This window comes from Rhea pennata, chromosome 11, assembly GCF_028389875.1.
Source record: "Rhea pennata isolate bPtePen1 chromosome 11, bPtePen1.pri, whole genome shotgun sequence".
NCBI lineage: Eukaryota > Metazoa > Chordata > Aves > Rheiformes > Rheidae > Rhea > Rhea pennata.
Window position 1 is genome coordinate 23846857 of NC_084673.1, and position 101084 is coordinate 23947940.

Genomic DNA, 101084 nt, shown 5'->3' on the forward strand with positions numbered 1-101084 from the left:
CATTATCTGGGACCAGGAGCTGCATGGGGTGGGTGAAGATGTGCACTTTTGCTGGTAGCCTGTGTGTGGAATGGGTGAAGACCCACTTCCACCCGGTGGAAGGACTGAAGGACTACCTGGAAGATGGAAGACAGGAGACACCCTGGGGCATAGCACCAATGCACCAGAGGCAGGACCCTAGGGGTGGAAGCAGACACATTAATCCGGCTTCCTGCTCTGCTCGACACCATGTTGCCGAAGCTGCTTGCCCAGACCTAAGCCTCATCCCTCTACCGCCACGCGTGGCCATCCCATTCCCTCTAGGCTCTTGGGCCAGGTCTCCCGCTCCGATGCAGACTCCTATGGAGCCGCCAGGCTCCCACGGCAAGGGCAGGTCGTGTCCCTCTGACTTCCCTTCAAAAATAATGTTGCAGGGCACAGGGACGTTAACGCTTGTTTTTTTTTTAATTAAAAGATCAATCAAGATCTGCAAACAACTGCAGGAAACAGGGACGAAGGAGATGCCCAGCTGGAAGTTGCCGAGACAGCAGGAAAGGGTAGGAGAAAGGGGCGAGAAAAGCTGTGAGGCGCTGGGCTCGGCAGGCGCCTGCGGCTTGGCGCGCACGGGGCCCAGGGACATCCTTTGCTCGCAGCGCAGGAAACGGGCTGGAGAGCCCCGTGGAGTCCTCTCGCAGGCCAGATACTGCTCGGGGTCGGGTGCCTGCTCCCCACGGCGACTTTCCCGGTCTGCTCCTTGTCCTTCCTGTGGCATGCTCTAGCCCGGCTCCCCTGCCAGGGCTGGAGTGCTTGGCCTGTCAGCGGGGCTGCGGCGGAAGCCAGAGCTCGGCTTAGCGTGACTCTGAAGGTAACAGGAGCTGCTGCGATTAGAAAATACGCCCTCCTCCCCCAGGCCAGCTCCTTTCACGTTCGGTAGCCCCCGGAGAGAAGCGGCTCTATTAACGCACGCACCTTCCTCCAGACACACCAGCGCAGCGTCCCTTGAGGGAGCCGCCAGCGGCTGCAGTTTGCTCTTACTGGCCTACTTTCGGGGCTACGTCAAAGCCAGGTTTACAGAGCGGAGAGCCTCAGCAAAGGCGGCCAAGCTGCTCCCCGTGCCGGCAGGGAGCATTCGCTAATCCTGGCTGCACAGGAGCCAGGAGCCGCCAGCCCTCCGGGGGCAGCCGAGCTCCAGCGCCGGCGGAGGGCTGGCGCATTCAGCTGGCGGTGGGCGCCACGGCGTGGAGAGCCGGGAGCTGCGACGGGGCTTGGGGGGCAGAGCCCCGGGGTGGGGAGGACTCTGCAGCGGGCGCCGCTTCCTGCCAAGCGTCTCTGCTGGATGCAAAGCCCGGGGCAGCTGGGTGCGGGGTGGCTTGTGAAGGGGGAGCAGAAATGCAGCGGAGCCACAGGGAACCGGACTGGTGCCACCGAGCTCCTGCTCAGGCTCTCCCAGGAGATGTGCAGGAGCCGAATGAAATTAAAAGGCAGATTTAAAATCAACATTTTTTTTTATGTATATAAAAAAACATAGGCTATAAATAACCTGTAAAATATTTCCTCTGGGCTGTTTCCGAGGGTGAAATCTCAGCCCTAGGGGAAGGCCCTCTGGCGTCCTATGCCTTGGGAGCAAGCACATTCCCTGTGGCCCGCAGGGGCCACCACGGCATCCCGGCACCGTTGGCTCTCTGGGATTAGGGGACTTTTCCCCCCTGAATCCCTCTGCCCAACGTGGCTTGGGAAGTGGCTTTCCTCAGGACAGGCCTGACCAGCGAAGGACTGGAGGGGAGGCAGGCCGTGAGTAGCGGCTGCGGGGGGAGATTTGTTGCTTGTATTTGAAGCAGCAGAAGGGTCCTAAAAAGCACCTTCCCTGGTTTCCTTGCCTCTCCTACCCCTATGCCCTGGGGCCACCCAGCCCCACGTGTCCCTCGCCAGCGCCCAGACCGACCACGAGACCTGCGTGCGGAGCAGCCACGGGGCACGGTGAGACCGGGCAATTGCCGCTCCCCTGCTGCCACCCGGGCTCTCTTTGGCCTCAGCAGTGGGTCCCCGGAGGGCTCCTCCGTGGCCTCCCTGTGCCTATGGCACAGCACCCCCCAGCCCAGCCCTGGGCAGCAGCCGCAGTGCCCCGGCCCGGCCGGCACAGCCGCTGCAGCCGCGTTTCCGTGGAGATGGCATCTTGGAGCCCGCACAGCCCGAGCGGGAGGGTTTCCATGGAGATGCCGTATCCAGCAAGGCACAACCTGAGCGAGAGATTTCCGCGGAGATGTTGTAGCCAGGACCCTTACACCCGCAGCGGGGCCATTCCCATGGAGACAGGGAGCCAGAACCGCACAGCTCCCGCGGCGGCTTGTGGTGGCAGCAAACTGCTTCTCTTCCAAGGTCCCGAGACAGGTGATGGGAGGCAGGTCAGAGGGGAGCGGCTGCCTTTGAACAGCTGCCTGGGGAGGAACAGCCCAGGAGCAGCCTTGGGGCGGCCTGGGGGGGGCAGTCCATCTGCTCATGCTGTAACATCATGTTCTGGGGCTCCCCAGAAGTGCCAGGTGCCTCGTCTGTCCCCAGCCATCCAGGGAGGAGAGGAGCAGGTTGCCATGACCTCCCCACACCTGTTCTTCTGGCCACCACACCGTGTCACCCATCTAAGGCTCATCACCCTCAGAAATACCCTGGGGCACATCTACTTGCAAGGCCAGAGAGGAAACAGCACCACTACGAGGGCTGCATGTGTCACCGGGTCGCACTGGACACTTCACGAAACAACGGGAGGGATGAGCGGATGCCTTTCAGATGGAGTTTCTCATTGTACGTGGCTGCCGTGTGTGGAAAGCCACGGACACCGCTACAAGAGAGGCCTTCTTTTACATGTAGCTAAGGCAGAGGTCAGAGTTATTTGTTACACACTCAGAGAAACCCTAATTAAAAGGAAGCTAAAGCTGCAAAGACAAGAAGCGAGAAGCGAGGAAAAGCGGTTCGGACCCATTGACTGTGGCCTGCTTTGCTGTCTGCAAGGGGAGATGGAGGTCTGACTTCATCCTATCTCCTACCAGACCACCCCCCTATTGGTGGCAGACTTAAGCAGCTTCCCCTCTTTCACACTCTCTGCTCAAGGTGTGACCATCATTTGGCTTGTCACCTCCTATCCAAACCCAAGGATAGACCTGAGTCTCTGCGAGGGCTTGTCCGTAATGCTCATCACTGGCATGTGCAAGTGTCATGAAAACATCAACAGCGGGTCCTCACAACCTCCTGGTAAGGAGCATGGCTGTTATTGTCCTCGTGTTATGGAGAGGGTGCTCAGGTAGGGAGGGTCATATTTAAGGGTCAGCTGCTTCAGAGCTGCTCCAAGAGTCTGGGGTGCAACTTTTGTGTCCACACGTCAACATCTGTTTTGTGCTAAGAGGACATATGCCCCAGACTCCAGCGCCCAGCTCCCTAGAGGAGATGGCAGACACCCACATGCAGTCCCCAGGACCAATTTTCAGTGCTTTCAGTGTTTCCATGAGCATGTTGTCAGACACAGCATGTGCTGTGTTCAAAGAACAGCTTTCTTTTTGTCTCTAATTGCAATTAGGAGTGCTCAGCACCTCTGTAAGCCAGTCCTAGGGATCCTGGATCTGAAGCACTGAAAATAAAGGACCTGGATTGTTTGGCATGGTGACCTCAAAGAAATTCAGAAGCAGGGACAGGCCCAGCTCTGCCTTCAGTGTGCCTTGCTCTTGAGCCTCTCATCATCTCCGCCCCCCACCCCCCAGCTGCCTGAGATATTGCCCTGCCTCACAGTCTTCTGGGTGAAGAGCAGGCCTGGAGCGCAGCCTGGGATTCTCACCACCATCTCTTCTTCCAGTCTTCACCCTCCCCACAGGGTTTCTCACCTGTTCGGGGACCGCTGGTCACCCTCGTCTTTATTCACCCTGTATATCTTTCTGCCTGCCCACTACAACTTCTAGCTCCAGCTACTTTGCCCTGTCTCCTTTTGCTCAAGCTCACAGGCTTTCCTTCAGCTTCTATGGATAGTATTTCTCCTTCCCACTCAGGCACCTTATCTCAGTGATCCCAAACCCTGGTCATTCAGTGTCTTTCCAATCTAGGGTTTCTGTCAGGCCAACAGGACCCTGATGGACAGGTGAAGGAGGGCAGCAAAGGCAGCAGATCAGCTGCACATCTCAGAGACCTCCAGCTAGAGCCATAGCTTCCCTTACCTCTCCTGGTGCTCATTCACACAGCTCAGTCTCACCAAAAGTGACTCAAAGCATCAGTTCTTCACACTTCTCTAGCCTGCATGGAGGTGAGTCTCAAATTCAACCAACAAGATGGCCACTGACAAACACAGCATCTTTCTTACGTGTCTGTGTAGGGTTGTATTTCCTGATGAGAAGCACACAACAGCACTCCAGGCACTCGCTGTGTAGATGTTAGGGACGGAGCAAGCCTTTGGAGAGGCCAGAGAAGTAGCTGGAGCTACTGGAGCTGGATCTAGAGCACGTGCTAGTCATAAGGCCCTCTGGCCCATTTCCTAGCAGGTTGGTATACCACTTTTTATCCAGCTGTCCAGTTTCTTAGTATGGATCACTGGATTTGTTGAGTTTTCAGGTTGTAAGATTAAAAGCAGGTGGCAATTGTTAGAGCACAGTCCTCTGCACATAAAAGTATAGGGCTCATGGCTATGAAGTAGTATCTCAGTAGAAAAAATACTATGAGATTAATCTCCTGCCTCAAGGGAAATTCAGACACAGCCTTGGGCAGGAATCAAAGATAGCTTCTGGAGAAAAGCCTTGTAGAGTATATGGGGACGAAAAGGCCAGGCCCGACCCCAGTGTGAGCACACTGTGGTGTGTAGGTATTGCCCAGGGAAAATCCTGGTCAAAGCAACCCAAAAGCTCAGACCACGAAATTCTCTTTCCAATGCAGAGGAAACATTATTGTTTGTAGACAAGGTTTATAGGGAGAGCGAGCACCTTTTATTGGACTGCCTAAAAGCACTGGAAAAGGTAAACAAAGCTCTGGGAACACCAGCCTTCCTCAGAACATGAGGTTTCTGTTTGCATTTTTGCCTGTTAATTATCAAGGGGCTGAATCTTGTCAAAGGGATTGCCTCATCTAGGATGGCCTTTTCACAGGCCAAGATGTCTCTGCCTAGAGAGAATGGCGAAGAAGATCAGGAAGACAAAGAGATGGGCTTTCAGAGCGATGTCATGAAAGACTCATTTGCCCTACATTTTCTCCTCTTTTTCCAACTACACTAGCTGGTCAAATGAAAGGTATTAGCTCTACCCACAACCTTTGAATTCCAAGCTAAATGAACTGTCTGTTCAGCATGATTGAAGCATCACAGAGACCTCTTTCTTTGGAACTGAAGGAAAAGCCCCAAGAAACCCAGGGAGACCATCAAGCCCTACAGGAACTAACAGACTGTCTGTCCTAAGGAAAAAACCTGCCATGGCTTTGGAGGGTAGCTCGTCCATTACTGTATCTTCCCAGAGAGGCTCAAGCTCTGAAGCTAGGATGTCCAACATGGGACAAGCCCTGTGACAAGACTCAGTGTCAGTGTTAGCACTGGTTGTGTGGTGTACAGCTGGACATGGCACTGCAGCAAGTGGGCGGTACCACCATCCATCACTTCTTTCTGGTACCAGGCGGTATCAGCCATCATCACTGCCACTAGCTGCCGTCACCCTTGCAGAAGGCAAATGGAGGCTTCTGGTAAATGGTCAAAGAAACTCCAGGGTGAAACTCTTAAAAAGAGATTCAGAGCTATTGCCACAGAGCAAAGGTGGCAAGTAATTCTGTCGAGGATGAATAACACAGTGGGTTGTGTCTTGTTCAGCTCTCTTGGCCTACTAACCCAGCTGAAGAAGTGGAGAGTTATTCCAGGAAGGACAGACAGACCCAGACAGTCCTGAGTAAGGACTGAGCTAAGGGTCTGCCCAAGGAGATATGCCTGGAGGCAGATGCTCTGCCCACTCTTGGCCTGATGGCTCACTAGTGCATGTCTTCTCACAATGTGGCTCTCACTATGGCAAGGCAAGCATGCCGTACGTCAGCAGCATTGCTGTGCCCATAGGAATCAAAGACACATCAGGCATACTTTTAGCAATATCACCATGAGAAGAATGAAGATGAGATGATGCTTAGCTTGATGCATCAACAAATATATTTCTGTTCTTGGTGAGAGGGGAGATGGATGGGGCAAGACCACAGCTGAAGCTCAAGCCAGCATCTGTAATGCAGATCTTGACAAAAAAGGGAGGGAAGGTGCCAGTTAAAATAAAAAGAAACAAACAAAGTAGATGAAGCAGTAATAACAAAGTAAGAAGCAACATTAGCTCCAAACCATTTCAAAGAAGAAGATACTTTTTCTAGCCTAAGTTGTTAAGGGGGCCACAGGACACATGGCCCTTTAGGTACAGGGATCACCCAAAACACCAGGAAAGGGAAGCGCTTAGGTACAGCGAAAGCAAAAAGCCTTCAGCTGCTGCTGCTTGTAGCATGCACATAGGGTAAGGTTTTGCAAGAGGCATTGTGCTAGAGGCATTGTGCTATAGAGGGTCCTGCTAGCAAGGGGGGGCAAGAGAAGTTAGCGAGCTGTAGGTGCTGTCCAGTGTTCGAGAGAAGGGGCAGAGTGTGTCGGAAATCCCCCTACTCTGCTGAGCAGTGCAAAGGAAGTGCTAAAGCAACAGCAGCCCAGAGCTACCCGTGACTTCTTGCACCAGCTGCAGCCAGAGGTACTCCTGTGGGATGTGTGTTACCAGCACAGAGGCAAGTTTAAAGTGAACCTTCCAACGACAGCAGGTAGTCCTTTTTTTATTGTTGAGAAAACACGTTTGAATATTCCTGATCCTATTTTTATCCTTTAAATGTATATTGATGGATAATTCACATTGGCCTTTCTCCATGTTAGTCCGTGACCAATGTGAGATTAACCATACTTAACCCATTTGATACAGGATACTCCTTGTTCCCTAGAATTTCCTGTTTTTCAGGAATATTAAAATGAGAGCCACAGAATTTTTCAGCAGCACCTTTTAAAGCCCCTGGGTGCAAATTATCCCATCTCAAAGATTTTAAAACATTAGTGGAATCTAATAAAACCACGAAAGAGCAGAACATTGTCAGAAAATGTGGATGTGTGCTTCAAATGCTCTCCCAGCATGCACCATACACTCCAGAGTGCAATTTTTGCAGCAAATGGGCAAGGCAAACTTGCAGGATGGAGTTCTTCAAAATGCCTGTTCTTAATTGCACTGCGAGGCAAATAAGGTAGGACCATATGAACTCCGGGTTGTTTGTGCTTGTATTGCACCGGCAAGAAGTGCAAGCTGGACTGTCTGTCCTTTGAAACATCTCCGTCACTGTTTTCTCGGGCCATCGGATTCTAGTGCTCAACAACGTTTTTCATTCTCTAGTAGATGGCCAACAATAGGACACGGCACTGCAGGAATTGCATCTCGCTTAAAACTTGATCGCACGCGGCAGAGAAGGAGGCCCCCGCATGATGGGAGCCACTGCAACCTGTGCGGCCGCTTTGCTGAGCCTCGCGTTGGCAGAGGGTAAGAGAGCAGCCCCATACTGAAGAGATTGGTAGAAGACATTGGTGGGGAGAAAGGTGCTGCTATGATGTAGAAATTGAAATAATTCCCATCTGCAGGAAAATTTCCCTCTCTCAAGCCCTTCCTCAGCTGAACCCTCTCCTGAACACCAAAATAAATGGGCCTCATCCACCTCCTTTTCTAGCACCTGACTTGCCCAACACTGGCTTCGTCCTCAAGCCTTTGGGGTTTGCTCATTGGCTATAAGGAAACCGGTGAGCCCTTGGCATAAAAGAAAGTGCACAGAGTAAAGGGGATTTTGTACAGAAATAATCAGCTCAGAGGGCAGGGCTGGGATGGGACAGCGCTGGGCTTGAGTGTCCAGTACCACGCAACTGGGGCCAACAGGTCAGGCTGTCCAGTTTGGCGGGGGGGGGGGGGAACAGTGCTCTGCTGAATCCCAGTAAGCTCTTGCTATCCACCTTCTCCTAGTGCTGCAATCCCTGTGCATTTTATTCTGTTATAGTTCGCATCGCTGCCTGCAATTTCCAAGCTTCGCCACTACCATCCCTGAACACCCTGTGCACTCAGCACCAGTGTCTTGCCCAGACACAGGCGAACCAAGCCACACTCTCAGAGGGGCAAGTCACCGCCTTTCCGAATCCAACCTGCCATCCAGCAATCACAACCTTCCTGCCAGCCTGTAGAAAAGTAGTTTCATTTATTCATTATGTTTTCTTCTTTAGGTGAATTGTCTGCAGGGAAAAAAAAGAGAAAAAAAAAAAAAAAAAACAGGCGAGGCTCACTCAGGGAGAGGAAAGTCTTGCAGCTCGTTCTGAGCATAGGGCTCACGATGGAACGCTCCTGAGGACACCTCTGCCTGCAGCACCAGTGCAGCCATGACACGGACAGCAGTGCCAAACAGCAGCACGATCGCCTGTCCATCGAATGACAAAAATACACACGTGCAAGCCCAGATGAGCTAGCTGGGAGAATGCCATGGGCACTCTGGTCTTTTGGAGGTAAATCCATCTCTCCATCCTGTTTGATTTCCAAATCCCCTTGCTGCTACGCATATCAAAGTGAAAAAGAGAGTTTACTGTCAGCATAGGCCAAAGTGGGTCTGCCGGGGATGTGGCAGCGCAAGCAGGTATCTGAACCAGCCTGGACACGCACAGGGAGAAACAACAAGACAGGCCTTCATCAAGCAGCACGCGGTGTGGCACCCGAGGGGAAACACTGTTCAGCCAAGCGCCCCGGGAGTCACTACCCCAGCCACCTAAGGCAGCCCCGGTGTGGCCCACAGAGCAGGACGATGACAGTGAAGCGAGTGGCCAAAACATACTCCTTAGAGCAGCAGCACACCAGAGGGGCTCAAAGCGTGCATGGGCACGAGAAGAGCCTGGCTGAGGACCCTGCTGCCCTGCTTGCCCCCATGGCAGGATGGGACCCGGCCTTGGACCTTGGTGTGCCCTTGGGGCAAGCCTGCATCTACACATGCCCTCTCCTCATTCCCTTTGCTACAGGACGCAGCTGCCTCCTTGAATTTACCTTTAAAAGTAGAATTCAGCCTTTTCCCTCCTCCCCTGCGATTGCTTATTCTGTAGAGCTAACATCTGCATTTGGGGCGGGCAGCAGCACGCGACAGCACTGTCCCTCACCTTGCATAGCCCAACTCCTGGCCAGCACATGGAGCACATGAAGGCAGCTGGGTCTGCAAAGGCAGGCTTGAGGCAGCCTGCAGCACGGGACTGCATGGGGCCAGGGAAGGGTCAGCCTGGGAGGGCCAGGTGCCTCCTCATGCAGAGCCTGCAGCAGAGGAGCGGCAGGGATGTGGTCCGAGTGCCCCAAGGAGGCACCATGGGTCCAGGGTGATGGTAAGGCTGAGAGTGCCACAGGCAGGGGATCGCAGCCTGCCTGGGTGGAACAGCCAGGGCAGGCGAGGCAGGATGTGGAGCGACGCGCTGTCAGGGAGGCGGGGGCAGAGCGAAGGCAGGCAGGGAGGCCCGGAGAAGGGCCCGCTGCAGCCCCAGGCTTAGGGGTGCTCCGTAGCCCCAGCGGGCAATGCCAGCACACACACCACACCGAGCAGCTGGGCCAGGGCTGGGAGGGGACACAGCGAGCAAGGGACACGACAGCAGGGCTGCAGCACCAGGGGCAGCACTGCCAAGCTCTGAGGAGCCTGGGAAGAACCCGCGGCTGGGGCGAGGGGTACTGCCAGCGCGGTGCACGAGGGGCCACCACAGCGCAGGCTGCCCGCCTGGCGGCCCACGGGCACGCCAGCCACAGCCCCACACGACTGCGCGCCCCTAGTCCCTGCGTGCCCCTCCAGCCACCCCCGCTGGAGCCCCGCTGGCGGGGCTGGAGCCGGCCCGAGGCCTGGGCCGTACCGGGGAACCGCCCGCCCTGGATGCCGGGCCCGGCGTGGGGCTGGCTCGAGGGGCGCCGGGGGCTGCCCGCGCCCAGCAGGCCGAGCAGGGGCGCGGGCCCGCGGGCAGCCTGGCCCCAGGGGCGCGGGCCCGGCGGGCCGCCCTGAGGGCGGGGGCCGGGCTGGCGCAGCCTGGAGCCGGCGAGGCTGTCACTCGCCGCGGCGGCGGCCGGGGCCGGGGCCGGGGCCGCGGCCGGGGCCGCGGCCGGGGCGGAGCGGGGCGGGCCCGGCGCCGCGGCCGGGCGGGCGCAGGCGGGGGGCGGCGCGGCAGGGCACTGCCAGGGGCGCCCCCCGCTCGGCGCGGCCGCGCCGCGGGATGGGCCCCGCCGCGGCGGGCACGGCAAGGCGACGCGGCGCGGCGGGGCCTGTGAGCGAGGTGCCCCGGGCGGGGGCCGGCTGGCGGCCGCTGAGAAACTTCCAGCCGCCGTGCCGCGCGGTGCCCCGCATGGCGCGGGGGAGGGCGCCGCCGGGCCGCCCCCGCAGCGCTGCCCGCGCCCTGGCGCGCCCCGGCCTAGGCGGGGGCTCGGCGCGGGAGGGCACCGAGCGCCATGTCCGCCTCCCACCGCCCTCTGCCGGGGCGGGGGCCGGCGCTCGGCCCGCTCCTCCGCCGCGGGCCCACGTCGGCCCGGCGGCGTGCGGGCAGTGCGGCGGGCGGCTCAGCGCCTCCGCGCCCGCTGCGCTGCGCTGCGCCGCGCTGCGCCGCGCCGCCCGGGCGGCGCGGGGCAGGTCCCCTCTCCGCGCCCGGGCGCGGGCACCTCGAGGCGCGCCGTGCCGTCGCCTGCCGCTCCGCCGCGCTGCCCGTCCAGCGCAGCGCGCTACCGGGCGCCGAGCCCGCTGGCCGGGCGTGGAGTGCCCGCCGCCCGCCCTCCTCCCTCTGGGTGTGGAGCGCGGCTCCCCGCCCCGGTGCGGGCGCCGATGCCCTGGCTCGGGGTCGTGTGTGCGTGCGCGTGTGTTGTGTGAGTGTGTGTGTGTGTGTGTGTGTGTGTGTGCGCGTGTGTGCGCGTGAGCGCGGGGCTCCCCCCGCGCCTCGCCGCCCGCCCAGAGGTGCCGTCCGCGCCGCGCGGGGTGCGGAGCGCAGCGGCCGGGCGGCGCCTCGGGGGGCGGGGAGCGGCCTCCCCTCCCGCGCCCCCTCCCCCGGGCTGTGCCGGGTGCGGAGCCCCCTCCCTCCCGCTCGTTCCCTCTCCGGACTCGGCTGGCTCTGCACAGCCCCCCCCTCCGTGCGGGCAGGGCTGGCCGCGCGGCGCGCCGGGAGCTGTAGTCCGTAGGGCGGCGGCGCGACCGGCGGCGCGCGGTGCCCGGACTACACTTCCCGTCAGGCCCCGCGGCGGCGGCTCGCTCTCGCCCTCACACTCCGGCTGCCGCTGCCAGTGTCTCCGCCGCCGCCGAACCGCCGCTCGCAGCGCCCAGTGTCCGACCCGCCGCCTCGGGCAGGGGCCCGCCGCCGCCCGCCGCCGCCCGCCGCCCGCCCGGCTCGGGACGCAGGTGCGTGCCCTCCGCCCTGGGCCGCCGCCGCGCTCCGGACACCCGGCCCCGCTGCCCGGGCACCCCGGGCCCGTTCGCCCCGCACCCACCACCGGGGGGAGGCGGACGGAGCGGGCGGCCCGACCCTCCGCCCAGCCGGCCGGGGTCTCCATGGAAACGGGTCCCGGGACACCCCCGGGCGGGCGGCGCTGCCGGGCGGCGCGGCGCGGCGCGGCGCGGCGGGGGGGCAGCGTCCTGGAGCGGGACAGTGGCGGCGGCGGCGGCGGCGGCGGCGGGCGGGCGGGGACCGCGGGCGGTGACAGCGGCCGGGGTCGGGGGCGCCCGCGGCTTACGGGCGGTGGCGGGAGCCGCTCGCTGCCCCGCGACGGGCGTCGCGTGCCGCTGCCCTGCCTCGCGCGGCGGCGGCACCGGCGGCACCTGCCGCTCCCGGGGCGGCGCGGGGGGTCCCGGGGCGCCGTGGCGAGCCGGGGCGGGGCGCGGCGGAGCGCGGCGCACCGGTGCCGCGGCGGACGGCGGCGGGACGGCAGCGCCGGGCGCTCTCGGAGTTTAGCGGCGTGGCCCGTGCCTGCTCCGGCGCCTGCTGTGGCTGGGGGCGGCCGTGCCCAGCAGAAACTCCCCGTCCCGGCCGGCAGGGCTCCCGTCGATCGCGGAAGAGCCCTCCCCGGGGGCAGCGCCGCCGCCGCCAGCTCCATATTCGGGGCTGCCCCGGTGTGCCGGCCTGGCCCCGCGGGGCTGCGCGCGGCCCCGGCGGCCCTGCCCGCGGCGGCGGGGCGAGCGCCGGGGGCGGCGCGGCGGAGCACGGCCCGGGGCTGCCCGCGGGGCGCCCGGGCCAACTGTTGAGCGCGGGCAGTGCCCGGCGGCCGGGGCGCGCAGCGGCGGCGCCGGGGCGGCTCTGCTCGCGGCGAGGCGAGGCGAGGCCGGGCGTGCGGGGAGCCGGCGCGGGGCCGCGCCGCGGGGCCTTGTCCGCGGCAGGGCTCCGGCGCTGGCGGCGGCGAGGGCGGCGGCAGCCGCGGGGCGGGAGGCAGCCGGGCCGCGGCCGCCCGCTGGGAGCGGGGCGAGGGGGGCCGGGCGGGGAGGCCGCGGAGTCACGGCAGCCCCCGGGGAGCTTCGGCCCTGCGCCGCTGCTGCCCGCGCTCTGCTGCTGCCGCAGAGAGCCGTGGGGCAGCCCGGAGGGGCCGGGGCCAGGCCCCCTCCTGCCCCACGCCCAAGATATAACGTGGGCAGCGGCAGGACCGGTGAGGAGGTGCTTCCTGCCACCGCTGGCCTCGCCAGAGGGAGAAACCTCCGCTGTCCTTCCACTTAGCGGCTGTGCTCAGAAGGTTTATTAGTGGATCCTCCATGAGCTCTTTCAATAACTTGATTTGCTTGCGGGTGCTTTCAGAAAAGCGCCTCAAGAAGGTTTCGTAGGTTAAACTCCAGAGGAGGCAAGTTCCTCCTCTTTCCGGAGAACCTGCTCTTGAGGACCATTCGTCTTGCTGGATACCGCCAAAGTTAGCGGGGAGCTGCACGATTAAAAGGCTTACATGTCCAGCTTCCTTTGCAGCTTTGAGGTTTTTTTGCCTTGTCTGCATTAGCTTTCTCTTCTCTGCCATGCATTTTCATCACTGCCACCAACGCCTGGATCGAGCAGGTCCTGGTGCCAGTACGGGGCTAAAGGCTGCATGGTGCCTGGACAGATCTAGTGGGAACATTTGAGAAACCTGAGTCTGGTGCAGTCCGGCCCTCAGAAGGAAGCTGCAGTTGGGACCTCTGTGTTCTGGTATACTGTCTCGTCTCCTGGGGAACAGCGAGCTGCATTCCAGTTGTAGTACTTTGCAGGATGTGAGGCTTTTCAGACATGACAATTTTTAGAGATATCTGCCCTTGGTTGCATCTCTCTTCATTGCTTACAGATTTGCTCAAAGGGGCTTTCGTGAGCATAACCTTTTCTTTCTGGTTTTCCTGAGTGACTGAAGCACTAGTGAGACAAGTTGTCCAGCCGCCGAGGCTCATTATTAAAGGCCTAAACACGCAGCAAACTTTGCTGTTTTAAATGGAGATGGATTTTCTTTTTCTTTTCCTCTCTTTTCAACGCATCGTGCTGAATAGCTATAATTACTTACACTGTTACTGTGTCTTTAAATCAGCTTAAGCAAATATATGTAGGCAAAGCCTGGCTCAGCACAGCAACAGCCAGGGGTTTCAGTGCAGCAAAGTGGGAGACCCAAACTGAGATTAGGACTGTCCTACAGGTCAAAGGCCAAATCCAGCGCATCGTAACGGCTTCCGCAGAAGTGTGCAGTGGATGTGGTCTGGCTCCTCGATGGCTGAATTTTGTTCCAGTTTAATCGTTCCTTCTTGCTGCTCTAACTTCAGACCTCCACATGAGAAGTAACATGATGCAAAATAAGCCATTTTCTTTCTTCCCCCCCCCCTTACATTTTTAGATTTTTCTCTGGCTGTATTTGAGATCCAAAGTGAGTTCTGTGAGGGGATTGTCTTGATTTCTACCCCCTTCCCCAACCCGTTCACTTTAAAGTGGTTGTCAGAAACACCACTCAGGGCTGCATCCTGCTAAGACATCTCGAGAAGTTCTCCGCATTTGCACTCCAGCTGGACCTCTGCACCCCGCAGGAATGCTTGATGATCACCTAGAAAAACAAATGTAATTTCTTGCCTGTGTTACTAATGGCAACAAAGACTGCCAAACTGAACAAACTATTCTAAGTGAATGAGACTATTACTATTGAGGCAGGTTGTTTCTTTCTGGCCCTTCCAAGCACCTCCAGAAAACAGTGGGCTCATTTTCCTTCTTGTTCCGCTGCTCCCGTGGAAGTAAATGGGTTGAAGGTATTGAACTCTGAGCAGTGATTCCTGTTTGAGTTTCCAGTAACCGATATATAACCGGTTTTAAATTTTGTATTCTCGGGGAGAGGGGGGGAAATTTCATTCTAGGTTGTGTTCCTCTCTGGGAATGAATGTTACAAAGGTATCTCCTGTGGGTGTGTTTCCAGGGTCAAAGTGCATCCCTGGTTGGCCTTCCACAGTGCCCCCTGGCCAAAGGACTTGCACAGCACCTTGGAAAGAAGAGAAATCCCATCCTCCAGTGCTCTTGCTGCAGAGGGATGCACTGGACTTTTTCAGTACCCTAAGACTGGGGAGGGGGGAGGGGAGAGGAATCTCCATTTCCTTCCAGCAGGCCTGTGTGCCAGTTAGATGGCAGTTGAGAGCCCATTGCAAGAATAAAAGGAAGCAGAGCAGGCAGCATTTTTCAGGGTTCGGAAAGAGCTCAGACACCATCTGAGTGCATCTCTTTGTCCGCTGAGCCACGTGAAGTTAGCGCCACTACGATCCCACGTGGGCTCTCCACAGCTTGCCCTCGGCCTCATGAGGTTTGCTCCATGTGGTGCAGGAAGGCCAAGCTGCCGCATACGCTGGTGGAGCTTGCTGTTATTTAAAGCTGAGCTGTTGGCAGTGGTGCACATCGCCACTCGTGGGGACTATACTTGCCCACGTTGCGTGGTGCTGCCGTACCTGTGTCGTGGGATAGTTAAGCCTGCCCAGAGCCCAAGTGTACAGAAACCTTGTGCTGGTGTTGGCAGCAATGGGATTTGGGACTATCTAGTGCTTGGCCCAGGCAGGATTTAGCTGAGATGGTCGTGATCTGTTGGGATCTAGTTCGCATGAGCTGGTCAAAGCGGTACAGGAACCGGAGCTAGACAGCTTTTAGTGTAGACATGACATCTGTTAGGGTGAACACTGACCGGAACAAATGAACTCAACACATATTTTCACTAGGAAAAAAAAAAATAAAGAAAGAATCTCTTTGCTTTCGGTGGCAGCCCTGATAAGTTGGCTTACGCATTTGCTAGCCTCTTTCCTCCCGTCCTGCCACCAGTTGCATTTGCCAACACAAGTGCTGTAGAGGTTGATCAGGGAACTGATCTGGCTGAGAAAGTACTGTTATTTTGGGGCAGTCTGGTTCACTTTGAGCCCAGTTGAACGATTCTGCTGCTTTAACCCTGGGGAGAGATGCAGACATGTGAGGGGCAGTGCTACAGCTCCAGAGTCAACTGGGAAGCCTTACCTCAGCGACTCAAGTTATGATCCTCGAGAGCAGAAACTAAACTTGCGTGGAAACCGCTGTTGTTGGGATTTTAGTGTAAGGACGGTTTGTTTATAGATAATTACTAGAAAATATCTGTTACCAAATAACTTTATCTCAGGAAACTTGTTTCCATAGGCTGTACAGCGATATTCCAGGAGTGATATTCATATCTTAACTTAATCCAAGGGGACTTTCACATGTAGCCAACTAATAGCTAACCTGAGTAAAAGCAGGCTTTTATTACAACAGAGATGTTTTCTCCTTTGCTTTTTGTGAAGCCCGGAAGAAACTGGGTTGTAAGGTAGCATCCCATCGATTTGCAAAATGATGGAAAGTTTTGTCTTAATGAACAAAAAAATATATATATAGTGCTTGGAATTAATTTAAATCACTGTACTAGTTTTATGCCATTGAAAATCACTCTGCACGCTGGTTGTTGGAGGCTAACGTGTTCGACACCTTTTTAGTTGTCAGCTCTTAAGAGCATATTTGGTTTTGAATGGTGAAGGAGTTTTACTATCGCACACCAAGCTTCTCCATCAAAATGCTACGTTCTTGTTTTCTTTTAAACTAGTTTACTTTGGAGTTAATTGGAATTGGCTAGACACCTATTTAGCTAAATCGAAATAAGATCATGGTTTCACTTGTACTTCTCTTGGCAAAGGGAATGGATTAAGCAGATGCTATTGAGGCTGTGCCATCTCTCCCTCATGGTAAACCTGATCTAGGAACTAGCAAGGGTTAATAACAACCTGGATAGGAAAAGAAAAAGTTTTTAAACCCGTATCAGCTCCCTGATCTACTTCACCAGGACATCCCACAAACACTTCTAGTGGCAGAATTGAAGGGGGGAGGAGAGAGATGGGCTTCTTAAACAGTTACTTCTACTCAAAGACATGTATGTGAAACCATGCCCTAGTTGTGTTCTCCAAGGGGTTTCTACTAGTTTAATTACATCCATTTAAAGCCGTATTAAGTTGAACCAGTGTAGACAAGAGATTTGCTTGGTTTGTTTGTGTCAGCTCAATTAAAAACAGTCTTTTTTGGCCCAGGGAGCCTAGTTGCTCCTTTTGGCTTAGCATTTAGCTTTATGGGAGGTTGTTCTTCCCTGCATTTCTCAGACGTCCCAGTCCGTATTCTTAAGGATCCTGTTCTTTTGCTGTTCAGTTTGAGTTTGAGCCCATATTTGCAAGTTGTTGTTTTCCCCATGCTTTATGCCATCTCTTAGTTGAGATCTTGATTTTTCTATTCTGTTTCTTCTTCGTTCCCTATGAAATACCTTTGGCATGGGTCCCACATGGTCCTTAGAGAATAGAGGCCAAGAATGGAACAGGGTCTATTGCTGTCGCTGTGTCCTCCTGGCTCTCCTGTACTGGCTGTCCTGCCTCCTCTGTTGACCAGTTCTTACTCCAGTACTCCAAACCATGCTGGTTTTCTCAGCTCCTTGTAGAACCTTGTTATCAGTTTTTCCTTGCCAGCTCTCTTCTCAGGTTGTACCTATATGTGCTCGCTTTGAGGCTCTCTAGTTCAGTCTGTCTCCAAACTTCTGTTGCACTTAGCACAGCCAGACCCATCTCTTTTCCCCCTGTCCCACAGAAGGTCCCTTTTGGTTTCTCCTGAAACTTCGACCCTGTCACTGTGCTCAGGGGCAGAAACTTTCTCCTCCCCTTCTTTCAGTTTAGCCTAAGATGGTGAAATCCCCGCAGATTGTTTGTTCCCCTATTTCCTTTATGTTGTATTTCTCTCCAAGCATCGAAAGACTCCTCCCCTTCCTGCTCCAAGCCACCTCTCATTCTCTTTGGGTATGACCCTGCTCTCTGCTAGATTCAACCCCACTACCCTTGCCACTGCCAAGTATTTCTTCCACCTTACAGCATGTGTCTTTTAGCGGATTTTTCCCTCCTCGTCTGACTTCTGATTTCCTCAGTCTGTTTGCTCACTTTTTTGCTCACTTGCGTTTTCATTTGCAGACGTGTCTGACGCTCCGTGTTTTTTTTTTTTTTTTTTTTTTTTTTTTTTTTTTAAGCATACTCCCTTTTCCCCATTTCTCATCTGTCTCATATGTTTCTGGCCCTTCTTTGCTGTGTGGAGGATCCCCGCAGCCAGAGTTTAGCTTAAAATTATGCCTACATTTATAAGGGACAAGGTGCTCTAACAACAGCTGTATTCAGTTCTGTAGCCTGATTTCCTGAAGCTGTTCGTCTCTCCATCTGTTGGCAGCTAGTTTCAGCATAAACTGATGGTGCGAGGTGCTTCTTGTCCTACTCGGAGCTTGTGTCCCCATGAGTTTGTCATGAAAAAGACAACTGAGTAAGATTTTGAGATATGTCACTTTTAGCTGCTTCCCGCTCTCACCTGCTGCACTGAGAATGTTGCTGTGTCCACCTTTGCCTGCTTTCCCTTCACGTGTTTTGTATTTCTCTGTATCAGGGACCTCTTTCATGGTATCTCTGCATTTTGCAGCCAGTCCTGCTTGGTCTGCCCTAGTCTGCTTGATAGTGCAGTAGATCCTCTCTCCCTTGCTCTTCCCCTGATGTGACTCGAGCAGCAAAGCTGCCTTAATGCTCGGACGACCAGCGCTACAGGATTGGCTGCAACGTTCTCCCTCAAAAGCTCCACCCAACTGACAGTGTGTCTTGGATGCTCGGGAATCTCTGGATTTCCTTACGTTTTCCACCCCAACTCCTCTGAATGCTAGCACCTTCCAGCAGAGTAAGGCAATAATTGCTTGATGGCGCGTCTGATGGCACAGTGGCACAGCTTGGCAAACCTTTGCTCCCACCCAGGGTTCCCAGTTGCTTAGCTGTTTTGAGTGTTTCCCCGCTGAAGCAGGCGCAAGCTAGTTGATCAACGTAATACGAAACCTTGGGGCTGTCAGCATTTTAACAGGCAATCGTTTTGCTTAAAGCTCTGGGTTGTGCCTCTCCCTCATGCTGGAAGTCCCTCTCGAGTGAGAGGCAAAGTGGGGAGATCTTTCAAAGAATACATATCGATGTGAAGGTGCCTGCGTGAAACTCTTGGGATAGCCTGACATATTTTGGCAAAAAAGTTTTTAAATGTGAGTGGGCTGTGGATTCTGTCCCAAGGCACTGCTTATGTCTTCTATTCTTTTTCCAGACCCACTTGTAGCATCTCAGGCATTGGACTCAGCCTGCCTGATGATAAAGCTGGGGATAATTCTCTGTGCAGCACAGTTGAATGCAGGCATTCTGGAAAGTCTTACCGATTCTCTGCTTTGATTTTGCAGGCAGAGTGGCCTCTCGAGCCCCAGCAGGTCCTGGTTGGTGACAAGCAGCTGTCATGATCTCTACAGCACCTCTCTATAGCGGGGTGCACAACTGGACCAGCTCAGAGCGGATTCGCATGTGTGGCCTCAACGAGGAGAGGTGAGGTGCGTGGGCGGCTTGGTAGGGCAAGGAAGGCGCAAGTGGAGAACATGAGTTAGGGATCTGCAGAAGCTAGGAAAAGGGCTGGCTGAGGGTGAATCAGGCTGAGGTGTGACAGATCTGCAAGGGAGAAATGGATATGTGGTTAAACGGTGCCATTTGTATGATAGTGCCTGTGTCCCATGCTTCAGTGAGAAGGGCGTGCAGGCAGGCTGCACTGGAGGTCTCCGCTTTCTGCAGAGGAACCCGCAGCTGCATGTAACCACATTATATCTATGGTGTTGGTGGGTCGTGAGGCCGTTTGTGTCATTTGCACGTGCTATTGGCTTCATCAAACCTGTGCTCTTAATTGCCAGGGCAAGAACTGGGAAAAGGAAAAGGCTTGACCCACCATGAGGCAAGCTGTTAAGAAAAGTTTTCAGTGACCTAGGAGGGTTAGTATAGACCAAACAATTAGATGGGAGAGTTGTGACATGCCACCAACTAGGAGATTAAGGAAGATTAGGGGCTGGGAGGCAGAATTGATCGAGACTGGTTCCTGGTCTGTCCCATGGCATTGCAGTGCCTTTTTATTCCTGCAGCTTTGGGGTATTGTTCTCTGGACTGATTAGTTTGTGGCTTCCCTGAGGTTATCTACATCGAGAACCTTTGCCAGAGCCAAAAAGACTTTCTGGGCTCAAAGGCAGTATATGCCCGTCTTTCCTTGCTCCAGATACTAAGACTTCTGGCAGCATATCCTCTGAGAGCCAGGCAGAACAACAGTGGGACAGCGAAGAGTTCAGGCTCTCGTTTGGGGCAGAAATGGGGACGGAGATCATCTTTACTCCTCAGCAGCCGCTTGGCCCGCTGTGTGGCCCTCAGATAAGGGCTGGGGGATGGCGTTGCCCTGTGCCTCTCCTGAGCTGCCCCGAGCTGCTCCTAGTTTATAATAAACAGTGGTGCATGGGCCATCTGAGCTGAGGCAAGCCAAGGCAATGTAATAAAACACTGCACGTCCCGAATACAAGTTTTGAGCAAGAGCTGAGCGAGCCAGGCTGACTGTAACGAAAAGCTCTTCCTCAGCCTTTAGCCCTCTTTAAGGTCAGGACAGGAGGGTACAGAGAGAGAAGGGGTCGCCCGGGGATAGTCGCTCGGCTCCTTAGGGGGCTGTCGTGTGGCGTGGTGGGCAGCTCCGCGCCTTTGCCGGTGCGCCGCCGCGGGGGCTGCGCCGTGCAACCGCAGCTCCCCCTCTGCCCGGCGCTGGCGCTGGCGCGGCTCGCGGCGCGGCGCGGCACGCCCCGGCCCGGCCCGGCCCGCCTCGCTGGCCAGCTCCGCGGGGCGGCGGGCCGGCGGCTGCGCTCGCGCGCCCCCTGGCGCCCCGCCGCGGCTCTGCCCGCGGGGTGGAGCCGCCTGCGGGCCCGGCGCGGCCCGGCCCGGCCGCGGCGCGGCGCGGCGCGGGGCGGCGCTGGGGGCGGCAAGGGCGCCGCTGCCGGCCGAGGCCCTGCTGTGGGGCGGCGGGGCCGAGCGCAGCCCCTCGGCGGCCCAGCAGCGCGCCCGGGCGCCGGCGCCATGGCTCTCCAGCGCCGGGAGCCGATGTGGGGTGGCGCTCCGGGGGGGTCAGTGTCTGCCGTGTCTGGCCAGCCCTGCCCGGCATCTCTCAGCTCGCATCTGGTGTGCGCTGCCGCCTGCTGCAGCAATCTGATCCCCGCCCCCCCCCCTGCCTTATTAATAACAATCCTCTTAAGCTTTTTGCGGCCTGGCTAACTTGGGAAGCCGAGGTTCAAGAAATCTACGGCAAACTGTGTCTGTGGAGAGTAATAGCCAGGAGGCTGTGTGGTAGGGAGGGAACAGAAGGCCTTTCAAGGGATCAGGCTTTTACTGTGGTGTGAGGGGGTCAGCACTGACTGTACAGCTGAGCGGTTGTGTGAGATGGGGAACAGATGTGGCCGGAGACTGCCACAGTGTTGTAATCCCAAGGGCGTTCGGTTGGATGTAGGAGTCGCTGTGGCCTCTGGAGTGCTCCCATCCCCTGTAGGTACTGCTATCCCAGCATAGGCTGTTTGAGATGGCCAAGCGAGCAGAGTCCTGGGGCTGAGCACAGGAGATGAGAAGGGCTCACTTGGAGAGCTTGCATCTGTTGCTTGGTTTTGAGAGCATGGCAAGGAGGGAAAGGGGGACACAGAAAACCAGAAGAAAACATGGCATCAGCAGAAATTAAAACTGAGCTGTTTTCTCCCAGCACCAGCAGCTTCTTTATAACGACCCTTAAAGATTGGAGAAGTGTCATCTGGCAAATACTGCTAGGGCAGCTGTAGCTCAGGGTTAGGGCACAGAACACACGAGTGCTGTCTCTTGTCCAGTCATCTTGCAGATCATGAGTACAGTTATCTCTTCAGTATTTTCCATTTCCCTGGAGTTCACAATCCTTATTTTGAATTTATACTTTCTGCTCAGGAACTGTCTTCCAAAGAGAAGAGGTTAAATGTATAGGCTAGTAGGACACTGCATGCCAAGGGTGAGTGGCTGCTTCAGTCATGTGCTGAACACCTTGGGCCTGAACACTTTTGATACTGGAGAGAGATCTCCAACGGCAGCTGGAGAGCTGAATGTGCATAGCGCTTGTAGTGGCAGGATTCGGAGGCTACCTACACAGCCTGATGCCTGGGGAAGGGCTTCTTTGGAGGACTGTGACTGATGGTAGAGACCAGAAAGGAGGATACAAGGAGAGGAGACTCCTGTGAGGTGAAAGGCATGGAGTGGTCCTGAAGTTGAGGCTTCTACACTGGCATGTGGGAGCAATGAATCGTATGGAGTGTTGGTCATAGGGATGAATTGAACATCAGCAGCATGTCTTAATGGCTTTGGCTTACAGAATGGCATCAAGTGGAGAATGGCACCAGCTAGTTGCACTTGTGTATGGGACAAGAATCATCTCAGCAGAAACACTGCATGTATTGCAGGCTATGCGTGCCTGAGGTGGGATGTTGGGAACTTGGAGTGAAGGGGGCTGGAGGACAGAGAAACAAGAGATGAGGCTGAATCTGTGGAAGGAGAGGTGAGCAGGGTGGGGCTAGATGGAGAGAGTGGGACTGGAAACCTGCGTAGAGGCTGCATGGAAAATGGAGGGCATGGGAGCAGGTGTGTGGAGGCCGGGCAGTAATACGGGGCAGCGTGGGAGAGCTGGGCTGGACCAAACTGTTGTGGGGCTTGGGGAGTCAAAATGATCGCGAGTAAGGAAGCCACATAGTGCTGCTAAGCCGTGGAGGAAAAAGTATTGTCAGACAGCCACGACTGCGTGTGAAGGATATGTCAGGTAAGTGGGCAGAGTTGTTGGCTGGGCCAGGTACAGCTCCTGATGGGTCAGGGAGGCAAGTTGTGTTGGTGGGGTAGCTGTGCTGTGGTGTGTGGTGGGGTAGCTGCAGGCAAACTTCAGCAGACTTCGAGCTGCTCTGCTGTGCCAAATGGGGACGGGAATGGACAGGGTGCTGGGAGGATACCTCAGGACTTTATAATGCCATATCTTGTTCCTCATCTAGGAGAGCCCCACTTTCTGATGAGGAGTCTAAAACAAGCAGCACCCAGCACTTGGGATCTCAGGAGTTTTGCGTCAGCAGCCTATCCAAGGTGAGCTCCTTGTGTACATGTCTGGGCCCAGTAAGTCATTTCTGTTATGGAACAGGCCAAGCAAGAGCACCTGTCACTACCTGGGTCCTCTGGGCTCTGTCTACTCGAGGGATGTGCCTGACTGGAGTATGGGAGAAGTAACACTTCGTTTTGGCAAAAGGTGTCTGCTGCTTCCCCATACATGGCCTTCTCAACATCTTGCCAGGGGCCTGGAGGGGGGGGGGGAAGTGTTGCCTACTTCACTAGGAGCCACTTGCACAGCTCTAAGAAAAATCTTTTCCCTTCTTGTTGCAGGTGGAGCTCACAGCAGTCAGCAGTGGTGGCAGCAATGCCCAGGGGCTGGATTCAGATGGCAAGGTGGAGGAAAAGCTTGGTCCCAAATTGGAAGAGCAGTTACCTGATCCCAAGCCAAGTTCAGAGTGTGTGGGAAAGACTGTGAAAGAGGATGATGTCCTGGGCCCTCTGGCAAACCAGGAGGATGGCAGAGGGCAAGAGCCAGCAATCCCCAGAGCTGCTGAGCAGGAGAGCACTGGTGCTGATGCTGCCTGGACACCTGCAGATCCTCACAGCAACAAGCAGGCCGATGTTCCTCCAGCCTGCTCCACGGCTCCAGAGAGTGAGCCTGCTGCGAAGGAGAAAAGCACCCCAAGCTCTGGAGCACAAGGGCTGGGAGTGCTGGCAGAGGGGGCGTTATCCATGGTTGCTTCCAGCTGCAACACCTCAGCCTCCACCCCAGCTACTTTCACTTTGAATAGTGTGTGCTTTCCCACATCTCAGGCCCCTGCTATGCAAAAAATGCCCCTGTCCTTTCAGCCTGGGGCAGTGTTAAGCCCAAGCCAGCCACTAGTGTACATCCCTCCACCTAGCTGTGGGCAGCCACTCAGTGTGGCTACACTTCCAAGTACCTTGGGGGTCTCCTCCACGCTCACCCTCCCTGTCCTGCCTTCCTATTTACACGAGCGTTGCCTGCCAGGAATTCTTACTTCCCCAGAGCTGCGCTCCTATCCCTACACCTTCTCTGTGACCAGACCTTTGACTTCAGATGCCAAAGTGGTGTCTGTGGAGGTGAATCAGCTCAGCTGCTCTTCACCTTCAAGTGGAAGTGGTGCCCAAACTGCTGCCGATGGTGCTCCCCCATCCACAGCTGGCCCTTCCCTCTCATCTAGCCAGCCTCCACTGTCAGCATCATGCGGAAGCAGTGCCACTTCGTCGGGCACTGGTACACATGCCAGAGCCCTAGGTGCTCCTGAGCCACATGTGCAGGGGGCTACTACTTCACTTTCTCCTCTGAAGTCCCCTCCGCAGCTAGAGCGTGAGATGGTCTCCTCTCCGGAGTGCAGTGAGATGCCTCTTGATCTCTCCTCTAAGTCCAATCGCCAGAAACTGCCTCCACCCAGTCAACGGAAGACACCTCCGATGCCCATCCTCACACCCGTGCATACCAGTGGCAAAGCACTGCTCACCACAGTCCTGTCTAAGTCCCAGCGTGCAGCCCAGAGCACAGGTAGCAGTGTCACTTCATGCCTGGGCACCACTCCTCCTTTCGTCATCTTCCCTGAGTTCCTACGTAATGGGGAGCAGGGCTCCTGGGTGAAGAACACCACACTCATTAGCACCATTCCAGGCACCTATGTTGGGGTGGCCAACCCTGTCCCTGCTTCGCTGCTGCTCAGCAAGGACCCCAATGTGAGCTTCAGTAGGGACCCTCGCCACCTTCCCAAGCAGGAGCCTATTTCCATTGTTGATCAGGGAGAGCCTCGAAATGCTGGGATTCCCTGTGGGAAGAAAGCTAGCCAGGTCAGTGCAGAGGGACAGCAGGATCCTGCCAAGAGACTTCTTCATGGCAGAGTTGCTTCAGGAGCTCCTTTGTGTCAATCCAAGGACATCTCTACCTGGAATCCTGGCCAGGGAACTGTTTACCCCCGTTGCCCAGTGAATGGGAAACCTTCCAATCCTCAGCTTCTGCCTCTTGGCTGGTCTCCTTATCATCAGACCCCTCTGCTTTCGATTGGCATCTCCACAGTGGGGCAGCTGCCCCCAAACCAAAGCAGCACCTGCAAGCCCTCCTCAGGGGCAGGGGAGGTCCCGACATTTCCTAGCATGCAGCCTGCAGAGTCTGGCACGGCAACCCAGAGCACGCCAGAGGGACTGCCCAGGCTCCCATCTCTGGAACAGGATGCTGCCTCCAAGAGCAAGAACTGCCGGACCTTGCCCAAACTGTATGAGGAGCCTGCCAATCCAGGCCCACTGAATGTAGGTCCATCTCTTCAGGCCGGTCCGTTGGATGTGAAAGGGGGAAAGGGGAAGCCAGAAAACCCTCAGAAAAGTCAAGATTGTGATGAACCAGAGGCTGACTCCAGTAAGGAGAGCAACATACAGACTGAGGCTCCCCAGGGGAGCTGTAGCCTCAAACAGCTGGATGCAAAGCCTAAAAACCAAGTGTTAGCAGCCTATTTGTCACATGATCTGCCCACAGTAGGGCAACAGAGCATGCGAACAATTTCAGAGGTGCCCACTGCACCCACAGAGAGTCAACGCAAGGAGGAAAGCTGTAAAAGCTCCCAGGAGCAGCCGGCTGCAGAACCGCCCCAGTGCGTGCGTCAAGTGGATCTATGCAGGATCAAGAAAGAGCGAGTGGAGTGTGACATGTCATTTGCTTCTGCGGCCTGCCTGCGAGCTGGGGCTGCTGCCCAGGCCTTTACTGAGGTCAAGCTCAAGGCAGCGGGCCAAATCAAACAAGAGGGCAGCGCGCGCTGCAAGACCAAGCGGCAGCATGATGGGGATATCAAGCAGGCTCACAAGAGACTGAAATGCAAAGCCCAGGACAGTGAAGAGCCCGCAAGCAAATCAGCGAGTCAGAACATGCATGGCCAGAAGGTGGGTGGGAAGCTGCGAGGAAGGATCTCCAGTGCCAGGGAGGGGGGTAGCTGCCAAATATGGCTGTAGCTGGGACTATTGGGTTATCAAAAAGATCAACAGGTAGGATTAGGAGTGAGGGAGCTCTCGCTGGGGAGAGCAGCTCACTGCGCAGAGCTGGGGCTTATATTGGCTCTCTATCCATGCTTTGTGGCGTTACCTGACAGTGGGTTAATACCTGACATAACTGACTCTGCAGACGTTTTAGGGCAAAAGTGGGTCTGGATATCTACAAATTGCTGGGCTCTGTGGGTGTCAAAAATGCTGAAGGGCAGCAGCATTGTTGGTGTGGGACAGCATTTTGGCATCCCTTGTCCTTAGTCCTGCCAGTGCAGTTAATTGGCAGTTCAGGCTTTAACCTGTATCCTCCGTTCGCAGTGGCAAAAACACCATGATGATCTGCGTGAAATTAGCCAGCGAGAAAGCCGAGCTGGTTTGGGATCAGTGAAAGATCACAACAGCCTCAGACTGAAGCGTAAGCGCAGGAGGCCAGCGAACACAGAGTTCCCATTGCCAACACTCCGCAGGGACAGCCATGAGGAAGGTACTGATGTGAATTTAAGGTGGCAATATGTTCTTGCTCTGTCCAGCTGCAGCATTTTCTTTAGTGCTAGCGCTCTTCTGCCATGGCATCAAACTGCAGTTCTCCTGAAGCTGCATGGCTCTGGAGTTGATTGCTCCCCACAGTGGATTGGGACTCTAGATGGAGCTGAAATGTGATGCTGGACTGCCCTTTCCAGGCCAGCAGTCTTGCTTGCACAAATTTCCCTCTGACTTTTCAGTAGTATTGTTTCTCAAGGCTCTGTTATCTCCACAGGTTACCTTGAGAAGAAGCCCAAGAACAATTTCCGGGATTTCATTCCAGTGGTGCTGAGCAGCCGAACGCGTAGTCAGTCAGGTGAGTCATTGCCATGGGTCCCGGACAGAGACATCACTGCTGAGCGAGGGCAGGGTACTTTGCTGCCCTCTCAGATCAAATAAGTCCTGGGTGGAGTGGAAACATTTCTCTGTTTACATGGCCTTGTTTCTGTCTTCTGTCCTGCCTCACAGGGCTTTTTCTTGCTGGTATTTTTGGCTCTTTTTGTTGGTTAAAAATTCCACTTTCTTTCAGGAAGCGTTGCTGGCTCTTCTGCTAGCTTGACAGGGGAGTGTGATGTGACTGGTCAGGAGATTTTACCATTGGAAGAGGATCAGGAAGAAGAGGAGGAGGAAGAGGAGGAGGAAGAGGAGGAGGAAGAGGAGGAAGAGACGTCCTTGAAATGTCGCAAGCTGCGAAAATCCCACAGGACATCACGCTACCATAGTCGCAGGGCCAGGGACAGGTCTCTGTCAGAGAGGAGCGGCTGTCACTTGCGGAGGGCCCGGGAACTGCCTTGGAGAGTGGAAGCACCCAGGCAGCTGTGGGAGCCCAATGAGGAGGAGGAAGATGACAGCCACATCAAAAGGAAGAAAAGGAGACGGCAGAAAAGTCGTAAATACCAGACAGGGGAATATTTGACCGAGCGAGAGGAGGAGCAAGTGGGCTACCCCCACAGGAGGCGAAAATCCAAAGCAGGTACAGTCTGGGAAGGGGTTTCTGGTACCAGGCATCTGGGCCCAAGGCCATTTTATTTGGTGGATTTTTGTCATTACAACTAGGGCAGTGGATTTGCATGGATCGCTTCAGCTGGTCAGCTCTTTAAAGAATATTTACAGTACGTTTTAGGGTAGGGAACACCATCTTATGTGGCTAGTTAGGTACTGATTAAGTACCAAATGAGAATTGGAGGAGGTAACACAGCAGATTTTTTACGGATAAGTATGGACTCCTGGGAGGTGTTCAGTGTTCCTGGCTAAAATAGAGGTGGAGCCATTGCAGTTCAAGCTGGCCTTTTTTGTGCTTTGTTTTCCTTGATTAGGTTAACTTGCAGGCTTGCACTGCGGAGCATGATGGAGAAGATTAACAAAGTCAGCATGTTGCAAGTGGCGCTGTGGTTCAAATTTGCAGTTTTGCTAAGAGGAGAAAGCTGTGCCACCTGCCTGTGTTGTGCTTCCTGCCCTGCTTCCACTCTTTGACTTTTTTTCAATAACTGCCCTGACTATGTGATCAAAGCTAAATCTGTGATCTGTGTTTCCCTGAGGTTTAGTAGTCTCTGCACTCCCTTTTCCTGGACATTCTGAGGTATCTGTCGGCCAGCTATCTCTGTCCATTCAGGTGCATTTTGAGGTTGTTGGAAGCAAGGATGGTATTCATCCAGCAAAACATACATGTCCAAATGCACGTGTTGACATCTGGCTGGTAGTCCAGACTATGTGCAGCTTTGCCTGAGCTATCCCACAGGTAACTTCTGTCAGTGTTGCAGAAGAACATGCCTCTGCTGCAGTGCCACCGTGGCAGAAGTGCTTCTCCAAGGGCTGCCAGCTGTTCCTGTTCTTAGGCCTTTCTCTGGGAAGTGATGCAATGACTGTGGACCTGATGCCTTCTGCCACACTGCATCAGTGCTCAGACTGACAGTCCTCAGGAGAAGCTGAGATGCTACTGAGGCGCAATGTAGTAAGTAGTAAAGATGGCCTGGCAAAGGGCAGTCTTGACGAGGTTAGGTTAGAGAGCAACGGTGCTGTGCTTCTGAAGATCTCTTTCTCTGTGTGATCTGAATCAAGCAGCTGACCAGTGGTGATTTTCAATGAGTGTGCTTTCTGTAAAGGTAAAACTGTTGAACGGGATGCTTAGTTAGCACATTGCCTGCTAAGTTCTGTTGTTTCAGGTTAGTCACAGGGTTTCTTTTGTGTCCTAGCCCTCAATACTGCTAAAAACCTGCTGTAGGCTGTCCAGAGCGGGTGGAAAGCCAATTAGGTGTTTAATTCCCTTAGTCTCATCTCTATAGTCTCATATACATGTGCTTTTAAAGCACGTCCCTCCTACTGTGTGCTCTCCAAAGCTAGATGCTCTGTTATAGTTTTACCCTGCTGTAGTGTCTGACTGCCTCTGTGTGAAATCAGTAGCAAAGTTTCTGATGGGCTTATTGGCATCTTTGCATTGCTTAGACTGTCTCCCACTGAAGCCTCTTTGAAATGGAGCCTGAAAAGAAGGTGTGAGTTCAGCAACATTTGAAGAGATTTTTTTTCCAGGAGCTTTACTACACATCTTAAAGGTGTCTCTCCTCCCTTAAGAAAGGTTCAATAGCCTGCTTCCCTCAGAGACTACTTGGTCCTCAGATGTGGAAGCTTCTGTATTTTGGATTCTGAAATTCAGCTCATGGCCAGGAGGCATTCCTGGCTTTGGAGATTAGGACCCAGGCTTTACACTGGCATTGTAAGGTGCCTGGAAGGCTCAAGAGGGACATGAGGCCAGCCCATGCCTTCGGAGAAAGTAGATAGCTGCATTCAGTACTAGCTAAAGACTCTGCATCGTCTTTAGATGTGAGCTGCAGTGATCCACTGACAAATGGCTGGTTTGTTGTGGCCGGATCCCCTCTGAGGGAAGAGTGGCACCTTAAAATAAGCATACCAGTTTCAGTATTTAGTTGCTGATACCACTCATCATCCAAGTGTAGCCAGAAAATGATTAGGACTTCAAGGCACTTGGATAAAGGAAGCTCCGTCCCTTTGACGGTGAAGGTAATATTTTGATTCATTGGAAGTGTCTTCTCTCTCTGACCAATACACCCTGGATTTTGGGCAGACCACTTTGATCAGCTGGGCAGCCCGTTCATCTATGAATGCATTCTTTGTCATTTTACTGCTGATAGTGGTGATCACGTCAGCTAAAGACAAGGCACACATTTTTTGTTTTTTTCATCATCTTCTCTTCATGCACCAGCCAGAGACTTGGTTCTTCCTCATCCCATTCCCCACTATTCAGAGGCTCACTCCATTTCGTATCTGTTTCCTCCCCACAGGCAGCGGTCCAGCAATGAGAGCATGTTCTCTCACACAGACATGCTTTCTGCCAAATGTATTGAATTGTATTGTATTAAATCTTAATTATATTAAAATTTTTAATTTTAATTGTATTAAAAGTATTAAATAATGCATTGATGGACTGATTTAAAAGTCTTGGTCTAAAACAAAAAGACCTCCTGTGCATTGGCAGAAGGAATCGGATATCAAAAGGGATATCAAATCAGATATGCAAAAGGGAGGAGTATCTCAACTCGTTCTACACTTCCCTGGACTTAGTTGCTCAAGTGTCACAACTTTGTAAAAGGGTCGAGAATGGTGTTACAGACAGCCCAGCAAAAATCTCTGTCCAAGGACTTCTTCCAAAAGAGCAAGCAGGTTAGTGACTGCCATGTGCTGCTTTCTTGACAATTGACTATCATTGACTAAAACTTTTCTTAAGTACAGTCTAATACTTGTGCATAAATTTAAAAAAGAAATACTGTGTTCTATATAGTAGGAATATAGAACTACCAACCCAGGTAACATCTCACGATGAGCTCTACTTTGTTCAGAGCAAGGCAGGCCTATTCTCTTAAGGAAACTTGACCTGTTTCTTGCTTAAGTACATCCAGTATGCTGTATGGTGTCAGGCTAGGACCTGTCTACATGCTGTTTTCTCCAAGACAGTGCAAGCAGAGAGGCCATGCAGGGGAAGGACAGCCACTTCTTGGGCTCCAGCCCCCTGGTGTTCCCCAGCATCCAGAGCAGCTGCATTAGGGACCTCAAAGAAGATGTCCCTGCCCAATCCTTTTATGATTTTTTTTATGAGTTTATTGTCCATAAATTTGTCTAAACTCTTTCTGGTCCTGCTGATATCATCTGCCTCCACTGCCTCTGGTGGCAGTAAATCTCTGAAGTTCACTCCATGCTGTACAAAGTCTTTTCTTATTTCATAGAGTACTCCTATATCTTGTCTTGCAGAATTGGGTGAATAAGATTTCTGCATTCAAGTAATCTATCCCTGTGTGATTTTGTAAGCCTTGATCACATCTTCTTCAGCCTTCTCTCCAGACTGAGGAGTCCCAGCCTCTTTCAAAAGGCAGGTTCTCCACCCTCAGTCATTTTAGTTGCCTCTCTTCACCACTACTCCGTCTTTCCTGAGATGTGGAGACCCTTATAGCACACAATGCTTAATATGTGCATGCTTCAAGATTTTCTGTGTTTCTCCTTGGTGTCTCAGTCAAACCCATTTTTCTGTGAAAGATGCACAGCCCCTGGTTCCTAGCAATAACAAGCCTGGATGGAAGTTACTTGCAGTGCTTGATGTGGAGAACCTAAAATATCAGCACAGCACGTAAATTGAAGATACTGCTCCTAGATCTCTACAAAACCTGGCTGGGTACTAGAGAAAGAAGGGTCCGCCTTGCATGTGGTGTCCCTAAGGGAACCAGACGTTCTGTTCCTGGGGATTACTCTCTTGATCCCTTGAACTAACCTACTAGGACATCTCCTAGCCATTTACCTACAAATAAAGCAAAAGACTGTTCCAAATGAAGTACTCAAAGCTGTGGAGAGAGCCATCTTGAGAGACTCTGATTTCCAAAAGCTGTCTGCATGGTGTTCTTCCTTTGTAACCAGTTTTATTCCAACACTGCTGATATACAGCAAGGAGGGAGATGCAAAGGCATCAAAATGCATCACGCAAGTTTGTGCTGTTACATGTTTATGGGGCTTTACTTTCTCATTCCATACTTTGTTTTCCAGTTACTGTCATGCCCTTTCTATAATTTGTTCCTATTTAAGTGAACCAGAGTGCATGTCCTTGCATGATGTTTAGGACATAATGAGCAACCCTGCAGTTCCACGTAATGCAAGGAAGAAGAGCTTGGATTTCCCTTGAGGCATTGTGCTACTTCCTGCCTGCATGTATATTAAATAAAACTTTAATATACTACTTAAGTTAAGGGGAAGACTGAGAAGGCAAGGCAAGGTCTGATTTTGTAGGCAGCAAAATATCAACTGTTCCACAGTGTAAAGGGGATACCTTCCAAAATTTTTTTTTTCTGCAAGGGGTGTCCCATGTGAGACCTGCTTAGTTTTGCAGATATTAGGGGAATTTACCATATGGCAGCATGCAGTGACCAAACTAATGGGAAGCATGCTGACAAACTGGGCTGTTTCCTACTGGATTCCTTGCCCAGGGAGACCCTGACCCACCTGACTGTCATACCTAAAGAAAAGTCTTAATCATTGCATGCAAGTTCTAGATCTCGATAGGATTGGCCTTTTTAGGCCAGGATGACTGTCTGACATTGTGCATCTTGTGTTCGTTCTGAGCCCATCCCTGATGGGTAGAATTTGTGTCCTCACTCTGCTTGTTCTCACTGCAATGACTCTACTTCCAGCTTTGTAGCCATCAAAGATTTGCAAGGATAAGTTTGTTTTGATTGATGGGCAGAGATTGGGATTGCTGCCCTTTGGTTCTGCACCGATAGAAGCTCCTCATTCCCATTTCTCCTTTAGATTTTAGGTACCGGAAGCAGAAGGAGTCTGGGCAGGGCAAAGGCACAGAGTTACGACTGAGAAGTAGGCTTTCCCCATCTCCCCGAAAGTCTCAAGGACGCTCAGACTTCCGAAATGGCTTTTTTCTGGAGCACTCGGGCAGCTCTCCCATCCAAGAAGAGCTGGAGAAACCATCAGGAAAACGCAAATGCAAAACCAAACACCTGGCAGGGATCTGTGATGAGGGGAAGGTATGGCTTGGATTGATGAGGGGGACACTGTATGTGGGGAGAAATGAGATGGGGATTCCTGTTAGTAAGCCGTGGCTACATGTGCCCAGGAGCTGTATTCCCTTCTTTTGCAGGTGAAAGGACGCTGGAATCAGCCCAAAATACACTCTCTGAAGAAGCCTCAGGACTTGTGGCCACTTTGTAAGTCCCGTCGGGTCTCACAAAGCCCAGGGAGTTCCCCTGAGTTACCTGTGGCTCAGCACATTCCTCCTGAAGCTCGGCGGCTGATTGTGAACAAAAATGCTGGGGAGACCCTTCTGCAGCGAGCGGCCCGCCTGGGCTACAAGGTGAATTTTGGAGGATTTTGTTTCTCTGTGGCTTGTGCTGCCCCATTTTGGCTTGTGTGTAACTAGGTCTGTACTGATCTTGTTCCTGCAGGATGTAGTGCTTTATTGCCTGCAGAAAAAGAGTAGTGATGTGAACCACCGTGACAACGCTGGTTACACAGCTCTGCATGAAGCCTGTGCACGAGGCTGGATTGATATCCTGCACATTCTGCTGGAACATGGCGCCAACGTGAACTGCAGTGCACAGGATGGCACAAGGCAAGCAAGCAAGAGGGAGGACATGAGGAAAGCACTGAACGGCATGGGGCAGTGAGCAAGGGACAGTTTTCTGGGAAGAACTGCCAGCCATCACTAGATTTGTTTTAACAAGAAACAGATCATTTGCTTTGTGGACTCTTCTGATCTCCTTTTTACCTGCTAACGTTTCTGTCCTTGCAGGCCTGTCCACGATGCAGTAGCAAATGACAACCTGGAAACCATGTGGCTTCTACTCTCCTATGGTGCTGATCCCACTCTGGCCACGTACTCTGGACAGACAGCTGTGAAGCTTGCCACTAGTGAAGTGATGAAGCGCTTCCTTTGTGGTAAGAGCAAGCCTGCGGGTGGCAGTGCTTACATCTCAAATGGGGTGCCCACGAAGTTGAGAAGTGCTTGAGCAGCATTGAGCAGGTTGAATAATTTTAGCTCTATCATGTTATATATGTGCATTTTTACAATGCAACTTCTAGTTACAGAATTGTATATCATTTTTCAAATAAGATACGGGTAACTTTTCAGTCTTTATTGTACAAGGTAAGAATGCTGGCAATGTTATCATCACATAACTATAAAGACAAGGCTGTGGATGAATGAAGAAGACACTGAGTTCAACACCTGCAGTTCCTGGTTCTACAGACAGCCTAAATGAATATATTTTTGCTGCCAAGTAATGATGCCATCTACTCTAAAACTGTTCCTGCCCAAATGCTGCTTGCCTGCTGTTGTTACAAAGGACCATTTTGCATTACTGTAGCTGAGAGTGAAGCAGTGCCTACTTTCTGTGCTGTTAGTACAGAGCGTTGTGGCTCCAGTAGAACAGCAAAGAGGACAGAAACAACTAGAAATAGATTGCAGTTCCCACACAGATACAAGGGAGAAATTTTCCAGTTTTGAAAAAGTATGATTTGCCAGCTGTCTGTTTGTCTGTCTTATGCTCTGGGCTTAACAACATACATTTGTTAGAGGTTGAACTTGAGACAATTCTAAGAACCCTCCTTTCCAACCACTCAGTATTATCCGCTGTTTTCTCCTTCAGCCTCTATTTCATCTTCTCAGCCCCAGGGCCATGTTGTCCCCTCCTGAGTGAGGCACCCTTTTTGCAAGTTATAGTTCAACCTTTGCCATAACATCTAGCTGCAAAATACAGTAAAACACTTCACCTCCTTTGCTTTTCCCCAGAGCAATAAATATGCATTCCAGGATAACACTTTGACCAGTAGATATACATTTCCCCTCTTGTTTTTTTTTTTTTTTTTTTTTTCCTTCTTAGATTACCTTTTGGATCTCGAGGGCCGTACGGATGGGGATCCTCGAACAGCATGGGACTTCTACAGCAGCTCTGTACTAGGTAAGTTCAGTCCTTTCCATTTCCTTTACACCTGCAGAGCAGAAAGAGGTACGTTTGCTAAATAATGATGTGTTGCTTGCTCTATCAGCTTCTCTCTCAGCTCGTGTGGTGCAGAGAGATTCCACCATTATGTTACATGCTGGGAGTTTCCATCGCTCCTGAAAGCGAGTCTTTCTTTGGGAAATGGCACACCTGATTCCCTCTAAGTCAGGTGAAAGCTGTAAGATTAGACTCTAGGAGCTGCTGGTGATTTCTGGGAGTCTTGGGTCCCAATCCTATAGCAGGTTATTCTAGTGTAGTTCTTGTTACTGCCTTGCTAGCCAGTCATCAAGATAAAACCAAGGAAATCGAAGAAAATCATTGTTTCTTTGAGGTGTTCTCCTTAATAGCAGTTCTGAACTTCCAGTTCCCAGAGCTGCCCATCCAGTGGGACAGCTGTGCCTTGGCGTTATGGACCCCTCTCCTCTGTTTCATTTGTCTGGAGGAGTTCCTTCCCTTACAATGCCAGGCATTTTCCAGTGAAAGGATGACTTGTATCTTCTACTGCCAAAGACTTTCTGAAGAAGGTGGTTTGGGAGTTTTCTTGAAATAATGCAGAGTCCCTCCCAACCACATCTGAGACAGTAGATCATCACTATCAAGTCCTCTGTAAAGACTTGGGTTGTTTCTGCTCTTGGCAAGCTCAAAGGCTGTTGATTTTAGTTGTTTTCTACTGTCATTTTAGACCTCCTTTTAGAAATCAAAAAAAAAAAAAAAAAGTTGGATGCATTTGGAAAGCTAGTTTTTATAGAGGACATATCCTTGGAGGAAGGACCCTGATGTCTCTTTGTTTCAGAACAGATGAAATTCTGTATTTCTAAGAAAACTTTTTGTCCATAGGCCTTTGCATCTCAGGCATGCCAAGGAAGCTGTTCAAACCAGAGTCTCTTTCCTCTAGATTTCTAGCTCTTGAAGCTGTCACAATCCTTTGCGAAGAATCCTTATTACCTAGAGAAAGATAGCTTTTGTTTGACTGTAATATCTTAAAGATATTACTCCTTTTGATTTATCACTGACTCCCTCTTGAATTTCTCTGTTAAGCAAGGAAGGAAAACTGTGGGTGGTTTTGTAGGTAAGAAGGTTTGACTGGTTTTGGTTACTAGAGCAGGGCTGAGCTCTTGGTAACCTAGTGAGCTTATATATTTGAGTCTGAGTATGTGCTTAAGTCCCATTCATCAGTGCCTTTTCCTCTTCAAGATCTTGGCATGGGATTGCAGGCTGCCAGTTCTCATACCCCATAGGAGACTGCCTACCACATGCAAGTCATTCAGGAACATGCCATCTTGTTTTCTTCTTTTTGTATACCCTGAAATGAAAGAATGAATCTTGGAAGGCTAAGCAGCCTAATTGCTTTTGGTTCAAATTAGCTGCTTGCTTCAGTAGTTCTCTCTCTTTTTCTTTTTTTTTTTTCTTGCAGCTTCCTTAGATTGTCTTGAAAATCTTGTCTTTCATTGTATCTTTCCACATTTCTGTCCTCCACTCCAGTAGGCAAAAAGACAGTTTCCACTGATTTTTCAGTAGGCAAACCCTCCCCGGCTCTTGCCATTTTTGGCAGATGCAGGGCCTGAAAATGCCAACAGCGATACTAGTTCGCTGCTCACAAGGACCTTACTTAGGTGCTTGATTAATGTGAGGAAAGGGTCCATAGGAAAACATGGAAATGCTGGTGACAGCACTTAATTTTCCTCTGCTTGGACCTCAGTTATGCTCTTTGGAGGATTGTTTAAGGACGGAAAAAGACTACCTTTTCTGTTAAATTAAACATGTCTTACTTCTTCTACTGGGACTTCACACTAAATCATGGTCACTGTGAATGTACCTCTGCTGGGTCTCCATCATTTGCCTGGTGCTGTCTGTCAGGTTTTGTCTTCCTTCTGTCCTGTGCTGCCTGAAGGTGATTAAAAAGCCAGACACACCCAGCGTGAATCTGCCTGTGCACATCCTCAGGAACATCTTTTCATTTTTGCTCCAGTAGAAAGATTCTTCCAGTGTTTAGTGGGATAATGCTTGCATCTCAGGTGCCTTAGAGCTTAACAGGTAGTTCCACATTACTTGGGAGAACTCTGGTCCATTCCAGCCCCAAGGTTGATGATCCCTGGAGGAATGCCAGCTACACAAAATGTTCTGGAGCTACCTGGGTTCAGTGTAGCTTGTGGGATACTTCTATCTCTGGCTTGGGATCACTGCCATCATCTCTCTAAGCTGATCTAACTGCACATTGCTGTCAGAGCTCCTTACACCCCTTTGTGTGGAGCATTCCCAGTGTTGCTCCTGACAGCGTCATTGCGAGGCAGGGAACTAATCTAGCTGGAAAGTAATCCTTTGTCTTGCCAGGTCCATGTTCAGCAGGCACAGAAAGAGACCTTTCCTTTCATCCACATCTAGATGAGCTTACAGCAATAGTGAGGTGGCACTATTGTACCTCTGTCACCTGTGTTTTGACAGACAATACTGTAGAGCAGCATATGAACACACAAGGAAGAGCAAATGCCCAAGCTAGTGACAAGGGGCTGTTTTGTTTGTAGTGGTGTTTCTTGCGGTTTTGTTGCTTCTGTTGTTTTTGGTTTTTGAAATGGGTTCAGTTACCTTATGCAGTCACCTTTGGTCACTGAGAGCAGACTTTCCCCAGGGCAGGGAAATACCTGGTTGTGCCGCAGAGTAACTGGTCTGCTCCCAGCTGTCAAAGGCAGCAAACCAGCTCAGCAGAAATGCTTCTCTTCCTTTAATGATTCAATTCTTCAGAGTTTCCTTTTCCATCAGAGTAGCCAGCTAAAGCACAAAGCATTGCATGTCACTGTGGCTGGAAGGAGCAATCCCAGGCCCAATGCGTTTCTATTCTTTGAAGCAGGAATGTTGTCCATGGTTTTCCTTAGGTGTGTAAATCCCTGGGGGCCACAGGATAATGAGAGAAACCAGGGGGTGGGAGCTCTGAGATTTGGGTATGGTAAACTCATTAGTGTCGTGCGCTTCACACTGCCATTGCTCCAGATACAATGTCCCACTCTAAGGTTTTGTTATACACCTGGAACTAGCATTGTTGTGCCTGATGTCGCTGTGTTTCTCTGCGATGGTACAGGATGTTCCTGTTCTCATCTGAAGCCTTTAGTAAGGCTAGTAGACAGGACCAAGTGAAAGGAGTTCTCAGGACAGAACCATAAATTTTGCCATGTTAAATACATTTAGTTCTTTTTTCCTGGGTTACCCAAGAAGGATACTTCAGTCATGGCACTCTTAAGCTTTGCCTAGCAGTGGTATCAGGCCAATATTCGTATCAGTTATTTTTGTCCTATTCTACAATAAGTTTTGAAGGTTAGAAAAAAAAAAAGTTTTTCTATTTCTTAGAAACTTTTCTCTTTTGGAGGACTTAGAAATGACTTAATTGTTTCCTGAGACCCTGTTTGAGCCTATGTCTTCTATTGCCTGATGTTGTTTCTCTATTAAAATAACATTCTGACTAGGTGTTGCATTTATTCATAGAGCAGTGTGGCACTTGGATCTTGTTCATGCAGCATAAGAACACTTTCTGTGCAGCTTTTTCTTTTATGCATGGTGTTAAACTTCTGCATGATTGGTTTATTTGCTTACCAGCACACTTGCTGTGATTTCTCTCTATAGAATCTAAATGTATTTTCTGAAAGTTTTTGGAGCTGTATTATCTCAGCAGGACAAAAACACTCTGAAAACCCAAGGCTATTCATACCTCCTGATAATAAAATCCTAACAGCAAGTTATTTTTCAACAGATGCTTTCCAAACTGGTGAATAGTAAATTTAACTGTGTTCACATTGTTTCTGATCGAATGTGCTATCCTCCATCTTCTATGCAAGCAAATACTGCTAGAGCTCACATACCTCTTAGAAAGACTTACGCCAGAAATGTGTGGGTCTACTTCTCTAAAGTCATCCTTATTGTTGTTCTTTTGTATAAGCCCCCAGATCTGCTGCACAATTTGGTGGCACTATCTTGCAGTCCTTATGTACACACAGCTCCTGGCACACACCTCTACATAACCTGCTGACAGTTGTCGAGAGTGAGATCTGGGTGGAGAAGTGCTCAAAGAGCAGAGAACAGTGACCTGCTTTAGAGGAACCATGGTCCTTAAAGATGCTTTGTCTGCTAGGCTCCTATAATCCACCTCCTTCCCCTCTGGTGCATATACTTCTAGGCTGAGGATGGTTGTGCTAGCAAAGGAGCGGGAAAATGACTGATGCCGTTTTGGGAAGAACTTGGGATGTCAGTGTGCGTTTGAGCCAAGAAAACAGTCTCATCTTGCAAGCAGGTAGTACATGGCCTCACATGTGGGATCAGTGCAGACCTGAAGATTACTATACATAATTTGCTCTTTCAACCTAACAGTCAGAGTGGAGCTACCAGGCAGCATATCATGCAGAGCAGCCAGCACTCGCTCATTCTCCAAAATGAAGGGCTAGAAGGAAAGTGTGAGGAGCCCCTGTGATTTAGCTCTTGAATTTGCTGTGATGTTGTGGGCAGGTGCATATGGAAGTGTGGAAGTAACTAGTCATTTCCCCAGGGACCAGTGAGTGCTGGCTGGAGTGAAATTGTGATTAATGCCAATGTCTGTCTTGCTTATCTCAGAGGGGAAGGATGGCATTGGATGTGATCTCCTGCACAACCCTCCAGGAAGTTCAGACCAGGAGGAAGATGAGCAAGAATCAGACAACTTCATGTTTGAGTTCTCAGACAAGCCACTGCTTCCCAGCTATAACCTCCAAGTGTCAGTCTCTCGGGGGTAAGTATCATTTCCTAAAGCAGAGAGAATTTGGGGGACACTGATGCTACAGTGGAGGGGAAGCCCATGGCCTCCTGTTACAGTCAGCAAATACTGCACAGTGGGATTTAACCAAAGGCAGGAGTGAAGCTCAGGATGAGATGAACCATTGGATGTGACTGATCAGCTCTCCAGGGACTGTGGAGGGAGCTGACAGCAAGGGACTTGCTTAGATGTGTGCTCCTGCAGCGTAGATGTGCTTAGAGAAATCCCAGCGTGGGCATCATTGACTGCTGGCTAGTATAGAGCACAAAGCCAGTGAAGTCCTGCAGGTCCTGGTTTGGTCTTCTTAATTCAGCACTTAAAGGAAGTTTGGTCATGTCCGCCAGAGGAGATGGAAATGGGAGACAGACTGAGGGACTGTAGGTGAGGGATGCATATAGGTAAGGGAAACAAGCAAGGAAAGGCCCTCCTGGTTTAAGAAAGGACAGAGTTTTGTTTCAAAACAAAACCAAAAAGCAGTGCAGGTAAAGCCCAAACTCTCTGGAAGAAGTTTGTTTTTGTCAGCTGCTTGGTGCATATGCTTCTGTACTACTGGTGGTCACAGCACTGGCATGCCATTTACAGATGGCAGCATGTCAATCATCTGAGCTCCTCAAGGCTAAGAGCAGCTTATGTATCTCAGATGGTTATTTTCCTTAAAATTAGGATTAGAGATACTGAGTTACAGACAGCCCCTTGTGGAAACACTGCCAGTGTTTGGAAATGTGTGATTCTCTAGGGAACCACTAGTGACTTTCCTGGAGAGCTCTGGCTGTGGGACAGCATGGCCAACACCACTGCACAACTTGAGATAGACTTATGCGTCCTCAGGGAGCAGAGTGATTTAGTCAGAGATTTCCCCATATAATCCTACAGCCTAGCCAAACGTGTTTTGTTACTGTGTGGTATCCGTATGCCATGCCTGTCAGGAAACCTCCCCTCTCTTCTCCCTCTGCTGTTGCTCCTGGCGCTGTTTTTGTCCAGCAATGGTCAGCAACAACTTACATTGATGGGTCTGAATAGATCGTTTTCCTCCTGTGATGAGAAAGTCTAAATGAGGCCACAGCACTGGAATCGTAGCTTAGATGATAGATATTTTGCTGTGATCAGACACAGGTATGTGAACAGTCTTGCCCTCTCTACCTTCTGTGACTGCTTATTGTTGGACTGTTGCATTTGCTTAAACTGCAGGTAGGAGAAAGGTGATTTGGCAGGGGGAGCAAAGAAAAAATGCCATTTTTTCTTTCTGTTTAGCAAATTTCCCTTCTGCCAATTTCTGCCCATCTAACAGGACATACATAGTGCCCAGCAGAAATGACTGGGAGTGAAATGGAGCCCCTAGTGTGGCTTATTGCTGGCAAGGGAGGGAAGCTCTTTTAACTGCCAGGATGCTCTTTTAACATGTAACTTACACATTTATGTTCCTGTCCTGATTTGAATGTTTTAAGGAGCATTCAAAACCAGGCATGTCTAGAAGCCTAGATTCGATCTGTACACATGGTCTGTCCAGACTGCTGAGTGCAGGGTCCAAGGGATAGTGCCTGGACCTCATCTTGGTACTGTAGCAAGGGGAAGGCCAGCGTGGTCAGGTGGGAAACGTGCCCATGGACCCTTTCTCCCCTAACGCTTGACTCTCCTGCCTTCCCTGCAGGCCCTGCAACTGGTTCCTCTTCTCCGACGTTCTCAAGCGACTAAAGCTATCCTCCCGCATATTCCAGGCTCGCTTTCCGCACTTCGAAATCGCCACGCTGCCCAAGGCGGAGTTCCAGCGCCAGGTCTCCCTCAGCCAAGTGCTGGTCCAGACCGAGGTGCTGGAGAGCCCCGAGCTCACGCTGGGCGCTGCAGAGACAGTGGAGCTCGTGCACTATGAGCCTGAGCTGCTGCAGCTGCTGGGCTCAGCAGTGGAGTACGAGGCCTGGAGCAGCTGACGGGGACGGATCCGTTCCCTGCATCATGAGGCAATAATAAGGACCAACGGGAAGCAGCCTTCTCAGCGCCAGCAGCAGGGACCCCAGTCTTTGGCCAGCTAGTCCTTTCCTCATGGTGCCTGAGCTGCAGCTGGGGAGAGATGACACTTGCTTCCAAGGACTTCCCAGGGTCCCTTTGTGATGAGCAGCAGCAGTGGCAGCTCCCTGCCAGCCCTGTCCAGCTATTGCAGGAGATGAAGCCCTCTCCCAGGGGGCTGTGTTTAGCTGGAGCTCACAGGGCAGCAAAGGGCTCCTGCTCTGCTGAAGTGAGGGGCAGCGGGTGCATCTGCCCATCCCTGCCTGCCCCCATGGAACTGCGCCTCTCTCTCTGCCCTCCCTCTCCCAATGTCTTCCATAGTATTTATTTAATTAGTATTTAATTTGTAATGTTTCCTTTTGGTTTTTGCTGAGTCTGTATCACTGTGATTATGTGAGCTCTGGGCTAGGGGACAGGGGCTTCCTCTGGCTACTCTCCAGCACTCCCCAAGGCCAGCGTTCCCGCGCTGGAGCGCTCAGCCCTTGAGCTGCAGAGCTGGGAGGTCCCTGTCCTCCACAGCTCCACAGGGGGCCTGGGGACAGCCACATCTCCTATCTTCAGAGCTGGCTTCTGCTGCAGGCACTCCCTCACCCATGAGTGAGGCCAGCTGAGCGCCAGCCCCTCTGCTCCAGCCTCGCCCTGGGTTCCTTCCCACATTTCGTTCATGCTGCTGCTCCCCGGCCCCCGTTAGCTGCAGCCTGCAACTCCCAGCAGCTCCCAGGCTCACGGCAGCTTGTTCTGCCCGGGGCTCGCTCGCCGTCATGGGTCCATCCTTGCTTCCTCGCGTGGGCTCCACCGGGCCTTTCCCTGCTCCACCTGCCCCTGCTGTTTCCCCAGGAGCGCTTCTACGGGAGAGAGGGGGGGGGCAGAGCGCCCCAGTGCCCGCTGCTGGCGTGCTGAGCAGGGCTGCTCTGCTCCACCGAGATGGTACAGTTTTATTGTACAGGTGCTAACAGGACTCTTGAGGATGGGACAATCTGTTTTTCTTTTCTTTGGGGGGGGAGGGGAGGTGTTGTTTTATTCCTGGCTCTTCCCCTGCTCCGTGATGGGAGCGTTGGGTGGGTTTTTTTGTTTGTTTTTCCTTTGTGTTGTGTTTCTTCCCAGCCAGGGCAGATGTCTCCCTTCCCCTTGGACTCCCAGCTGCCAGCCTCCCCTCCCTGGGGCCGGACAGCTCCTTTTTTTTGAAGCCGAGGGTTTTTTGCCTTTGGGTGTGTATTCTGGCTGCTCTTTCTGATTTCTGTTTTATTATAAGCAACCGGCTGTGGTGTCAAAAACACTTATGTACAGAAAAAAAACCTGCATCAGGCCTCCCGTCTCCTGGCTCTTCTTCTTTTGGTGTCATGTCTAACACCCGCCCCAGGTTAGAGGGGCAATGGGACAGCGCAACCCAGCCTTCGCACACATGCAGGCCTCAGCCAGGCTGCCGGGGTGGGGGGACATTGGTGCCAGTGGGGCGAGGGCTATGCTGGCTTTCCTTGCATGGTTTCCTCAGCTCTTATAGGCTTCCCATGAGCGTTCCCCTCCGGCATCGGCCGTGGGCCATCCCGGCCATGCCCGGCAGCATGTGTGCACCGGTTTCCTGCTCCTGCCAGTTGAAAAAAAAGCCCACTTAAGTTCCTCAGCTGCTCACACTTGTGCCTCTTTGTAGCTGGGCTTTATGAGAGCGCAGCGCCACGGGGCCCAGCCCCCTGCCAGCCACCCGCGGCTGGAGCCCTGGCATCGCTGACCGAAGCTCTGCACTGCCAGCCAGCAACGGTGGCACATGCTGCGCCTGCCCGGGCCGCTCATCTCGGCAAGGTCAGGCTGGAGCATTTCCACTGGTGGCTTCCCCCTCACCCCCCCCTTTTTTTCATCAGGTGCCCAGCTTCCCTGGCATGGGAGGGAACAGGTTCTTTTTTTTTTTCCTTCCTCTAGAAAAACATTTGCTGCATTTAAACCAGCATCCCGTCCTGCCCTCCACCCCCGGAGGTATCATGCTGCCATTCATGGCAATGGCCACGCAGTGGGTGAGTGGTAGTTCCTCCTTCAGCACTTTTAGCTGCAGGCTTTGTAGTGGTTTAACAGCACAATTAAAGATAATTTTTTTCCCCAACCCAACTTAAAGGAAAAAAAAAAAAGGCAGCTTGAGGCAAGCTGCCATCACCCCCTCCCCCCCCCCCGGGCTCCAATGTCAACAGTCCTGGAAACAGTGAGTGACAGTAGCAAGAGCTGGAGGCTTTGCTGGGGAGCTGGGACCCAGCGACTAGCCTGTAGCCAGAGGCTGCAAAGAGAGGAGCCTGCAAAACCCTGGGAAGCTCAGCTCTGGCACAGAGCCTGCACTGCTCTCACTCTGGGCTCAGGAGCTGGCAAGTTTGACCAAGGGCCAGCGCTGCCCCTGGTGTGTGTGTGGGGGGGGGGGGGGGGGGGGCACATGAGCTGGCAGGCACATACAGGGAAGCCATGGAAGGAGCCAAGCTTCAAAAGTGTCCACAGGAGACCACCACAATCTGCAGGAAAAAAAGGTCACTTAAGAAAAGAGAAGGAAGCCCCATTGCCACATCAGATTTACTTCCTGGCCCGACCAGTTTTCCACCCCAAGGGATGCCTCCAAGAACTGTGATGCTGCTTGCTTTCTTCTTCAGCAGAGAGACCACAGCATACATGGAGTACACGAGGGGCATTAAATTTTAGGGAAAAAAAAATTGATCTTAAGTCAGGCCATGCAGAAGGCCATCCAGTCCAAGAAAGGGAAAGTCCCTAGAAAGGTCATGGATGCTCGCAGGAGCTGGGGAGGGGAAGGGGGCCTGTGAATGGCGAACAAAGCTGGAGGGCAAGACACAAACAAGGTTCAAGAGGTTATCTACATCAAGTAGAGGCACTTCCAAAAACCTGAACATCTACCGGTAGCAATAGTAGGGGAAGAAGGAGAAAACAAACAAACACGAAAAGCAAGATAGCGTGCATGACGGGACCACTGTCATGGATGGCTATGTGCTTTTTTTTAAGGAAAGACAGGCCAGGAAGGCGAGGTGGTGGAGTTGCTCTTTATGTGAGAGAGCAAATGGAATGCATCATGCTCTGCCTGGGGGAGCCAGTCGGGAGTTTATGGGTAAAGATCAAAGGGCAGGCCAACATGGGAGACACTGTTGTGGGTGTCTACTACAGGCCACCTGACCAGGAAGAGGAAGTCAATGAGGCCTTCTATAGGCAGCTGGAAGTAACCTCAGGATCACAGGCCCTGGTTCTCATGGGAGACTTCAACCACCCTGACATCTGCTGAAAGACAACACAGCAAGGCACAAACAGCCCAGGAGGGTCCTGCAATGCATTGATGGTAACTTCTTGTCACAAATGGTGAAGGAGCCTACAAGGAAGGGTGTCCTGCTGGCCCTTGTCCTAACCAACAGAGAGGGACTGGTTAGAGATGTGAAGGTTGGGGGCAGCCTTGGCTGCAGTGACCATGAGATTATAGAGAGTCAAGATCCTGCAGGAAAGTAAGGCAATAAGCAGGATCTCAACCTTGGACTTCAGGAGAGTGGACTTTGGCCTCTTCAGAGACCTACTTGGCAGAATCTGATGGGTTAAGGCCCTAGAGGGAAGGGAGGTCCAGGAGAGCTGGCTAATAGTCAAACATCACTTCCTCCAAGATCAAGAGCGGTGCATCCCAAGGAGAAAGAAGTAAGTTCAGCAAAGGGGGCAGGAGACCTGCATGGGTGAGCAAGGAGCTGTTGGCCAAATTCAGACAGAAGAAGAAAATACAGCGAATGTGGAAGAGGGGACAGGCTACTAGGAGGAATTATCGGAATGCAGTCAGAGTATGTAGAGATGCGACAAGGAAGGCTAAGGCCCAGTTGGAATTAAGTCTGGCAAGGGATGTTAAGGACAACAAGAAGGGATTCTTCAAATACGTCAGCAGCAAGAGGAGGACTAGGGAAAATGTGGGCCCACTGCTGAATGGGGTGAGGGCCCTGGTGACAGAGGACACAGAGAAGGCAAAATTACCGAATGCCGCCTTTGCTTCAGTCCTCACTGCTAAGGGAAGCCCTCAAGAACCCCAGAGCCTGGAGACAAGGGAGAAAGTCTGCAGAAAGGAAGACTTTCCTTTGGTTGAGGAGGAGCATGTTAGAGATCATCTGGGCAAACCTGACATCCACAAATCCATGGGCCCTGGTGGGATGCACCCACGGGTACTGAGGGAGCTGGCGGATATTGTTGCCAGTCCACTCTCCATCATCTTTGAAAGGTCTTGGAGAGCTGGAGAGGTGCCTGAGGACTCGAAGAAAGCCTTCAAAAAGGGCAAGAAGGAGGATCCAGGCAACTATAGGCTCATCAGCCTCACCTCCATCCCCGGAAGGGTGATGGAACAACTCATTCTGGATGTCATCTCCAAGCATATGGAAGAAAAGAAGGTGATCAGGAGTAGTCAGCATGGATTCACCAAGGGGAAATCCTGCTTAACCAATCCGATAGCCTTCTAGGATGGAATGACTGGCTGGGTAGATGAAGGGAGAGCAGTGGACGTTGGGGACCTTGACTTCAGCAAGGCTTTTGACACTGGCTCCGATAACATCCTCCTAGGTAAGCTCAGGAAGTGTGGGTTAATGAGTGGACAGTGAGGTGGACTGAGAAGTGGCTGAATGGTAGAGCTCAGAGGGTTGTCATCAGTGGCGTGGAGTCTAGTTGGAGGCTTGTGGCTAGTGGAGTTCCCCAGGGCTCAGTACTGGGTCCCATCCTGTTCAACTTACTCATCAATGAGCTGGATGAGGGGACAGAGGGCCTCCTCAGCAAGTTTGCTGATGATACCAGGCTGGGAGGAGTGGCTGACACACCTGAGGGCTGTGCTGCCATTCAGAGAGACCTGGCCAGGCTGGAGAGTTGGGCAAAGAGGAACCTCCTGAGGTTCAACAAGGGCAAGTGCAGAGTCCTGCACCTAGGGAAAAATAACCCCAGGCACCAGTACAAGCTGGGGGCTGACCTGCTGGAGAGCAGCTCTGCAGAGAAGGACCTGAGAGTGCTGGTGGATGACAACTTGACTATGAGCCAGCAACAGAGGGCTGGAGCACCTGCCCTATGAGGAACGGCTGCGAGAGCTGGGCCTGTTTAGCCTGGGGAAGAGAAGACCAAGGGAGGATCTTATCAATGTGTACAAGTAGCTGAAGGGAGGGTGTCAAGGGGACGGGGACAAACTCTTTTCAGTTGGCCTGTGTGACAGGACAAGAGGCAATGGGCAGAAATTGAAGCACAGGAAGTTCCATCTGTGAGAACGTTGAGATGAACAGTCAGGAAGCCTGGTGGAGAAGGGGCAACCCCAGCCTTATATCCCTGTGCCTTCTTGAACAATATGGCACTGCTGTTTGGGTGTGAAGTCAAACATCTGCAGTCCAGGTAAAGGCTGAGTCACTCTGCAGAAAAGGCCCTAGAGGACAAGCTGAGCAAGACCCTTGCCTGGGCAGCAAGACCAGCCTTGCACTCAGGTAGCAGAAGCACAGCTAGCAGGGTGAGAGAAGGAATTCCTCCGCTTGGCTCAGCATAGGACAGGGTATGTCTAGGCACTGGATCCAGCTAGAGGCTCCCCAAACACAGACAGACAGGGACACTCTGAAACGAGCCCAGCAGAGGCCTCTGAGTTGGTCAGAAGTTGGAGCACAGGATGCATGGGGAGAGGCCATGGATGCTGGGTCTGTTCAGCCCAGAGAGGAGAAGGTGCAGGAGGAACTTACTACTGCCTGGAACTGGAGACCTTTCCCAGAGCTGCCCAGGGACAGGACTAAAACCAATTCCAACTGGAGATTAGGAAAAGTGTTTTCCTCATGGGTGAATCAAGCACTGGAATAGGTGCCCAGAGAGTTTGTACAATCTCCGTCTTTGGAGACAGTCAAACCTTGATGGGCCACAGTCCTGAGCTTGCTTTAACTGGACCTGCTTTGAACAGGGGTTGGCATAGAGACCTCTAGAGGTCCCTTCTCATACAAATTATTTTATGATCTGGAATTAAGAACTATCTCTTCCTCAGCCTCGAGTAGCTGCCTCACTGCTCACATGCAAGCAAGGGACCCACCTCCTCCAGGCTGAGGTATCCTGACTAATCAGCACCTACCTTGTCTTGCAAACTTACCATTACCAGCTAGGTAAGGAGTACCCAAGGTAAATCCTTCCATGTCCACATTCAAGGGGCAATATCATCCTGGGGCAGGAGGAGGACTGGAAACAAGATTAACAGTCCATCTCCAAGGATGGAGACTCCACAACCTCCCTAAGCAACCTGTTCCAGTGTTCAACAACCTTCACAGTGAAGAAGTGGGGAGTTTCTGTTCAGATGGAATTTCCTGTGTTTCAGTTTGTGCCCACTGCCTCTCCTCCTGTCACTGAGCACCACTAAGAGGAGTCTGGCCCCATCCTCTTGACACCCTCACATCAGATATTCATCTGCATTGTTAAGATCCCCCCATCAGTTTCTCAGGCTGAGGAACAGCTCCAGCCAAAGCAGCACCGCATCTTCCCCTTCTCCTGTCCATGCTGGCAGACACCTTCATCCTAGGAGCAGGCATCAGGATGGTGGTGCAGATTCACATTGTGCCCTCCATAATCAACTACTGTGCCCAGCAGCCATAAACAAAACATGTCATTTCTTCGGAATTCAGTCTCAGCTCTCTTTGAGCCCCATCTCCTCAGTGTTTCCTTCCACCTGCTAAATGCTGGAGGTGCAAGGTACTGAGCTGTTCCAATGTCCTGACGGCCCTAGGCACACCAGGCCCTGTCAGCATCCAGAGCTGTCCCACTGCTGCCTGCTCAGGGACTGGCATGATACACAGGTTCAGACTGCAGGCATCTATCACATCTCAGTTTGTGCCAAAGACCCTCTCAAACATCACAAATGAGACACAGTCATTTAGGTAGTTGTAGTTGTTGACAAGTTCCGAACTCCTTTCAAAACTGTCCTCTCATTTGAGAACTCACCACTCCCCTGCTCAGCAGCAGCACAGGCTCTGTCTGTTCCACCTTTCAGGCTTCTCACAGCTATAGGAGGTCCCAAAGGAAGTGATCACAGGCTCATCAGTTAAGAAAGGTGACATACAGCTTTAAGAAGCAAATTAGAAGCTACAAAGCAGAGTACCTGCCCTCAGCTCTGGAGTGCCTCCAGCCCAGAATAAGGATCTGTTCCGCTCCAACAACTAAATGCCAGCTCCATTCCTCTGGAACAAAAACGTCCCACTCCACAACTACCTTTGGCTGGCCAGCAGCAGATGTATATACTTTGCCCACCACCATTAAGTACTAAGACAAGCCCCATCCCCAGGCACTGTTCACTTGCCAGCAGGCTCACTCCTGCACATGCCAGGTGAATGCTTCTGTGCACAGCTGGACTATAGATAAAGCAGTGCAGATACAGCTACCTTTGCAGAATATGCAGCTTCTCAGTTGTTTAAGGAGGAATACTAACAGCAGGCAACAAGTTCTCTCCAGTACACAGAACAGATGGAGCATTCCTCCTAGCAAAGGTAGCAGCAGTAGCCTACAGACCCTCAACAGCATACCCTTCCCCTTGCATGCCAAAGGCATTGACCCGTTTCTGGGTAGATGGTAAAACGCTACCTCTTCCTGACTCCCACTCCACAGTGCAGTGCTGCAGCCTGTCTTTGCCTTCCTTTTACTGTGCGTACAGAGCCGAGAGCTGTGGTGTTAAAAAGAGCACCCAAATTCCCACACGGTACCAGGAATGCTGATAAGATGCTGCTGACAACATTACAGCTCTGGTGCACACACTCTTGGCCCAGCATCACCAACTGGTTCTCCTCATCCATTCCAGCCTGTGCTCTCCGGAGCTGCATTAGTGCATCTCCTCCAGTGCTCTCATAATTTGCTCCCTAATGTCCTGCCTTGCCTCTCCTCACCTTTTCCATCCCTTCTATATTCCATCTTGTACCAATTACCGGGCTGGAGCAGGCACTTGTCCTCAAATGCAAGCATCTCTGGGAGTCACTCTATCATACACTATTTCTACCATTCAGGATATACTTTTTCTACATTAGTAGCACTTGCTGTCAAGAGCACAGCCGTCCATACAACTAGTCAGTGGAACTGCAGCTTACCAGCCTGGAAATGCTGCAAGAAAACAGGCTGCAGCTCTGCAGGCTTCTCCATTGCTGATACAAGGGAAATACTGACAGCACTGCCATCACGCCGCACAGCATGCTGCCCTTTCAAAACAAACACTGCAAGGTGCAGGAAAAAAGGCATTTAAGTTAGAAGAAACTGATTTTATTGGTGCAAACGTTAGAATTCTAGGTGACTGGAAATATTCAAAAGTACTCAGAGCAAGTTCTTCAAGCTGACAGGGTGTACGCAGCCAGCAGCCCTCACTGCCCCATTCACTCCTAGTGCAGTGATCCCATTCTGGAGTTTAGTCTTCATGGATGTTGAACAGCTTAGCTACTTCATTGAGATCAGCATGCTCCTCCCCATCTTTGATAATCTGAAGGAAGGAAAGATGCATTAAACCCTGCACATACTACAAACAGCCTAGACTGTGAGACTTTTTACATGCTCTCCCAACCAATGTGCTCAATTTCTTGTACTCTGAACCCCTACTCATGACAACTCACCAACTTTTGCAGTCTGTAACACGACAATAGTACTTACTGCAGCCAAATTTATAAGGCATTCTTAAATGTACTGGCAACTGGCTATGAGAAACGCTGGAGTTAAATCTTACAGGGACAGCAAAGTTGATTTTGTTTCTGTTTGTCTGGGTTTCCATTTACAGTCAGGGAGAAAAACACCTTAAAGAGTGATTCATCTCAACTCTGAGGCAAAAATAACAGCCACTCTCTTTGCATTGACTTGGAGGAGCCTGCGCAAGCGGCTTGCACAACTGTCTTTTAGACAGCAAGACTCAGTGGTCAAGGACCTCGGTACCGGGCTACTTGATTTAGAGGAAGGGCTGCTAAGAGGAGAAAGGAAACAATCTGTTGTACATGGGGACAGGACAAGTAACAGGCTTAAATTGAAGCATGAAAACTTCAAATTAGATACCAATAGAAACTCCCAGCACTAAGAATAGTTCATCGTGGGATAGATCCCCTAACAGAATTTAAAATCATTCTCATTTTTTAAACTACTACTGAAATTCTCCAAAGATGTTAAAAAAAAAAAAAAAAAGAAGAAGAAGAAAGAAAAAAAGGTATAGCTTATCCTATCTTTGGTGAGGGAGATAGGCCCCTTCCAGCCCTGACTTTTATGACTGTGCATCTAGAATGACATGTATGTCTATGCATATGACTAATTTAGACATTTGTACATTACGCAAAGTAGCACAAAAATAGAACAATTCACTCTGATGCTCAGTCTTGTATGACTCTTGCCTGTGCTTATTACAGGCCAGAAGCTTCAGCTGTGCAAAGGCAAGGTATGAGGCATAAGCCTGATGCAAGTTGTTCTGTGACAACTATGAACAGCCAGAAAAGCACAAGGGCATCTCCCACAATTCACCTGAGACAGGGCTGCCACTGGATGTTGCACAGATCTACTCCAGAGCACCTGCTTTCATTTATTCTCATTTTAAATTGGTGGATTGATTTTTTAACAAGTAAACATGCTCGCGAATCCTTTATCTAAGCAAGCTGAATGCCACAACCCCATCCTTCAGCATATTAGTCCTTTACTGACCTTTCGAGCAATGGGCATCCTGTTGAAGATGTTCCATAACACAATTCCTACCACAACTTTATCCCTGAGGTAGAAAATGACACCTTTGCCATAATCTTCTCCTTCTTTTGGAACTTGAGGCGCTGGTGAAGAGCTTGAAGAAATGGCTACTTCTGAGGCTTCTGCTTCCGTTTCACTTTCTGATCGAATACCTGTCCCTAATGCAGAGATATGAGAGACTTGATTTCAAATACTCAGTGTAGAAGAAAACACCAGCAAAACTATCTGCCTGTGATGGTGGAAGACAGCTAGAAAGCAGATTGTCTACTGCAGTCTGTAAGAGACTGAGGTGTGATTCTGAGCTGACAGCAGCATTACGCAGAATCACAGAACAGTTGACACTGGAAGGGACCTCTGGAGATCATGTAGTCCAACTCTCTTGCTTAAGCAGGGTCATCTAGAACACATTGCCCAGGACCCTGTCTGGAGGGCTTCTGAATAGCTCCCAAGGATAGAGACTCAACACCTCTGTGCCACCTGTTCCAGGGCTCAGTCACCCTCAATAAATAATAATAAAAAAAAAGTGTTTTGTTATGTTCAAATGGAACTTTCTATATTTCAGTTTGTGCCCATTGCTTCTCACCCTGTCACTGGGTACTACTGAAAAGAGTCTGGCCCCATCCTCTTGACACTCTCTCTTTAGATATTAATATGCATTGACAAGATTCCCCCCTCAGTCTTCTCTAGCCTGAACAGGCCCAGTTCTCTCAGCTTTTTCTCATCTGGGAGATGCTCCAGTCCCTTATCATTTTAGCAGCCCTTTGTTGGACTCTCTCCAGTAGCTCGTGGTCACCATGTTATCCACCAGGACTCCCAGGTCCTTCTCTGCAGAGCTGCCTTCCAGCAGGTCAGCCTCCAGCCTGTACTGGGGCATGGGGTTATTTTCTCCCTAGATACAAGACTCTGCATTTCCCTTTATTGAACATCATGATGTTAAGGTAAGGTGAGGTGTCTTGAATGTCTTGAGGGGAGGTGTATTGAATTTAATGAGGCATCCATTGTAAATAAGTTTCTACAACATGATACTGAAAGAATCTTAAAATCAAGTTCACTTCTGATAATGCCCACCTTCCATTTAAGACCAGTGCAAAACACAGAACAGTATACACACACACACATATATGTATATACAAACAAAATAAATACGTTTAGACCTATACAAATGAGTTGGTGCAGAAATCGATCATTTAAGGGGGATAGTATTGCTATGGAGGAAATTATGCTTCACTGGATGAAAAAAAAGAATGTTTATTTTGGTAAGTAAGTCACATGATGCCTGATTGGGGGAATGTCATGTTTAAATCAAGTTTTCACATCAAAAACAAGCTCTGAAGCTTGGTTTAGAAGAGAGAGAAGTACACAGACTGCAGTCTCCTGATGCTCTGCTATGAGACCAAAGTGACTCTGAAGCCACTACCTGTGAAATGCAGAACCCTTCAAGCACACGGACAGCTCACAAGCAGGACTGTATCCCTACCTGATTGCTCTGTTGCAGATTTTGGTGTGTCTTTTGCTGTTGCTTTAGCAAAGACTCCCACTGTAGGCAAACTACTGTCAACAAGGCCAATGGCTTCGTACCCCACGTCAGGACCCAGATCGCTCCTAGGCATGAAGAGAAAAACAAAACAAACAAAAACTCATTCTTGGTGTTAGTTTGATCAATGTAGGGCAATTCCAGCCCAAAATCTTTAATGACAGTGGTATGCAAAGACATGGCACACAGACTAAGTGATAGCACCTCTTCTACATAGATTAGTATGGAAATTTAAATCAAATCATAAGAATGTGTCTTCCTACAGGACAGCTCTAATTGTCTCCAGAGTAGGAATTTTTTTTACATACATATTTATAGATATACAAATAAACACATACATATTTGTATTAATAATAATAGTATACAATGAACCATATGTTATTACTAATAATATATTATTATATGATCATATATATTATTAATATTTTATCCTATAATTAACATTATTAAACACCAAATAGTGTCAGCCTAGTTGCACACCAGAGAGCCTTAGAGATACCAGGCCATGGACAAATGTTCTGGTGAGAGTTGTGCATCCTCTGTGTCTTCCTTTGCAGAAATTTAGTAGACGTGAATTGATCTAAATGTCAGGGAAGTAAAGACTGCTTCCTTCATGTCATGAATTTCTTCACTATCCTTAGGAGACTGCTCAGCTACCAGATGTGGTGTCTCTTCAAAAGCACCTTGTAGTTTATTTTGCAGGTGTACATGGCATGCCTACTCTTGCACTTACTTTGGCAATACAAACCTGGAAAGTAACATGTAGTTACAAATCCGCTCCCTGGAAGTATATATACACTCCAGTCTTTTTGAAACAGCAATTTACTTCAGTGCAAATGATATAAAGCAAGAGTTGGAAGTTGCTTCCAAGTAGGAAATCATTAAAGAACTCCAAATTACATAGCTAACAAAGTACCCCAGAAAAATAATGACAAGATCAGAAATAAAAAAAAGTCTGTATATCTTAACACTACTCTCGTGCCATTTTAATTCCCTGGGTGCACATGGATGATAGTGTCATTAAACAATCACATGCTTTTTCCTGTCTTGACTTACATCTTAGGCAGTGCCATAAGGCACTGAAGCATATATTCAATGTTTCTTCATCACCTCTACTCAAAACATGGTTCCTACCTTACTTATCATAGCCATCCAAATCCTTTACACAAGGAACAGATATCCTCCTGTAATATTTCTGTGCTGACCTATGCACAACACTGCAGATTCACCTAACTAGTAAGCTGATTTTCTCAGTCTGCCACTGGAACAAGGAATAAACATACAGCAAGTCTAATGCCATCAATTTCAGAAGAAACCAGTCAACGAATAAAAACTTAAAATATTTAAGGCCTATTCCTTTGGAGGGTGCTGGGCAGCTTCCAATAACTTCATATATCTTGATATTTCAGAAAGCTACATGCCTGATCTCAAGACTCAAATGTGAGCATTGGGACACAATTAGAAGGTACTCATAAAAATCTGTTATGCTGCTTGATTATACCAAATGAGTTGGAGACAAAGCTAGGGCAGAAGCAAGTATTCCTCCAGGTCCAAATAAAAACATTTTATCAAACTTCTGGCATTGCTCAGCAGACTTTGCAGCCCTGATAATTATTTAACAGGCATTTCAGAGACAGCATTTAAGAATGATTAAAGAAAATTGCACCTGTTCTTCTAGTGGGCCTTGTTGGATATAACCTGGGGTATTTATACAAGTCAGTGCAGCTGTGGTTTAGGGTCCAAGAAATAAATTCAAAGGTGTTCCCAATCATGTTGAGGAAATAGATACATCATACAAAACAGTCTGGCTATCTCTGCATGTACACTGCTATCTTCATGGCCAGAATCCTCAAATACACACTGGGCAGACTGAGATGAATACCAGTAATATGCCAACTAACCAGATTAGGCACCCAGCAGTGAGTAAGTCAGAACTCAGGAGCGATTCTGAACATCCTGAAAAAATGTAAGAAGAGTTGCTGCTACTCGCCAGCTTTTTAGGACAGGAAGAGGAAGTCTCACTCGGTGAGGGCTGGCAAACCTCCAGAGTTAATACCTGTCAACAGAACACGAGACTTAACTCATGGTCCTCCAACTGTCTGCACCTATGTCACGGTCAGAGTAGCTTGAAGAAAAAACACAATTAAGATGGATACTTCTATGTTCTTGTTTTGTGCAGAGGTTTAACAGTGAAGTGACAAACTTTTCTGGACCCACAGTCTGTGCAGTACAGATTGAGTGTTCAGATAAAGGATAGCAAGCCATAAATAACTATTTCTGAGGAGTTCTTTTCAGGAAAAGTAAACACATCTTTCCCCATATTTAAACTGCTGCTATCTTTAAATTTCTGACTCATCTTGAACTAATAGATTTTTTTTAAAGGACTCTGAAAAAGCTGCCTATTTTCTCCACACCCCTCTCTGGGGGGAAAAAAAGTTTTTCTTTTTTTTTTTTTTTTTTTTTTTTTTAACAAACACTCCCAATTGCAGCTCTTCTTTGATAATAAAGCATCAGTTCAGCTAAATAGCAAAGATACAACACGACTGGAAACAAGGGACTGTGCTGCAGATCTTCAAACTATCATAACAAAAAGGTTACTGCCAAATACAACCTGTAAGTTATCCTGCTTTGAGAAAGGGCTGCTCTTAACTGTTGCTTGCTTTGCCAAATATGACAAACTTGGGGAGAAACTAGGATCTGCAGGAAAAGAAAACATTTTCGAGACATCGGGGCAAAGCAGTGAATACTAAAGCTCAAATGTCCTCCTGTTGCCTCAGCTTCTGGGAACAAGAAGCCATGAAGGTATTTGCTGAAGTAGTTTCAGTACACTGAGGAAATAGAAATCTTTACAAGGTGTATATTGTCAAAGCTTCTGCAACTTGGCCAAATAAGAAATACCAAAAGAGGAAATCAGCATTACCAGAACATGGACTGATGCCAGTAGGGCTTTGCAGCTCCTGTCATGTTTTCTCCAGCTAGTCTTCCACTTACAACGGCATGATCGTGGTGCTCCACACGTCTCCTGCCTAGCTTGATATCATAGAAGCAGGCTGCATCCCCAGCCTTAAAGAGAATTGCAGTCAGTGAGGACTAAACATATACACAGAAGGCTGAATTAACACACAAATCATACATGGCACTGTGCAAAAATGAACAGAGTTTTTCCTGAAAACCTTTGCTTTTTCCCCCTGCCCAGGCTATGCAAGTCCCATACTCTCAGCATTTTTCACTGGTCTTCTGAAAACTAAGACACTATCAGATACATTTGTTCCAGAAGGATCAAAGTCTTGATTCCCACTAAAGGAACTCTTATGCAATAGAGCAATCTGTGCTATCTTTAGACTACCCAATTCCTCTTACACGGCATAAATACTCAAAAACATGCACAGTTGTTACCACAGCAACAAACTGTGCTGTGGTGCATGAATGGGCTCCAAGGCTGCTAGCAGGATTTGCACTACAACTGCTCTCATTACTTGCTATTTTTTGCCCCCATTCACCTTATCGACATATATACCAGCCCTCATAATTCCGTGTATTCAGATGTACATCAGCATAACAAGCAGACAGAGAACTCCCGTTTCCGAGAGCGTCTCTCTCAGATACTCACCACCCAGATATTGGAGCGTGCTTGCAGCTCCGCATTCACCCTGAACCCTCCGAAGTCAGAGTCTACCTCGAGCCCAGCAGACTTTGCTAATTCCACATTAGGTTCGAGCCCTACTGCAGCCACAATGTGATCAGTCTCCACCTGTTTGGGAATTCATTATTATTATTTTAACTCTCACAGTGCCCCCAGGAAACTCCACCCACTTCCTGCTTTTACATTTACCTTTCGGCCATCCTTCAGTTTAATCATCAGTCGATTGCCACAGACAGAGACAGACTTCACCACAGCATTAGGCATAACATTAACACCCTCTGGAAACAAAAACAAATATAACTGCTTGCTCAGGGGGAGACAGATTTCAGCTAAAGCAGGCATCTGTGGTACAAATACAGATGCAGACAGAGCAGTAGTCAGGTCAGGAACTATGGGAAAGACCACCTTATCCTTGTTGCCTGTGGCAACAGAGTGCTGAGTGAAGCATAAAGAGAAAGAAACTCAGCTAACAAGTTAGAGAGAGCTATGTAAATGACACACAGCAGTATGTCTCATATCACAATGTGGTCAAATCCCCAAGAATCCCCGAAGACAGGTTCCTCAAGCACTAGGAATGTCCAGTTATCTGTCCTAGCCAAACCCAGCAGACTTACGAGGGAGCCTTCCAGAACCAAAAGAAAACTCACTCTCATCAAATTACTGAGCCCTGCAGCACCAGCTATATTCCCCCTCCCCCTATGCCCACTACACTTACTAATGCACAGGAACGTATTCTGCACTAAATATAGTAAAAGCAAAAAGGTATCTTAGACTTTACCAACTTTATGAGCTGAACACTACAGCAATTGGTCTACAAAGGTCCAAGCACAAGGCATGAGGCTACGTAATCCTCTCAAACTGACTGCTGGCTGGCTGAATTTGGCTATAGGATGAAAAATTTTTTGAAGTTTGAGCAAGTTGGAAGAAGAGGTCAGGCAGAAATTTCAGACAGCTTTGGTTCCGGATTACAGGGGCTGTTAGAGTAGCTTGAGAGCTGTATGGCAGTAGGGATTGTTCTGCACGTGGTCAGCCAGAGGGATAATCTCACGAGCATCACCGTGCACATTTGGCTTGGCTTTCCCAGGGAAACTGCTAAGAAGCCAGAGATTCATGGCTGCTCTGTGCAACCCAAACTGCCCAAGGGCAAGCCTGAACTTCTGCACTCGAGAAATAGATACACACCATCTTGCAAAGAACCCAATTTTGGCTGAGACTCCATAGACAAAATAAGCAAAGCTGTATTTCAAAAGAAATGGCTACAAGACAGCTACTGGCCTAAACACCAGAGCTCTGCCACTCGCAGAGAAAGAGGACTGAAGAGCAGCTTCACCTCTTCTGACTTTCTCTGTGGTCCAGTTACTCAGATACTCAGGCAAGACCTTGCCCATATTGCCATTCTCCGGAAATAGTTGAATCACCTCCAGGCCTCTGGTTCGTGCTGAAAGGGAAGCAAAGAACAGGCTTCTTACATCATGGATAAAGAGCAGCAGCACAGATTTCAAAACACATGCAGATATTTTAGCTTACTTTAGACAAGGAGCTTGATTTTTTTTCCCCAAAACTGGGAGATCTAGCTCCTAGATTTTATAAAGCAGTCACAAAGTGATTAGCAACTGTATCACATATGCCTGCAAACTCTAGGGTAACACATAGTAGACTTGTATATAAAATGATCAGCATTTTGGAGAGAACTTCTCTTTTTGGAAATCTGCAGAAATTACCAGAGAACTATTCAAAAAGCTGTATGCACTTGAGAATAAATTTCCAATTGTTCACAACCTCTTTGAAATACTAATTTCAGGGTGGCTTTAGTATTGACAGAGCAAATACAACTTTCTCTACAGGGCGGAATGACTTTGCAACATGCACTGGCCTGCAGAGCTTCCAGAAAGCCCAACTTACAAAGACCTCTGGAGTCAGGTGCTGCTTGACAGCTAATCAGAGAGAAAATAGAAATCCAGGTCAGGCCACATAGCCAACAAAAGGCATGTGCAAACCACAAATCTATGCAAAAACTCAGCAGCTGGGGAATGAAAAGGAAGTTTGTAATGTCAAGCTGCTCACATTCGATGTCTATCGCTTCTGTCAAGGTGCCAGGCTGAAGGTAAGCTGCCTGTGGGACCACACTTACCTTTTCTTCCCAGAGCACAGGCCAGCTCACTGCCAAGAAAACCACCACCAATAATTGTGATGGACTTGACCTCTCTTGAAATTTTCTCCAGATTTTTGAAGTCCTCAATCTGAAAGAAGATTTATTCCTTTTTCAGATATACTCGGACAACAATGGCAGCAGAAAATGTATTTCTCCATTTTTTTTTCCTTGAAACAGGAGCAACACTCCCCTCAACTCAAAAAGGGAAATGAGTTTCTCCTTCCTCCTGTTCTTCCTCTGGCTTCCTAGTTTCTGTGCAAGCTTCTTTACTTTCATTATTCAATTACTGTCTGAAGATGCAGACTTGCTTTGTCTTTTTGAACTAGGAAGATTCCAGGCTATCTCAGATTCCTGCATTCTCCCCTAACTGTCAAAAGCAAATTACAATGAAGTTACTAGACACAAATGTATTCAGTTTCACCAATAAAGTTGCATGTCCATTCTAAACTCCAGCATTTCAAGACTGAGATTGTCAACAGAAAGCCTCTCCACAGTGAAAACCAAAAGTCCACTGACTAACTTCCCTGCCTTTCATTTATTTTCATCCAAGGCACAGGATGAAGGTGAAGAAATGACCATGAAGAAGACAAGGATATTAGTTCATCAGAAAAATACCTAAGCTAATCCAAGAGCTAACATGCACACTCAGTTTCACACTCAGGTAAAATTTCAGAGAATGAGCGCAATCTCTGTCCTGTCTCAGACTAAAGTCCAACCTCTTGCCTGTGCACTGTTGAACTGCAGCATACACTTATTCAGGAGTGGTGCCAAGCTAGTGTACTAAGTTAGCTTCCAGTGTCTGCTCATGGACCTGAAGGCACACTCCAGTTATAGTCCAAAAACACTTGTGGTCTTGGAAGAAGCTGGCAGAGCTTATGTTTTGCTTGCTTTTAAAAGGTTTGGAAGATGTAATAAAGCCATAGGGAAAGAAGGGAAACTAAAAATCAGACACTATTGCAGCTTTCAGCGCTGAGGCAATGGGAAAAGTGGTGTTCCACACTCCACTCTACCTTGTTCACCTGCCTAGAGGAAAGGAATAAATAGGAAGTGCACTCCTGCTTATTAGCCGAAGGAAGCTGCTGCCAAGGCAGTGCTATCCTGGACTCAAAGCAGAAGAACTAATGAGTTGAAAATTGTAATAGTGTTATTGATTTCTTCAAGTTCACACCAGGACTAGCAGCACCTAGAGATTACCTTGCGGAACAGTGTCAACCTCTGTTGTACATCTTTTCCTGCTCTTTCAATTGCGGGTAGATTCCTTGGGGAACCACCTGAGGATAGGAAGAGAGAGATTAAGGATACCACTGGCAATGTCCCTGGCTATCCAGACAATGCAGGAGCTATCTTACATCTGGACTGTGCTTGTCCAACTGTTAAAATCTGCTCTATCACCTGTTTTCTCAGTGTTTTTTTCATTAAAGACTTTCTGTGACTTTCAGTGGGTGATTCAGCAAGTCACTGCAGGGCACAAAATCTAATGTTATACCTTGCTCCACTGATTGGAGACACTAAGTTCCCATTTAAGTGCAGTTAGCTGTGGCACCACTCGGGCTACGTGCTGCAGTAGTGTTCTACCCAGGCAAGATCTGGTTCTTGTCCTTGCCACTTCTATAACCAGAATCTCAAGACGCTGGGCTCTACAGAAGTTCCTTTATCTAGCTGATGGGGAAATCCCTGTGGGTTTTCACAGAGCAAAACTCTGAAAGTCCCAGAGAATCAGGTGAGGCAGGTGAAACACCCAACTAGCACATTTGTCTGTGTGACTGTCCTTCACATGACTGCTCTGCAAAAAGTTTGATATATATTGCAGAAGTTGCTTCATCAGGTAAATGCCACTAAAAATCAAAGGCATGCCACAAGACAAAGAACAAATAGCTGAAAACTTACCGGTGGCAATTAGACATTTGTCATAGGATATCTGGGTACCATCACTGAGTTTCACTACATTGCCTCTAACGTCCATGTGCACAACCTGCAAAATAAAATAAGCAGGAGAGCTCACACTGTAGGTTCTGTAGGCCACTTCAGTTAAACTGCACAAATTATTGAGCAGAAAAGCAAACTTAGAAGCAACGTTTCCCCACCTTTAAGTTATCGTGAGGCTATTTTTCGGGGGGAGGGGGAAGAAGGGGAGAAGAAGGGTGGAATGTGGATGGGAAGCAAGGAGAGGGAAAAATCTGGTAGTAGAAATTCAGTCAACTTCTCTTGGCAGCAATCATAGATCATGTTGATCTTTCCAGAATCTGAGTCTAAGGAATGAGCTCAGACATCTAATGAAGTAAGAAGACTCACTGAAATCTTATTTTAGCAATATTTAGAATACTGAAGAAGAAAACATATTAGAAGCCTCAGCATAAACTCTTTTTCACCTTCCTGATGCTTCTGCACAATGCTCTTGCTCATGTTAGAATCCACTACACAGAGTATATAGGACTCTCTTCACCTTAATCTCTGAATGATACATAGCCTAGCTCTCATTTATCTCACCCTTTCTCCTCGGCTGTACATATGGGTATGTCCCACACCCAAACTTTAATCTTATCGTTCCTTCTTCTTCACCTTCCCTCCAACCACTGCTATTCCTGCAGCTTCTCCTACTTCCAAACTTTACCCATGCCTGCTTCTGCTATGCTTCAAACACTTTGGGCAAACATTTTCATATTCTCCTCCTCAGCCAACCTTGTCATATCTTCTACAGGTGCTTAGTTTCAGCATAGATTATAGGCTCTACTTGAAGAACTATATGATCCCAGAACAACAACTAGTACTGTACCTACCTTCTTGCCACACAGAACTGCTACTCCACCATTTTCTACAAAAGGAAGGTCATGAGCAGGCACATAGAATGATGGAGGCTGGAAATATATACTGGAAGAGGTAAAAAAAAAATCTATTATCAAATGAGTTCTACTTTCTCTGTGATATTAGCCATTCAGCAATTATCACTCTTCCCCCCTGCCCCTTTTAAAAACACCATTAGGGTCTTCACACTGTTCAAGGGTTAAGATCAGTAATGCTTTATTGTAAAAGTCACAGGAATCCAAACAAAGACCTTGGAGCTCTCTTCTAAAATGTGAGGCTGTATCCCCACCTTTACTATTAAGGTATTTCACAGGATTTCAGCCAGTGATGGGGTATGTTTAAGGGAATTACAGCTAGATTAAAGGTGTATTTAGTACTAAGCTAACTTGCATGTGTAAAGTAACCCTTGTCTTGATAGTGAGCAATGCCACATGTTTCAATATGCTGTTTATTGTTGAAATTACATGTTTGTAACATCTTGGGATGGTAAGCTAACATCTCCGGGAAGCCACACTCCATGCTGGAGTCCAAGATATGCTCTAGCTTAGACTGTTGTTTCAGGACAAAACACAACACCCAGAAGTCCTGCATACAGCACGCAATGCTCTGTACCTTGTAGCTAGGCTAATCAAAGAAGGAACAGACACAGGCAAACCCCATGGCTCTCTTTATAGGAAAGGAACATAGAAATCTGCTCCGTAACCTACCCGCACAGCGCCTTTGGGTCCTTAAGACCCTTACCAGTGGCTCTCACAAGAAAGTTTGGTAAACCTAAACTTTTTTTCACTAAACACTCTCCCTTCTCCTTGGGACCGACAAGTGACACATACCTTCTCTCTTTGCCATTCCATTGTTTGAATCGCAGCGTTTCTGTCACATTTGGATCATCTGAAAACCACAGTTCTTTGGAAAGGGGTGGACGCATGTAGGGCAGGGCAGGATCTTCAGACACAATCAGCACCTTTGATCATGAAACACGTCAGCTGCTCCAATGCCAGGCAAACATCAAAACACACCACAAAGCCTCTGAAGCAAGCACGGTATTCAGCCATCCACACAGCTCTAGAACAGGGTCTCTCTTACCCGGGCACCAGGGTCACGAGCCCGAATGGATCGGGCAGCAGCAAAAGCAGCAGTTCCTCCACCAATTAGCAGGAAAGGAACGTGAGATGGGACCTCAGGGCGAGCTCCTGGATCTGCAGGTGACAGATTGGACAGTTTACTGCAAATACAGCAGGAAAAACTGCCCAACCACAAAGAACAGAGTATGTCATCAGCTGCCTTTCACATACAGACTTTGGCAGGCTGCCCTTCAAATACCTTCTCTTCCCCTTTCCTTCCACCTCAAAACATATTTTTTGAGAACCATGCTGCTTCTTAACTCTGAGCTAGCTCCCCAGGTAAGCCAGAGTCAAACCATCAGATTTCCAGAAATGATTTATTTAAAAGTTAGAGCTGCACAAACAAACCTAACAGCAACTGCAGAACTTTGGAATATCCAGTAGCACAGCTTCCATAATGTGGCTTTTGCTCATCTATTACAGATCCTCTTCTCTATGGTTTAAGAAAGGAGGAATCAAAATTTTCTACATAACAAGCCTGAAACACAACTGTCAAGACAGTCTGTTAACAGGTTTCAAGTCTTATTATTTCTCTGTGAACAGGTGCTACTTTTCTAGCAGACTTTCCAAAGCTTTATTTTATAAGTCAACCTACTTATGTTCCTTGTATTTACACAGCTGGATGAAGTGGTTGTAAAGTCAAAGACCCACAGAGCTCATATCTGGTATTCAACGTGCCAGAAGCTTTAGGTAAGATCAGGACATTCTCTAGACAGCATATTCAGAGAGGCAAAAATACGTTTGGCCTCTACCGTGGCCAAACAATGCATTAGAGATTTAACATTCAGGTTTTACAGTGACAATTTGTTGAGTTAGTAAGAGTGACACATCCAAAAGATTATTTGAAACACCAGCAGAAAAGACCTTACAGAGTTCTACATGACCTGGGTGTCATTCAGGTTGGAGAAAAACAACAAAATCATTTGGAAAATATGAGCTGCCGAATTTTGACCTAGTTCAAGTTCTTCTTTACATCTGAGGACATGAATCAACTACGAGCAAGACCAAAACTCTGCACAGGCCATTCAGTGAACAGTCTATATGAAAGTAAAGCTTTTAAAACCACTCCAGCACTCCCAAGGTATATTTTTCTTTAATTATACTCCAAGAGACCAACTTCTGAGTTCCTACCAGAATGTATTTCCTTCCACATGCAGGTCCTGTTTCTAAGCAACATGCAGCTAAATTGAATCTAGGAATAAAACAGTCAGTTAAATATTACCATCAAGATCATTTCACCTCACCTGCTGTGCCTTGAGAGGTAGGTTCTGCATCTGAAACAGAAAAGACAGTAGCTGAATTTGGCAAAGCACAAGCTAACAAGGATACGCTTAGGAAACTACAGTTTCAAGGCTGACTCAAGGAAACCATAGGATTAATGGGTTCTCCACAATAAAGGGGGGAAAACCTCCAGAAACATAGACTTACCAAGACCCCTGCTTCAACATTTAACCTTCAGCTCTCTCTCTTCCAACCTCAATCTCAGTATAAATGTTTTATCCCCTCCTCCAAGCCAAAGCAGTTAGTCTTCTGTCCTGTCTCCAGGATATTCTTTCTGTTGGTTCCGTAAGACAGTGACATAATACACCCTTTCCTGTCTTTCATGACCCAAAACCACTCTATTATTATGAAATATAATCCTTTGGCCCAATTGTCCAGACACTCCAGCTTGGGATCTCATGCATTATGAGACATTCAGTGGACACCCTGTGGGCCACATATAGCATGCAAAGCACCATCAAGAGCTGCACTAATTGTCCCAGTTCCTCTCTCTACACATGGCACAAGTATGATATCCCTTGCTTGCTCATCTCATTCATAAGACTGGCAAGTGGGACAGTACAGAGGATTTTGCACTGGTAGATCATGCTATCCCCTTGTAATCACAGTGTCTTTGCCAGATTGGGTAAGAGCTAATGCCCGAAGCAGGGCTAACCCTTTTCTCTTCTCCTTTTAGCGCAGGAGGCTTAATCTGTGGAAAGAAACCTCAAGAGACCACCTCCATTATCATTATAACCATCTGTAAAATAGGGTTTTGTTTTAGGTCAGAGAAAGCTAGCACTATCTTCTATTCTGGGAGGACATGGGAATTCACATACAACAGAACACACTGAGAAGCAAAAATGCTCTGAAGGCACAGCTTATGCTGATTGTGTTTTCACACATACATTGTTCAGTTTGTTTCACAGGTCCCAAGTTAGCAACTTATGAAAAAAAGACCCAAACCAAAAACTAGCAGGCTAGGACTAACCAGAAGGAACTGATTCACTTTCTTCAGATCGTGCAGTTATTGTTGCAACACGGCTAGTGAATCGCTCTTTGTTTTCTTTCAGTGTTTTGTATACCTGGAAACAAAAAAGGAGATATTTACTTCCTATGCATTACAGCATCAAGGCAGCATTCTGCTTCTACCCTCTGATAGGCTTTTGTCTAACCTGCTTGCTCAGAAAAGCCATTTGCTTTCAATTAAAGTAAGCAGATCAAAATACATCTCACTGAAAAAAGTGCCCATAAAGGTAGGTATACACAGCAACAAGAGGAACATACTAAGACATGGATTCAGTTGTCTGGTTGCTTTCTGTAAGCTAATAATAAAGCTTTCTGCAGATGTTTGGTCTTTGGGCTGGAGACCTGTTTCAAGAGGAACCACATGCAACAAAGGAAATGTAATCAAACTTCAAGGCTCTCTGCAAGGTTAGGCCATGGCAAATGGCATGACACCAGGCTGCAGAAGAGGAAAGCAAATTCAAGGCAAAAAGCAACTCCCAGCTTCAGAAGCTTAGAGTAGCTGAACAGAACAAGTAAACAACCTCACTAGCTTGCTTTAGGCTAGATCTTACATGAATGATGTTAGCAGTGGTAAAATCACTAACATTAGCAGTGCTTTTAGGAAACAGAAGAGTGGCTGTTCTAAGTAATAGCCTTCGACTGGAAGTGATTCCAGTGTCTAAGTGGTCACTTTTTTTTCTTTATTTTTGTTAATGTCAGCCTAGAATATAAGCTTAAGTTGCCTGTTCTAGAAATACAATTTAGAGGGACATATAAGAAGGGGACATCTTTTACATCAACATGTTAACTTCCAAGAAAAAATCATAACGTAGAGAAGCAAAAGATAATGAAACAGCAGGTCACAAGAAGATACTTCCCCCCTCAGTCAATACAGGGAAAGCAGCAAATTTTTAAGGCAACACTTAGCTGATAATCCAAATCTTATATGTGCTACATTTCTGATCAAGGCCATGAAAGTTAAAAGGAAAAAAAACTATCAAGACAGTCTGAAATACAACTGTCTACCCAATTGCTGCATTTTGAATTGTGAAATAGTATTATAACTGGAATGTCTCTAGCATGAAATAAAAGCCTTTTAAATTTAAAGGCAAGACAAGTATTACTGCACCTGACACTAAACCGTTTATTGTTAGTTAATAGCGTTATGACATCCAAACTCTGTTTGAACAGAAGTTAATTCTTTTAAGGATTTGATATCTCTTTTACTCCCTAAGACATCTCAAATTTTACTGATCTCCAAGATTAGGTGTTTCATAACTTCAAAAATAGGACAAAGTCTCAGATGAGAACTGAGGAACTTAATGCAGGGCATGAAGAAGAGCAGAGGCAGACAAAAGCATATCCAGGGAATTGCAGAAACATTAAAAGCACCAGAAATTGAGAACTCACCAGTGTTGAGAAGAATTAAGACAAAATATTTTTAAATGCTTATGCTTTATGCTTAAACATATTAAGCTCAAAATTAATAAAACTACTTCTGCTTTTGCAAGAAGCAGGACCATAAAGTTTTTAAAGCAAGTCTGAAGGGCAGCATACAGCAACTTAAACCCAATCACTTAGGAAAAAATGGATACTATATACATGCAAAATGCCAGATCAAGCCTTCAGGATAATTTTTTCCAAAGGGACAATGCCAAGTTCTTTCTAATAATAAAAGATCTATGTACTTCGCTAGATAACAGAGTGCTGTTTCAATGTTTTTCTCTGAAGAGATCCCAAATGCAGATATGTAGGTTTTCTTTTCTCTAGTATATTTAAATTTAGTTGATTATTTCCTTTCTTGCATGCCAAGATTACTGATGTCAGAACAGACATGCTAAGTAGTTTGTGCTTCTCTGCTTGTTAGAAAACAAAGATGGCCAGTCCTGCACAAATGTTAGGGTTTGTTTCTGTTTTAGATAAAGTGAATGTATAAAAGTTAATTCTAAAGGAATTTTTCCTGTTGAGAACTAGACTGTTTAGGAAAATCAAATCTGCAAACTTAAATGATTTGACTATGTCCCTTTAAATTAAGTATCTGAGGCCATGGAGCACGGACAGTTTAGTTAGAGTAGATGGCTAATTTGGTATTACATACATGAAGGTACCCTCTACCCAATCACATAATAAAATAAGCACATTTATTTAAGCATCTTACATAAGCTCCTGCCCCAGTGACTGTTCCTCCTACAATTAAGTAGAACAGTAGATTGTTGCCAGCTTTTCCAGTAACACCTGAAGACGTTAGTGATCTAGAAGGGTATCTTAGATGGTGACACTGCAGAACTGTAGGTAAAGACAGGCAATGAGAGAGAAGAGAGGGAAAGAGTACTGAATATTATCAAGGACACACAATTAAACAGATCTTGGGAAAAAGCAGAGTGCATTTTCAGTTACCTTGTTTGTCAAACACCAAACAAACAAACAAAAAAACCTACCAGTGCCACACATAGAAGCAAATATAGTTCTGCTTTAAGACTCAAACTATGAAGGCCTCTTACTATTTAAGCCATCTCTTGTATTCACAATAAAAGGTCTGGCTCAGATGTGGCATTTGCTTTCCCGTGTGGAGCAGAGGAAGGAGGTGAGAACATGAATTCTCTCAAAAGATCTAATTTCTTAAGTAATGTTTTCATTATAACTAATAATGAAGATTTTGCTTTATACTGAGCCTTTCAGCAGCCAAGAACTGAGATTAAAAATGACCTTTCAGCCACATGTTCATGGTTTCTGTCCCTCTCTTTAGAAGTTTTTCCATGGCCTTCTTGCCAGCTGTACAATCCTACAGATTTCAACGGATATCCACAACATTAAAAGTGTGGTTCCACTTTCCAAGGAAGCTCTTCACACTGGGAAATCTCCTCCTGAATGACAGAATAACGCTTCCTCCTCTTTCAAGTCTGTAAATAATTTAAAAACATTTTCTTGACTAGTCTGCCTAGATCTATAGCTGCTTTGGTATCAAAAGCATGAACCATCAAACTTGTCCTGAACTATATGCTACTACCACATATGAGACAGCTGTGGTTAGTCATAGTATGTAAAAAAGAGCATCTTTATAGTAAAAAGCTAAAAGGTAACTGAAATTACAGTAGAAAGCGATTGTAAGAAGTTAATTTCCAGCCAGGCTCAGTTAGCTCTGCCTGAAGTTTTCCAAAGCAAGGAATAGCTACAGATGTAAAAAGCCAAGTAAAATTAGCTGAAATACGGCAATTGCTTAACAGGAGAGATATATTGCAGCTTCTTTCCATGAACTACCTTTCTACTTACATATGCACCCGCTCCCAATGTTGATAAGCCCACAATAAGGACAAAAACAGAACTATCGCCTTTGCCCCCAGGCACACCAGAGCTAGCCATTTGTCTGCTCATCTGTAGTTTTATGTGGACATTCCAGCGCTGCAACAAGTTGCCTAAGGAATATAATTTATTAGACAAAACAAAAAAAGACTGTCAATACAAAGTTATGTTTTAAAATCTAGAGATCATGTCATTCATAAGGCTAAAGGTAAATAAGCTACTTGACTGAAAAGTCTGATAGCACATCTCAGCAATTCACATCTGAGTGAATTATTCTGTGCCAAAACAAATGGCTTCAGGTCACATACTTGTGCCATACTGTTGTAGATATCAAAAATACATGCAAGGTCAAAAAGTAATTAAATAGGAACATCTACTAAAATGCTATAAAGACTGTACTGCCAGCTGAGGAAGTTGTCACTCTCCCAGTGATGCAGATCACTGAGACAGCATATCTGAGATGTATGCATACTGTGCACTTGCTGTGCTAATATCCCTCTCCAGGCCTCTTCTGTCAGAGGCAGGTATCAGTCTAGATGCACTTTGCTCCAAAGTATATAAGCAGAGGTTACATAATCATGTTAGGGTAAATAGTAGGTATGGTTATACCAGCAAAAAAGTCCTTTTGCCAACATAGCTTGTTCCAATGAGGTACCAAGATAAACCACCAAATGAAAGAGGCCTTTGTCAATAGAAGAGGCATCCCAAATGAAAAGGAGCAAGAGTTGCCTGTTCAGATGAAGACAACTGCCAGTAAACTGCTGGTAAACTTCTTAAGTAAAGCAGTTATCACATAGAGCACATCAACTCAAATAGCTGTGCAACATTTTATTTTACTATGGTTTCATCACACAGTCCAGCCTATCTGAAATAAGAATCTAAATATAGTAATGCAATGACTACTCTGAACATTGTGTTTACAACACAAGTGGCCAGCTGAGGCTCGCCAAAGTGGTTGGACTGTTCTGCATAACACGTTCCCATCTCATACACAGAGCAACTTATGCTGCCTCAGTACTCGACTGACATGCAAACTGCTATACCCAAGTAAACTCTTTGCCTGCCTAAATACATGTATTTGTGAGTTCAAGCCACAGACAATTACAAACACCCAAATACACCAAATAATTCCATCTCAAGTCATGATTTCCCAAGAGCTTAGCATCTGCACCTCTGCCACCCTCTTAGCACACTCCAGCACACTGCTAGCACAATAGGTCCAGCTAAGAAGTCCTAACGTCATGTTATTTTTTATCCACATAGCTTCCGTGATGTGGTTTCACCGTCAGAATTGTTCCTGTGAAAGCACCCCATAATTCAGCAGTGCCAAGTGTCATTGAAACTTTGGTCTAGAGCTAAGATGCCCTAAACAAGTAGCTATTTTGGAAAATTACAACTGTAGGCCCAAACTTGTTAAACTGCACAAGGAACTACTGCTTGCTGCGGTTTTCACCTATATATATATATATATACACACACACATATATATAAAGAAAGTAGGTAAAAGCGCCAGAAGCTTGCAGCAGGGGCCGGGTCTGCACGGGGAGCCTGGATCCCCAAGGGCCCAGACCAGGCGCTGCGGTACTGGAGGCTGGCGCGCCTAAAGCTGCCCACGGTCCAAGCTGCCTGCGGCAGCTGCCCAAGAGAAACCGCCTCTTCCCGGTGAGGCCGCTGAGCCCCGAGAGGAACCGGGGCCTGCCAACCCCCGCCGGGCCCAGCACAGTCGCGGAAGGCCGCGGACCCGGCAAGCCGCCTGTTTTTGTGTGTGCCTGTGTGGGCCCGGCCCGGCCCGGCCTGACCCGGCCGCCCGCCGGCCGCCTATCACGGCTGTCCTAGCCCGCCGCCCGCAGCGCGCCCGGGCCCGCGGCGCCAGCCGGGCCCCACTGCCGCCGCCGCGACGCGGGCCTCTGGCGGGCGGGAGAGGCCAGCTGCAACCCACCTGCGGCGGTGCGGCCCCGCGGCGCAGGGCTAAGCGGGCGCAGCGCGCGCGCCAGGCTCCCGCCGGCCGCCGCCACGCCACAACGGAACATGTCGCCGCTCGCCCCGCGCCGACCCGGCCCGGCCCGCCCGGCTCGCCCCCGCTGCCCGCCGCCCGCACGGCGCACGCGCCGCCGCCTCGCTCCCATTGGCCCCCACTGCTGCGCCCCCGCCCGCCCCACCTTCCGAGGCGGCCGCTCTGCGCCGCTCGCCTCTATGATCAGGCCGCCATGCTGCGGCGGCCGGTGTGCCGCCTCGGGCGGGGGTTGTGCAGTGCTGCCGGCCCCGGCCCCGGCCCCAGCCCCGGCCGCCGCGTGCTGCTCTCCACGCCCATCTTTTACGCCAACGCGCCGCCGCATATCGGACACCTCTACTCGGCCCTGCTGGCGGACGCGTTGCACCGCCACCGCCGCCTCCGTGGCGCCGGCCCGGGCCGCCTCTCCACGGGTGAGCGAGGTCCGCCGGACCTTAGGTCTCTCTGCGGCCGCCCTGTGTCCCGCGGCTGCCCCGGGGCTCGTCCCCTGCTGCTGCCGCGACACCTTGGTGTCTTGGGTTCTCATATAACCCGCGGGCTGCCCAGGAGCCCTGCGTCCTGCCATGCAGCTCCCCGCTGTCCCCGGCAGTAGCAGGGGAAGGCAGCTCCCGGCCCCCTTCCCCTTGACCACCCTGCCACTCGTGTCTCTCTGGCGTTTCAGGCACCGACGAGCACGGGCTGAAGATCCAGCAGGCCGCGGCGGCGGCTGGAGTTTCACCACCGCAGCTGTGCGCCCAGGTGTCTGGGCTGTTCCGCCACGTCTTGACCCAGGCAGCTGTCTCCTTCACTGACTTCATCCGCACCAGCGAGCCCCGCCACCAGCAAGCTGTGCAGCACTTCTGGGCTGCCCTTCAGGACCACGGGGCACTCTATAAAGGGTCATATGAGGGCTGGTACTGCACCCCTGAAGAGTGCTTCCTGCCCGAGAGCCAGCTTGCTGACTGCAGGGATGCCCAGGGACGCATGTGCAAGGTGTCTTTGGAGACTGGCCATCAGGTAACAGTACTTGCACTTTCCATGTTAAGTTCAGGCAGTCTGAAGTACACACTGCCTACCTGTCTGTCACTTTGTCCTAGGAGATTTGGGGAATCTTGAAGGCTTCCTGCAGGCTTTATAATTCATGTCAGCTGACACTTGTGCATACTTCAAGATATGTATCTTCCATCAGATGCAATCCCAAAGATGCCAGATGAAAAACAAATCTCAGCCGTGTCACAGGGAGAAGACTCTCTACCACTGTTTTTCACAGGCCATTGGCCTGGAAACAATGTTTTCAAGCAGTGATGAGAGAAGTTAGCTACAAAGAAGGAAAAAGGTGGTCCTTGGGTTAAGGTAACTGTTTATAACTGAGCTATTTGTTAGGTGTCCAGAGTTTTGGACCCAGTTTGTGAAGCAGTTTGGCTTGGCCACCAAACACTTTACATCAGTAATATCCTGTCACATGGTTGTTGGTCTTAAGTAAAACACCGTCATGTCGTCTGCCTATAGTCTGATCTGGTGATCTTGCAATCCAGCAAGGTGTGTGCTGCCTAACCTGCAATCTCTCTGCCACTGCAGATTTTTTATAAGGTGTTAGTGGTTAAGTGATTTAGTCCAGCAGTTGCAGGTAGTCACACTTGGGATTATTCTCCTAACTGGGATATAGGAGTGTTGGCTCACTATATAAAGAGGCAAATATTGTTTCTTGATAGAGCACCTAATGTAGCTAGAGAAAAAGATGAGTTCTCAGGCAAATATGTATATACATTTATTGGTCTGAAATAGAGACGGCAGACCTCAAAGTCAAATATACACTGAGAACCATTGTATGCCTTAGCTGTGTATCAGGCTGTCCAAGAGGAAGGGTGTTCATGGTGTTGAGAATATCTTACAGGGTCGGGGAGAAAGATGATAGGTGTTTATCTCCAACCAGAAAGAAAGAGATAGATGATTTGTTGCTTGATGAATGTGTGGATGAAAAGGAGAATACAAAATACCATAAAACTGATACCTCTGATGAGTCTCAAACTTTTGGTATCAGATAGAGCCTGGGGGCAAAAATGTGTAGCTCACTTTTGAATGTTCTTCAAATTTTCCTTGAACCCACTGAGATATCAGAGACTGTTCTACAAGAATTTCACTCTTCACCCTGTTAGTGTACGTTTATGTCATTTATCATGTAGAGAGGCTAGAGACGGGCCAGCAGAGGGTTCCCATATGGACAAAGGAGTAAGGAGCACAGGGCTGTAAGAGGTAGAGGGAGCTGAGCTGGTTTAATTTGGCAAAGAGGAGTTGAAGGAATGATTTAATAGCAGCCTACAATTATTTGCAAGGCAGTTACAAAGACCGCAAAGCCAGGCGCTAAGCAAAGAGGTCAAGCCACAAGGTGTGCTGCGGGCATCAGACTGGGCATTAGGAAAAGCTCCTTCTTCAGGACAGTGGCATGGCCCTGGGACAGCTCCCAGGAGAGGTGGGGGGCTTCATCTTTGGGAGTTTCTAGCCTCTGTGGGGCAAAGCTGCAGCCAGCTTGGACTGGTGCTGGCAACAGCCCTACTGTGAGTGCGTAGTGTGGAAGGCCCTTCTCACCTCCACTGCTCAGGTTTTGTGGACTGCATGTGAGGGTTCATTCTGTGTGCAGTGGTAGTTTAGTTTACCTATACAGTGAAAAGATACCTTCTTTGGGGAAATGCTGGTGCCGGACCAAGGACTGTGCTGTTCTGTATTTACTGGGAGAGGAACTGCATTTCTGGTTTTTGTTCATTGCTCAGGTCCAGCCTAGAGACTGTTAGTACATGTGGAGCTGCAGTGATTCTCTTTCTGATGGGGAGCTGAGGACTGACTGGCCAGGGAACAGCTCTGCTGAAAAAGCCCTGGAGGTTTTGGTAGACAGTAAGCTGAATGTGAACCAGCAATGTGCCCTGGAGGCAAACAGGATTATCTTGGGCTATAGGAACAGAAGCATCGCCTGTTTGAGGGGCGTGATTGTCCCCTTCTACTCAGCCCTCATTAGACCACATCTAGATATTGCATCCAATTTTGGGTCTCTCTGTACAGGGAAAACAATCAATAAACTGGAACAACTTCAGAGGAGGCCAGGACAGAGGAAACCTTTGTATGCAGTGTTACTCCTGGAAAGGTTGCTGAGGTATGGGATCCAGAAATCAGATAAGATTATGAAAAATTGTAAAGAATTAAGGAAAAAATTTTGATGAAACTTACCCATGATCTGTGTAGGGCAAAGTGTTTCTTTTGGGGTGACCTTTTAATTTGGCAAGCAAAAGTAGTGGCAGCTATTAACTGAAATGAGACAAATTCAACTATGCCGTGAAGTGTAGTTTCATACCACAGAGACTAATTATTCCTTAGGCCATCTTGCCTTGAGATGGGATAGATTTTTTTTTTTTTACTGCTTGTAATGAGAGTGATGCACTTTCTGGTTCAGTCAGAAATCATTAGGTTCAGTGCTAGAAGAAGAAACTCTGCCTGGCATGATGCCAAAACCTGTGCTTTCTTATTTTGGAGCCTTACTTAACTTTTAAAAGATAAGAATTCCTGGCCTAGGCATAGATCTACAGTGCCTTTACACAGTTCAGTCATACCTTATATACTTGCAAAGTTTTAATTGTTTTACCTAGCTGTGTCATTTAATGAACTTAAACGTGTGGAAGAAGTGCTGTTTATGGACTATAAATCTGTTTGTACCAGGATGGCCTGTCAAGGTTAGCAGCTAAGATGGACTGAAGCTTAAACTGGGGGACAAGAGGGAGGCAGCAGCTAGGAGAGAAGCTAAGGCACCCACTAGGTTCTTCAGTAAGGCAGTAATTAAGTGAGTTGTGTCATTTTGTCTTTTTGTGGTTCTGTACCATTGTTGCATGGCTGTGTTTTTAAGGAAGTACATTCTTGTTTCTGTAATTCTGGCTTGATGGCAGATAAATCTGGCATGTAGAAAGGTATTCCTGCTCAGGGGGCCCAAGGATCTTTGACAGCAGAATGCTGAGCTGTGCTGAGTGCCTAAATCTTTACATGTCGTCCCAGGGAACCTGGGGAGATAGTGTCTTAGGATTTAGGAAAGGAGGTTCCCCCTCAGCATAGAAAGACCCCAGGGACTCCATGTGTGATGAAGAGCACACCCAAATGCAAATGCAGTGTCATGTGACAAACTCTATACAAGAAATGCAGTGTGCAAATTATGAAAGTCTGAATTGTAATTCTTTTCTCTGCTGTGTTTTCAGGTGCACTGGACTAAAGAGGATAATTACATGTTCAGGCTGTCTGAATTTCAGGAGCCATTGCGGAAGTGGCTCTGGGACAACCCACATGTCATTTCCCCTCTTCCTTTCTATCAGCAAGTGCTCTGCTGGCTGGAAGAGGACTTGCCAGATTTGTCTGTCTCTCGTGAGAGGAGCCGGTTACAGTGGGGTATCCCTGTCCCCAGTGACTCAACACAAACTATTTATGTTTGGGTGGATGCCTTGGTGAACTATCTGAGTGTTGTGGGCTACCCTGAGACACACAGTGAGTGGTGGCCTGCGGCACACCATATTGTGGGCAAGGACATCCTCAAGTTTCATGCTGTCTACTGGCCAGCACTGCTGATGGCAGCTGGGCTGGCCCCACCTGAGCAGATCTGCGTGCACTCCCACTGGACTGTCCGTGGGCAGAAGATGTCCAAAAGCTTGGGTAATGTCATTGACCCCGTTTCTTGTTTTGGACAGTACACAGTAGATGGTTTTCGGTATTTCCTGCTAAGGCAAGGCGTGCCTGAGCGGGATTGTGACTATTATGATGAGAAGGTTGTTAAGCTACTGAATTCTGAACTGGCAGATGCACTTGGGGGACTTCTGAATCGTTCAACAGCTCTCAACATCAACCCCAGCAACACTTACCCTTGTTTCTCAGAGTCTTGTTTTCCAAAGATTTCAGATTATAATGGGACACAAGCCTTGGGTAGGGCTTCAACTGAAGACTATGAGCTGGTTGCATCTGTGGCTTCTCTGCCTCTGCAGGTGGCCAGTTACTTTGAAAGTTTTCAGATCTACAAGGCTTTAGAATGTATTGTCTTGTGCGTAAGGCAGACCAACAGCTTCTTCCAGAGACACAAGCCCTGGAAACTGGACCGAAAAGACCCTGCTGAGAAGCTCTGGCTCGACACCATCATTCATGTTACATTGGAATGCCTGCGGGTCTACGGGACTCTCCTGCAGCCTGTGATCCCAGACATTGCAGACAAATTGCTTTCCAGGCTGGCTGTTGAGGCAGAGGAGAGAAGTCTCTCAAGTTTGACATTTCTGCCACGCTACAATGGGAAGCCTTGTCGTTTTGAAGGGAGACAGCTTGGACCTGACACTGGCATCTTATTTCACAGACTGGAGAAGTCAAGACAATCTCAGATGGAAAACAAAAGACTCTAGTTTCTTGACAAACAGCTTCTGTAAATAAAAGCCTCCAGGAAGTCCCCAGAAGTATTGTCTTTGTGTGTGTGTGTGTTTTTCAAGAAGTTCCTCCTATCTCTTGGTAATGGTGTAATAATGGTGTAAAGTGAATGAGCTGGAAAAAAGCACTGAGCAGGGATGCGCTGTCCTGCCTGGGAGACTGGTGTAGGTCTCTTCCTGACTTGGAAAGCAGATGCCCTTGGGTAGGTCAGTTGGGTGAGCTGTGCCAATTGCTAGGAAGGCTTCTCTGGCCCCTTGGAGGGGCATCTAAATAGCTTAATTTGTAGCAGAGAAAGCTGAAGATGCAGGCAGGGCCTAAATATTGCTGCTGGGGTTTTTTTTCTGCTATCTTTTCAGGGACGTAAAGGGAGTGGGGGAAATATTTATCCTATTAAAATAGGGAACGCTCTCTATAGAGCCTTAAAGCACCAGCTGGGAGCCCTCTTGCCTGCCTACTCTTATCTTCCCACCTGGCCTCTTTACTTTGTCTTTTCTGACCTGAGGAGCAAGTCAGGTACTCTACTAAGCACATTTGAGCATGAACATGGAAGCCAGTTCCTTCAGCAATCTCCTCCCAGAGTCAGCAATCCCCTAACTTGCTTGTTCCAGGAATCTCTCCACGTGGAGTGTTATGGAAAAACAGGATATCTGGGACAGCAGCAGCAATCAGCCTGGAGCAAAAAAAGCTGGAGTGAAGAGACTGGAACTGATTAAGGTCAGAGCGAGGGGAGAGGAATTGCTGAAAAGTCATAGGATCAGAAGTATGGGAGCTTTCCTGCTGGGCAGCAGCAGTGCTGCCTGGCAGAGTACCTGCCAGTGGCTGGGTGGGCATCTTGGCCAGCAGTAGACTCTCAATGCTTTAAGTCTGGCCTCATGTGGCAGTCAGGCTATGTGAGCACAGATAAGTGGGGTGCAGATTTGCTACTGGGGTGGGGTAGATTTGTGGAGGTTGTACCTGGGTTATTCCTGGCAGCTAGAAACAAGCCTTCCATTTAAGAAGACTCTAAGGCTCTGGGCAAAGGAGATTGCTTGATCCAGAAAAAGATTACTTCGTGCAGCTCCCACGCAGAGAATGATGGTGGCACTTGCAGAACTTTGGTGGGGGTTTCCCGTGTGGAGTTGACGAGGAGGCTGGCATTGGGGTTGAATTCCTATGAGGATCAAACTGCCCCTGCAGAAAAGTTCTTTCCTTGGGCCTTCTTAATGCTGTCTATACACCCAGAGGGAGAGGGCTGAGCAGCAGCTCTGCAGCTGATGTCCCCATGTCACCTTGACTCCTTTGGAGGTTTTTGGCTGAGACAGGACAAGGTAGGTAATCAGAGATGCTCTCCTGATAACATCTCTGGGACACAGTCCAGATGGATCTGTTGGCTGTATTGGCTGAGCTTCCTTTAGGGATGAAAATCCTCAGATCAGCTGCTGTAGGTATGAGCCCAGACAGGGGTGATCTCTTCTGTTTGACTCTTCTCTTTACACTGAACCCAGTAGGTGAGGCAGTATGGTATAGAGGTTAGAAATGGTAGTCTTGCTCAGTTAAATTTGTGAATGAGAACAAACTTGAAAGGAGGGGAGAATCTTTGTTTCAGGCACACTCTTGTTTAAGTCTTTTCTGCTTGCTGTGGGATTTCTTGCAGTCTCCTGGTTTCATTTCAGTGATGCTGTAACAAGGCTGCTGATTTCCTCTGATATCCTGAGGTAGTTGGGATAATCTGGGGACCTCTAGCAAATCCTCACCAGCCTTTGGCTCCCTCATTTCCCATCAAGTGCCTGCTCTGCAGTGGGGCCTTGCTGTATCTGGGGCCAATTTTAGGGGGTTATGATCTCTTTTGGACTTGCCTGAGCTACTTTATCAAGGCAGCAGGAGCAGCCCCACCTTGGAGCACTGTGGGCCTCTGTAAACACAGCAAAGGCTCTTACTGCCTTTTCAGTTCTCCATTTTACCCTCTCTCCCTATGCCACAATGCACCACCCACTCTGTTTCATATTAGCTGTAAGAAGAACACCAAGCTCTGGAGTTTCTTCACACCCCCATCTGGCAGTGCTCTGCCTCTTTCTGCTGTGCCCCCACACAGTTTACCTGATACTGCTCACTCCTGCCCCTAACCATCCCTTCCTTGTTCAGGCTGCGAACCTCAGAGCTCCTACTCCCCGGGTATGGATCCAAGCAGAGGCCTGCAGAAGACCTGTTGCCCTGTTCCATCCCCAAAGTATGGAGATAAGTGAGACCTCAGCCCATTCCTTGTCATCTCCAAAGCTGACAGCAGCAGTTAGGAGCTCCATTGCACTCCTGGAAGAGCCAGAGAGAACGGCTGGGAGCCTAGCTCCTCCGTAGCAGGAGCTGCAGCACAACAGCTATAGGTTCCCTTCTCTCTGCACATCTTCTCCTCATCCCCAGGGTGCATGGTTCTACCTAGGCCAGAGCATTCACACAAGCTGCCACAGCCTGCTTGGGGCTCCTTCTGCACACTGATTAGGACATGTGTCATCTTCTGAGCATCCCACAACAAAAGGCAGCAGCACCTTAGTTGGGGCTGGCAAACCATTTACAAAGAGGGTCTCTCTGGCATCATAAGCTATTGCCCAGGCAGTGATGAGCCCTCAAGCATGTGTGTGATTCTTCCCCCCCCCCCCCCCCAGTTCACAGTGCTGCCCTTAAACTGGTCTTTCTCAACCCTCTCTCACCTCTATCACTGCTTGCCTACCCTGCTGGTCCCTGGTCTGTCCAGGGGAGGTGGCATGCAGGGTGTATGTCATGCTGCTCTCACTGCCACAGGGCTCCCAGGCAGAAGCTGTGAAGGTATGAGGAGCTGGGCAGTCTGTCCTCCCTGGGCTCCTCGTGTGAGGGATTTGTATTGTCCTGTGGGAGCACAGCGCTCCCGCTTCCAAAAAGATTAGCCGTGGTCTTCCTGAGGCCAAAGGCAAGCTGCTGCACCCTGCTCCTGCTCTTCAGTGCTGCTGTCCTATGGGAGCCAGGAGTTAGGAGTGGGCAAATGGCAACTGGGTTATGCATCTGCTGCCCCACCTGAGTGTGCCATCTGCCATGTCTCTGTACCCACATTCGTGTGACATTGACTGTGTCTCTCTGCCCTGACAGGCGTGACACAGGCTATTGCTCTGTGCCCGTACTGATGTTATACCGGCTGTGTCTCTATGCCCGTGTTGGTGTGACAGTAGCTATACTCTGACTGATGGGGCACTGGCTGTGTCCCTGTGCCAGTAGTGGCATAACACTGGCCATTTTTCACCCGTCAGGATGTGGAGACACTTCCTATGTCACACCAACATGGGCATAGAGGCACAGCTGGTGTAACACCACCATAGGCAGAGAGTAATGGCCAGTGTCATACCTGTCAGGGCACAGAAACACAGTTGGTGCCACTACAATATCAAAACAGAGATGCAGCCAGTGTCACACCAACATGGGCACAGAGAAGTGGCTGGAGATGAGCAAGTGACACACCAACACTGGCACAGAGACACACCAGTCTCACAACAAAGTGGGAACAGACTCATGGCTGGTGTCACAACACTATGGGCATGGAGACACAGCTGGCATCACACCAGCATGGTCACAGAGACTCGGACAGTGTCACTCCAAAATGGGCATAGAGACACAGCCCGTTTCACACTAATTTGGGCACAGAGACACAGGTGGTGTGGCACTAACATGGCACAGAGACAGGGTTGGTGTCACGGCAATAAGGGCACAGAGACACAACCAGTGTCACACTAACATCAGCACAGAGACACAACTGGTGACACATCAACATAGGCACAGAAACACAGCCAATGTCACACCTGTCAGGCCAGAGAGAGAGTCAGATGGTGTCACACAAGTCACAGCACAGTGCCACAGCTGGTGTGAAACCAACAGGGGCACACACACATAGCTGGTGTCACACTGACATCAGAATAGAGGCATAGCCAGTATCACACTAACACAGGCACAGAGACACAGCTGGTCTCACATCAGCATGGGCACAGAGACATATCCGGTGTCACAGCAATGTGTGCACAGATACATAGCCAATGTTACAAATACAGCAGCTCAAGACACACAGCTGGTTTCACACCAACATCAGCACCATGACACAGCCAGTGTCACAACAAAATGGGCACGGAGATTTGACTGGGGTCACATCAACATGAGCACTGAGCTTATGTCCCACCTGTCAGGGCATGGAAACATAGCTGATGTCACACCAGCATGGGCACAGGTACTTAGCCAGTGTCATACCTTTCAATATATGGAGAAATGTTGGTGTGACACCAGCTGCTTCTCTGTGCCCATATTGGTGTGACACCAGCTGTGTCTTCATGTCCTGACAGGTGGGACAATGGCCATGTCTCTGTGGTGATATTCATGTGACACCAACATTGTCTCTGTGCCAATATTGGTATGACACCAGCTGTGTCTCCCTGCCCTGACAAACAGTACAATGCTCATGTCTCTGTGCCCATCTTGATGGGATACCAGCTGTGTCTCTCTGCCCTGACAGGTGTGGCACCAGCCATTTCTCTGTGCCCACATTAGTGTGACACAAGTGTCTCTGTGCCCTGACAGATGTGACATTGGCCATGTTTTTGTGCCGGCATTGCTGTGACACCTGTTTATTTTTAGGCCCACATTGCTGGGATGACAACCGTGTCTCTGCACCTATCCTGGTGTGACACTAGCCATGTCTCTGTGCCCATGCCACAGTGACACCGGCTGTGTCTCCACAGGGCAGGGGAACAGCGGGTGGTGCAGGCGCATGGGGCGGGCTGGTGCCAGTGCAGGTGCTCGTTGTCAAGGCGGGCTGGTGCTGGTGTGGGTGCATGGGGAAGCTGTTGCAGGTGCCTGCTCGTGGGTCAGCGCTGGTGCTGGTGTGCAGCAAAGCCAGTGGTGGTGCTGATGCCTGCTGGCTGGACAGGTCGGTGCTGGTGTGGGTGCATGGGGAAGCTGGTGCAGGTGCCTGCTCGTGGGTCAGCGCTGGCACTGGTGTGCAGCAAAGCCAGCAGTGGTGCTGATGCCTGCTGGCTGGACAGGTCGGTGCTGGTGTGGGTGCATGGGGAAGCTGGTGCAGGTGCCTGCTGGCGGGTCAGCGCTGGCACTGGTGTGCAGCAAAGCCAGCAGTGGTGCTGATGCCTGCTGGCTGGACAGGTTGGTGCTGGTGTGGGTGCACGGGGAAGCTGGTGCAGGTGCCTGCTGGCGGGTCAGTGCTGGCACTGGTGTGCAGCAAAGCCAGCGGTGGTGCTGATGCCTGCTGGCTGGACAGGTCGGTGCTGGTGTGGGTGCATGGGGAAGCCAGTGGCAGTGCAAGTGCCCACTGGTGGGGCGGGCCGCCTCTCTGAGTGTGCATCCACCACCTGATCCCGCTCCGCCCGCCGCAGCCGCAGCTGCAGCCGCAGCCTTTGTGCGCGGGGCGGCGCGGCCCCATGAGGCGCTGAGGCGGCAGTGCGGGATGGCGGCGGGCGGCGGCGGGCGGCCGCCGGGCCCCGAGTCCTCGCTGGAGCCCTACGTGCAGACCCGCATCTTCAAGATCATTGTGATCGGGGACTCCAACGTTGGCAAGACTTGCCTGACCTTCCGCTTCTGCGGAGGCACCTTCCCTGAGAAGACTGAGGCCACCATCGGCGTGGACTTCCGAGAGAAAACAGTGGAGATCGAGGGGGAGCGCATCAAGGTGGGCAGCGGGGGTGGCTGCTTGGAGCGGGCAGCGGGGGGTGTGTGGCAGCCCCCGGGGGTGACCCTGGCCAGCCACGGTGGCACCACGCTCAGCAGCCCCTCAGTTCCAGAGGCAACGCTGAGCACCAAGCACTGGCACGGTTTTTCATTCTCGCCTTGCAGAGATATCTCCCGAGCTCCGCAGTTCCCATATTTGCTTGAGTCTGCAGGGAACAATAGCTTGGGGTGAAATACTACCATTGTCCTGCTGTTCCGACATCCGACACAGGCAGATCTCCAAAGTGTCGGCACTGCCTCCGGCTCCAGGAGGTGGACCACAGGGCAGCGCGTGGGGTGATGCTCCAGGGGTGCTGGAGGAATGAGCTGTATGCAGAAATGCGTGCACTTTCGGGGGAGCAGACTGCTGGCGGCTGGTGGTGGCTGTGCCGGGGGGGTAATCCTGGCTGACCTCAGCGGGCTAGACACCTGCGATGTTACCACTCCAGGCTGGTGTCAGCAAGCGCTACAAGGATGTGATTTTGGCTGAACTAGAACAGAGCTGCTTTGCTATGCATAGACCAATGTAACAACTGTAAGAAATTCATTAGCTCAGACCTGAAGAGCTCTGATCGATGTGTCAGAGCAGATCTGCAGATCAACAGCAGCTGGTAAGAAACAGCTTGAGAAGCACAGTTTGCAGCTGATCTTGGCCTGCCCGATTACATCGATCAGCACCATCAGCAGTCTGTGTATAAGACTGGCTGCTGGAAGAAACAAATATTGCTACTTTGCTGACAGATGGATCATCAAAAGTTGAGGGATTAATCACAGTGAAATAAGAGCTAATATTGGTTGATGAGAAATAGAACTGGAATTTTAGGTGTGCTTTTAAACTGTCCATGAGATACTCGTTTTTTGGTTTCGTTTTTATAAAAAGTTACTGATTTCCCCCTTGCTTTCCCTGGTTCCATCCAACACTGCACAGCTGTGTTGTTGGAAGCTATAGTGCAGGCCGGCACGAAGCCTGTCTTACCACCACTAGCTTTAGAGTGGTGACAGGCTTGCTACCTTTTGATATTATTTATGCTCCCACAGGCAGGACTAATGGGTAGTACAGCAAACCAGCCTTCTCCTGGGACCACGTGTAACAGGGAAGTTGAGAGGGAACAAGGAGGGTTGAGAGATGCAAGACATACCCTCCATCTCCTGCTCTACACAAATCAAACAGCCTGCGATAGATTAGCATGGAACTGGTGAATGAGCAGCAGCTCTTTTTTGCCAGAATTCTTCCCCTCTTTTTTGCCAGAAAAGACTTTGGGGCAGGCACTGTCTTAGTGGGGTGTAGGGTGGTTTGAGGTCAACCATAGGCTTGTGTTTAGAAATAACCAATTCCAGGCTTCATGACATTGTAGGCAAGGACCAGCACAGAGACCAGTCTCTTTGCCCTGCCTCCTCTGTAGATACCACTGTGTGTCACAAAATCATGGACTCACAGAATGCTTGCAGTTGGAAGGGACCTCTGGAGATCATCTAGTCCAACCTCCCTGCTCAAGCAGGGTCACCTACAGCATGTTAGACAGGGTTGCATCCCGGTGGGTTTCGAGTATCTCCAGAGAAGGAGCCTCCACAACCTCTCCTAGCAACCTCTTCCAGTGCTGTCACCCTCACAGTAAAGAAGTTCTTCCTTATATTCAGGCAGAACTTCCTGTGGTTCAGTTTGTGCCCATTGCCTGTTGTCCTGAATTGTGTAATTGTCGCAGTTCTCTTTTATAGCATAGGATTAGGCAGATCAATGTCCTGATCTGGTGTAAGAATGTTTCTGAAATGGGAAGTGTTTTGTGCAGTTTGTTTCGGAGGGGCAGGGGAGACGATGGTCAACTGCCATCAGGACGAGGGTAAGAAGCAGGGAGCGGGTCAGCAACTGCATGCTGCAGGAGAGATGCCTGACAAGGCGTTTTAAAGTCAAGTATATCTTTCACCTAGACCCAACCATCAGGCAGTGACATTCCTTACTCAGAGCACAAGGACTGAAAGTGTGTTGCTAATTCTCTTGACTGTGCTGGACTCAGCTGTGGTGGCTGGAAATGGGATGTGCTGTGCAGAGCCTTGGACTTGTCCGTGAATGCTGAAGGCAAAGGAAAGCGCTGACATAATCTCTCTTATTAAATGAGCTGGGATTGCTGGTTGAATTATACAAGCTTTTGGGCATAGGCACCGCCACATACAGGCTCGGGCACTGTGGACACATGCCCAGAACTCACCTAGCAATCCTGGATTGTCTAGTAAGATGTAGCTGTCTCCTGCATCTTCCCACTATGGTTCAGGAAACCAACCTGCTCCTGAGACGGTTAAGCCCTGGTTTTAGGGGTGGATGCTTGGAGCTGCCGTAAGCTTCTTTCCTGTCTGCCTCAAGGACACTGTGCTTTGCTTTCTAGGTCCAGGTGTGGGACACAGCTGGTCAGGAGAGGTTTCGGAAGAGTATGGTAGAACATTACTACCGCAACGTGCATGCCGTCGTCTTCGTTTACGACGTCACGAAGATGACATCCTTCACCAACCTCAAGATGTGGATCGAAGAGTGCAACGGGCACGCAGTGCCCCCCCTCGTGCCCAAGGTGCTTGTTGGGAACAAGTGTGACTTAAAGGAACTGATCCAAGTGCCATCCAGCATGGCTCTGAAATTTGCTGATGCTCACAACATGCTGCTGTTCGAGACCTCAGCCAAGGACCCTAAGGAGAGCCAAAACGTGGAGTCCATTTTTATGTGCCTGGCCTGCCGGCTGAAGGCCCAGAAGTCGCTGCTGTACCGAGACATGGAGAGGCAGCAGGGCAGGGTGCAGAAACTGGAGCTCGCGCAAGATGCCAACGGTAAAACCTCCTGCCCGTGCTGAGCGAGCCGGCTCGGGGGGCCGGGAGCGGCGCCACCACGCCGCCTCCCCCTCTCACTGTTACCAATAAAGTCTGTGTGGCTGCAACCGGCGCTGGTGGTGCTTCGCGCGGCGCGGCGCGCATGCGCGGCGGCGGCGGCGGCGGAAGGGGGAGCTGCGCCCAGGCCGCGCGGCGCGCACGCGCGGAGGCGGCTTGCGCAGGCGCAGTGCGCGGTGCTGTCACCATGAAGTAGGTTTGGGGGGCGCGCGTGGGGGGAGGGGGAAGTGTCCTTTTGCTTCGGTGTTAATGGTGCCCGTCGCCCCCAGCCCACTGACGAAGGTGAAGCTAATCAACGAGCTGAACGCGCGGGAGGCGGAGCTGGGCGTGCAGGAGGCTGTGTCGTGGCACGCCGAGTACAAGGACAGCGCCTGGGTCTTCGTGGGTACGTGCGGCCGCGGCGCGGCTGAGGGAGGCGAGGGGCGCCACCACCCGCCGTGGCGGGGAGGGAGCGGCCGCTACCGCGGTGGGTGGCGGTGGAGGGGAGCCCCGGCCCGACGCCGCCCGGGGGGCTGCGGCCTGCCGCCTGCCCGGTGCCGCCACACACCTCTCCCCCGCAGGCGGGCTGCCCTACGAGCTGACCGAAGGGGACATCATCTGTGTGTTCTCACAGTAAGTGCCGCTGCCCTCGCTGCTCTTCGGGGCCTGGTCGTGCCGGTGCCACCTCTCTGAGTGGGACCTGCTCTGCTGCTTGCCCTCCTGCCAGCTGTGAGGCCCTCTGCACCTTCCCTGTGGCCGTTTTGGCTGCTAATCGTGTGTTTCAGGTATGGAGAAGTTGTGAACATTAATCTGGTGCGGGACAAGAAGACAGGAAAGTCCAAAGGCTTCTGCTTTCTTTGTTATGAAGACCAGAGAAGCACTATTCTTGCTGTTGACAACTTTAATGGAATCAAGGTCAGTGAAGCAGAGTGAAATGTAGTCCTATCTGGCTAAGGTGGCTCCTAGTATGTCATGTCATGTCAAACAGCAGCCCTAACGGTGTGACTCACTGCTATCCCATGTTGTTTGGGAAACTTGTCTGTGGCTGTGCTAACTATGTGACTCCTTGCAGATAAAAGGAAGGACGATCCGAGTGGACCATGTGGCAAACTATCGCCCCCCCAAAGACTCTGATGACTTAGATGATGTCACCAAAGCCCTCCGTGAAAAGGGCTGTGGAGTTAAAACGCCACCTCATACTTCATCTGATTCGTTGTCAGAAGATGACAGTGTGCCAGTAAAAAAGAAAAAAGGTTAAGTGTATTTCTATCAGAATCCTTATCCCAGTTGGGAATGTCTGCATGAATCCTTCTGTCCTGCCAGGACCCTTAGCTCAGGGAAACAACATCAGTGTGAGAAGGAGGGGCAGATGTGTGCTTGAGAAGTGCCATGGTCCTGAAGACCAGATTGTAATTCATGATTTCCTGAGATGTATCTGATTGTCTGTATTTAGTCTGTATTTAGTCTTGTACCCCCATCCTCTCAGAGCTGTATCTTGCAGGTAATAATAGTACTTTTTTTCCTGGAAAAAAAGAATCTGGATGCTAGGCTGTAGTGTTATGTCAGGGAGCAGCAGTGCTGTTGATAGGGAAAGGAAAGGCTAAAAAAGAAAAAGCACCACCTAATCTTAAAATCAGGAAGTAGCCCTTCTGATACTAGAGTGTTGTAGATGCATTGGATGACCCTGATGTAGCCTGCAAAACATAATTTGTGTAGAGCATAAAAGCAGACTCAATTGAGATTGTTTGGCTAGAAACTGAAGCCAGTCAAGGTAGACTTAAAGAAAAAGGTATAAGTTAAACCAGTTCCATGAGTAAATATTCCCTGTTGTCAGGGGATACAGCAGGGTCTTTTGCTGTATATCTTTCAGAAAACATCTTGTTTTTTGTTAATGAGATAGTCTTGTTCAGCTTGGGTTTACTGAAGGAGTGTGCCAAGTAAAGGGTTAGCCTGTGTGATCATACTGATGCCCTCTTAGAAAATATTAGGAATTTTTATCCATCTTTGCAGCAGAGATCTTAAAGTAATGCACATCAAGGCCTGCAGAATACTAGAAGCAGTGACTTGTAGCAGAAACTGTTTTACCTTTGCTTGTTAACCCCTTGCAAGTGGTGCCTAACTGTAATGGAGTTGTAGCTCCCAGGATGATCTAGTTTGGCATGGTGATGTTGGCAAAGGGGAGGGAAGTCATTCTGGAATTGGCTGTTACGCTTATGACCTGTAACCTGCCAAATGCAGGAACCTTCCCTCCAGCACCTAGGCTGTGTCTGTGACAGGCTCCTTATTTGCAGCAGGTTTTAGGCCCTCCTGGGCCTTCTGGTGTGTTGAGTCAAGATCTTACTTTAATGCATTCCTTTTTCAACATAAAAACAGGAGTTTAGTACTGTTGCATTGATGTAGATGCAGAGTGGAGGCCTTGGCGTGGGATAGAAGGTAATACAGGTCAGACTAGAGTCCTAGTTTGAAAGAGAGAGGCTGGAGAAAATAAAATACAGAAGAATACTAAGGTGAGGGACTAGGTGTTGCTCCAGAGAGCTGAGGAGATGCACAAAAATGAGAAAGGCAAAGGAGAGTGAAGATGGAAATGAAGTATTGAGTCTGGAGAAGGAGATTTCCACAGAGTTGATAAGGACATTCCTAGTGTTGCATGTATGTTATTGAGAAAAGAGATTTTAAAGAAGGTGCTTCACTGGCTAAACCATGTTAAAATATCCCAGCTTAGCTGGGAAGAATGCAGTGTAGCAATCATGAAAGAAGGAAGTAGGATGGATCAGTCTGGAAGAAAAATGCCAGAGCTGGAAGTGGAATAGGATCTCTCTGGGGAATTAGGAGGCTGTGAAACTTGAGGGGAAAAAAAAAACAAAAACCATCGACCTTATCTAAAGATGGGAGGATGGTCAAAAGATGCTGTGGTGTTAGATGGCATAGCTTGAAGAGCTGAGCTAATACTTGCAGGACTATTGCTTCCTAAAGATGAACCTGTATTTCAGATAAAGAGAAAAGCAGGCAAGAACAGCAAAAGCAGAGCCTGCATGCTGGGAAGAGGGCTGTGTCTGCAGAGGAATTGCATCCAAGAATCAAAATTAAAAAGGAGAAAGAAGATCCTGCCTATGACCAGTATGCCAATGTGAATCAGCAGTCCTGGAATGGGTCTGAGAGGAAATATGTGAGCAGGACCCAGCGGGAAGAGGAAGAGCAGAGGCACCAGAGAGCTTCAGAGAGAAGAAGGGAAAAGAGCTGCCAGGAACAGCGGGGACAAAACAGCCTGCGGAAAGAGAGAGGAGAGACTGGCAGAAAGGGTGAAGGCCGCAGCAGCAGACGAGAAGAGTGTCTTGAGGGAACCAGATCCAGGGACCACCGGGAGAGCAGTGCCAGAGAGCCCCATTCCAGGCACAGAGAGCCAAGTACCACTAGGAATTCCAGCCACCACTGAGCTGTGGGGTGAGCAGTACCTGGGGCCACGGCTGCTCCAACTAAACAGTTGGAGTGTGTTCCCTGAACCTAGCTCAAAGCCTGCGTGAAGCTTCCTTATGCCTCTGTGAGGATGCCACAGCTAGACTGCTAGTTTCCACTAGTTCTAGCTTTGTTTCTCATTCCAGCTCTCAGATAAAGAGTCTCCTCCTTGTTCCTGGTGCAGTCTGGGATGTGAATTTTGTTGTCTTCTTGTTCAGCCCTTCTGTGCTGTGTTACCTTGCAGCATTAATGGTGGATGGCCTTGCAGACATGTAGCTGGTTTAAGCCATTCACTGTGACATGAAAACAATCACTGGGCTGCTGGTGTCCCCTAAGAAGTTGGCAGACCTGGCAGAACTGTTTTCCAGTTGTCCCTCTGCTGTTACACTCACTTTCTCATCTTTCGCTGCAGTCAATGAGAGATTGGTGGGAATCTTTTAGGCCTTACACACACTGGCTTTGTCTCCTGAGCTCATCCTGTCTATCTGCCTGCTTCTGTAATGAATCTCAAGGATGCGTTGTTGAGTCAGGGCTATTTATTGTTTTTTTAAATGTCCCTTAATAAAACTGATAAATTAACTGAAAGATAGGACTGTGAGCAGCAATTCTGTTTCCTGGTAACTGATAAAGGTATACTTTCTTCCTTATACTGTGTTCAAACTGACTTGACCTGAAGACCAAAGGTAACTGATACCAAATTTGGGGATATATGGCAACATAGAAATTGGATGGGTTTTAGCCCTATCTGGTTGCTATGGGAGACCTTGCTGTATGAAAATATGACTCAAGATCCCCATGGTGCATAGATAGGAAATAGTAGGGTTTCAAGTAGTTGCTTAGCTGCAATGCTTCAAGGGCAGGATGCGAGGTGCTTCATCTGCTGAGTGTACCAGAGCCAGTGCCTGGAAGATGCTGGACAGGGCTGAAGGCTGAGAATGAAGAACTTCAGTGGGGTTGGCGTGAAGAAGAGGAGGGGGCAGGGATCGAGGGGCAGGCTGCTATCGGGGCCTCAAGATCTTGCAAGTGAGGCGCGGGTGCGGCTGCCGGCTGAGCGGCGGAGAGGGGTCGCATGCGGCCGCCGCCCGCAGGACCGGGGCCGGGCGCGCGTCACGCGGGGGCGGCCCCGGCTCGAGCGCTTCCGCTTCCGGCGGGGCGGAGGCAGGTGTCCCGGCTCGGTGCGCCGTCGCCCGCTCCGCCATGCCATGTCCGCGCTGAACTGGAAACCCTTCGTGTACGGCGGGCTCGCCTCCATCGTGGCCGAGTTCGGTGAGGCGCGGCGCGGCGCGGCGGGGCGCCCGCTCTACCACGCCGCGGCGCGCCGCTCACGGCCGCTCTCCCCGCAGGCACGTTCCCCGTGGACCTCACCAAGACTCGGCTGCAGGTGCAGGGCCAGGGCGCGGACGCGCGCTTCCGCGAGGTGCGCTACCGCGGCATGTTCCACGCGCTCTTCCGCATCTGCCGGGAGGAGGGCGGCCGCGCCCTGTACTCGGGGTAAGCGCTGCCCACCCCCTCCGCACCGCCCATCCGCGGGCAGCCGCCGCGCCGGCACCGGGCCGGCGGCGGCACCGGGCCCAGCCGCGTCCCCTTTGTTCACCGCTCAGGATCGCCCCGGCCTTGCTCAGACAGGCGTCCTACGGCACCATAAAGATCGGCATCTACCAGAGTCTGAAGCGGCTCTTCGTCGATCGCCTGGAAGGTCAGTGTCAGCGGACGCGGCGGTGCAGCGCAGCATGCCGGAGGCGCCGCTTGAGGCCTTGCGCACTCTCTGCTGCGTGGTCTCGCTCGTTCCCTTCCTTGTCCTTTGCAGCCACAGATTCCCCAAGAAACTGAGCGTTTCTCTCCCCTCCCCGGTTCTGCTAAGCCTTTTTATTTGTGTGATAATAGTGGCACTAGGTTTCAGTATAGGAGCTCGCTGGGCTTGGTGCTGCTCACAGTCATGGAGCGATGCCTAGCCAAGCACCTCCCCTTCTAAACTGATCTTTCCTCTCACTAGCCTTGATCCGTGGCTTATCAGAGCCAGAAAAGCTATTGTCAACTCAGGCTTGTCTGTCCTTCCTAATTAGCCTCAGGAAAGATACCATGTCCCAGCTGTGTTTCCTGGACATCCCTGTGTTACTTGGATTGAAAGCTGCAGTAGCAAACATCACCCTTCTCCCTGCTGGAGCCTTTGAGTCCTTGTACCCTCACACAGCAGCTGTGATTTGTAGAGAAATTACAGTGTGCAACTCCTTAGCTTTTGCTCCAGCCCCTTAGATGGGATACCACGAATGCTCCTGACCTCTACGCCTCTGGTGAGGAAAGCCTCTGCCACTTCTATCTAGATAGCAGGGTGCTAAGAGTCTGGTATGTGTTCACTGAAGGAGTACCAAGCACTGGACACGCAGATAAGGTTTAATCCCTGGTCTGGCACAAGTGAATGTTGTCGTGACGTTACGGTCTGGGAAAGGGAGGTGAGGGAGGCTCGGCTCATTCGGCAGGCCAGTGAGAGGACCAGGATTACAGCACTGTAGGGCTTTTTCCTTGGGTTGCTCTACTTTTGAGTAACATCCTTCCCTGTGCTTGGTTCTGTGACATGTATGCTGGACTGCACATCTCTTCCCCGCGTGGTGCAGCCCCATTTCCAGTTGTGAGTACTGTTGTCTGAATGTTTGTCTCCCTACAGGCCTGGGGCAGCCAGTGGCCTGGTCTCCTCTGGGAAGTGCTGTGGTCAGTACCAGCAAAGGGCCATGCCTTTTTCCGATATAACCATCGCTCTAATACTGGGCCTGGAAGTCTTGGAGATTGCCTCCCTCCTCTCCACCCGGAACTAATTGCATCTTTCTAACTTTTGCCTGGGTTACCTGCTCTCTGTTTTCTCAAGTTGGCTGCACATTCAAAGTGCAGCCAGCTGCGGCTCCAGAACAAAACTTTTGGGCATTAGGTTACCTCAAGAAGCATTTAGTTGTCCCCCTCTGTCCTCCCTTTATCTTGCCCTGACTACACCATGATCAGGGGACACTGAAATCTCAGATAATTGTGGAAAATTTTCCTATATAGTAATCTTTTTCTTGCTCAATCAGCTAGACTCATCATCAATCAGACTTGCTTCTCTCTGAAAGTGTTGAATGTTTCAGCTGCTACTTTCCACCTCTGGCAGCGGAGGCAGTTATGGGGATAGATCTGCCAACAGCTGAGGGTAGTTGATTGGTCTCTGCTCTTGTAACTTCACCATTTGATTTGGTAGCTAAACTTTTCTGTTCTTCCCGGAGCTTCTTGCTTGTTCAGTACAGTCTCTGCACCTTCTCTTAAGATATTTAGGATCTGATCTTTTCTTGATTGCAGATGAAACGCTACTAATCAATGTGATCTGTGGAGTGGTTTCAGGGGTGATCTCCTCCGCACTTGCCAATCCAACAGATGTGCTGAAGGTAAGACACGTATGTGGCCAGAGACAGCTCACTGCCACCTTTGTTTTGTCATGTTGAAGCTGCTGCTTTATAATGAAGATGGATCTCTTCCAGCTGCAGTGAGATGCTCTCCAAGCCACTGTTGCATTGGTTCTGTTAATTTGGGCTTCTTGCGAATGAGAACAGAGGTCCAGAACAGAAACCATTTTTTAAAAAATGCAGCTCTTAAAGATCAGGAAACTGCTTATGGTGAGGAGTGGAGGTTGTGTTATCCTAAAAATGAGTAAAGCAAATGGTGTGGTAGCCAGGCATTCAGCAGATCTAAGTTCCTTTCCCTGCAACCACTATGCTTCATTTGGCTGATAAAGTTCAATCCTACCAATTCCGTGGAGTGACCAGAGTTCAGTGGGAACTGCTGGATCCCCTCCATTCCCTACTGCTAGGTCACTGAGGTCGAGAAACTCTGCTCTGAGCAGAGATAGTCTAGAGAACTTTCCTGCACTTTTTCCTGTTTAGATCTGCCTTCTGGGACTGTGTTCAAGGTGGAAAGATCTTGCCTGTCACTTCTCTGCATTGTCCGAGTTTTGCATTGCATTTCCACCCTGCCACAGTCCCTGCTCCTCGCCTGCTGTTATCACCTGACACTCGATTTCTAGTGAAAAGGCATACAGGTAGCATGTCTGCTCTGAGTTGCTGCCTTCTACGAGGAAGTCCATTGAGCTGGTACCTTTGCCATCCTGGGCAGGCCCGGATGCCATCCTGCTGACTCTTGCATTTGTTTCAGATTCGAATGCAGGCTCAAGGCAGTTTATTCCAGGGTGGCATGATTGGCAGCTTCATCGATATCTATCAGCAGGAGGGTACCCGAGGCCTCTGGAGGGTGAGTTGCTGGAAATCTTCTCTCTAGTAGCAGAAGTGAAGGCTTTCTCAGCTTGTTTGCTCCTCACCATCAAGTGTCCTTAGGCCCTGGTGCAGTATTTGCAGAGGATTTTGGCCCAAGAGTAGTAACAAATTTCTGGTTCTAGTCGCTGGCCAAACAGAAACACATGTATGATGGAGATTGGATCTGTGCTACAGCAACACCAAGGCTTGGCCAGGCAGGCCTGTTTCCCGGGACTGAGGATGGTGTGCCTCAAGTTTCAAATAGATGAGTCTCCCTTGATCGGACCAATATTTGGGCTTAGGTGAGCATTACTGGGCTGGATCCTCCTTGTGCTCTGCTCTGGGGATGATGCTGTGCCTAGCATGCCTTGGAGTCAATTAGCAGTGTGTACGCAGTGCACTGCTGCATGCAGTGAGTGGGACAATTTCCCTATCTCTGAATATGAGCAGCTGAGCACCTCCTCACATGGAGGAGGAATTCTAAATAACTTGGAGTGCAAAAGACATAGAGTAACTTTCTGAAGTTCACAAAATCACAGAATCAATAAGGTTGGAAGGGACCTCTGGATATCTTCTAGTCCAACCTCACTGCTCAAGCAGGGTCACCTAGAGCATGTTCCCTCAAACCTATCTTGCGTCCCAACCTACCCACTGTCATAGTCCTCTGAAACTTGTCATCTGTGTATATAAAGAGTATGACCAAGTGTTGGGCCTTGGGGAAGCTGGTGATATAAGACTCTTGGGCTCAAAGATGAGAGCTAAGCTCAGGCCTTACTGTTTGGATTTTAGCAGTGGTTCTTCGGCTTTATGTTAAGGAATCTCACTCTGTCCTTGCAAAGCAGTCTGTTAACTCAGCTACTTAGCCCTCTGTCTAGAAGCGAGCTCAAGTACAGGAGTTCCAAAATCAGAGTGCTTTTCTACAAAAGCAACAGCCATATTTCTCTCGTATGGCCAGGGAAGTCCTCTACAGGAAAATAGGTTTTGGAATGAACTGCCTGGGAAGAGGAGGAAAGAGAGAAGAGAGGTCAGTCCACTGCTAATTTTGACTTAGCAGTTACTCTGAGATTATTCCTGTTCTCTAAACAAATCCGTGCAAGAGGGGAAGCAAGAACAGAAAAGAAGTGAAATCATCTGTGTTAGTGATGTGTACTGCAGGCAGGGTGCAGTACACAGAAACATCAGTTTCAAGGTGGTTTCTAGTGATCAAGCTAGTCCAGTTACTCACTGGTCTGGGACAACCACTAGGTAGAGGTCTCCTAACTCCAGTATTCCCTCAGGCTGAGGCAGAGCTGTTTTTGCTATCCTGACATCTCACCAATTTTAGCAGTTATCCAGTGGGGACGAGCTGATGTTTGAACTGGCTGTGCCAGGATTTTGTTAGACAGAAACCCAAAAGGAGACTGTCAAATGCTGTAGTAGCTCGGCAGGATGGAAACAGGAGGAGCTGTAAACCTGAAAAGTAGTTTTACTTCTTACAATTGCTTAGGTTTTGTGTGATGAGAAAGCTGGATGTCCTGGTGGGTTAGCTCACAATCTGGCTGCGTTGATGTGTTGCTCCTAGTTGCAGTGACTGGAGAGTTCTCCCATGACAATGTGGGATTCCTGGAATTACTCGGATGGTGTTACAGTTGCTGTGCCATGGGTCCAACTCAGCATCGCCTTTGTGTTCTTCTTGCCCTGTGTAGCTGGTTCTTCTTACTTGAGCTCATACTTTTTTCTTTCAGTTGTATAGCCAGATTTCAGATCAGTGTCCTGCCAGCAGCAATGCTTAACAGTACATGAAGAACTCCCAGATCACAAGCCTTGACAAAGCAGAGTCTGGCTGCTGTTGTGTAGCAAGGAGGATCTGGAGCTACATGTGGCTCCCTAGGTAGCTGCTGCTTTTGCTCTTGCGTTAATCTTCTCTGATGTTGAAATCAGTGGGCCCTGTTCAGCAGGGGAAGACCAGTGGATTGAAGCCTGATTCCTGTGTGCTGTTGGCTGGGAGGAAAATAGCATCGCATGGTTAATCTAGGTGGAGTAACACTGCCAGGGTGGAGGGTGAAGGAATCCTCCTTAGCTTTGCAGTAAAGTGGAAAGACAGTGAGCTGCTGTAACTGAAAAGCTGCAGCTGCAATACAGGGGCAGGAGGATGCAATGGAGAATGTCACAAAAGGCCCTTGAGAGACACCTGGGGAGAGATGCTGTAACTGATGTTTGTGCTTTACAGGGTGTTGTTCCAACGGCCCAGAGAGCTGCTATCGTGGTTGGAGTGGAACTGCCAGTCTATGACATCACCAAGAAACACTTAATTCTGTCGGGCCTGATGGGTGATACAGTCTTTGCCCACTTTGTGTAAGTATTTGCCATGGTTGCTGCACTCTCCAAGCTTAGCAGGGTTTGGGAAGCAATTGTTTAGCAGGGGAGTAAGGTGGAATTTTTGGTGAAACATTGGGCTCGTTCCTGATTATAGAGCAAGTGCTGTGGAGCTGCAGAGAGCAGGCTCAGTACTTACAAGGGATATGCTGTGTCAACTGGAACAACTCAAAATGCCCAGCAAGCACCCCCAGGGAGACTTCCCTGTAGAAGGCACCTGACAGAAAACTGGTGAAATGATACTGTAGTTTCAGCTCACTGATGTTACAGAAATGCTGGTCCCGACTGCTGTTGCTCCATATCTGTACCCTGGTATGAACAAGTTGGAGAGATGTGAGCAGCAGGAATGCCAATTGTGTGACTAACTGTAGCACCAGTTGAAAGAGCTGCTCCAGTCCTAGGTCCTCACCTCTACAGAAGTTTTCAGTTTGCAGCCATTGCTGCTTAGAGTTCTGTGGATGACTTTCAGAACTGACCTGGACAAGACCTTGAGCAATCTGATCTAGCTTTGAAGTCAGCCCTGCTCAGAGCAGGAGTTGGGTTAGAGATCTTTCAGAATCCCTTTTCATGTACATCTCCTGTTATTCTTCTGGCAGATGCTTTAGCTGGAGGTGCTGCAGTACATCAGCTGGGTTTGCCTGCTGTGGGCTGAAGGTGATGAACACTAGACTGTACTCACAGGGAGAAGAGTAGCAGCTTCAGGGTTCTCTAACTGCCTTTAGTCTCTTCCCCTGCCCTGAAGCAGTGTTTGCTCTGGTGAGAAGAATGTGTGCTTCCAAGAGGCTGTCTTCAGGTCTGTGTCACCTTGACAGCACTGAGAGCCACTTGCCAGACTGCAGGCTGCTTCTCTGGAGACCCAGCAGTGAGCTCTGGCAAGGACCTTGATTAGGCAAAGCTGAATTGTTTCCCTTCTCTGAGCTCCCTGGGCTCTCACACTGGTGTGTGTCCTACCTCTGCCTGTTTCTGGATGCAGACAGACAGTGTAGTTTAAATTTCTTGCTAAAGACTTCATAAAATTCAGTGATAGACGCTCTTTGTACTTTTGTCAAGGCCTGTCTCCCATTCCGAACTTGAATGGCCATGTTCAGAGCAGCTCTTCTCTAACATTTTGGTGCATATAGTTCCAGTTTTACGTGTGGGCTGGCTGGTGCCATTGCCTCCAATCCTGTGGACGTGGTGCGAACACGGATGATGAACCAGCGGGCAATAGTGGGCAGCATGGAGCTCTATAAGGGCACTTTGGATGGTCTTGTGAAGGTAAGGAGGTGACAAAGGTGAGCAAATCCCTGTCTTTAGGAGCTTGGCCAGATTCTGGCTACATATACCACTGATCTTAGCAATTAGACGACCACAGAACATGCTCATCATTAAGTGTTTCAGACGAATCAGAGAAGGCCTAGAGCCGTTTTCCTAAGTCTAAGTTCACCAACACCTTGAGCATTCTTCCAATCTCACTTTATGGGAGAAAATTTTTAGAGATGCAGTTTGGTTATGTTCTTGGGCAAAGTGTCATTTGCAGCCTAATGCGTTGGAGAAGCACCCTAACACCACCTCTAGTGGCCTATCTGCTTGTTTCAGTAGCTTTAAAGACCTGTAATGTCACTCATGGCACTGAGGAGGTGGACAGAGCAGGGACCTGAAGTGATCTTACTGTGTAGCACAGCAGGGGACATGGAACTGTTTGGTGTTAAGGATATTGCACTTTGAAGGATGTTTACTGTGTGTGTCACGTTGCTTTCATCCTCAAAGCATGGACTTGCTACCCTACCGCTGTTGGTTTTCCTGCAGCAGAGATCTTCCCTGGGCCTGATGCTGTCTGCATTATGTGACTGTGCCTGAAGAGGTGTCTCATAATTGATCTGTCTCTTCTCTCCTCCCAGATGTGGAAGAGCGAGGGCTTCTTTGCGCTTTATAAAGGTTTCTGGCCCAACTGGCTTCGGCTTGGTCCGTGGAACATCATTGTATCCTTCAGAGTGCTACTGGGAGGTCAGGAGTATGGGGATGCAGGGGAAGACCAAACTATAAGGGAAGTGCAGAGCAGACCCCCTGACAGTGCACCTTTGACTCTGTTCATCACCTTATAGCCTATATCTTTTCTGTAGCAGTCCAAAGAAAACTGCCTGTCCTGCCTGGACAAACACAGGCTGTGGTGTGGCTGCAGTGATTAAAGTGCCACAAAAATGACACTGGTTGTAGTGCTGTTTCTAACAGCCAGCTCTGTGGGTGGCAAGCACAGGGACTTTCAGTGCAAGAGCACTGGAATCTTTTGTGAAGTGTGTGCTCTCAAACCCTTGGCTTGAGACTTTCCATTCAGCCTGAGCTCCTTGAGGTGCAGCAGTTTCTGGACTGCTTCTGGGACTGGGGAACATTCTTCTGCTCTGAGATGGGTGCTGGTCTGCTATGCAGGATCAGCGATGCTGTGTTGCTGCACTGGCTCCTTCTTTCCCTCTGGAAATTTGTATATAATTTACTTGAAATAAGTCACATCTTAGAAAGTACACACCTCGGGCTAAAGTTGGCTCTCTTTCTCAATGGTCTTGGTTGGCCTGGGCCTGCTTGTTTGTGGGTCAGTGTCTTCCCTCTCCTGGTAGTTCACCTTCCACAGCGCTCTCTTCCATCCATTCAAGTCATTTTACGTGGCCTGGAAGAGGGGCTTCCCTGTCTTGGCCTTCAGCTGTACTGCACTGATGCTTTCCATGCCTTGCCTCTGCTCATGAGCGTGGCCTGGCCAGGTGGGAAGGCCCAGTGCAGATGCCTGATATATTTGTCTGACCCAATTCCTTGACATTCCTGTCAGTTTTTTATCACCTATGAGCAGTTGAAGCGACTTCCATTTTGAGAGCTGGATTCATTCCATGAGGACCATCTTCAAGACTTGCAGCAGAGAGCTTTGCTGCTGCCTTCCTATTCATTTCACCATCTCCATGTTCTGGTGTTTTGGTACAAGTGCATCTGGACCCTCATTCCCCCAAATTGCATGGTCGCTGGAGCATGTTCTGGCTGAAGTAAAACTGGGAGGCTCAAGGCAGATGCTGCATGTATTTTTTTTTTTTTTTTTTGACACAGAGTCAAGTATTAACTGTACAAGTGTCTGGGCATGAAGCGGTATCTTCTGTGAAGATCTGTACGTTCCAGTGGCCTTTGGATGCAGCAGTGATTTGTTTGGCTCATGTGCATTTTTCTGCCGTGCCTGCAGGGTGAGGCTGGAGGTTGGACAGGGTGCTGTCATGTTTTCCTGCAGACATGTAATCTCATTAAATTATTTATTGACTGAATGGCATGAGTTTGTGTTTGTGCAGATTTACTGCAGGTGTAGTTCTCAGAGCAGATGGTGTGTCTGCCTTTGGAGAGAACAGAAGCATTTTTTTCAGGACATACATATCTTTTTTTTTTTTTTTCCCAAAGTATATGTTGGCTTTTTCTAATAATCTTTTTAAATAGGTCAAGGATTCATTATATTAGAAATATTTCTAAAACACAAGTTCATTGTTAGCATCAGAAAATTATGCTATACTGTCAGCTCTGTTTTGCAAAACCTCAGTCTGCCTTATGTGATTTACTTATGTTATTTTTAAGGCAATGCAGAACAATTTAAAAGTGAAATTAGATGTCCTGTTACTTTAAAATAGTGTCTGAAGCATGGCTAGTGCTAAACAGAACAGCAAGCAAGGTATTTATGATCATCATTTTCTGTTCTTTTAAATATATGGATGTGAAAGCAAACAGGTTTTATGTTCCTATTCTCTTTCACCTTTTTGGGCAGGTTGAATTTGGATGAAGGTCCTACGTGCTATACAGCAGTGCTTTCTATCTGGGAGTGCTGTAAGCTGAGATTCCATCCATGCAAATCAAACAAGGGACATTGAACCTAATTCAGCCCTGACAAATAAGATAATCCTTTTCTGTGGTTTTGCAAAGGCATCTTAATACTGTGTTAACTGTAAAAGGTAAAACTGGAGAAAGATGACTCCAATAAACTATGCAGGAGCAGAAGGAATAAAAAGGAGGAAAAAATTGTTTATAGGTCTTGCAGCAAAGAGGTATTCATATAGGAGCAGAGCTCATCAGCTGGGAGGGTCATTTTCAGAGTTAAACTATACTTAAAAGCTGCCAGAAACTGGAAGCAGATTAAAAGAAGTGGAAAAGGTTCATGTGCTCCCCTAGCTTTACTCTTGAAGAGAATTTCTAAAAATCAAAAATTAAATAAGGACTTCTGTATGGATGAATACAAGTCTATACAAGAAATTTATTTTAACTGCAGTAAAATCTTAAGTAAATTCTTCGGCCTTTCTTCAGTGTTGCCATAACATCAGCTCTGGAACAACATTCTGTTTGCAGCTCCATGGGGTATTGCTGCTGTTGTAATTTTTTTCGAGTGATCCTCCAACAAGTTTTCAGTATTAGCAGTTGCTATCCTGTTCATTTTCTTTAGACCGGTGCAATGAGCTCCTTTAGAAATATGTAAAGAATATCCCCGTGGCTATGTCATTCTTTGCACTTCTCAGCTGGAAAGCACTGAAGAGAGACTCTTTGCAGTGTTTCTTCAGCTTGATCAGCCCTGCTGAGATGGCTTTGGAGATGCTCCTTCCACTTGTCTGAGTTGTCCCCAGCCCCTGGAGACACTGCTTACCTGAGCTGTTGATTTAATTAGCTGTCATAAATGTCCATGTCCATCTGCCTTGCTTTGTCAACAGTAACCATGAGTAAATGTACCGCTGCTGGTACTGATGATCTCTGCATACGTGACGGTGAGGCAGAGGCTGGCTATGAGTGCTGCCTTACTTAGGCACAGCGCCAGGTGTTTTCTGAAGATGGTCATAAACCCCTTCATGCAGAAAACATCTTGCCTTTGCAGCCCTGGCAAGGGAGAAAAACAGAGTCACTTTTGGTTTCTCAGGTGATGAAAAATACAGTGTTTAGATAGGCGTTAAAACAAACAAACAAAAAATCCCCCGGTAAACTGCTTGTGCGAGGGGACAGCACTGTTAGAGATCTTGTATTTTCTAAGGAAGTTCTTTGCCTCAGAATGTCCTTCCTAGAAGCACTCCCTGAACACATTTATCTTATTTGCTTAAGCTTAGGTCTTCCTTTTCTAAAGCTTTTTTTAACTGTGCTGAGTAACATGTGAGAGCCTAAGTGAGCAGTATGTGTACTCAGTTCTGTTAAAGGTGTGTTGACGCAAATCCTGTTACTGCCCTGGGAACTGGGGGTGTCTGAGCTCTCCAGGGCCAGAGCTGCCCCGCAATCAGTGGAGTGGTATGTGTTAATGCCAACAGACACTACCCTCTTGCTGCCTTCATTGCTGCACCGTCTTGCAGGGTGCTGTGGCATTTTTTCAACCAAGGTGTGCCAATATGGATTTCATGCTGCTGCATGGCAAGGCAGAGATTTGGGTTAAAAGGTAAATGGAGTGGTGTTTTTAAACCAAGGGCTGAGCAAACTGCCTGGGGTGGGGGGCAAAGTTTTGTACTGAGCTATAACTGTCTTAGAAAACTCTTCTGTGTTCCCATTTAATTTCAGAACAGTGAATTAAGCAGCTTCATTCTACTTGAGAGATTTAAAGGATAAACCAAAAATCAGAGGGTGAGAGTCTCAGGATAAATATAGGTCTCATCCAAGATGGGCACTGGAAAGGACCTGTCTCCATGCATGGTCCCTGGTACATTATATTTAATGTTACGTGCTTCTTTGCATAGAATGCAGAAACCTGCCAGGAGAGAGTGTTTGGGACTGGTAGACAATAAAGGAATAAAAAGTGCTCGAAGAAGTAAAGACCACAGCAGAAAAGCTGAACATTGTCACTTGGAATAGCTCAGAGTGATTCCTCTGTTGGAGACTTTGGATAGGGTGGCATGGGAAACCAGTCTCGAGCTAAAACATTGGCAGAAGAGGCTAGGGGATGGGCTATTAATTGAACATGAGCAGAGGGCTGGACTGAGGTGACTCGAAATTGTCAGGGAACCTCAGGATTGAAATCGCCAAAGCTCCTGTTTGTAGTCTCTCATTTGAAGTTCCCCTCACATTAGGGAATGGAAAGAGTCAAAGGTGCAGACAGGGTTTGAAAGAGGTTTGGGGAAGTTCCAGCAAACTACCAGCTGTTGCCTGTGCCACACTGGTAGACACTATAACGAAGACTCAAGATGCAAAAGACTACGATATGTGCTGCAGGAACAATCAGCTGATGGAGGAGGAGGAATCCAGGCTCCAAATCTTCTGGGAGGCTTTTGAACCAGGAAGGTGGAGTGGATCAGCTATATCTGGATTTTCTGAAGATTTTGATCAAGTCCTTTACGAAAGCAATGAAAGAAACTAGGCTGATGCTGGATAAAAGGAAAATGCCTGTCAGGCTCCAATAAAGGTCATGATAGAAAGTATTCAAGGTTATAATAGGGAACGCTGGCAGCAACGAGCTGCAGAGGGGTATCGTGAAGAAAACATACCAAGTCATGTGAGGAGAAGGAAGCACTGCTGAGGTGGCTGTTGTGGTCTCTCAGAGGTAGAGATCTTATGCTGTGCTGCGAAAATGCCTGTTCAGTTCTGGCCAAGGGGGATGGAGAAGCCCCTGCAGGGTAGGCCAGTCCTGTGAGCTATGTGGCGCTGGATATGGAACCGGGCAAGGATGTGCTTCTGGGGGAGGCAGCACCTCTAGTTTACATTTGCGCTTTCTCCTCTAACTCTCCTACCATTTCTCCTCTCTCCATCTAGCCTCCTATCCCCCTCCATCCCATGGGAGCTGGGCCCTCTTGCCTGTCAGGATTGAGGCTGCCAGAATGCCTCCTTGTAGGAGACTCCTTGCAGTCCAGGGTTGAACCTGGTGGGGGGAGCAGGCTGGCTCCAGGTTCTAGTGCCATCCTGTTCCTAGTCTGTGCAGACCTAGTGCATTACCAAGGGCCTGAGTTATGGTGCCCATGCTTTATATTTCTGCTGCATCTTCATTCCCTGCTGCAGAATCTGCACTTTGCTCTTTGGTTATGTCCTGTCCTTGGACAGCATGGAGTTGTGTTATCCCTTTGGCTGCACCCTGCCCTTGGCCAGTCCTGGAGCCGTGCTCTTGGCTATGTCCTCCCCCAGGCCTGCTCTCAGCCTCTCCCTGGCAGCATGCTCTTTCTAGGTTACTGTTTGACAGAGCAAGGCCTGAACCTTCCCTGTTTCCTGGCAGCTCAGATCTTTCCAGCTCATGAGGCAGGAGTGGCGGCTTGTGGTGCTCTATTTCACAGCATTAGCATGGTTTCCTTGGTCCCTGTAGGAAAAGATCACCCTGGGTCTGGCAGCAACCCTGCAGAGGCCCTATGAGCCACCTATGCATCCTAGTGGGATTATATAGCTCTCCCTTTGCTTGTTGGCCTCTTTTATCAGCAGCTGGGTCAAAAGCAGGACATTAGTCCTACCCAAGTCCTCAGTGCTTGGCTGGGGATGCCGAGTTCCCTGTGTGCTATCACAGCAGCACCACTAGACAAGGAGTGGGCAGGGCATGGTCCCTGTGTCCATATGGGCCTCTCATGGCCACACGGAAAGAGAGATGCTGGAGAGGCTGATGGTGGTGGCCCTGGGATGGGAGATGTTGAAGCTGAGTGTGCAGGGGCTACTGGGATGCTGTCAGGAGCTGAGAGAGCACAAGCAGAATGTTTGATAAGAGAGCAGCCTTGGCACGGCCTTGTGCAGGCTTCCTGTCCAGGTGCTCCCTGCTCACTGCCCTGCTCCAGGGTTGTCTGGAAACGTGGCTTGAGGGGAGGGACCTCCGTGGGCACGGCAGGCGCTGGGAGCACACCA

The 101084-nt window shown here is 49.5% G+C and overlaps 6 protein-coding genes across 10 annotated transcripts; 5 read left to right on the plus strand and 1 right to left on the minus strand.

Moving 5' to 3' along the window:
- The first annotated feature begins 18787 nt into the window (after positions 1–18787).
- On the plus strand, positions 18788–42061 carry BCORL1 (BCL6 corepressor like 1). Of its 2 annotated transcripts, XM_062584921.1 has the most exons (13): positions 18788–18882; positions 22398–22485; positions 22780–25362; positions 25780–25945; positions 26219–26299; positions 26513–26956; positions 31786–32015; positions 32129–32341; positions 32433–32599; positions 32780–32925; positions 33870–33947; positions 38583–38736; positions 40409–42061. In XM_062584921.1, the coding sequence occupies exons 1-13, from the start codon at positions 18797–18799 to the stop codon at positions 40683–40685; spliced, it is 4713 nt and encodes a 1570-aa protein (XP_062440905.1). In that variant the 5' UTR covers positions 18788–18796; the 3' UTR covers positions 40686–42061. The 2 variants fall into 2 exon arrangements, with proteins under 2 accessions (XP_062440905.1, XP_062440906.1); XM_062584922.1 differs by lacking the exons at positions 38583–38736; positions 40409–42061 and adding an exon at positions 37915–38370.
- Positions 42062–48977: 6916 nt separating this feature from the next.
- AIFM1 (apoptosis inducing factor mitochondria associated 1) lies at positions 48978–69325 on the minus strand. 2 transcript variants are annotated; one of them, XM_062584905.1, is made up of 17 exons: positions 69205–69325; positions 66124–66251; positions 63949–64042; positions 62942–62971; positions 61660–61772; positions 61407–61537; positions 60552–60642; positions 59662–59746; positions 58969–59045; positions 57754–57862; positions 56953–57060; positions 55812–55900; positions 55590–55730; positions 54900–55042; positions 51923–52047; positions 50407–50603; positions 48978–49213 (listed from the first exon to the last, which is right to left on the minus strand). In XM_062584905.1, the coding sequence occupies exons 1-17, from the start codon at positions 69293–69295 to the stop codon at positions 49142–49144; spliced, it is 1824 nt and encodes a 607-aa protein (XP_062440889.1). In that variant the 5' UTR covers positions 69296–69325; the 3' UTR covers positions 48978–49141. The 2 variants fall into 2 exon arrangements, with proteins under 2 accessions (XP_062440889.1, XP_062440888.1); XM_062584904.1 differs by lacking the exon at positions 66124–66251 and adding an exon at positions 67236–67378.
- Positions 69326–69463: 138 nt separating this feature from the next.
- MARS2 (methionyl-tRNA synthetase 2, mitochondrial) lies at positions 69464–74717 on the plus strand. The gene is made up of 3 exons (XM_062584592.1): positions 69464–69689; positions 69938–70272; positions 73488–74717. The coding sequence occupies exons 1-3, from the start codon at positions 69473–69475 to the stop codon at positions 74664–74666; spliced, it is 1731 nt and encodes a 576-aa protein (XP_062440576.1). The 5' UTR covers positions 69464–69472; the 3' UTR covers positions 74667–74717.
- Positions 74718–80131: 5414 nt separating this feature from the next.
- On the plus strand, positions 80132–83225 carry RAB33A (RAB33A, member RAS oncogene family). The gene is made up of 2 exons (XM_062584712.1): positions 80132–80353; positions 82770–83225. Exons 1-2 carry the CDS (start codon positions 80132–80134, stop codon positions 83223–83225), a joined length of 678 nt encoding a protein of 225 aa, XP_062440696.1.
- A 166-nt stretch (positions 83226–83391) lies between these two features.
- On the plus strand, positions 83392–87276 carry RBMX2 (RNA binding motif protein X-linked 2). 2 transcript variants are annotated; one of them, XM_062584525.1, is made up of 6 exons: positions 83392–83451; positions 83529–83644; positions 83820–83871; positions 84024–84153; positions 84311–84491; positions 86229–87276. In XM_062584525.1, exons 1-6 carry the CDS (start codon positions 83447–83449, stop codon positions 86669–86671), a joined length of 927 nt encoding a protein of 308 aa, XP_062440509.1. In that variant the 5' UTR covers positions 83392–83446; the 3' UTR covers positions 86672–87276. The 2 variants fall into 2 exon arrangements, with proteins under 2 accessions (XP_062440509.1, XP_062440508.1); XM_062584524.1 differs by lacking the exon at positions 83392–83451 and having other exon boundaries at positions 83468–83644.
- Positions 87277–87846: 570 nt separating this feature from the next.
- SLC25A14 (solute carrier family 25 member 14) lies at positions 87847–96589 on the plus strand. Of its 2 annotated transcripts, XR_009959553.1 has the most exons (10): positions 87847–87957; positions 88035–88182; positions 88293–88387; positions 90013–90098; positions 90862–90957; positions 93169–93293; positions 94436–94571; positions 95195–95275; positions 96112–96254; positions 96381–96589. XR_009959553.1 is itself a non-coding variant. In XM_062584431.1 (9 exons), exons 1-9 carry the CDS (start codon positions 87894–87896, stop codon positions 96151–96153), a joined length of 873 nt encoding a protein of 290 aa, XP_062440415.1. In that variant the 5' UTR covers positions 87847–87893; the 3' UTR covers positions 96154–96589. The 2 variants fall into 2 exon arrangements, 1 of the variants encoding a protein (XP_062440415.1); XM_062584431.1 differs by having other exon boundaries at positions 96112–96589.
- The last annotated feature ends 4495 nt before the right edge of the window (positions 96590–101084 follow it).

Bases quoted from the DNA above. Each gene is read 5' to 3' on its own strand.
- RBMX2 (XM_062584524.1), top strand. From the start codon at position 83,509: ATGGTGCCCGTCGCCCCCAGCCCACTGACGAAGGTGAAGCTAATCAAC. The intron at 83,645-83,819 runs GTACGTGCGGCC...TCTCCCCCGCAG, and splicing joins CAGCGCCTGGGTCTTCGTGG to GCGGGCTGCCCTACGAGCTG. The intron at 84,492-86,228 runs GTTAAGTGTATT...CCTGTATTTCAG, and splicing joins GCCAGTAAAAAAGAAAAAAG to ATAAAGAGAAAAGCAGGCAA.
- SLC25A14 (XM_062584431.1), top strand. From the start codon at position 87,894: ATGTCCGCGCTGAACTGGAAACCCTTCGTGTACGGCGGGCTCGCCTCC. The intron at 93,294-94,435 runs GTAAGTATTTGC...TGGTGCATATAG, and splicing joins ACAGTCTTTGCCCACTTTGT to TTCCAGTTTTACGTGTGGGC. The intron at 95,276-96,111 runs GTATCCTTCAGA...CATTCCTGTCAG, and splicing joins TTGGTCCGTGGAACATCATT to TTTTTTATCACCTATGAGCA.
- RAB33A (XM_062584712.1), top strand. From the start codon at position 80,132: ATGGCGGCGGGCGGCGGCGGGCGGCCGCCGGGCCCCGAGTCCTCGCTG. The intron at 80,354-82,769 runs GTGGGCAGCGGG...TTTGCTTTCTAG, and splicing joins TCGAGGGGGAGCGCATCAAG to GTCCAGGTGTGGGACACAGC.
- AIFM1 (XM_062584904.1), bottom strand. From the start codon at position 69,295: ATGTTCCGTTGTGGCGTGGCGGCGGCCGGCGGGAGCCTGGCGCGCGCG. The intron at 57,863-58,968 runs GTAATCTCTAGG...ATCTTCTTTCAG, and splicing joins GGTTGACACTGTTCCGCAAG to ATTGAGGACTTCAAAAATCT. The intron at 50,604-51,922 runs GTAGGGATACAG...TCTCTGCATTAG, and splicing joins ATCTGCAACAGAGCAATCAG to GGACAGGTATTCGATCAGAA.
- BCORL1 (XM_062584921.1), top strand. From the start codon at position 18,797: ATGATCTCTACAGCACCTCTCTATAGCGGGGTGCACAACTGGACCAGC. The intron at 25,946-26,218 runs GTACTGATGTGA...TTATCTCCACAG, and splicing joins CAGGGACAGCCATGAGGAAG to GTTACCTTGAGAAGAAGCCC. The intron at 32,926-33,869 runs GTAAGAGCAAGC...TTTCCTTCTTAG, and splicing joins GATGAAGCGCTTCCTTTGTG to ATTACCTTTTGGATCTCGAG.
- MARS2 (XM_062584592.1), top strand. From the start codon at position 69,473: ATGCTGCGGCGGCCGGTGTGCCGCCTCGGGCGGGGGTTGTGCAGTGCT. The intron at 69,690-69,937 runs GTGAGCGAGGTC...CTGGCGTTTCAG, and splicing joins CCCGGGCCGCCTCTCCACGG to GCACCGACGAGCACGGGCTG. The intron at 70,273-73,487 runs GTAACAGTACTT...CTGTGTTTTCAG, and splicing joins CTTTGGAGACTGGCCATCAG to GTGCACTGGACTAAAGAGGA.